Source organism: Bos indicus x Bos taurus, chromosome 13, assembly GCF_003369695.1.
Source record: "Bos indicus x Bos taurus breed Angus x Brahman F1 hybrid chromosome 13, Bos_hybrid_MaternalHap_v2.0, whole genome shotgun sequence".
NCBI classification, from domain to species: Eukaryota; Metazoa; Chordata; class Mammalia; order Artiodactyla; family Bovidae; genus Bos; species Bos indicus x Bos taurus.
This window is the reverse complement of record NC_040088.1, coordinates 49,944,375-50,088,553: the sequence shown is the minus strand read 5'-3', so window position 1 is coordinate 50,088,553 and position 144,179 is coordinate 49,944,375. Positions and strand designations below refer to the sequence as shown.

Here is a 144,179-nt window from a genome sequence, read left to right as displayed (position 1 = left end):
ATCTATTCTCTACCTCTGTTCCTCCTAACAGGGGGCCAGCAAGCAATAAACATTTCTCAGCTCCTTATTACACCCCCATGAAAAAAAGTCACCATATGACTATGTTGCCCCAGAGACCCACACTATCTGACTATACTGCCCCAACTTCCTTCCCTCATTCATAGACCCCTGATCTCCTCTACCCCTACTCTCGACAGTGTCCAGGGAGATTTCATGTAACTATCCCTTCTAACAGGCTAGCCTCAGGGCTTCAACCATTTTTGAAGTTGAGGCTGAGTTTCATGTTGTAAAGCCTTGGTGACATTCATCAAAGCAGTATGAGAAGGCTCAAAAGAGTACTAAGTAAATCCGTAGCAATTTCAAGGCCATCATGAGTACTGTATATCAAAGTCTCATCATATCTGTAAAATATCCACAGTCATCACACACCTCAGAAGTATGAGGTTGCATAGAACTGTTTCCTGTCCTGACTGATGGAAACACATTGCACATGTTTGGTTTCCAACCTCAGCTGTATCCTCAGCACAGCTCAGCATCCTGCTTCCTGTTCTGCTCAGCTCCCTCCTCCTCCAGCTTCTTGACTCTCCAAAAGGCTCATAACCCTCTCTGCATCTGCTCTCTCAGCTAGAACTTTGTTCTCATTCACAGAGAAAATGAAGTCTCCAACTTCAGTCCATCCCTCTAAAGCTATTACATCAGCTGAAACTGGCTGATTTCCTATTAAACTAAATCAGAGGAATAGGAGGGTGGATGCAGGGAGGGGCACTCTGACTGATTACAATGTGCCTTAATTACTTTATCTTGGAATTAGTGTGGTAATAATTAGGAGTCAAACAGGGCTTCCCAGGTGGCACTAGTGATAAAGAAGCTGCCTGCCAACACGGGAGACACAAGAGAGGTGGGTTCAGTCCCTGGGTCTGAAAAATCGCCTGGAAGAGGAAATGGCAACCCACTCCAGTATTCTTGTTTGGGAAATCCCACGGACAGAGGAGCCTGGGGGCTACAGTCCATGGGGCTGCAGAGAGTCGGACACAGCTGAGCTTCTAATCACACAGGAATCGAACATTCTTTGTGTCAAGTCTCATAGACCCACACGAAGCTGCATCGCTTTGATTATTCTTTTGCTGTCACATCTCTGTCTCTCTGACCACAGCCGGGAGAGAGTCTTAACTTTTAAGGGCTCATGGGATTAGATTGAGTTCACTGAGATAATCCAATTTAATCTCCCGTTTTAAGGTCCTTAACCTTAATCACATCAACAAAATCTCTTTATCCATATTGATTTTGTTCAGTTGCTCAGTCCTGTCTGACTCTTTGCAACCCCATGGACTACTGCATGCCAGGCTTCCCTGTCCTTTACTATCTCCCGGAGTTTGCTCAAACTCATGTCCATTGAATCAGTGATGCCATCCAACCATCTCGTCTTCTATCATCCCCTTCTCCTCCTGCCCTTAGTCTTTCCCAACATCAGTCTTTTCCAGTGAGTCAGGTCTTCGCATCAGGTGGCCAAAGTATTGGAGCTTCAGCTTCAGCATCAGTCCTTCCAGTAAATATTCAGGGTTGACTTCCTTGCTGTCCAAGGGACTCTGAAGAGTCTTTTCCAGCACCAGCGGTCTGAAAGCATCAATTCTTCGGGCTCAGCCTTCTTTATAGTCCAGATGTGACATCCATACCTGACTACTGGAAAAACCTTAGCTTGGCCTATGTGGACCTCTGTTGGCAAAGTAATGTCTCTGATTTTTAATATGCTGTCTAGGTTTGTCATAGCTTTTCTTCCAAGGAGCAAGCGTCTTTTAATTTCATGGCTGCTGTCATAGTCCACAGTAATTTTGGATCCCAGGAAAATAAAGTCTGTCACTGTTTCCATTTTTTCCCTGTCCATTTTATCCATATAAGGGAACATATTCACAGGCTCTGGGGATTAGTACCAGGACATCTCTGAAGGGTCATGATTCTGCCTATCATGCATGATATATTTTAAATGTTCAATAACTGACTTTCTTACTATAATTCTTTATAAGTGTGAGAGTATAACACAGTGGGTCCAGTTCACTAGTGTGAACTGTTATGTCAGTGACCATTTGTTAAACCCAGATAGAGCTAAAGCCAAGAGGACTTGTTCCATCTATTCAAACTGTCCTTCCAGAAGTAAAATCTAAAAATCTATGCACTGTAAGAAACACAGAGAAGCCCTCAAATGTCTGAAGATAAAGAAAAGTACTTGGGCATTTAATCAAGATGTTTAAATGGCTAAATTGGTCCATTTTAGCTGAATGGTCAACTTTTTTTTTCAGCTCTGTGTAGAGATGAGTGAGGGCTTCAGTGGTAAAGAATCCGCCTGCCAATACAGGAGACATGGGTTCAATCCCTGGGTTGGAAAGATCCCTTGGAGAAGGAAATGGCAACCCACTCCAGTATTCTTGCCTGGGAGAGGACAGAGGAACCTGGGAGGCTACAGTCTGTGGAGTGGCAAAGAGGAAGACACAACTCAGGGACTAAACAACAACAACAGAGATGGGCAGTGACTTTAAATGAATACAGTTTCACATTGAAGCTATTGGTTTTCCCCAGTGTCCTTCCAAGTCAAAAGGAGAAAGTCATTCTGAAAGACACCTTTTTCCTCAGACTTAACATGCATGATTGGACAACTTTGGAACTCAGCGTAACCTGCAGATACATCTGCTCATCTGAAGAACTTGAAGTGATTCCTACAAAGCAGTAGTCCGCAGGCAAGGCAGAGTGTACACTGCTGCTGCTGCTGCTGCTGCTAAGTCGCTTCAGTCGTGTCCAACTCTGTGCGACCCCATAGACGGCAGCCCACCAGGCTCCCCCGTCCCTGGGATTCTCCAGGCAAGAACACTGGAGTGGGTTGCCATTTCCTTCTCCAATGCATGAAAGTGAAAAGTGAAAGTGAAATCACTCAGTCTTGTCCGACTCTTGGTGACCCCATGGACTGCAGCCTACCAGGCTCCTCGGTCCATGGGATTTTCCAGGCAAGAGTACTGGAGTGGGGTGCCATTGCCTTCTCCAGAGTGTACACAGTGGTCCTAAAACTGGACCCAGGGAGGCACACTTTGTTTACTGTGTGTGATTCCTTTTGTTAGTTGATCACATTGGTTTAGAACTAAGCCCTAGCTCAAATCTCAGATCTTTTTTTTTTTTGGTGCTGCAGTGGGTCTTTGTTGCAGCACTTGGGATCTTCGAACTTTGTTGTGGCATGTAAGATCTAGTTCCCTGACTGGAGATTGAACCGAGCCCCCTCCATTAGGAGTGTGGGGTCTTAGCCACCTGACCACAGAGGAGTCCCCACATCTTGCTGAGAAAATTTTGAGCTAAGGAGACTCAAACCACTTAATAAAAAAAAGTCTCATAAGTGTTTTTCCAACTCTACTGGCAACCTCCAGTGACTAAGGAATGTGTTTTGCATCACTTTGGGTGTCATCACCAAATAACTCTATGTGAGGACAAACTTTGACAATCTCTTCAGATGGTACCTTTTGACTAAGATTTGTTGAACAAAAATCACTTTCATCACTTTTGTTAGGAACTGTCAAAAGAGTAAATTCTGTGTAATCACCCCTCAAACGATGAATGCACGTGAATTAGAATTCTTTGTGCAAGTTTACATCAAAATGGAAACATTCTCATGACTGTAGATCCTCATATTTTTTTTTTAAGCTATGCAAAATTGACCTGAATATCTTTACTTCTTCACTGATCTTAAACACTTTTCTTCTCATCGGAGAACATTTTGACAAACGGATTAAATATATTTCTCCTTACATTACATGACTTATTTATTTTTCTTTATGGCAAGTGATGCTAGTTTTCTACTCGTATGTGGTAGTCACATACAATTTTCTTTTAACATACATTTACATTAGTAGACATTAGTCAAAGAAAATATGTACATTGAAATTTAGGCAACACTGACAAAATAAAAGGTGTTTGCCCAAGTGCCTGCAAATAATAAACACACAACAAAAGGTAGCTACTATTTTTTAAGCATTTTGACTTATTATTTAGTTAAATTATTGTGAAATTATATGGTTATATTATTTCATTGACAATTTAAAATCAACTCAACAAATAGATACTGCCAGGCCATGGAAATTCAAAGATGAAAATGAAGGAAGTAGTGCCTGCTTTCAAGAGGCTGTCATTTTAGTGGAAAGAGAGATACTAAGCAACCAGTAATGGCACAGTGTTTTATTTCTGGGACTTCCCCGGTGACCCAGTGGTTTAGATTCTGCCTTTCAAAGGGGGTGCAGGTTCAGTCCTTGGTCAGAGAACTAAGATTCCACTTGCCTTGCTGTGCAGGCCCCCCAAAAAAAGACCCTTCAAAAAATAAAAAGGACCAATGCTCTATTTCTTATTACAGACCTATGTACTGTGAAAGGAAAGTGCAAATGGAGTCAGTAGTGGCAAGAGAACTCTCTAAATCAGAGCCAGGAGGCCATCAAGATAATGTGACTTATGCACGTCTCAACCTGGATGGATGATCTTTTGACCTAATGAAATCATCCAGAACATCTGCTAGAAACTTCTACAGTCTTTAAACTTATCAGACACTCACCCTAAAAAAATAGCTTGTGACAGCCTATCCACTTATCAGCCCCCATGCACCCTAAAACAATCTGTGGTTCCTTCAGTTCAGTTCAGTCGCTCAGTCGTGTCCGACTCTGCGACCCCATGAATCGCAGCACGCTAGGCCTCCCTGTCCATCACCGACTCCCGGAGTTCACTCAGACTCACGTCCATCGAGTCAGTGATGCCATCCAACCATCTCATTCTCTGTCGTCCCCTTCTCCTCCTGCCCCCAATCCCTCCCAGCATCAGAGTCTTTTCCAGTGAGTCAGCTCTTCTCATGAAGTGGCCAAAGTACTGGAGTTTCAGCTTTAGCATCACTCCTTCCAAAGAAATCCCAGGGCTGATCTCCTTTAGAATGGACTGGTTGGATCTCCTTGCAGTCCAAGGGACTCTCAAGTGTCTTCTCCAACACCACAACTCAAAAGCATCAATTCTTCGGCGCTCAGCTTTCTTCACAGTCCAACTCTCACATCCATACATGACCACAGGAAAAACCATAGTCTTGACTAGACGGACCTTTGTTGGCAAAGTAATGTATCTGCTTTTAAATATGCTATCTAGGTTGGTCATAACTTCTTCTGAGGAGTAAGCGTCTTTTAATTTCACGGCTGCAGTCACCATCTGCAGTGATTTTGGAGCCCCCAAAAAATAAAGTCTGACACTGTTTCCACTGTCTCCCCATCTATTTCCCATGAAGTGACGGGACCAGATGCCATGATTTTCGTTTTCTGAATGTTGAGTTTTAAGCCAACTTTTTCACTCTCCTCTTTCACCTTCAAGAGGCTTTTTAGTTCCTTTTCACTTTCTGCCATAAGGGTGGTGTCATCTGCATATCTGAGGTTATTGATATTTCTCCCAGCAATCTTGATTCCAGCTTGTGCTTCTTCCAGCCCAGCGTTTCTCATGATGTACTCTGCATATAAGTTAAATAAGCAGGGTAACAATATACAGCCTTGATGTACTTCTTTTCCTATTTGGAACCAGTCTGTTGTTCCATGTCCAGTTCTAACTGTTGCTTCCTGACCTGCATACAAATTTCTCAAGAGGCAGGTCAGGTGGTCTGGTATTCCCATCTCTTTCAGAATTTTCCACAGTTTATTGTGATCCACACAGTCAAAGGCTTTGGCATAGTCAATAAAGCAGAAATAGATGTTTTTCTGGAACTCTCTTGCTTTTTCCATGATCCAGCAGATGTTGGCAATTTGGTCTCTGGTTCCTCTGCCTTTTCTAAAACCAGCTTGAACATCAAGAAGTTCACAGTTCACGTATTGCTGAAGCTTGGCTTGGAGAATTTTGAGCATTACTTTACTAGTGTGTGAGATGAGTGCAATTGTGCAGTAGTTTGAGCATTCTTTGGCATTGCCTTTCTTTGGGATTGGAATGAAAACTGACCTTTTCCAGTCCTGTGACCACTGCTGAGTTTTCCAAATTTGCTGGCATATTGAGTGCAGCACTTTCACAGCATCATCTTTCAGGATTTGAAATAGCTCAACTGGAATTCCATCACCGCCACTAGCTTTGTTTGTAGTGATGCTTTCTAAGGTCCACTTGACTTCACATTCCAGGATGTCTGGCTCTAGGTGAGTGATCACACCATCGTGACAATATATTTTCTGACCGACATCAGAGTTGATCACAATTATTGTCAGGCAACTTTGAACAACTCTGTGGCTTTTGTCTTTATAAGCCTTTGACCCTTTCTCTTCTCCAAAACATTCTTTTGAGGGTTACCCAAATCTGTCTTCTGAATTGCAATTCTTGAATCCCAAATAAACTCTTATTTGCAGCCTCTTGCATTATGTTTTTGGTTGACATTACAAAGTGCTATGGGACTTGCCCAGAGAAGACAATGGCACCCCACTCCAGTACTCTTGCCTGGAAAATCCCATGGATGGAGGAGCCTGGTAGGCTGCAGTCCATGGGGTCTCGAAGAGTCAGACACAACTGAGTGACTACACTTTCACTTTTCACTTTCTTGCATTGGAGAAGGAAATGGCAACCCACTCCAGTGTTCTTGCCTGGAGAATCCCGGGGACGGAGGAGCCTGGTAGGGTGCCATCTATGAGGTTTCACAGAGTCGGACATGACTGAAGCGACTTAGCAGGAGCAGCAGCATGGGGCTTCCCTGGTTGCTCAGACTGTAAAGAATCTGCCTGACGTGCAGGAGACCTGGGTTTGATCCCTGGGTCAGGAAGATCCCCTGGAGAAGAGGGAATGGCAACCCACTCCAGTATTCTTGCCTGGAGAATTCCATGGACAGAGGAGCCTGATAGGCTATATTAGTCCATGGGGCCCCAAAGAGTCAGACTTGCCTGAGTGAATAACACTTTGACTTTCACAAAGTGCTATAGAAAGGGGCTTCTCTGATGGTTCAGTGGTTAAAGCTACTCCTTTCTAGTGCAGGGCATGCGGGTTCATCCCTGGTCAGGGAACTAAGTACCCACATGTCACGTGACATGGGCCAATTTAAAACAAAAAGATAGACAATCACAAGTGTTGTAAGACAGCCTATGAAATGAAGAAAAATACTGCAAACTATATATCTGATAAGGGTTTAATATTAACAATATATAAGGAAATCAATAGCAAAAAAAAGAAAAAGTGCTATAAGAGCACAGGGGAAGTGGGTCAGGAACTTTTTAAGGAGGAAAGCGATTGAGCAGAAATGTGAATGGTGAGTAGAGGGAGTGAGTTTATAAACAGGAACAGAGGGAGAGGAGGCTTCGTAGGAACGAACCCTGAGGACCTAGGGTGCCAAGTTTCGATTGCCTCACTGTGGCTAGTGAGGAGCCACTGAGTGATTTTGCTCTGGGAAGAAGAGTCAGATCTGCAGGTTAGAAAGTTCACTCAGGCAGGAGCCATGTGGAGAGACCACTGGAGGGAACCAGGCTAGAGGCAGGAGTGACAGGCAGCCCATGGGAGAACTGAAACAGCCAAATCAGGGCAGGGCAAGGAGAGAATGGGCCCCTGGCCCAGTGGAAGAGCTGGCCTCAGTGAGGATGGGAGGTGCGGGGTGAGCGGAGGCCCTCTCCAGCGCTCCCCACAAACCTTCCAGCTTTCTAGAGAATCCTGCAGTCAGTGCTGCTTTCTCTTAGTCAAACCAGAGCTGCATTCTTTGCAGCCACACGATGACACTGTCATGTAAAATAACAGGAACTGCTTGGTTTCCAAATCAAGCAACTGTTGATTGCCTTGTCTTTGGAAATCAGTATTCCATTCACCATACTGCAAATGCCTGCTAATGAATGTGACTGGAACAGATGTTAAAATAATGTTTTGGGCAACTAGGGTGCTCTGTGAACAAGGTTAGAATCTTCCCATTACAATTTTCCACCACCACACACCTGGCATCTTTGCTAATTGAAACTGCTGGATATCATTCGCCATAAATTCTCCTCATAGGGCTAATGGAGCAGGAAATTATGCCAACTGAAGCAAAACAGGGCACATAATAAACACTGGCAAAAACCAGCGACTGTGATAGCAGCTTTGCAAATGGAGAATAAAATCAAGTTTTTTTCTTGGAACATGTCTTTTTTTTTTTTTCCTTTAAGTGGGATGCATAAAACAAAATAAGAAATGTTTACTACATTTTCTTTGTAAGGTAAAAATTCACTGGTTATGGAAACAGCAATAAAGATCATACAAAGGATCCTACTCAAGATTTTCTCTGGTTTCTGGGAGGTGGTTTCAGCAACCTGGTACAGGTCTTCCACATCAAATACTCAAGACAAATCTGGCTGTTTAGAGCCAATCACTAAAGACATACAACTCTCCCATCCACTGCAGTGCTTCTCTATTTCTTTGTGCTCACTTAATTGGGTTAAGTGAAGTCGTTCAGTCGTGTCTGACTCTTTGCGACGCCATGGACTGTAGTCTATCAGGTTCCACCATCCATGGGATTTTCCAGGCAAGAATACTGGAGTGGGTTGCCATTTCCTTCTCCAGGAGATCTTCCCAACCCAGGGATTGAACCCAGGTCTCCCACCTGGTAGGCGTTGTAGGCAGACGCTTTACTGTCTGAGCCACCAGGGAAGATTTGTTAGGTAAAATCTGTTAATTGGGTTAGATAAACTTTAATAGAGTTTTCCTGGTAGCTCAGCTGGTAAAGAATCTGCCTGCAATGCAGGAGACCACAGTTTGATTCCTGGGTTGGGAAGATCCCTTGGAGGAGGGCACGGCAACCCATTCCAGTATTCTTGCCTGGAGTATCCACATGGACAGAGGATCCTGGTGGACTGCAGTCTGTGAGGTCGCAAAGAGTCAGACATGACTGACTGACTAAGCACACAAACCTTAGTAATAATAGTAACAGTAATAGTATTGGGACTTCCCTCGTGGTCCAGTGGTTGAGAGTCCACCTGCCAATGCAAGGGACATGGGCTTGATCCCTGGTCTGGGAAGAGCCCACATGCCTTGGAGCATCTAAGCCTGTGTGCCACAACTACTGCGCCTGCCAGATGCAATTACTGAAGCCCATACACTAGAGCTCGTGCTTTGCAATAAGAGAAGCCACCGCAATGACAAGCCCAAGCACCACAAACAGGAAGTAGCTCCCACTCGCTGCACCTAGAGAAAGCCCAGGCACAGCAACGAAGACCCAGTGCAGCCAACAGTAATAATAGGAACAACAAGAACTAAATATTAATTGAATGCTTATTACGAGCCAGATATAGTCTAAAAGCTATGCATGTATTATCTCAGTTACTCCTCTTGATAATCCTATGAGGCAAATACTATTATTACTCAGCTTTTTAGCTGAGGATGCCAAGACACAGAGAAATTTACCAGTTATTGATTTGCTGAAAGTCAGACAGGAAGTGGCAGATTCAGGACTCAGACCTGGGCACCCCTGACTGCTTTCTCTACTGTCTCTAATCCAGAGGAGGAGTTTGGTGACCAAGCAGCCTGGAGTCATAACTTAGGTTTATATCTTAAGGAGAGTCTCCTGCCTGTGCAACTAGAAAACCTATCACATTCTTTGTATAAATGAAACATAGCTTAAAAACATAATTAAAGCTAATATTTCATCCACAGTGATGACCTGACCACCACCGAAAAAAAAAGGTAAAAATACTTGGCCATTAATTTCACTTAGGAACCACGAGGGCTAATAAATGAAAACTGCAGAATGCTAGTGGGGACTACTTAACCTGAATTTATGTTTATTAAAGTGTATAGGAATATTTAATATTCTTTATTTTTGTGGTAAACTTTATCAAGAATTTATAAAGTTCTACAAAATGTTCTTTGAGAATTTGAATTAAATTTAATACTTCTGGATTTTCCTGGTGGTAGAGTGGAGGGGGCACGGGTTTGATCCCTAGTCCAGGAAGATTCCACAGGCCTTGGAGCAATTAAGCCCATGTGCCACAGCTGCTGAAGCCCTTGCACTTAGAGCCTGTGCTCTGCAACAAGAGAAGCCACTGCAATGAGAAGCCCAGGTGCTGCAACAAGAGTAGACCCTGCTCTCCGTAACTGGAGAAAGCCCATGTGCAGCAAGAAGACAGAGCAACCAAAAATAAATAAATAAAAGCATAAAAATCAAGGACAATAAATCCAAGTTGATGAAAATAAGAACTTAAAAAAAAAAAAAGAAAAGACTAAAAGAGAAAATTACAGTCCTCCCTTGGTATCCTGGGGGATTTGTTCCGGGACCCCTTGGAGATACCCAAATCGATGGATGCTCAAGTTGTTTATATAAAATGGTGTATATTTGCATATAATCTACAAACAAACTTCCTTATACTTTAAATCCCCTCTTGGACATGACTGAAGCGACTTAGTAGCAGCAGCAGAGTACTTATAATACCTTATAATGTAAATATTATGTAAATAGTGCAGAGAATTCGTATTGATTTTTTGAACTTTCTGGATTTTTTTTTCTGAATGTTTTCAATCCACAGTTGGTTGAATCCAGATGTGGAACCTGAAGATATGAAGTGCTGACTGTATTTTAAAAGTCACAATGAAAAATAAACAGTTCAGAGGGCACCTCCCAAACTGCTGCTGCCAGTGCCCTTGTCCCAGTAGCAGGCCATTGCTGACCCACACAGGAGACCCTCCAGCATGAGCAGCACAGATGTTAGAAGCTGTCCTATGGAGATGCCCTATGAGAGAGAAATGAGGAAATTCCCACGACAACAGAGAGAAACTCAATTCTGAGTCCATACTGAAGCCAGAGGTCCATCAACAGATGAACGGATAAAGAAGATGTGGTACATATAAACAATGGAATATTACTCAGCCATAAAAAGGAACGAAACTGGGTCATTGGTAGTGATGTGAATGAACCTAGAGTCTGTCATACAGAATGAGGTTGAAGATGCAGTGGAGAATCTTATGGTGGAAATTGGTGGCTCTTTTCTAGGAACGAAAATGGGTAAGATCATTGTGGCATAGAATAGACGCAGGTTTTTTTGTTTTTTGAATGAATAAAAATAAGATTCTCCAGAAACTAACTTCGACTGGGGAATTATAAACCTGAGTATGACAGCAGATGGGAAAAGGAAACTCATAAATGCTGTTGGAACAAGTCTACAGCTGGGTAGGAGGTGGACAAATATATTTGAGTCCCCAAACTGCAAACTATTACAAGTGGGTTAAAAAATTAAAACATATAAAATCTATAAAGCACTAGCTCAACCAGCTGGGAAAGAGAAACAAACTTGTGAATGAAGAAATCAAAGATATTATCAGTTCTAAGATGTTGGGATATTAAAAAAAATTAAAACAAGGAGGATGGACTACCCTTTATACTTAAACAATTTTTGACATTTCCCACATGACCCTTGGACATCACAAGACATCTTTGTGATGTCCAAGGGTCATGTGGGAAATGTCAAAAATGTCTTTTCACCTTATGAAAAAAGAGAGACTAGAAATAATTGGGGCTTTCCTGGTAGCTCAGCTGGTGAAGAATCTGCCTGCAATGCAGTAGACCTGATTCATTCCCTGGGTTGGGAGATCCTCTGGAGAAGGGGTAGGCTACCCACTCCAGTATTCTTGGGCTTCCCTGGTGGCTCAGATGGTAAAGAATTCACCTGCAATGTGGGAGACCTGGGTTGGGAAGATCCCTTGGAGAAGGGAATGGCAACCCACTCCAGTATTCTTGCCTGGAGAATCCCCATGGACAGAGGAGCCTGGTGGGCTACAGTCCATGGGGTTGCAAAGAGTCGGACACAACTCAGTGACCAAGCAAAGAAATAATTGAGTTTGTTTGCTATGCTCTATATTTTTTAATTAAAAAACTTTTATGCTGTCATGCAGTTGATTTACAATGTTGCGTTAATTTCTGATGTACAGCAAAGTGATTCATATATATATATATACACACACCCCCACACACACAAACATTTTAAAAATATTCTTTTCCATTATGGTCTATCATGGGATATTGAATATAGTTCCTTGTGCTATCCAGAGTGTGTGTGCTAAGTCACTTCAGTCATGTCCGACTCTTTGCAATCCTATAGACTATAGTCCACCAGGTTCCTCAGTCTGTGGGATTTTCCAGGCAAGAGTATTGGAAAGGGTTGCCGTGCCCTTCTCCAGGGGATCTTCCCTAACGTAGGGACTGAACCCTTGCTCTTATGTCTCCTGCATTGGCAGGTAGGCTCTTTACCACTAGCACCACCTGGGAAGCTCTGTGCTATACAGTAGGACCTTATTATTTATCCTTCCTGTGTATAATAGTTTGCATCTGCTAATCCCAAACTCCCACTTCATCCCTCCTCTCCATATTGCTTTATTAGTTTAACACCATTGTAATAACTTCATGGAATAAACTGTCAAATCAGAAAAGACACTCAGCCTTCCCTAAGTTAAGTTTGTATTGTTATTTTCAGTAGCTAAGTTGTATCCGACTCTTTGCAACCCCATGAACTGCAGCATCCCAGGCTACCCTGTCCTTCACTATCTCCCTGAGTTTGCTCACACTCATGTCCACTGAGTCAGTGATGCCATCCAACCACCTCATCTTCTGTCCCCCCTTCTCCTCTTGCATTCAGTCTTTCCCAGCATCAGGGTCTTTTCCAATGAGTCTGCTCTTCGCATCAGGTGGCCAAAGTATTGGAGCTTCAGCTTCAGCATCAGTCCTTCCAATGAATATTCAGGACTGATTTCCTTTAGGATGGACTGGTTCGATCTCCTTGCAGTCCAAGGGACTCTCAAGAGTCTTCTCCAGCACCACAGTTTGAAAGCATCAATTCTTTGGTATTCAGCCTTCTTTATGGTCCAGCTCTCACATCCATACATGACTACTGGAAAAACCATAGCTTTGACTATATGGACATTTGTTGGCAAAGTGATGTCTCTGCGTTTTAAAACTCTGTCTAGGTTTGTCATAGCTTTTCTTCCAAGGAACAAACATGTCTTAATTTTGTGGCTGCAGTCACCATCTGCAAGACGGTGTTGATTTTTGGAGTGCAAGAAAATGAAATCTGACACTGTTCCTACTTTCTTCCCATCTATTTTCCATGAAGTAATAGGACTGGATGACATTTACTTCGTTTTTTGAATGTTGAGTTTGTGTTATATTGGTAAAACAATGTTAATATCAATATTTCAAACTTGCATATTTTAGGGGAAGATCTTGGAGATTTATAAATGCCTTCGATATCTCTCTTATATTCTTACTTTCAGGGGAAACACCATTTCTTCTTTATGAAATAGTAAGACACTGACCCCCACAGAGAGCTTGACTTTCCTCCATCCTGATGCTGAGTTTACTGAAATCTATTAACATTAACCACAGCTCTCAGTCTCATGGGCTTCCTTGGCCACTCAGTGGTAAAGAATCCGTGTGCCAAGCAGGAGACACTAGGTTGGAAAGATCCCCTGGAGGAAATGGCAACCGACTCCAGTATTCTTGCCTAGGAAATCCCATGGACAGAGGAGCCTGGCAGGCTACAGTCCATGTGGTTGCCAGAGTGGGACACGACTTAGCAATTAAACAGCAATAACATTCAGTCCCTTGGTCATACCTGTGTGTTCTTCCCTCAGATACTTGTCTGAAGGCTCAGAGATAAGATAGGATTTATTCTTCAGGAAATGGCGGTTGCAGAACACGATGGAAAGGACTGTAACAGGACTTATACATTACTGATACGTCAAAGAGTAGACACCCACGTACAGGCTTGTGAGCTGATGTTGCTAAGAGAATAATGAGGATATTCAGTGAGCTGAGCAGGGATTCCAGTACTCTTTTTAATCCAAATGCAGACACACTTCAGGAAAGCAAGATGCCGACCCAAGATCCAGCCACATAAGAATCAATTCCATAGGACTGAACTGAGAGAAATTTCACTGTCGTATTTTGTTTAAAATATTGCTGCCATTAGTTTTAAGACTCGAATTCCCATGCAAATAGTAGGAAGCCTTTTCTCTTTTTTAAAATTAATTTCTATTGATATGTAGCTGCTATACAATGTTGTGTTAGTTTATACTGTACACAATGTGAATCAGCTCTATGTATACATATATTCCGTCTCTTTTGGATTTCCTTCCCATTTAGGTCACCACAAAGCACTGAATAGAGTTCCCTGTGCTATACAGTAGGTTCTCATGAGTTATCTATTTTATACATGGTATCAATGGTATATATGTGCTGATCCCAACCTCCCAGTTCCTCCCTTTCCTACTTGGTGTCCATAAATTTGTTCTCTACGTTTGTATCTCTGTTTCTGCTTTGCAAATAAGATCATCTGTACTATTTTTCTAGAGTCCACATATATGTGTTAATCTTTCTCTGTCTTTTTAAGCTATAGCTCTCAATTTAGTATCCCATGCTTTCATAAACTGAAACATGTGTACATTTTTAATGGACAAGCTTTTTCAAACTTTTGTCCATTTTAGTGGTATCTGATTTTCACTGACCCCTCAGAATTCAGAAAGCAAACACTTTTACTGAATCACCTCAGTTTTCATACTATCATTATTTGTATAGATTTAATAATAATTCATCCTCCTTTTTACCAGAAAGTAATGGGAAAGTCACTAGTGCAATTAGGATCCTATCCAGAATGCTCTATTTGAGAATGATTCTTATTTAGTTAGGTGTGGTAAATAAAGTGTCTTAGGCTTGGTTGTTGCCAAATTGTGTACGATTCTAGGTTAGCAGAGTAAACTCAAGTTGGCCTAATGGGTAATTAATCTTCTTGCTATACTCATGTTAATAATTAGGTCAACCAAATCCAGTGAGACCAGTCTTCTTGTATCAGAAATAATCTTTGGTGATTATTTTTGATTGCACGTGAGGGAAACTGTCAGAATAATTATGCAAAACTTGGAAACAGACAAAAGAGATTTCTGGCTGTTCTTTCAGTGCAGTGCTAAATTTGCCCTTTGATTTTCTTTCTATCGATTGGATTGTTTTACAACTCTTTAAGTGATAGTGATACAGGGAAACTGTCTGGTGGAAAAAATAACCACAAAAGTTCCTGTCTATCGCCCTGTAAGATATTGTACAGGTTTTAATCTAACCCACCATTTTTATCCTAAAAATCCTTTATTAAATTGCCTGTAAGTGCTCCACTCTGCAAAGGCTCCTGGAGCCGTTTATAACATCTTTCTGGATTCGTCATTCATTAGTGAGTTGGATAAAATCTTTGAAATGTGTTTTTATATATTTGCATTAAGGTTGTAATTTTACCTATTTTAGCAGAGGTTAAAAATATTTGCTAAATAAATGCAGAACCCCACAGATGCAGATGCAGACTGTGCACTTTTAAAATATATTTATTTATTTATTTGGCTACACCGGATCTCATTTGCAGCATGTGGGATCTTTAGCTGCAGCGTGCAAACTCTTAGTTGTGACATGTGGGATCTAGTTCCCTCGCCAGGGATCGAATCCAGGTACCCAGTGTTGGGAACATGAAGCTGTAACCACTGGACCACCAGGGAAGTCCGTAGACTGTGCGCTTTGAAGATGGGAGAAGGGGGCTGAAATTTAGCCCAGGCTACCGCCACTAATCCTCTTCCTGTCATGAGGCTGCATCCATTCAGAGGAAGGGCATCTCTTTCTTACACAAAGATGTGCCTCTGGGGATTAACAGAGATGCACTATTATATATAAAACAGATCAACAGCAAGGACCTACTCTATAGCACAGGGAATTTTATTCAATATATTTTTAATAATCTAAAATGGAAAAAAATCTGAAAAAGTGTATACGTGTACACTTGAAACTAACACAACATTGTATATCAACTGTGTGTGTACGTGCTTGGTCGTCCAGTTGTGTCTGACTCTTTGCAACCCCATGGGCCACAGGAGCCTGCCAGGCTCCTGTCCGTGGAATTCTCCAGGCAATAACCCTGGAGTGGGTTGCCAGTTCCTACTCCAGGGGATCTTCTTGACCAAGGGATAGAACCCATGTCTCTTGTGACTCCTGCACTAGCAGGCATATTCTTTACCACTGCCCCACCTGGGAATGGTGGATTCCATTCCACAATGGAATCTTAACTCAGCCATTAAAAATAATGAAATAATGCCATTTGCAGCAACACGGATACTCCTAGAGATTATCATACTATCTGAAGTCAGACAAAGACAAATATCATATGATATCACATGTGGAATCTTTAAAAAAATGATACAAATGAACTTATTTACAGAAATCGACTCACAGACATAGAAAACAAACTTAACGAACAAACTTAACGGTTATAGAAATCGACTCACAGACATAGAAAACAAACAACGATTATCAAAGGGGATAACAGGAGGAGAGATATAAGTTATGAGTTTGGAATTAACGTATACACACTACAATATATAAAATAGATAAACAACAAGGACCTACTGTACAGCATTGTAAACAACTGTGGGTAGCTCAAATGCTAAGAATCTGCTTGCAGGGTGGGAGACCTGGGTTCGATCCCTGGGTCAGGAAGACCCCCTGGAGAAGGGCATGGCAACCCACTCCTGGATTCTTGCCTGGAGAATCCCACGGACAGAGGAGCCTGGTGGGCTACAGCCCATGGGGTTGCAAAAAGTCAGACACGACTGAGCAACTAACGCACACTGTAGATATTCAAGGTATCTTGTCAGTTCAGTTCAGTCGCTCAGTCGTGTCCGACTCTTTGCGACCCCATGGACTGCAGCACACCAGGCTTCCCTGTCCATCACCAACTCCCGGAGCTTGAAGGTATTTTGTAATAATCTATAATGGAAAAGAAAAATATACATATATAGATATATCTGAATCACTTTGCTGTTTACTTGAAACTAACACGTTATAAGTTAACTATACTTCAATTAAAAACAACTAAAAAAGATGTGTACGTAACAGCACACTAATAACATCAAAACATTTCAAACACTATACAGAGTTACACAATGGGTGTGTCAATACCTAGAGTGTTTCTATAAACCAACAGTACATGAAAGAGAGTAGAATTAAAAAAATGTAAACCACTTGATGGTAGGATCATGCAGCCGTAGCCCCACAACCCCGGTGATAATAGAATAAATTTGTACAGCATGTATACACTTCAGAGAGGATGGCAGAATTGTAATTGAGTGTGTACCAGTCCAACTCCATTGCAGCTGGAGAGGATTAGAGCCTGTTGTGGAGGCTCTAACTTCACGCTGTGTCTAAGGAGAGCTGCAGAGTGTTTTTTAGGAAGCAACTTGATGACAGCAGTATTATGGGAAGTCTCGATGACCATTTGGATAAAGATGAATGTTACATAGAGATGGCTCCAGCATCCCCAGACCTGAAAACTGGCAGAGGATTGAGAGAGAAAGATTCTCCATTTATACAGTAACAGTCTGAAATGATGTATTAATAAATAGTATCAAGCTTGACATTAATTCTGTTCCTGTAAATTGAGTAAATTTCTACTTTGCTATTCATCTTTTTGTATATTTTTATTGAAAAGTACAGTTGAATTACAGTGTTGTGTTAATGTCTGCTATACAGCAAAGTGATTCAGTTACACATATATATTTTTTCATGTTCTTTTCCATTATGGTTTATCACAGGATATTGAATATTGTTCTCTGTGCCATGCCAGTAGGACCTTGTTTTATTTTTTTTTTTAATATTTATTTATCTGTGTTGGGTCTTAGCTGTGACATGCAGGATCTTTCCTTGTGGCGTGTGAACTCTAGTTGTGAACTCTCGCACTCCGGAGCTCATGGGCTTAGTTGACCTATAGCATGTGGGATCTTAGTTCCCCGACCAGGGATCAAACCTATGTCTGCGTTGGGTGGGAGATTTTTAACCACTGGACCACCAGGGAAGTACAGAATCTTGTTTTAACAATCTTTCTGTTCAAGTGAAAATACCTTGGCTTTGCATGGGATTATCACTAGAGGGCAACCTCGTCCCATGCACTGGACACCTTTGGAGCCTGCCTGGTCTAGTGCAGCCCTGGGTCCAGCAACATCAGCCTCACCAGGGTGCTTATTAGAAGTACAAGTTCTGGGGCTCCCCTGAGGCCCACAGAATCAGAACCTGTCCCTTGACAAGCTCTCCAGTGACTGAAATGCACATCAGACCATGAGAAGTGCTGCCCGGGGCACACAGACCTCTCCCACCTTTTTTGTGAATGACATGGCAGCCGTGGTCACTTGTTTGCTTTAGCTTGCTCATCCCCACCCTGTCCTTCCATGTCTTCCTGTGGCCTCTATCCACTTTCACTTTTAACCCGCAAACAGTGGCACGCCTGCATGCGTGGGTGCTCAGTCCCTTCAGGCATGGCCGACTCTTTGCGACCCTGTGGACTGTAGCCCACCAGGCTCCTCTGTCCATGGGATTCTCCAGGCAAGAATACTGGAGTGGGTTGTTGTACCCTCCTCCAGGGGATCTTCCCAACTCAAGAATCGAACCCAGGGTCTCTTGCATCTTCTGCATCACAGGCAGATTCTTTAGCACTGAGCCACCGGGGAAGCCCCAAACAGTGGCATATGTCCATGGAAAGAAGGACAGGAGGAGGTTTAGGAGCTGATCCAGTGAAGCCCTCCCCCACCCCTGCCAGCTGCTGAGCCCTTTCCGAGGACCAGGGCTTTTTAAGGCCAACACAGAACAGCTGTCTCCACCTTCTTGCATTTCTGCAGGATGAGAAAATCCATTCTGTTTTTGATTTACCAAAACAGAAATAGACGACAGCTGCCTTTTAAAGAGTATTCACCATAGAGGTCACATTTTAAAGTCGGATTTAGCTTTTGAAACCAGGCTACCCAGAAAACCAAACAGCATCAATAGCCATCTCCCTGCCCCATTTTAAGTAAAGGGCAGGAAGGGAAGAAGGGAAGGGGTCTTTGGACTGGGCGGGACTGGATCTTGGGGAGCAGGAGCCTCTTGTTCTTCTCCACCAGGTACTGCCGGGTTTGGGGCAATATGGTAACTCTTGCTCCATTTTTGCCTGTTATGCTGCTAAGTCACTTCAGTCGTGTCCGACTCTGTGCGACCCCATAGATGGCAGCCCACCAGGCTCCCCCGTCCCTGGGATTCTCCAGGAAACAACACTGGAGTGGGTTCCCATTTCCTTCTCCAATGCATGAAAGTGAAAGTGAAGTGGCTCAGTCGTGTCTGACCCTTAGCAATCCCATGGACTGCAGCCTACCAGGCTCCTCCATCCATGGGATTTTCCAGGCAAGAGTACTGGAGTGGGGTGCCATTGCCTTCTCCACTGTTATGCTAATGGCATCCTATCAGCCCACATCCATATTCCCTGATATCTTACTGCTCTGAAAGAGGCAGCCTCAGCTTACCCTTAACACAGGGAGAAGGGCTTGCAGCAAGGAGTGGACACAGCAGACTCTAGAGTCTTATCCCCTTCCCTCTATTAACAGTTCAACTCCATTCTAAGAATCTAGTGCAGCAGTTCTCAAACTTTCTAGGGCATCAGAGTCCCCTAGAGAGCCTGTGAAAACACAGATTACTGGGCCCCACCTACAAAGTGATTCAGTGGAACCTGAGAAGGTGCATTTCTGCCACGTTTCCTGGAGGCCATGGGAAGACAAACGTAGACAGCATATTAAAAAGCAGAGACATCATTTGCTGACGAAGGTCCATATAGTCAAAGCTAAGGTTTTTCCAGTAGTCATGTATGGATGTGAGAGTTGGACCATAAAGAAGGCTGAGCACTGAAGAATCAATGCTTTTGAACTGTGGTGCTTGAGAAGACTCTTAAGAGTCCCTTGGACTGCAAGGAGATCAAACCAGTCAATCCTACTGGAAATCAACCATGAATATTCATTGGAAGGACTGATGCTGCCCCTGAAGCTCCAATACTTTGGCCACCTGATAGAAAGAGCTGACTCACTGAAAAAGACCCTGAGGCTGGGAGAGATTGAAGGCAGGAGGAGAAGAGGGCGACAGAAGGTGAAATGGTTGGATGGCATCCCTGACTCGATGGACATGAGTTTGAGCAAACTCTGGGACATGGTAAAGGACAGGAAGCCTGGCTTGCTGCAGTCCATGAGGTCACAAAGAGTTGGAAACCGTTTACGGACTGAATTACAACAACCACGTTTCTAGATGATAATGTTGTTGCTGACTGGTGATCATATGTTGAACAGCATGAAGACGCTCTAAAGCATCATTTGTAAAAATATGTATTTATTTGGCTGCGATGGATCTTAGCTGCAGCACAAGGATCTTTGATCTTCATTGCGAGTTGCAGGATCTAGTACCCTGACCAGGGATTGAACCTGAGGCCCCTGGACTGGGAGCACAGAGTCTTAGCCACTGGACCACCAGGGAAGTGCCTCTAAAGCACCTTAATGCACTACATCATGTTCCTGCAAAGAGCTGTGGCAGGCCTGGGGAGCTTGAGTAGACATTAGCCAGCAATTCTAGCTTTTGTTCCTCATTGAGAAGTCCATTTTAGACTGTCTATGGAACTGAATACAGACTACCTGATTTAGCCCAACTCCACCAAAATATGACCTGATTTAGCCCAACTCCATCAAAGGGCTGAATTACTATCTGGATTTTGGTCTCATTTCCCAGGCAAACAGTCCTCCTTCTAAAGAACCCACCTTTTATCTCTCAGACTACTGGGCTGCCACAAAGAATGGTGGGAAAATCCCCATGAGGTGAGGACATCAGTCATGGTCCTAAGGATACCAGAGGCATCTTAACTTCAGCTTACAAATGTGAATGTTTCAGGTTACCCAGTAGCACAGTGTGACCCCAAGAACTCCTGACGGAAAGGTAACCAAGTGATCTGTGGCTCGCAATCCCCAGCAACATAATTATTTCACACAATATATTCCTGCAAATGCCGTTAGCTCCTAAACATGACATAATCATTGTCACCAGGTGATACTGAGGACATTGGGAGGTAAATAGACATTTAATTTTCAATAAGCAGTGATTACTCCTCCAACACAGAGTTACTTGCTAAGTACTGGCCAGGACGCTGCTTTAGACAGTTTTCCTGCCTAACAGCTCATTGCTGCCCACATATTTACGTTTGCCATTATTCAGGACCCAAACAAATAGATTTATATTACTTTGACACATTAAGAGCCACCATGTCGTACAGGTAGGGAGAACTCTAGAAATCTTTTAAGGTGTGAGTTTATCAGAGTAGTTTTTGAACCAAAAGTCTGCCATCTGGTGGAAGGAAGGATTAGTGCAGTCAAATGGGTTGCAAAGGAAAAAGCAATGAAAAGGTTTTAAGGGCCTAGGGTGTGCCAAGCATTGCAATTAGCAGTTTATTTCTTTGCACCATTCAGTCTTCTCCACTCTTCTTTGTTATGAATACGTTACTGCTATAACTCATTTTCACGAGCAGAGGATGAAAAGCAAAAGAGAAACTTCTCCTAAATTGTATATGTAGATACAAGAAAAAGCAGAGACAGAATTAGGGAGTTCAAAGACTCGCAGATGTAAGCACCTTTTTCCCTTACCATGTAAATTAAATGAAGTAACAGATATAAACAGGGATGTTCCTGGTGGTCCAGTGAGTGCTTAAGACCATCTTCCAATGCAGGGGGTGTGGGTTTGATCCCTGGTTGGGGAACTAAGATCCCACATGCCATGCAGCACAGCCAACACAAAAAGAAAACACAACAAAAAGCAGATATAAACATTGTCTGGAACAAGAATTTCCCAACGGGTAGCTATAATGATGATGATTCTATAATCAGCTTCTTGAGGCAGAGACCAATATATGACTGTATCTCTACCCTCCTCACTTTAGTCTGAGCAAGACAGGTGTGTGTTTTCCCCTTGAGAACCCTCTGGCTGAAAGTCAGTCCTTCCCTGGGCTTCCTCGGTAGCTCAGTGGCAAAGAATCCATCTGCCAGTGCAGGAGCTGCAGGAGATGTGGGTTTGATCCCTGGGTTGGGAAGATCCCCTGGAGAAGGAAATGACAGCCCACTCTAGTATTCCTGCCTGGGAAATCCTTGTGGACCGAGGAGCCTGGCAGGCTGCAGCCCATTGTGTCACAAAGAGTCAGACATGACTGAGCACACACGCGATCCTTCCCTGACCAACTTTCATTTTCAGCAGATGCTCAAATGAAGGGTCTTTCCTCAAAGAGAAGTGCCCTTATTTTTCAGAAGAGACTTTTTGGAATTTTTTCTCCTAAACTCACTATTGCTATAGCTTCTTCTTCCAAATCAAAGACAGAAATTACATTACAATCTACCTCCCAATTATATATTTATCTACTTTAGATGTGTAGCTATTTGAGATGATCTCATCCATTTTCCTCGTTTTAAAAGTGGAGAGTGAGACCCGAGGCCATCTCTAAGGTCCCACAACTTATCGTGGTCCCTGCCTTTGGGCCTCCAGCTTCATGCCCCGCCCTGTGCTCCACACAGCCTCCCCCGGACTCTAAGGTCTGTGATGGAGCTGCTGTCCACGGCCTCTCACCCTGGTGCAATCCCAGGGTTCTGTTGCATCTTGATTGTTTATTGATGGATTTTAAATCTCTAGGGGTAAAATCATAATGGACCTGGCAAATGCCCATCCTGGAAGCTAGGATCATAAATCCTTTTGACTAAATTTTTTTGGAGCAGAGATTTTTTTTTTTTAAGGTATTTGGGAAGAACAAATTAAAGGAAAGAAGGAAGGAAAAATCTGGGAAACTGAAAGTCAGTTCGTTTACCTCAAGAGCTGGGAAAATGAGATATAGATTCTATGCTGCTGCTGCTAAGTTGCGTCAGTCGTGTCTGACTCTGTGCGACCCCATAGACGGCAGCCCACCAGGCTCCGTCGTCCCTGGGATTCTCCAGGCAAGAGCATTGGAGTGGGTTGCCATTTCCTTCTCCAATGCATGAAAGTGAAAAGTGAAAGTGAAGTCGCTCAGTTGTGTCTGACTCTTTGCGACCCCATGGACTGTAGCCCACTAGGCTCCTCCGTCCATGGGATTTTCCGGGCAAGAGTACTGGAGTGAGGTGCCGTTGCCTTCTCTGATAGATTCTATAGTCACCTTGATAGGAACAGCATGAAATGAAGGAGGCAGCATCTTCCCTCTTAGACAGTATATCACGTTAAATTAACCAGATGTTGTTGATAAGATTACAAAGGTACTACATAGAATCGTGTGTTAGATATTGTACATCTGTACATGGTGGATTTCAGAGAAATGGAGACAATTCTTATCGTATGTTGTGTGGATTTCGGCAGTTGCCTCAACTCAGACCTAGATGGAAACTGCTTGTAATTAGATCATCCTTAAGCACAAACCAGGAAGCCGCTCACCTCAGTGTTAGGTTAGTAAGTGATTGGCAGCAAGGAGGCCACCTCCTTTCTGAGCTGGGCCCCCTAACACCATGTCTGTGGTCTCATGGACACAATGGGAGCAGTCACGCCTCTGTACCCCTGGCCCCGTCCTACAGGGACTGCCTGAGCAATGGCTGAGTCTGTGGACAGAAAGTATTCAGCTGGCATCTTGCTACCCACCAAGGGCTTGTCTCCTAGCAACCGTTTGGGCTCCTCCTCCTGCAGGTGCCTGACAGGCTGGTGAGTGATCCCATGTTGGGAAGGTGTTCTTTATATATATATATAGAGAGAGAGAGAGAGAGAGAGGTTGTGCTATGTCTCCATTGCTGTGCACAGTCTTTCTCTAGTCTCTGAGAGCAGGAGCTACTTGTAGCAGTGGCTTCTTCTGTTGCAGAGCATAGGCTCTAGGGAACGCCAGCTTCAGTAGTTGTAGCACATGGATTCAGTTGTCCTGAGACATGTGGGACTAGAGATCGAACCCATGTCTCCTGCATTGCAAATGGATTCTTAACCACTGGACCACCCGGGAAGCCTGGGGAAGGTTTTCTTAATGCAGGGAGCATTGCTGGAACCCTTGAGCTCCCTCTGCCATTCTCCAGCTGCATTCCCCAGCCTGTCCCTGGCCCTCCTTCCTTGTTTCCTGTGTATGGTTCCCTCTGCAGGCTCTTCCTTCCAACTTTGGGGGGCGCTTTCATCTTTCAAGGGGCGCTTTCATCTTTCAAGGGGAGCTTCCCAATTCTGCAAGGCTCTTCTGCCAGGCTGTCTCTCTGGAATCCCATCCCTGTGTATCCATCTCCCTGCAGGGAGTGTGTCCCCCTGTACACTGTGGGATCTCCCCCCACCCCAAAGTGCTATGGGAGCAGTAGCCGTAGGCATGGCCACCGAGCTGAGCTGGGACTGTACTCTGACCACGCTTCAACTCTCTGTGCTGGGTGAGCAGGTGGATGTCTCTGCTGAGGGGCCGTGATTTTGCCCCTTGAGGCTGGGGGTTTGGGGACTGATGCTGGTTGTAGTTTCAACTCTGTTGGAATTGAAGCTACATTTTTCTAGAAGAAACATTTTTGGGCATTCCCTGGCAGTCCAGTGGTTAGGGGTCTTTCCAGGCAGTGCTAGTGGTAAAGAACCTGCCTACCAGTACAGGGGATTTAAGAGATGTGAGTTCAATCCCTGGGCGGGGAAGATCCCCTGGAGATGGGAATGGCAACCCACTCCAGTATTCTTGCCTGGAGAATCCCATGGACAGAGGAGCCTGGAGGGCTACAGTCCATGAGGTCGCAAAGAGTCAGACATGGCTGAAGCAACTTAGCACACACGCCAGTATTAGGACTCTGTGCTTTCACTGTCGGGGGCCTAGGTTCAGCCTGGTCAGGTAACTAAGATCCCATAAGCTACGCAGCCAAAAAAGAGGAAGAAAGAAAAAAAAACAAACATGTTTGAGGTTGTTTATGTTATGACCTACCTGAGACAAGCTGGCAGTTCACAACTATCAGGCCCTGGTAAGGATTTGTGGCTGTGGGTCACCACACATAGATAGAGGTAGGTGAGTTTGTTCTGTGAAACCACTCTGTATCAGGCAGGTGGTTACAATGAAAGCAAATCTCAAAGAACCGTCACACCTACAAATATTTACTAGCGAGCTGGCAGAGCCTGGGCGTGGGGCTTGTTCTGTAAGTTTTCTGAAGTGGCAGCTCTGCTGTTCTGTATCATGCATGAAAGGTTTGCCAAGTCAGGCCCCATGATATCCTAGCAGAAGGATTGGGCAGACACAGTCAAGACCGGGTGAGAGATGTTTCCGGAAGCTTGGACACAGGACTGTGTCTGGAACCTTGGGCTCCATTCCAGTGTATGCAGCAGTGGGCTTGTGGGGGCAGGAGGACCCCAGCCAGGCAGTGATGTTGGAAGCCAGCCCACATGGCTTCATCCCACTCATTTCACCTAAATCAAGTCAGTTTATAAAACTCATCACTCCAGTGATCACATCCCTGCAATGACCAGAGAGAGAGAAAGCTAACCGAAGGGTCAAGAGTTTTTCACTCTGGAATGTGCATTTCTGATTAGTCTCTCATTCTGAGTAAACACTCTCAATCGAAGCCTCATTTAAGAATGATGAAGAGCAAAATTTACACACATACAACCCACCTTTGCTGAAGTACATGCATGCTCAGTCGCTCAGTCGTGTCCGATTCTTTTTGACCCATGGACTGTAGCCCACCAGGCTCCTCTGTCCATGGAATCTTCCAGATAAGAATACTGGAGTGGGTTGCCATTTCCTCCTCCAGAGGAACTTCCTAAACCAGGGATTGAACCTGGGTCTCCTGTGGCTCCTGCAGAAGTACTTAAAACTAAACTACAGACATATAACAGCTGACAGCCTTTCAAATGCCTTTTTAAATGTATTTTTATTGAAGTATAGTTGAATTACAATGTTGTGTTAATTACTGCTGTACAGCAGAAGCAACTTAGTTATACAGATACATTCTTTTTCATATTATTTTCTATTATGTTTATCACAGGTTGCTGAATATAGTTCCCTGTGCTTAACAGTAGGACCTCATGGTTTATCCCAAATACCTTTTTTGTCATCCAAATCAGAATTAAAAAAAAAAAAAAAGCCTTGTACACTTCATTCAAATTGGTAAATCTTGACATCAGTAGACTGTGATAAGTCATGCATGTAACAGATTAGCACAGAGATATCCATGGATGATCAAGTCCAATCATTGGCTCTCCATATTTGGGGTTCCTCATCTGATTCAACTAACTGTGAATAGGGTAGTACTGTACTTACTATTGAAGAAAACCTGTATGTAGGTGGACCCATGCAGTTCAAACCCATGCTGTTCAAGGGCCAACTGTAGTCCAACATAAGAAGTTTCTTCCCAAAGTGAGCATAGGACACCATGATGACATATGAGTGGAAGGCAACTAGGAATGTCTACTAGACATTCCTAAAAATGAGGTTATATCTTAATCAGGACTTTCTTGGCTGCAAGTGACAGAAATCTGAATTCAGCCAGTTTACACAAACGAGAAAGATATTAGCTCACATAGCTTCATCGCTTAGTTTTGCTTCTCTCTGTGAGGTGGTCTCATTTTATCCTAGAGTAGCCAGGCTTCCTCCCAGGGGTAAAGAGCAACCATCTCAGAGCCCTAGATCCAAGGCGACACGGGAGTCTATCTGTCTATCTCTCTATCTATCTAAATACAACACCCCAGAAAAGGACAGTGATTTGCCTGGCCTCTCACGAGCCCATCACTGTCTTTGGGAGGTGGGCTAGTGTGACTAACAGCCTGCTTCACCCCCTCTCCACCGACCAGATGGGAGGGAAATGCTCTTAGCAGAAGGGAGAAATGCTGGATGTGCAAATACACATTAGCTGTCCACTTCAGAGTGTCCACTTGCCCTATAGGGATTATAAAAGTGAAGTGGATGATATGGTTTTTAATGGAGAGTGAGAGAGTCCCTAGACCTAATTCCATCCCACACCGGCAAGCAATTTGTGGATGCCAGCAGTGTGTCTGAGAATTCAGCTTAATTCTGACATCATCTACCTGGATATAGAAGTCACAGGTAAAGGGCTCAGTCCCACAAGACTGCCCTTCACTACAGATGCTGTTGCAATCCTGTATTTCTGACCCCCTTGTTATAAATAAGAGGTTCCCCTAACCCCCACTTTGGGCTCAATTAAATTGCTAGAATGGCTCATGAAACTCAGGAAAACCCACTTACTCCCTAGATTACTGATTTATTGTAAAAGGATATTGGGGCTTCCCTGGTGGTCCAGTGGTTAAGACTTTCTGCTCCAAATGCAAAATCCTGCATGCCACACAGGACAGTCAAAAATAAAATAAAAAATAAAAGTTTATTGAAGAAAACTAATCAACAGCCAGATGAAGAGATGCCTAGGGTGAAGTCCTGAACAAAAGAACCCCTGTCCTTGTGAAGCGTGGGGCCAGCATGGTGGCACATGGACGCATTCTGGCTCCCACATGTTTAAGCTCTCCCAGAAAAAAGGGTCGGAAAACTCTTTGGGTTTTGTTTTGTTTTTAATGGAGGCATCATTATGTAGCCATGATTGACTAAACCCATTGGCCAGTGGTGATGGATTCAACCTTCAGCCCCTCTCCCTTTCCTGGAAATCAAGGAAAGTGCCAACTTGTAACTATAGGGTTGGTTCTCCTGGCAACAAGCCCCCATCCTTAGGTGCTTCCAAAAGTCACCTCATTCATATATAACACCTCGATCGCTCTCAACACTTAGGAAATTCCAAGAGTTTGAGGGGCTGTGGACAAAGACAAAACATAGATGAGAAATATATTTTTGTCATCTGAATGACCAAATATATATATATATATATATAATTTTTTTAATAAATCAAAATTTTGCAGAGAGAAAGACCACAGAAGACATGAGACAGTGCATAAAAGAGGCAGGAGGGTAAATATCAGAAACAGAGGAAGCAGCAGGGCTGGCTCCTTCAGGCCCAGGAGGGGAGCCTGTCCAGCTTTCAGGGAGATAAGAGTCCCAAGAGCTTCTTGGAATTTTAAAGAGTTGTTACAAATTCCCTTTTTGGAATTCAGAAACCCTAGCAAGTTATAGGCAGAAGATAAATGGGAATGATTTAATTTATAGTTAGGGGAAAGACAAAGTGAAAACCATAGGAAACTGTTTTCAGTGCATGGACCATTCTGCAGATAACACAGAGCTAAGTGCGAGCCACATCAGATGGATTAACAGGCAGAGAAACAGCAACAGCAAAAAGAAGCGGATGGGAGGGGGTGGCGTAAAGCAGACCTGTGTCATCGGGAGACACATGGCGAAGGCCATGGGGTGTGAGTTTAGGTTTAATTCTTGAATCTCACCCGTTACTTATGTCAGAGAAAGAAGATGTCCCAGATGATGGACCCCACAGCCTCTAAGAGGAGGCCAGGTCAACAACACTTCTGTTAGATGACTTGGTTGGAGGGTTCGACATGCTTCCTGGAAACTCCCAGGTGTGCAGGGCTTCACTGTGAAGAGGTAGCTATAAACCCCTCCACCTGCCTGAAACTATAACCAGCAGGATCAACGACTTCCTCTTCATTTTTGCTTTTCTTTCTTTCTTTTTTTTTTTTTTTACTGTGAACAACATGGAGTTTTTTGTTTTGCTGTTTGTAAGGTTAAAGTTTACTTGTAAAAGAATGCACAACTAATAAGAGTATAAAATTAAGTACAAAGGTATTCATCTAGAATGAGAAAATAAGTCACAATCGACATTTTTCAAACTTTTTGAAGCTACCAAATATCACTAACACTGCAAAATTCAGAAAGATGAAATATCTGTATTAGCTCACTGCCTGACTAACCGCTCTGTTTTATCTACATGTTTGATTATGTCACCTTTGCTTCTACATACGACAATTTTTTGTTAACTTTTTCTTATTGTGGTAAAACTCACATAATATAAAACATTATTTTCACTGTACATTTCAGTGGCACCAAGTGCATTCACATTGTTATGCATACGTGCTCAGTCTTGTCCAACTCTTTGAGATCCCACCAGGCTCCTCTCTCCATGGGATTTCCCAGGCAAGAATACCGGAGTGGGTTGCCATTTCCTTCTCCAGGAGATCTTCCTGGCCCAGGGATTGAACCCTTGTCTCCTGCATTGGCAGGCGGATTCTTTACTGCTGAGCCACCAGAGAAGCCTTGTTGTGCATATGTGTTTACAAATACAAGCATAAATAACAATCACCTGCCTTTGCTGTGTACCTGTGGGGCCAGGACTTTTCATCTCACTGGATCACCGGGGCAGCCCTCCGAAGGGGTCCTATTATTGTTGCCTACGGAGGAGGGCAGTAGGGTAGAGAGCCAATATTCAAGCATGGATGCCAGAAGCTGCATTCTCAGCTTCTTCCCCAAGGCTTTCTTCTGAAAAGAAATTCTAGCTATTTTCCCCCAATGCATGTGAGTCTGCTTTTTCACCTGTACATAACTGACACTTGGAAAAAAAAAAAAAGACATTTTATTATTTTATTTTTTTGGCCGTGCCACATAGCATGTGGGATCTTAGTTCCCCAAGCAGGGATGGAACCCACTCCCCCTGCCATAGAAGTCCGGAGTCTTAACCAGTGGACCGCCAGGGCAGTCCCCATAATTGACACTTTCTTGAGGCAGGGGGTAAATTAGGGAGAACTTAGCAACGCACTGGGATATTTTTGTACCAAATAGAAACTAAAGTCCCAACAATTCGGTGCTGGTTATCAAAACAGAGATGAACAGTCTGAGTCATGCAGTCATTAATTTCCATTTTGGCTTCAGCGCCCATTGCTAAGTAATTTCAGAAGTGGGCCAGAGGCGTGGGAATGGCTTGAGTGATGTCATGATTAGGCAACACGATTCCCACCCTGGGAGGCTGAGGCCTGGATTCCAACCACTGGGCTTATATGTCTTGCCACCCCTCCCCCCCCCCACACCCATCCATCCAAGTTCAGATTAAGCAAGTTGCTCCCGGTTTTGTGGTTTTCATCTCCTAGTTGTGCAGCTGCCTGACATACTCTTGTCTTTCAGGCTGAATTGCCAATTTTCCACTTCGAACTCCAGAATTAAGACAAAGAATCACCCTCCAAACTGATGTTGGAGGGTTGTTTTTTTTTTTTCTCTCTTTCTCTCTCTTTCTTTTGGCATCAGTGTTCTTAATGGAAACCTGATTCACTTGTCACCAAAAAACAAAAACAAAAACAGAGTGCTGCATCAGAGGAGTTGGGCAAAACCTCCGTCCTGGGATCCTATTTCGAATCTGATTGCCCTGTGTGCTGAGAAGATGATGTCAGAGAAAAGACCAGAAAGGAAGCCCCTCTCAGGGGCTGGATGGAGCTTCTCTGAGACCCGAGGGGAACGTTCTTGAACAGACATGTCCTGACACAGGAGAGCCTGGAACTGTGTCAGTCCTGTGAGCTTTTTGCCCTCTCTAGGATGAAACTCTGGAAAGTCAGACACAACTGAGCGACTTCAATTTCACTCTTCACTTTCCTGCATTGGAGAAGGAAATGTCAACCCACTCCAATGTTCTTGCCTTGACAATCCCAGGGATGGGGGAGCCTGGTGGGCTGCTGTTTATGGGGTCGCACAGAGTCGGACACGACTGAAGCGACTTAGCAGCAGCAGCAGCAGGATGAAACTCGAAGGCAATGGCAACCCACTCCAGTGCTCTTGCCTGGAAAATCCCATGGACAGAGGAGCCTGGTGGGCTGCAGTCCATGGGGTCGCAAAGAGTCGGACACGACTGAAGCGACTTAGCAGCAGCAGCAGCAAGGATATATTATTAGGGGAGATCAATTCCTTTTATGTAATTCTGCATGTTGTCTTTAACCCTACAGGTTAGCATTTTAGCCTACAGATGGCCTCAGATAGGCATGGTCATCTTCGCTGGTACATAGAATCAGTATATGGCTACTGGGTCTGAGTTCAGGAGGGGAAAAGATAAATAATATTTGGTGGTGGTTTACTCATTAAGTCATGTCCAACTCTTGCAACTGTAGCCCACCAGGTTCACCTGTTCATGGGATCTAGCAGGCAATACTGGAGCAGGTTGCCATTTCCTTCTCGAGACAGGAGGCAGAAAAAAGTCATGAACTTTTAGAGTCAGATCAGTCTTCGGATCCTGTCCTTGTCCTTTTCCTGCTTTGCGATTTGGAGTCAATGATTTCTCAGCATTTATTCTCATCTACAGTACATTACAGTACACAATTCAGCGACTGAACAACAACAATAGTACATGTACCTTCAGGGTTATCGTGAGGCTTGATTGAGACAACACACGAAGTATCTGGCACATAGTAGTTGCCCAGTAAAGTACTGCTGCCTTGGAAAGGACCTCAGACTGAAGATCTATCTCCCCCTGCTCAGTGATGCCTAACCTCACTTTTAACAGGAGGCAGGGTCTTTCACCCCACATGAGAACATTAAAGAGGCAGACACCCCTTGCTGACAAGAATTCCCATTAAAGTGTAAACATCCGATATAAGATCCTTTCCTGCTATCAGATTTGGCTGTAGCAGGAACAAAAGGACACTGATCTCAGAAAAGGGACGCAGGATCGAGTTTACGTCATGACTCAGTGCTTTCCTGGTCAGTGTTACTTGCTCTAAAACACTGATTTTTAATGTCTGCTGCTTGTGGAGTTGGCAAACTTTAAGTCATCTGTCTATTCTTTTTAAGTGTATGTCCCATGCAATATTTGTAGCATACTAAGCTGGGAGGGATTGGGGGCAGGAGGAGATGGGGATGACAGAGGATGAGATGGCTGGATGGCATCACCGACTCGATGGACATGAGTTTGAGTGAACTCCGGGAGTTGGTGATGGACAGGGAGGCCTGGTGTGCTGCGACTCATGGGGTTGCAAAGCGTTGGACACGACTGAGCAACCGAACTGAACTGAACAAAAAAAATTTTTTTTTTTAACTTGAAATTTCAGTTTAACAGGGTATCTTGTATTTTATCTGGCAACCCTAGTTCCTTGACCTGAAAGCTTTCCACTGGGATATCACCCAGACAGAAGGGCTAAAGACACCATCATGAAGCGTCCTGATGTTGGAGAAATAGTCCCAGAGCCGTCCTAACCCGCCAGCTTAAAATGAACTTTGAGCTACACTACACTCAGGAACATGTGGGCTGGGCCTGGCAACAGCCTGTGCGCAGTCTCCAGACCTGCTGACCAAGGGAGTGGTTACCAGATGGAGTGAAGGGAGGAAGAGGAGGAGGAGGCAAGATGGGTCCTCACACTGTGCTTTTTAAAATTTTTACTGGAGTATAGTTGATATATAGTTACAATATTATGTTAGTTTCTGTGCTGTGCTTAGTCGCCAAGTCCTGTCCGACTCTTTGAGACCCCATGGACTGTAGCCCACCAGGCTCTTCTGTCCATGGGGATTCTCCAGACGAGAATACTGGAGTGGGTTGCCATGCCCTCCTCCAGAGATCTTCCCAACCCAGGGATCTAACCCAGGTCTCCTGCACTGCAGGCAGATTCTTTGCCATCTGAGCCACCAGGGAAGCCCATGTTAGTTCCCGCTGTACAGCAAAGTGAATCAATTATACATATACATGTACTACTCTTTTTTAGATTCTTTTCCCATAGAGGTCATTACACAGTACTTTAGTAGAGTTCCCTGTGTTATACAGTAGGTCCTTATTAGTTATATATTAAGCTCTCATGGTAGTTTTCTATTGCTACAAATTATGACAAATACACACTTATTATCACAATTTCTTTAAGTCACCTCTCCAGGTAGGCTTTACCAGATGCTCTGCTTAGGGTCTCAAGAGTCTGAAATCAAAGGGTCAGCCAGCCAGCCTGGGCTCTTATCTGGAGGCCCTGGGGGAGAATTTGCTTCCAGACTCAATTCAGGTTGTTGACAGAACTTAGTTCCTTCTCTTGCGTTTTAGGACAGACAGGGGCTATTCCCACTTTCTGGAGGCTCCCACCCGCCAACCCCGCTTCACCAGCTCACCACCCTCTCCGAATTCAAAGCCAGCACCAGTGCATCAAAGCCTCGTCAAGCTTCCAACCAGTCTAACTTCTGCTGCATTTTCTGAGTTTCTGCTTTCCTCTCATGCTAAAACTCATGGAATTACATTGGGCCCATCTAGATAATTCAGGATAATCTCCTTATTTTAAGGTTGACTGATTAATAATATTAATTACATCTGCAAAGTCCCTTTTGCTGTATAAAGTAGTACACAGGCATAACCCTGGGGAAAAGATAATGGGGCCAAAATTCTGCCTGCACCAACAGACTCTGAAAGTCGACAGCTCATTCTGCTTTGGGTTGGATGACCTCCCAAAGCTGAAGCAACTTCCTCAACGTCAGGGGCGACAAGTGCTCACTTACCCACTTCTGGTCCAGTGCAAAATAATCAAGGCAAAACCGAAAGAATTCTGTTCTGATCCCAGCTCTGCACCTACCAGACAAAGTGAATTTAGACAAGGCGGCTGGCACCCTGCATCTCCTGCGGCTTTCTCTGTTTGATGTAACAAACTGAAGGAAGAGTCTAGCTCTTGGCCAAGCACCCACATGTGGATTTTAGGCCTGAGCCTAGGCTCTACCTTCCAGGCCTCATGCATTGCCGCCTCCAAGGGAGCTGCAGTCAAGGACTTGCGTGCCCCGGCCAGCCTTGCACATGCACTTGTCTGGATTCCCACCCCTATCGAGAGGCATCTTTATTGAGGAGCTTCAGCAGATGTCTTCTGCAGGAGACAGCTAAGCCCTCTTAATGGAGGAATCTTGAACACAGCTTTACTCTGTGCTGACTTAGTATTCAGAAGTCTTCCACACCTCCTCCCCTCTGTCTGCCTGCCCCCATCCCAGTCCTGGGTCCATAAAGCTGCAGGCACCTTTTTCTCAGGGCTCCCCCAGTAGAGAGGAAGAGCTGCCACTCCTGACCCTCACTTGGTGCTATTCAAGGGAAAATGGGATAGATAGCAGGACTTCCCTGGTGGTCCAGTGGTTAAGAATCCACCCGCCAGTGCAAGGGAACAGGTTCCGTCCTTGGTCCAATTCCACATGCCCAGGACATGTGGAATTGGACCAAGTTCATGTGCCACAATTACTAAGTTCATGCACCACAATAACTGAGCCAGTGCTCTGCAACAAGAGAAGCCACTGCAATGAGAAGCCCATGCACCCCAATAAAGAGTAGCCCCCGGCTCGCTGCAACTAGAAAAAGCCGAACATAGCAACGAAGACCCAGTGAAGCCAAACACAAAGAAACAGATAAAAATTTTAAAAAGAAAAGAAAATGGAACTGGAGGCACCAGCTTGCACCCCAGCTCAGTCTCTTGCTTCTACAATGGCAATAAATGATCGGAGCCTTCACTCTGAAGGTCACTGTCATTGTCTTAATGGATTGCTCCGATACCTCGAAGTGCAGCTCTCCAGCCCAGCCGAGCTCTGGATGATGCAGGTCGGCCCAGTGGCTCTAGAAGCAATGTGAGCTTCCTGGCTCACTCATTCACTTATTCACTTACATTTATTTGGGGCTGAATGGGTGGGGCCCTGGCGGGGTGCCAGGTATGCAGAGATGAGTGAGATCCACTCCTTCTCTGGCAGGAAGGTTACACTGCTCTTGAGGCATGTGACCCATGAATGACGACGCAGTGTAGTTAATTCTCCCATCAAGTATTTTATTGAAAGCCTCACTTCTTCCTTGAGATCTCATATAATCCTCAGAATAACTCTTTTCAAAAAGTGTTTATTTGTTTGTTTTTGGCTGCACTGGGTCTTCATTGCTGCACGTGGGCTTTTCCCTAGTTGCAGCAAGTGGGGGTTCCTCTCTAGTTGCAGTGCGCCGGCTTCTTGCTGCAATGGTTTCTCTTGTCGCAGAGCATGGGCTCCAGGCACGCAGGCTTCAGAGGTTGTGGTTCCCAGGCTCTAGAGTTGTGACTCACGGGCTTAGTTGCTCCTCAGCATGTAGGATCTTCCCTGACCAGGGATCCGACCCATGTCCCCTGCACTGGTAGATGGATTCTTAACCACTGGACCACGAGAGAAGTCCAGACTAACTTTTTGAGATCAGTTTTATCATTATCTTTACCAATAAGTAAACCAAGGTGCAGAGAATGAAATATTTTGTTTGGGGTCTCACAGTCAGTCAGTGAGAGATCAGGATTCAAGCTCAGGACCTCATTTAACCTGAGTGCCCTCTTTGCTTCGTCCCAGCTGGATGTAAGTTCTACTGGGACACAGAGAGGAGGCCAGTTCTTCATGGGGTTAAAGAAGGAGAGGAATGCTGTAATTTCTCAGTACTTGGGAAAAATAAAGTGTTGTATGTGATGGTTGCTGCAGTATCATCACAGTTTATACTCAGTATCAATACTTTTTTTAAAAAATTGAAGTATACTTGATTTATGATGTTGTGCTAGCTTCAGGTGTACAGTTACACATATACATATATTCTTTTTAGGTCCTTCTCCACTATAGGTTATTACAAGATATTGAATATAGGTCCCTGTGCCATACAGTGGGTCCTTGTTGTTTATTTATTTTATATATAGCAGTGTGTATCCCTAACTCCTGATTTACCCCTCCCCCACAGCTGTCTTCTTTGGTAACCAACATTTTGTTTTCTATGGGTGTGTGTCTATTTTTCTTTTATAAATAAGTTCATTTGTATTTTTTATATATTCTGAATATAAGATATCATATATTTGACTTTCTCTACCTTACTTCTAGGTGAGTGATCACACCATCGTGATTATCTGGGTCGTGAAGATCTCTTTTGTATAGTTCTTCTGTGTATTCTTGACACCTCTTCCTAATATCTTCTGCTTCTATTAGGTCCATACCATTTCTGTCATTTATTGTGCCCATCTTTGGATGAAATACAAAGATACCTTCCCTTGGTATGTCTAATTTTCTTGAAGAAATCTCTAGTCTTTCCCATTCTATTGTTTTCCTCTATTTCTTTGCATTGATCACTGCGGAAGGCTTTCTTATCTCTCCTTGCTATTCTTTGGAACTCTGCATTAAAATGGGTATATCTTTCCTTTTCTCCTTTGCTTTTCATTTCTCTTCCTTTCACAGCTATTTATAAGGCCTCCTCAGACAGCCATTTTGCTTTTTTTAAATTTCTTTTTCTTGGGGATGGTCTTGATCTCTGTCTGCTATACAATGTCATGAACCTCCATCCATAGTTCTTCAGGCAGTCTGTCTTTCAGATCTAATCCCTTGAATTTATTTGTCACTTTCACTGTATAATCGTAAGGGATTTGATTTAGGTTATACCTGAATGGTGTAATGGTTTTCCCTACTTTCTTCAATTTAAGTCTGAATTTGGCAATAAGGAGTTCATGATCTGAGCCACAGTCACCTCCCAGCCTTGTTTTTGCTGACTCTATAGAGCTTCTCCATCTTTGGCTGCAAAGAATATAATCACTCTGATTTTGGTATTGACCATCTGGTGATGTCCATGTGTAGAGTCTTCTCTTATGTTGTTGCAAGAGGGTGTTTGCTATGACCAGTGCATTTTCTTGGCAAAACTCTATCAGCCTTTACCCTGCTTCATTCTAATACTCCAAGGCCAAATTTGCCTTTTACTTTAGGTGTTTCTTGACTTCCTCCTTTTGCCTTCCAGTCTCCTATGATGAAAAGGACATCTTTTCTGGGTGTTAGTTCTAGAAGGTCTTGTAAGTCTTCATAGAACCATTCAACTTCAGCTTCTTCAGCATTATTGCTTGGGGCATAGACTTGGATCACGTTGATACTGAGTGGTTTGCCCTGGAAACGAACACAGATAATCACAGTGGTATGATTACTCACCCAGAGTCAGACATCCTGGAATGCAAAGTCAAGTGGGCCTTAGGAAGCATCACTACAAACAAAGCTAATGGAGATGATGGAATTCCAGTTGAGCTATTTCAAATCCTAAAGGATGATGCTGTGAAAGTGCTACACTCAATATGCCAGCAAATTTGGAAAACTTAGCAGTGGTCACAGGACTGGAAAAGGTCAGTTTTCATTCCAATCCCAAAGAAAGGCAATGCCAAGCAATGTTCAAACTATCACACAATTGCAATCATCTCACACTCTAGTAAAGTAATGCTCAAAATTCTCCAAGCCAGGCTTCAACAGTACGTGAACTGTGAACTTGCAGATGTTCAAGCTGGATTTAGAAAAGGCAGAGGAACCAAAGATCAAATTGCCAACATCTGCTGGATCATGGAAAAAGCAAGCGAGTTCCAGAAAACCATCTATTTCTGCTTTATTGACTATGCCAAAGCCTTTGACTGTGTGGATCACAATAAACTGTGCAAAATTCTGAAAGAGATGGGAATACCAGACCACCTGATCTGCCTCTTGAGAAATCCATATGCAGGTCAGGAAGTAACAGTTAGAACTGGACATGGAACAACAGACTGGTTCCAAATAGGAAAAGGAGTATGTCAAGACTGGAAATTATCACCCTGCTTATTTAACTTCTATGCAGAGTACATCATGAGAAGTGCTGGGCTGGAGGAAGCACAAGCTGGAATCAAGATTGCTGGGAGAAATATCATTAACCTCAGATACACAGATGATACCACCCTTATGGCAGAAAGTGAAGAAGAACTAAAGAGCCTCATGATGAAAGTGAAAGGGGAGAGTGAAAAGTTGGCTTAAAACTCAACATTCAGAAAATTGAGATCATGGCACCTCGTCCCATCATTTCATGGCAAATAGATGGGGAAACAGTGAAAACAGTGTCAGACTTTATTTTTGGGGGCTCCAAAATCACTGCAGATGGTGACTGCAGCCATGAAATTAAAAGACACTTGCTTCTTGGAAGAATAGTCATGACCAACCTAGACAGCATATTAAAAAGCAGAGACATTACTTTACCAACAAAGGTCCATCTAGTCAAAGCTATGGTTTTTCCAGTAGTCATGTATGGATGTGAGATTTGGACTATTTAGAAAGCTGAGTGTCGAAGAATTGAAGCTTTTGATCTGTGGTATTGGAGAAGACTCTTGAGAGTCCCTTGGACTGCAAGGAATCCAACCAGTCCATCCTAAAGGAGGTCAATCCTGAATATTCATCAGAAGGACTGATGCTGAAGCTGAAACTGCAATACTTTGGCCACCTGATGTGAAGAACTGACTCATTTGAAAAGATCCTGATGCTGGGAAAGATTGAAGGCAGGAGGAGAAGAGGGCGACAGAGGATTAGGTGGTTGGATTGCCTCACCAAAGCGATGGACATAGTTTGAGTAAACTCCAAGAGTTGGCAATAGACCAGGAGGCCTGGCATGCTCCAGTCCATGGGGTCACAAAAAGTCGGACTTGACTGAGTGACTGGACTGAACTGAACTGAACCTTACTTCACTTAGTGTGATAACCTCTAGGTCCATCCTTGTTGCTCAAATGGGATTATTTCATCCTTTTTTTTATGGCTGAGGAATATTCCACTGTATATTTGTACCGCATCTTTATTCGTTTCCTCTCATTCCTCTGTTGATGGATACTCTCATGTCTTGGCTTTGTAAATAGTATTGCTATGAACATTGGAGTGCATGTATCTTTTTGTATTAGGGTTTTTGTCTTTTCCAGATATATGCCAAGTACTGGGATTGCAGGGTCATATCAGCTCAGTTCAGTCGCTCAGTCATGTCCGACTCTTTGCGACCCCATGAATTGCAGCATGCTAGGCCTCCCTGTCCATCACCAACTCCCAGAGTTTTCACCCAAACTCTTGTCCATCGAGTTGGTAATGCCATCCAGCCATCTCATCCTCTGCCGTCTCCTTCTCCTCCTGCCCCCAATCCCTCCCAGCATCAGAGTCTTTTCCAATGAGAACTCTTTGCATGAGGTGGCCAAAGTATTGGAGTTTCAGCTTTAGCATCATTCCTTCCAAAGGGTCATATCGGAGCTCTATTTTTAGCTTTTTAAAGGAAAGTCCCATGCTGTTCTCCAGGGCTTCTCTCATGGCTCGGTGGTAAAGAATCTTCCTGCAATGCAGGAGATGGGGGTTTGATCTCTGGGTTGGGAAGATCCCATGGAGGAAATCCCTGGAAGGAAATGGCAACCCACTCCAGTATTCTTGCCTGGAAAATTTCATGGACAGAGGAACCTGGCAGGCTATAGTCCATAGGGTAGCAAAGAGCCAGCCATGACTGAGTGAGTGAGCGTGCATGCATGCTGTTCTCCACAGTGCCTACACCAGCTCCCATTCCTACCAACACTGTGGGAGGATTCATTGTTCCTCATGCCCTCTCTAGCATGTGTTATCTGTGGAATTTTGACGATGGCCATTCTGACCAATGTGAGCACCTCATTGTAGTTTTATTTGTATTTCTCCACTAATTAGTGAAGTTACTCTTAGTAGTTTTAATAAATAAGATGAAATAAAAGGTCCAAGTCATCTCTAAGCCATCATGCAAAGACCCGCCTCCTCTCTGCAATGGAAAGTCCCCTGTGGTCTCTGTCACCCTCATTCTCAGTCACTTCTTTGGAGCCTGTGCCAATGGCACCAACATTCAAAACAGTGGTACAGGAATTCCCTGGTTGCCCAGTGGCTAAGACTCTGCACTTCCAGTGCAGGGGGCGTGGGTTTGATCCCTGGTCAGGCATGCTGCAGTCCATGAGATCGTAAAGAGTCGCACACAACTTAGTGACTGAACAACAACAGGGAACTAAGATCCTGCATGCCCCGTCGTGGCCCCAGCCCCCAAAAAAGACAGTGCTGCAAATGGCCTTCTCTAGGAGGGATTTTGGAAAGTCTGCCTGTACATAAAAACCCATTAAACGCAATGACTTTCAAAAACACTGCCCCTTCAATGAGGTCCTTTAAGGATCAGACTCCTCTCTGCACATAAAGGAATCCATTTATTCCATCTCACCCGTTTGAAGGGAAATCAAAATGTGGGTGTTTGCAGAATTCAGGGTGACAATACAGGGCGCAGCCCTCAGAGTCAGGAGGAGGGCGGAAGCCAGCATGATGTAATCGTCTCCTCCCTAGAATATTTCCTCTCAGTTTCCAGTGAGGGTGAAGTTGTTGGCAAAAATTTCAGATAAGTGCTCTCCTTAGGATCCACTCACTGGTGCTGGAGAACGTGTTCAGGCAGAGACGGACGCCATGAGGCCCAGCCCTGGCATGTGCCCTCAAAGGTGGCATCTTAGTCTCCTTTGTTTACCCCACCCAACTTCCCACCCTTCTTCCTTTCCAGACTGAAAAAGGCACAGTCCACACGGACTCCGGAGGCCCTGCCCCTTTACTTTGCATCTGCCCTCAGAAACAGTCTGCAGCCACAGAGCAAATGCAATGTTCTTTTCTTTTTTTTTTTTTTTACTGGACTACAGTTGATTTATAATGTTGTGTTAGTTGCAGGTGTACAACAAAGTGAATCAGCCATGTATATACACATGCCCACTCTTATTTTAGACTCTTTTCCCATATAAGTCTTCACAGAATATTGAGTAGAGTTCCCTGTGCTATACAGTAGGTCCTTATTAGTTATCTATTTTATATATAGTAATGCATGTGTACCTGCTCAGTCACATCCAACTCTGCGACCCTGTGGACTGTAGCCCGCCAAGCTCCTCTGTCCATGGGATTTCCCAGGCAAGAATACTGGAGCGGTTGCCATTTCCTTCTCCAGGGTCTTCTTCCCTATCCAGAGATTGAATTCAAGTCTCCTGCAGTGCAGGAGGATTCTTCACCGCTGAGCCACCAGAGAAGCCCTGTAGTAGTGTGTGTATGTGAATTCCAACCTCCCAATTTAAACCACAAGTTTGTTTTCTACATTTGTGGCTTGATTTCTGTTTTGTAGATAAGTTCATTTGTACTGTCCCTTTTTTTGGTTAAAAAAAAGCAATTCCAATGTTCTTGTCTCAGGTCAGCTCAGATGGACCTAAATCAGCTGTCCTCAATGACTGCTTATGATATGCTTTTTCCTCTTAGATTTCTGTTCCTCCTGGACTGTAGAGCTTCAAAGTACAAACAAAAAAGACCGAATTTTATTCTGCCAGGTTTGATGGTAGTCACACCATAACTTCACTCAACATTCGCCTTCTAGTTATCAGATCAGACTGGTACGTGCGTTTTTTTAAATAATTTTGTTTATTATTGGTTGTACTGGGTCTTTGTTACTGTGAGTGGGCTTTCTCTAGTGACAACACTCAGGCCTTCTCGTTGCAGTGCCTTCTCCTGTTGCAGAGCCTATGGGATCCTCCCAGATCAAGAGTCGAACCCGTGTCCCCTGCGTTGGCAGGCAGATTCTTAACCCCTGGGCCACCAGGGAAGCCTGCACGTGCTTTGTTATCCGGAACTTTATACAGTATTTTAATTTCACTACCAAAGGATTTGTTGCAGGGTGTGGTGCTGCTCTTGTTCGCTATTGAGTAGAAATAGCAATCATTGGAAACCCCAATTCATTTGCATTCCTTCTCTTAATAAGCATCTCTTGAGCACCCACTGCATGCAGGGTCCTCTGCTGGACACCCATGGGGCACAGAGACACAACCTCCATCCTTCTAGAACTTAGCATTTCCTACTGAGAGCAAGCAAAGCAGAGTACAGGAAGGAGCCTGGGGTCCCGAGTGGTGTGTCCTATTGGTTCCGCAGAACTTAACACTGAATCAGCAAACAAGGCTGATGCTGACACAGGTACCTCTTTAACCATCCTAGAGGCCAGGCCCTGGAAAGCCCCAGGGCTTTAGAGCTCGCAGGGGTTGGTCCTCTGGTGTCTGCCAAAGGCCAGCGTAGTACATTTCAGGCTTGTGTGCTCTTTGGGCCTTTGGGCCCTAATGCAGTCATTTTAAATTCATGAGATGCAAAGGAGAAACAGCTGGTTCTCCAGCCTCATCAGGCCGGCCTGAGCATTTGGGAAGAGATGGAAGGAGTCACGCCTCAGTGGGGCTGAGAAAGTGATGATTCACCCTGAGCCATTAGGTAGGGCAGGAAACAGATGATTCCGGGCGGGGCCTGCCTCCCCTGGTGGACAGGTTGCCTTGGAACTTGGCAAGAGCTTAACTGCAGCTTTCTTTCCTTCTTGGGTTCTTCCTGGGAATTTGGGGAATGAGAGTTGAGCAATAGGATGAGGTAAGCAAGATAAACAGGAAGAAACTGTGGGCTCAGCCATCCCCTCTAAGTAACTGACAGCAAATTGGAACTGTGGCGCCTCTCAGGGAGGTGAGAGGAGAGGAGAGGCGGAACACAGAAATGAGGAACACGGGACACAAGCAGTCCTTTCCACCCCGTTGGCTTTGGAGCTCAGAGCACCTGGTGAGAGCCCTGAAGTTTTCCAGGAACCGATGGCCGCCTGGAGAGACTCTCTTGTGTGAGCTCTGCTGGGTGGAACCTCGGCTTGGCCATGGTGACCTTAGCTGACTTCCATTTTCTGCATCTCAAACATCCTCATTTGTAAAATAAGGTTAGTAATATAAGCCAGGGTTTCCCTAGTTGCTCAAGTGGTAAAAAACCCACCTGCCAATGCAGGAGACATAGTTTTGATCCCTGGTCCAGGAAGATCCCACATGCCGCGGAGCAACTAAGCCCATGCGCCAGAACTACTGAGCCTGTGCTCTAGGGCCCAGCAGCCGCAGCCACTGAGCCCAATCCACAACTACTGCAGTCGCGCACAGAGCCTGTGCTCTGCAACGAGAGAAGCCGCTGCAACGAGAGCCTGCACTCCGAAACTAGGGGAAAAACCTACACAGCAGCAAAGACCCAGCGCAGCCAAAAATAAATAAATTTAAAAAAATGGAAAGTTGAGTGAACTTAAATAGGTGAAAAGATCTTTCTCTGACTATATTGAAAAATAATAATTTAAGAACTTGTTATGTTTGATGAAGAGGAAGTTTTCTCAGGTTAAAGATTACATCCATGTCTTTAGCTTTCTTCCAGGGTGTTTCAAACAATCTTTGATTTCTGCCAGCACTTTCTTGGATATGGTTCACTTGTCAAACATCCCGGGTAAATAGTGATGAGCCTTTCACCCATATCAGTGACAAAAACTGACTCTCATCCAGAGCACGGAGCTGGATTCTAGACAGGGGCTTTAAAATTGACATGAAGAGAAAGTCAGTCCTCTGTGTCAATGCACTTTTGTGAGAAATGAGTCGATGCTCTTAATTGCCTTTTTAAAACCTTTTTATCAGAATACAGTTGATTTACAATGTTGCATTAGTTTCACATGTACAGCAGAGTAAATCAGTCATACATATACATAAATCCATCCTTTTTCAGATTCTGTTCTTATGCAGGTTGTTACAGAATATTGAGTAGGTTTCTCTTCCCTGCCTTTGATGTTACATGTAACAGATCAATTTCAATGGTCCCCGAGTTACTGTAGTGACTTTAGAAAGGACATGGCATGTTTGTTGACACTTTGCATTTTTAACATGTGAATATTTGGAACTATCAGCAACACTATACATAGGTAAAGAGCTTCTGTATTAGCTCTAGTTTTATGTTTTATATATACAACTACAGTTATGAGAAATCCCTACTTCAAAAAAGAATATCAACTTGAATTTATTAAATATTATGTTCTTAGTGCTTCCCTTTTATGTGAGTAGGAAGTACCTTCTATATCCGCATTGTTTTTATTCATCATATTATAGGAATGAGATATATTGAGAGACTACCCAATATATACCCTTACACTATGCTACCAAGATATGTGTGTTGAAACGAACATGTATTGAATAAGAACAATTCCAATGAATGCATGTAGTCCTAACCACTGGGCCACCAGGGAATTCTGCCCACCCCCAACACACTCTTTTTTTTTTTGAGAATGATTCAGTTCTTATCCAAGGACAAAACCGAGTTTCCTGCTATAGTGAGTAGTGAAAGCGGACCTTTACAATCAACAGTCACATAGAAATTAAAGTAGGATTAAACATTAAATGCCTTAGACAATGGACTATAAAATATAGGCATCTTGGACATCTTATTTATTATAACATAGGACTTACAGATTAATTCTCAGATGAGGAAGGGTTCTAGTGGGCCAAGGAATAAAGGTGTATTTGGCAACCCACTGTAGTATTCTTGCCTGGGAAATCCCATGGACAGAGGAGCCTGGTGGGCTACAGTCCATGAGATGGCAAGAGTCAGAGATGATTTAGAGACTAAACTACCACCACCACCCTTTAATTTCCCTTTCAAGCTGTCTCTGTACTTTAACTATTAGAAAAGTTTTTTTATTTCTTTGTATATCCCCTGTTTTCTTCCATTGGAAAAATATCTCCCTTTAACTGGTCATCAGGGGTACCCATGCAGGATGTGATGGAGACACCAAACAATACACACAGGGTTCCTTCCCATAGGCAACTTAGACTATAGCTGGGGAGACAATCCCACATGGACAAAGTGATGAGCAGAAGAAACGAATGATTGAAAGCCACTCACCAGTCACCAAAAAAAAAAGCTAGTGTTTGACTTCAAGAAGGAAAGGGGAATAAAAAAAAAATCTCAATGAAGATTCATTGCAGGAAGAGGGACTCCTTCTTGGACCCGAGAGTGGGCTCTTGTCTAATACTCGGAGATGAATTTTACAAGGAGACACACATCCTGACAAAGCAAAAGACTTTATTGGGAAGGGGCGTCTGGGGCAGAGAGCAACAGAGTAAGAGAACCCAGGAGGACTGCTGTGCCACATGGCTTGAAGTCTCAGGGTTTATGGTCACGGGGTTAATTTCCCGGCTGTCTCTTGGCCAATCAGCTTGCTTGGCCCATATCTGGTGACTCGGAGTCCTCCCTCTGTCTCTCAGCCAAGATGGATTCCATTGGGAGGGTTTCTGGGAGGTTAGGGCAGGACACATCGTCTCCTCCCTTGTCCTTTTTCCCCCTCCCAAATTCTCCTAGTTAGTTTTCAGTGGCAACACCACGTTCTTTATCAGGACTTCCTGATGTGAGACAACTCTTGCAAACGATTATCATCATGCCTGGCCAAGGCGGGCAGTTTCGGTCAACAGTTCCCTCACAGATTCACGATGTAAGACTAAAGGCTGGAAGATAACTGTGGAAAACCAGGCCAACATACTGAGCATCCTGGGAGAGTTTATTTAGCAATAATAGTTCATTTAGGCAAAAGCAGTCTGGTACACAGGCCACAAATGTGAGTGCTCCTGAAATGCCCTTGACAAAGCTCGTTATTGTACATAATACTGGTTATGGACAGGCTAGTTCTGGCTCTGCAGTGGTACTATGACCTACACATGACAATCTGGATATGTTCTAGATAGAAGAGACAGAGGAGTGTATATAGGGATCACAAACTCACGAGTAACACAAGAATCTGAGATCCGGTGCTTGGACCTGAATCAGACAGAGCTGGGTCATCAGGATCTCATCCAAGCTCTTCTGTGTTCTTTGAAGCTGCAAGTTCCTTTCATTTCATTAATTGCCTCTCAGAGAAAGTAGTGGGTAATATTCGGTCAGGTCCAAGTAAGGATACTTTTTTGACTGTCAGCCTTGAGGGAAAAGTTGGATTAAACCTATGGTGGTTTTATATAGTACTTTTTGGGAGTTATATCTTGGCATTGTGAGTTGCATTCTTGATAAAGCCTGTTCTCAAAAGCATGTTGCTGAGGTTGAGAAGAAGGCAAGAAATAAAAGCCAAGGAACAGTTAAGTTCTTAGGAAATGCCACCGGAGCTGAAAAATAAAAACAAGAGTGTGGCCTTGAGGACTTCCCTGGCGGTCCAGGGGTTAGCATTTCAGCTTCCTGTTCAGGGGGTGCAGTTCCTCCCCTGGTCGGAGCTATGATCCCACATGCCAAAAACCAAAGCATAAAACCAGAAACAATATTGTAACAAATCAATACAGATCCACATTAAAAAAAAAAAAGTATGGCCTTGACAGATAATTAAACCTTTGAGAATAAACAAGACAAAAATACTATGTACACTGAAGAATTTTTTTTTAATTCATGGCTATATGTTAATGAGATCAAATAGAAAATAACTCATGGTGAGATGTACAATAGCAGAGATAAGATACAAAAACATGTTCTTCAATTCTTCAAGTCTGGGAACTAAGGGGAGATTGTGTCTGCATGGCCACACAAACAGATTTGAAAGGTTAAACATTCACACAAACAATTACTTTCTTTACTTATGCAAAGGCCCAGATTGCTGCCTTTCCCACTACATTGGTGAATAGGGCTTTGTCTCAAGGATCCTTGAGATTCAGCCTTTGTTGAGAATCCCTGGGGGATGGGGAGGAGCAAGTAGGGGCAAGAGAGGAAGTATAAGGTAGTTTAGAATACAAGATCATTTTTTTTTTAATGGAACAGATTTTTTTTTCTCTGCTTCTTTAAGGTTTCTAATCAGTTGACTTTATTCTTTCCATTACATTTTTTAAAATTTTATGTTGAAGTACAGCTGATGTATAATGTTGGGGTTATTGTACATGGTTAATGTACATGGTCCTGATGTACAATGTTGTGTTAGTTTCAGATGTACAGCAAAGTGATTCAGTTATACACACACATGTATCCTTTTTCAGATTCTTTTCCCATAGAGGTTATTACAGAGTATTGAGTAGAATTCCCTGTGTTATACAAGAGGTCCTTGTTGATTATTTATTTTATGTATAATCAATTTGGGGTGAGGCACGCCACACCACTTTTGGAATCTTAGTTCCTGGATCAGGGATAGAACTTGAGCCCTTGGCAATGAAATCGAGAAGTCCTCATCACTGGACCACCAGAAAATTCCCCAAAAGACAAGATAATTCTTAATGCAACTAAGTACTTTTTGTTAGAGTCCCAGGATATGTCCCAAATTATGGAGCCCTACCAAAGCATAGTTTTCAGAAAGCATTCCTGGCTCTGTGTGACCCCTAAGCTGAGAGCTCTCTGTGCACTGCCCACCATTCCTGTACTGGGGCTACTTGTCACTCTGCAGTCCAGGGTCCAAGGCCTTGAGTGATCATTGTGATCCTCTAGCCAGCTAAACATGCCTGAAATGTGATTAAAGAGAAAAAAAGGAATAAAAAAACATCAGGATTAGGATTTCATTGTTGATTACTGAGAGAAAACGATGGTACTGGATTGGTTAGGAGTATGAGATCCCCAACTCAAACTAGCTAAAGCAACATGATAAAGTTATTTTAGGATCTGTCGGGTTTTTTTAGTCATTGAGTTGTGACTAACTCTTTTACAACCCCATGGACTGTAGCGCACCAGGCTCCTCTGTCCATGGGGTTTCCCGGGCAAGAATACTGGAGTGGGTAGCCATTTCCTTCTCCAGGGGGTCTTCCCAACCCAGGGATCAAACCCACGTCTCCCTCTTGGCAGGCGGATTCTTTACCACTGAGCCACCAAGGAAGCCCCTGGTTTGTCTTGGTCTCTAACAATTACAGTTAAATTGTGTTTTATCCCTAGAACCACACTTTCAATATCACGGTGCTTCGCAGAGAGAAAGTAAGCACTGTATAAACAAAACTGCAGCAAAGGGACATTTATGTTTTAATTCGGTGGAGTTGGGGTTTTTTTGTTACTTTGGTTGAATTACAGTCCTCCACCATTTAGAAAAGAACAAAAAGGAGCAGTTTCCTGATCCACCTGATAAAAACTTTTGGGCGTAGACTCTCTTTCATCGTCCATGGTATTGACTCTAAGAGTCAAAACATTAGGTTTAAATAGAAAAGAATGTGTTGCAAAAAGGCAAACAAGGTTCTAATTTTTAAAAAATGAAACCTGAAAGCAGGACTTGAAAGAGAGTTTGAGTATAAAGTTCTATGTGTAAAGCATGTTTACTGAATTTGTATTCTTTATTTTATTTTCTGTTTGGGCAAGAAGCAATCCAGATTTCTCTTCAGAATATGAGCTGTGACATCATTATTATTATAGGTGGACTTTGCATTCTCTTTCCCCATTAACAAGCAGTCTTGTTTTCTGAATGGTTATAACTTATTTACATAGAGAAGAAGTTTTGCAGAAACTTTTGCTTACCAAGATGGGCTTCTTAGGTGGCACAGTAGTAAAGAATCTAAAAAATCCTCCTGCCAAGCAGGAGAGGTAGATTCGATCCCTGGGGTGGGAAGATTCCCTGAGGGAGGAAATGGCTACCCACCCCAGTATTCTTGCCTGGAAACTTCCGTGGACTTCCGGAGGAGCCTGGTGGGCCACAGTCCATGGGGTCGAAAAGAGTCGGACACAACTGAGCGACTGAGTAGCCGCTTACCGAGCAGAGCTCAAGAGTACTTCACACTGTATTTCTGGAATTCTCTCTTTTTTTGGCTGCTCCATGTGCCCCCTACAGAGGAAACATGGAAATTTTGAAAGATAAACAGAAGTAGAAAGAGTAGAGTAGTAGTTCAGTTCAGTTCAGTCGCTCAGTCGTGTCCGACTCCCCGTGACCCCGTGAATCGCAGCACGCCAGGCCTCCCTGTCCATCACCATCTCCTGGAGTTCACTCAGACTCACGTCCATCAAGTTGGTGATGCCATCCAGCCATCTCATCCTCTGTCATTCCCTTCTCCTCCTGCCCCCAATCCCTCCCAGCATCAGAGTCTTTTCCAATGAGTCAACTCTTCGCATGAGGTGGCCAAAATACTGGAGTTTCAGCTTTAGCATCATTCCTTCCAAAGAAATCCCAGGGCTGATCTCCTTCAGAATGGACTGGCTGGATCTCCTTGCAGTCCAAGGGACTCTCAAGAGTCTTCACCAACATCACAGTTCAAAAGCATCAATTCTTCGGCGCTCAGCTTTCTTCACAGTCCAATTCTCGCATCCATACATGACCACTGGAAAAACCATAGCCTTGACTAGACGGACCTTTGTTGGCAAAGTAATGTCTCTGCTTTTCAATATGCTATCTAGGTTGGTCATAACTTTTCTTCCAAGGAGTAAGCGTCTTTTAATTTCATGGCTGCAGTCACCATCTGCAGTGATTTTGGAGCCCTAAAAAATAAAGTCTGACACTGTTTCCCGATCTATTTCCCATGAAGTGATGGGACCAGATGCCATGATCTTCGTTTTCTGAATGTTGAGCGTTAAGCCAACTTTTTCACTCTCCTCTTTAACTCTCATCAAGAGGCTCTTTAGTTCCTCTTCACTTTCTGCCATAAGGGTGGTGTCATCTGCATATCTGAGGTTATTGATAGTAGTAGTCTTTAAAACAGGTGTAGTAGTCTGCTCAGGCTGCCATAACAGAATACCACAGACTTGGCAGCCCAAACAGAAGAAACTCATTTTCTCACAGTCTTAGAGGCTGGAAATCTAAGGTCAAGGTGCTGACAGGTTTGTTCCTGGTGGGGCCTCTCTCCCTGGCTTGCAGATGACCTCCCTTCTCACTGTGTCCTCACTTGACCTTCCTGCTGTTCTTCCTCATTTCTGGCATCTACTCCTCTTCTTATAAGGACAATAGTCCTTCTAATGGGACCCCACCCTTATGACCCCATCTGATCTTAATTACCTCCTCAAAGTCTCTATCTCTGAATATTGGGTGGGCCAAAATGTTTGAGTTTTTCCATAACATCGTATGGAAAAACCCAAGGAACATATGGCTAACCCAGTACATTCTTGTTGAGTTAGGGCTTCAAAACAGGGGGTTTTGGCGGGGAGGAGGAGACACAATTCAGTCCAAAATACAATGATTTTTTAAAAAAATATTTATTTATTTGACTGTGCTGGGTCTTGGTTACAGCATGTGGGAGCCAGTTCCCAGACCAGGGATCGACCTGGCCCCCTGCATCGGGAGCGCTGAGTCTTAGCCACTGGACTGCCAGAGAAGTCCCTACAATGATTTTTAAAATGTAAACACATTACCACAGTCACACCTGAAAGTAGTAACAGTAGAGGTTATATGTTTTTATACTGTGTGTAAAGCTACAGGATATAAAGGGAATACAGCTAATATTTAATACTAACTATAAATAGAATATCTGGAGACAGAAACTACTGGCAACTACTCCAGTATTCCTGCCTGGAGAATCCCATCGACAGAGGAGCCTGGCAGGCTACTGTCCATAGGGTCGCAAAGAGTCAGACACAACTTAGCAACTAAACCAAACCTGAAATGGAATATAACCTTTAAAAATTGTGAATCACTATGCATGGGGTAACAAAGAATTGGACATGACTTAGCAACTAAACAACAACATGTTGTACACCTGAAACATATTATGTATCAACTCTACCTCAATTTTTTAAAAAAGAAAAAAAATAGTAACAATAATCTCAATATCAAATATTTAGTCAAAGTTCAACTTTTCCCAGTTGTCTTATGAATAGTTTTTAAAATAGCCTCAGAGTTTTAGCTCATGGATAGCCTATGAGAATATCTTGTTTTTAATCTTTAAAAATCCATCAAAAAGTATGCATTTATTGAACTCTTACTATGTACTCAGCATTGTCCTAAGCACAGCAAGGAGCTAAGTGCCCGTGTCGGGAAATAGTGCGAATGAGGCCAAGGATGCAGGTTGGGGCCTGATCATGGGAGATATTAAAACTCATAGCAGGGGAGTTTAAACTTTATTTGCTTGGAAATGGAGACCCTTTGAAGATTTCTGAATTTTGAGATAGGAAAATGAACTTCAGCATCTCCAGCAAATTAACACAAGTGAAGTGAAGTGAATTGAAGTAGCTCAGTCGTGTCCGACTCTTTGCAACCCCATGGACTGTAGCCTACCAAGCTCCTCCCTCCATGGGATTCTCCAGGCAAGAATACTGGAGTAGGTTGCCATTTCCTTCTCCAGGGGATCTTCCTAACACAGGGCTCGAACCCCAGGTCTCCCACATAGCAGGCAGACGCTTTAACCTCTGAGCCACCAGGGAAGCCCTAAATTAACACAGGATGGTGGCAATTTCATACACCTCTCTTAACACCTAACTCCTAGGATGGGAGACAGATTAAGTCAATGAGTGAGCATTCTATACAGACCTCAACTGTGATAATAAAAGTATAAAGATTAGTTTATAGAAACTTGCTTTTAATAGTCAACTGATGATAATACACATATTCTGCAAAGCAAGGGATATATATGGGGTTAACCAGAAAGTTCATTTGGTTTTTCTGTAAGATTTATGGAAAAATCCAAATGAATTTTCTAGCCAACCCAATACATATAGCTATATTTCAACACTCAATAAGAGGTTTTAATTAAAGGCTTTAAAATCATAAAGTAGATCAATAAGAGCTTCCCTGATGGCCAGGAGAGATGGAGTGAAAGAAATTAACTATGAAGACTTAGACATTAGACATTTTCTAAATATACTTTGGTGAAGGACAGGGAAGCCTGATGTGCTGCAGTCCATGGGTTCACAAGGAGTCAGTCATGACTGAGTGACTGAACTGAATTGAAATATACCTTTAAGTTTTTTAATTGTATAAGTCTTGACCAATATTTTAAGGTGGTGAAGGACAGGGAAGCCTGGCATGCTGCAGTCCATGGGGTGGCAAAGAATCAGACATGATCAAGCAACTGAACAATAATAACCAATACTGTAAGAGCCAAGTATATCATCAAACACTATATAAGGGAAATTTAACTCTTGTTATTTTAAACTAAAGGGATTACAAAATAAACCTAAGACCTCATTAGAGGTCAAGTTTTCACAAAGATAGACAAATTGAGCTGTGGTTGGCAGGGATGCATGTGACAGAATTTTGAAACACTTGTAATCTATGAGCCAGTACTTCTGGAATGCTGGAGAAGAAAGAATGGTGGTAATCAATCCAAGAGGACAAAAAGGCATGTGCTCTGAGAGCCGTTCCAAGTCTATTTTAGCAAGTGCACATGTCTTCAAAATGAAAGATACTCTCCAAATGGTCTAATGGCATCTGGATCACACAGGGTTCTTTTAAAAGACTTAGAAAAAAAAAAAAAAAAGAACCCTATATGATCCAGATGCAAAGATACTGCAAAATCTTTATTGCCGTAAAGCACATGACTCTAAATCACTGAAAAGGCAGAAGATAGCTCACAAACTATTTTTTAAATGTCATTGAAGTATTGTTGATTTACAATGTTTTGTTACTTTCTTCTGCATAGCAAAGTAACTCAGTTAAGCCTATATATATATGTATACACACACACATATATATTCTTTTTCATATTATTTTCCTTGATGAACTATCACAAGATACTGAATATAGTTCCCTGTGCTATACAGTAAGACCTTGTTGTTTATCCATATGTATAACCAGTATATGCATATACTAGTTAGCATCTGCTAACCCAAACTTCCATTCCATCCCTCTCCCACTTGCCCTCCTCTTGGCAACCATGAATCTGTTCTCTATGTCTGTAACTCATAGGCGTGTTCGTTTGTGTCACTGCTCAGATTCCACATATACGTGATATCATATGGTATTTTTCTTTTTCAGATTTACATTGCTTAGTATGATAATCTCTAGGTCCATCCATGTTGCTGCAAATGGCATTGTTTTATCGGTTTTAATGGCTGAGTAATATTCCATTGTATATATGTACCACTCCTCCTTCATCCATTCATCTGTCATTGGACATTTAGGTTGTTTCCATGTCTTGGATATTGTAAATAGTGCTGCTATGAACATAAGAGTGCATGTATCTTTTTGAATTAAAGTTTTGTTCATATATGTGCCCAGGAGTGGGATTGCTAGATCATATGGTAGCTCTATTCTTAGTTTCTTGAGAAACCTCCACACTGCTTATCCCATTGGTGCACCAACACACATTCCCACCAACAGTGTAGGAGGGTTCCCTTTTCTCCACATCCTCTCCAGCATTTATTATTTGTAGACTGTTTAATGATGCCCATTCTGAGTCATGTGAGGCGATACCTCATTTTGGTTTTGATTTGCATTTCTCTAATAATTAGCCATGTTGAGCATCTTTTCATGAACACAAACTATTTTTGAAGTTAGTAGGAGACTGTGTTTTGTTTGGTGACTCACCAGAAGGATTCATAAGACTCAGTGGCAGGTCACACTTGAGACTAAAATTTGCTACAGCAAAGGATGCTGAGCAAAAGCAGCAGGAAACAGGTGTGCATCCGTGTGTCCCGAGAGTTTCAGCACAAGCTTCTGATGTCATTCCTCGAAGGTCACACAGCATCACGTTCTCTCTGGTCGAGCTCTTTGGGATTATGTGCAATGTCCCTGTCCCTTTACAGGGGGTGGGTCACATAGGTACATTCTGCTGCACAACCGGCCATGACAACCAAAATCATGACTCATGATCACAGGTGCACATCATCACTCCAACAACAAACACTTTTTAATATTTATTTAATTTGATTTATTTATTTGGCTGCATTGGGTCTTAGTTGTGGCACATGGGATCTCTGTTGTGATACATGGGCTAAAGAGCACCTGAGCTCACTAGTAGCAGCCCACAAGCTTAGTTGCCCCAAGGCATGTAGCATCTCAGTTCTGCAACCAGGGATCAAACCCGTGTTCCCTGCATTGGAAGGCAGATTCTTAACCACTGGGCCACCAGGGAAGTCCCCATCACTCTTGAGATTTTGCAAAGCAACCTGACAAGCCAGTCAGTAGAGCACAATCCATTGTTCCAAGTATCTGTAACTAAATTATCTACAGCTAACAGAAGGAAGATGCCAGGGGCCACATTCTGCCATACTGGTCAAAGGTCAATCATGGCTCCTTTGGAGACATGGGAAGAGTAAGTGTACAGACCTACTGTGAGAACTCTTCCATCAGTGATGTTTTGAAAAGAACCAAAGGGAGGAAGCCTGCAAAAAGATATTACTCCTGAAAACATGCCTTATTCATCCACCACTCTGCCTTTCTCAAAGCTTCTCCCCCAGCAAGACTGTCCTCCACTTTCTCTCCTGTCCTTATTTCTAAATCCCACATATGTGCTCTTAAACTCCCAAGGCATTGGTTGATGACCCAGGAACCCAGTCCAGCTGGTAACCATCATTTGTGCACTCAGGACCAGCAACACAATTTGTATGTTGTTCAAAAGTTGTTAAGAATTTCAATATAGTGACAGGAACTTCCCTGGTGGTCCAGTGGCTAAGACTCTGAGCTTCCAATACAGGGGAGCCTGGGTTTGATCCCTGATCAGGGAACTAGATCCCGTGTGCCACAACTAAGAGTTCGAATGCTGCAACAAAGATCGCACATTCTGCAACTCAGACCCAGTGCAACCAAAAAATATTAAAGAAAAAAACAGGCAATGACAGAAAAGCATTAAACCAAGTGGCTTTTCCTAGCACAGAACCCCAGGGAGCTACACTGGTTGCACACCCGTGAAGCTCATCCTAAGTGCAATGATTACCTCCTGGAGGTTGACCTCTCCCAAGAGACCAAGTTACTGATCAAAAGGTGTAGGGACTTCCCTGGTGGCCCAGTGGTTAAAACTCTGCGTTTCCACTGCAGGGGATGTGGGTTCAAGCCCTGTTTGGGGAACTAAGGTCCACATACCGTGCAGCCCCAAAAAACAAAAAAGACTTGGTGAGCCTAGAGTCAGGTAGGAAATGGGGCATTGCCTGGAAGCTGTGTATGATGCATTAACTTAGGGTGGTGGGGGCTTTTGGTGCATGTTAAGACAGCTAAGGGGTGGTGGAGAGTAGGCTTGCCGAGAAGTCAGAGTACCTGTAATTCTGTTCTTCCCAAGCAGTGTGACCTTAGAAAGTCACTTAGTTTCCCAGCCTCCACTTCCTCCTCAATAAAACAGACTTGATAATGGCACTGACTTTATGGAGGCAATTGTGAATGTTGAAAGAGATAATGTACACAAAGGCACTTTGTAAACTGAAGTACTGTGCAAATGTTATTAGCCTTCTCTCTGGAGCTATTTCCATCTAGATAACGAATATTGGTGTATGATTTCCTCTTCCTTGGACAGTACTGGAAACATGCTGGCAAATAGTTTTCTTTTTTATTCCTCTCTCTCCCTGTCTCATTTTTTATTGGCGTGTAGTTGATTTACAATGTTATGTTAGCTTCAGGTGTATAGCAAAGTAATTCAATTTTACACATACATATTTCTATTCTTTTTCAGATTCTTTTCCCATACAGGTCATTACAGAGTATTGAGTAGAGTTACCTGCGCCTACAGTAGGTCCTTATTAGTTATCTATTTTGTATATAGTGGTATGTATATGTCAGTCCCAATCTCCCAATTTATCCCTCCCCCACTTCCGTCTCTGGTAACATATGATTGTTTTCTACATCTGTGACTCTATTTCTGTTTTGTAATTAAGTTCATTTGTACCATTTGCAAATACTTTTCTTTTCCAACTATTTTTCCCCAGAAAATAATGCTTCTGTCATTACAGCATTACAACACAACTTTGTGTTCTGTTTACCCAAGTCACAAAATAAAGTTACAGTTATGGTGGATATGTCAGGGGGGACTGATACATCCATATCCTCCAGATTGAGTAACTCCTGTTGATGGCTAGTCTTACAGATTTTTTTTTGTTCGAATGGACTTCCAATTCAGAGAATGTCATTGTGAGAACTTGTCCCTAAATCATGGATTTGTCACACTCTGTAATACCTGTCGTTACCTATGTACGAAATACATTTTATCCTTCTTAATCCTTTAGCTTCTTAACTACTGCTCTGTAGTTAAGAAGATCTTGATAAATATTTGCCAAGTCAATGAATTAGTGAAGGAATAAATGCAAGGAAGAGATCACTATCTGGAGATACCAAAGGATTCAATGCTGAAACTTGTTTCTGAAACAAACATGATTTCTTTGATGTCTGAGATACCAGTTCTGCACATGTGCATGCTCAGTCGTGTCTGTCTTTTTGCGACCCCATGGACTGTAGCCCACCAGGCTCCTCTGTCCACAGAGTTCTCTAGGCAAGAATGCTGGAGTGGGTTACCATTTCCTTCTCCAAGGGATTTTCCTGATTCAGGGATTGAACGCATGTCTCCTGCATGTCTCTGGCATTCCAGGCAATTTTTTTTTTTAAACCACTGAGCCACCTGGGAATCCCACTAGTTCTACTTGTTCCCTGAAGACTTGGAGTGAATGGAAATACACCCCCAGGCAGATGGGGTATTGATGGGGTATTGATCGTAGGAAAGATGCAGCACTAGTGAAAGCAGCTGCCTCAACTCCTGCTTTCCCCTGATGGGAAATTAGCTCCCATGGGTCCTGAGTCTGTTTCAGGGTGGTCTAAGGGGTCCTCTCCAGGCCAGATGTGGGTGCTGATCCCTCAAGGAAGGGCCTGACTGGCTGTCTGTGGTCCTCTCACTTCCTGACTTTGCTTTTCATTTTCCATCTCCCCTTTCTTTTTCTTCCCACTATTTAACAAACACACAATCAGGGCCACTGCAGATTCAAACAGTGAGAGTCATCGCGAGGGCTGACCCTGTTCTCACAGAACAACTGATGAGCTGAACTGGTCCTCATAGAAGTACCGCACTGCAGCCTTGGCTCTGAAAGACTAGGCTAGGTTTTGGAGGTGGCCTAGAGGAAAGAAACAAATGGTTCTCCTCTCCAAACCTCTATTTCCTATACCTATTTGGGCCAGGAGTATCATAAAGACTTAATAAATGTGTTGACAAGCTGAGTAGCACTTTCTTCTCTGGGCAACTCACAGAAATGGAAACTCACAGTTGAGAATGTGGCTGTGCTCTCAGTTAAGTCGCTTGGCCTGAACGTTGGGAAACTACCCAAGAAATGCCAATAGAAGTAAATTGCCTGCTCTGAAAATGGAAGCGTTCAGTTTATAATGTTATGAAAGAGACATGTGAATGATTCAGGGCACTCGGCCTTTGGATGATTTCAGTTCAGTTCAGTTCAGTCGCTCAGTTGTGTCCGACTCTTTGCGACCCCATGAATCGCAGCACACCAGGCCTCCCTGTCCATCACCAACTCTCGGAGTTCACTCAAACTCATGTGCATTGAGTCGGTGATGCCTCTCACCCTCTGTCGTCCCCTTCTCCTCCTGCCCCCAGTCCCTCCCAGCATCAGGGTCTTTTCCAGTGAGTCAACTCTTCGCATGAGGTGGCCAAAGTACTGGAGTTTCAGCCTCAGCATCAGTCCTTCCAGTGAACACCCAGGGCTGATCTCCTTCAGAATGGACTGGTTGGATCTCCTTGCAGTCCAAGGCACTCGCAAGAGTCTTCTCCAACACCACAGTTCAAAAGCATCAATTCTATGGCATTCAGCTTTCTTTATAGGCCAACTCTCACATCCATACATGACTACTGGAAAAACCATAGCCTTGACTAGACGGACCTTTGTTGGCAAAGTAATGTCTCTGCTTTTGAATATGCTATCTAGGTTGGTCATAACTTTCCTTCCAAGGAGTAAGCGTCTTTTAATTTCATGGCTGCAATCACCATCTGCAGTGATTTTGGAGCCCCCAAAAATAAAGTCTGACACTGTTTCCACTGTTTCCCCATCTATTTCCCATGGATGATTTAAGAAACCCCAAATTATGATGACACAAAGCCCTTGAATGAGAATTGAGAGTCATCTGCAAAACCTTCGAGCAAGCTAAAATTTTCATGACTTGTGCTCCCAAGGTCCCTGGAAAACAGAGTGAAAATCATTTAAGCTTGGGTATTGCAACTCTGACAGCACTCATGATTTTGGAAATGATCTATAGCCCTAGAAAGTTCAGAATGCTTCAGTTATAGTACTAATTAAATAGAGTAATAAGTCAAAACAGATGATTCTGGAAGAGCTAATGTTCCCCGGGAGTGGTTTTGGTGAATTGAATTTCAGCAGTTAGAATGAGATTGTCCCTGTTGCGAAGGAGTGGCCTTTCTTAGCTATGCAAAGATGAAACTCCCTGTTGATAAGAAAAAGAGATTATAGTAACATATATTGAGATGGAAAAATCAGCATGAACTCTGGCTTTAGAGAAGCCCCCATGTGCTGCAACGAAGACCCAGCACAGCCAAAATAATAACAAAAAAATACATACATTTTCTAGTTCTTTCACAATTAAATTTGGCCCCACAACAATGGCAGCATATTTATTTTCTTATTATAACTGTTTGTACCTAATATTATTCTCTACTATTAGAAGAAAAGAATCCTGGAGATACCTGATTCCATGTCTTGGGACAAGAAAAATCAGGATGGGTTTGGAACATCATGTTTTGCCAGAAAGCAAGAATGCCTTCAAGGAGGCTAGAAACACAGCTAAAGGGCAGAGCAACTTGCTTTAAAGAGTCTCCCACTGTGAAAAGAGCCTTTGGAACAACACATGTTATTGTTAATGCAGTTAGGACAAGCTGAATCAAGAAAGACCATCCAGTTTAGGACACCCCCAAAGAAACAGCAACATAAACTACACAAAAGGTCATTGTGGTGCACTTTCAAAGGAATAGGTGGTTGCTTTTTATGGCTTGGCCAACAGGAAGAAAGGCAATTCTATGTTCAGAAGTACCTCCCTCACTCAGAGATAAATAAAGCCGTCTCTTAGCAGCTCTAAGTGACACCTCACCCTGACTGCTGGTGGCAATAGGGCAGAAGTGACCTGTTTCTCCTCTAGGTCAACTCGACGGGTCTTTAAGATAATGGGAAAGTGCCAGCCTCGGTGCAACTTGAAGGTGGGTGCTGGAAAAAGGGGTGAGGCACGTGCGGCTGGCGCAAGATGTGGAGTGAAAGATCAGACCATCAGGTAATGTAGTAGGCGGAATCGTGTCCCTCTCAAATCCGTATATGAAGCCCTAACCTCCAGGACATCACAATGTGACCGTATTTGGAGGTCGGGTCTTTAAAGAGTAATTAAGTTAAAATGCGGCCGTGAAAGTGGGCCCATATCAAATCTGGCTGGAGTTCTTATAAGAGGAAACGAGGACACACAGCGGGGCCCTGGGAGTGTGTGTACACAGAGGAAAAGCTATGTGAAGACACATTGAGAAGGCGGCTGTCTGCAAGCCAAGAAGAGGGGCCCTGGAAGAAGCCAACCCGCTGACACCTTGATCTTAAACTTTGAGTCTCCAGAACTGTGAGAAATAAGTCTCTGTTGTTTAAGCCTCCAGTCTGTGGTATTTTATTATCGTGGGAAACTAATACATGTAGGATTAGCTAACAGAGGGCTTCCGAGACCACAACACAGTTAAAAATGAAGATGTATCATTTCATTGATGATACCATTTTTTAAATAAAATTAAAAAAGGAGAAATCTAGAAAAATGGCATAGATAATCTTTTTGCAAAATAGAAATAGAGACACAGACGTAGAGAACAAACATGGACACCAAGGTGGGAAGGGCGGGGTGGGTGGGATGAATCGGAGACTGGGATTGACACATATACACTACGGATACTATGTATAAAATAGATGACTAATGAGAACCTACTGTATAGTACAGGGAACTCTATTCAGTGCTCCCTGGTGACCTGGATGGGAAGGAAGTTCAAAAGGGAGGGAGGGGATAGGTGTATATTGGGTTTCCCTGGTGGCTCAGACGGTAAAGAATCTGCCTGGAGTGTAGGAGACCTGGGTTCAATCCCTGCATTGGGAAGATCTCCTGGAGGAGGAAATGGAAATGGAAATGGAAATCCACTCCAGTACTCTTGCCTGGGAAATCCCATAGACAGAGGAACCTGGCAGGCTACAGTCCATGGTGTCATGAAGACTCAGACATGACTGAAGCGACTTAGCATGAATACACCTTCATAAAGGAAGATGTCTGCAAGGAAGTCCAGGTCGCAGGAATCCAGGCAGGAACATGTGGGAATCGGAACGAAGAGCTGAGAGTTGAAATGCGTGACTTCGAACTGCACCAGAGACAGAGGATGGCGATTTAAATAGTTCTCATCCCCTCGTGCACACATCCATTGTCTCTTTTAAACTTCCCAATCCCTGAGAAAGAGAGGGTGTCATCACTGCTTTCCAGAGAATTCACTCCAAGAGGTTAGGAAAGCCCTAGGAGCCTGGAGAGAGGTCTCAAATGGGCTGCTGTCAGGTATCAGGACTTCTTTCCTGTTAGAATTCTTTCCATTGATTTTCCTGTCTTATGATCTTCCTTGTCTATAATATTTTATATTGTAGAATGAGCTTTTGTATAAAATATAACAGGATTAGCTATCAGGCACTATTCCATTTTAAAGTTTATAGACTGTAAATCTCAGAGATGAACAGCAAATTGTTCATCAATCTCCAGACCTAGACAATGCACTTCACAATCACATGAAGGGAAAAGAAACCCCAAAACATTCCCAAGTCAGAAGTTTGCAATGGCTTATTTTATTATTATTAATATTTGGCTTGCTGTGCAGCATGTGGGATCTTAGTTCCCTGACCAGGGATTGAACCCAGGTCCCCTGCATTGAAAGTTCAGAGTCTTAACCCCTGGACCTCCAGGGAAGTCCTCATAATGGTTTATTTTTTAAAATACCTGATTACTGAAGGCCATAGGTTTCATGCTTCTCTGTATCTCCCATGGTGTCCAGCACCAGGCATTTTTCTTATCTGAAGTACAATTATTTCTTAGTTGATTGACCTTGACTAAAGTCTTTATTTATTTGATTTGGAAAAACATAAAGGCATTTCTCAAATTGGAGCAGACTTTAATAATACCACAGAAGTAATTTTTTTTATTTATAGATGCCACTGTAAGAAAGCTATGACAAACCTAGACAGCTTATTAAAAAGCAGAGACATTACTTTGCCAACAAACGGCCATCTAGTCCAAGTTATGCTTTTTCCAGTATTGTGTATGGGTGTGAGTTGGATCGTAAAGACGGCTGAGCACCTAAGAATTCATGCTTTCAAACTTCAGTGTTAGAGAAGACTCTTGAGAGTCCCTTGGACTGCAAGGAGATCAAACCAGTCAATCCTAAAGGGAATCCTGACTATTCACTGGAAGGACTGATGCTGAGGCTGAAGCTCCAATACTTTGTCCACCTGATGGGAAGAGTAGACTCATTGGAAAAGACCCTCATGCTGGGAAAGATAGAAGGCAGGAGGAGAAGGGGATGACAGGAGATGAGATGGTTGGATGACATCACCTACACAATGGACATGAGTTTGAGCAAACTCTGGTAGATAGTGAAGGACAGGGAAGCCTGGTATGCTGCGGTCCACGGGGTCACAAGAGCTGGACACACCTGAGTGAATGAACAACAACTGTAAGAATGAACCATCTCAAGGGAGATTCCTGTTCACATGTAACTGTACACACAAGACTGAAGGGATGACTTCTTAGATGAATGTAGAATGGCACCAACTGGATGCCTATTTATGCAAGCATTTCTTATAAAGCCTGCTTTCCTTACTAGATGGGAGAGTGTCTCTTATTTACAGTGTTCCTGACACGTTGAAATCAATAACCAGCTGTTGACAGAACGTGCTGGTTGCTACCTGATGACATGGGCATTTTGTGTGTGATTTCGTTGAATTCTCTCAATAGCTCAAAAGGTACAAATCATTCTCACTGGACAGATGAGTAACCTCGAGAATTGACTTATTAGAGATCATATAGAAAGTAATTAACTTCATCCAATAGGAGTTTGAAACCAGGGCTAGGGACTTTCCTGCTGGCCCTGTGGTTAAGAATCCACCTTCCGATGCAGAGAACTTGGGTTCAATTCCTGGGCGACTAAGTCTTCATGCTGCAGCTAGAGAAACCCAAGCCATAACTTCTGAGCCCTCACATTCCAGAGCCCCACACCACAGCTAGAAAGAATCCCTTGTGCCCCAGTGAGCCAGCACAACCAAAAAAAAAAAGAGAGAGAGAGAAAGCCTGGGCTCTCCCCACTGATTAAAAATCAGGGACCTCCCAGGAACCACTTATGGACCTGGAGACATTATTAAACCCTCCACTCCTCCTCCTCTTCCCCTTGACCCCCTAAAAAAAGACCGACATACATACCGTTTTCAATGTCCCACTCACTGGATGATAACTGTAATTTCATATTTAGATTTTCTTTATTTGTTTTTTTTTTTAATTAATTTTTATTGGCGTACAGTTGATCCATAATGTTGTGTTAGCTTCCGTTGTACAGCAAAGTGAATCAGCTATACATATACACGGATCCACTCTTTCTTTACATTATTTTCCCATATAGGTCACCACAGAGCACTGGGTTCCCTGTGCTATACAGTAGGTTCTCATTAGTTATCTATTTTATATATAGTAGTTTGTATATGTCAATCCGAGTTTATTCTCCCCACTTCCCACATTCAGATTTTCTTTAAGTCATGGGTTATAAACCAGCAGGCAACAGACGGAATCTGATCCAGTAACATATCTTGCTTAGCATGGTGATTTTTTAAAACTTGAGTTTGAATTTTTATACAACTTCCACTGGACCCTGTGGTCTCAGACTAGGCTGTTTTGCTCATTTGTGTTACATGTTAGAGGAAGCCCAATAGAATTTAAATTAAAACCGAGTCCCAGTTAAAGTGAAAATATGTCTGGGGTAGGCTAATACTTCCAACTGTTATTAATTCGTACCTTGTTGTGACTAAGTTTAAAGTCCTCTACTGAGGAGAGGTTTTGAAGGGAGAAGTGAGGATGGCAGGGTGGGAAACCTCAGTTCTTCTGTATGTTTTTTTTTTTTTTCCTGTCTTTCCATCCTCTCTACATCTCAAAGTTCTCTTTCTGCCTAAGTCTCAAGCACAAAGTCCTAGTCAATAGTTTCCCAATAGGTAGCATTCATTTCTCTGAAAAATTAACCACAATAACTATACAAGAAGTCAATAGTATTCTGTAATAATCTGTGACTCAGCTATGCCCAGTGCCTCAACCTTTAATGTTCACTTCCTTTACACCAAAAAAGGAACAGTCTGAGCCTCCAGCAGAAGCCCAGTATTCTTACTATTAATAATAATTAACTTTTATTAAGGACATATTACGTACCGGGTACTTTCATACTAGTTTAAACAAGAACCCATGGACACACATACACATCTGCATGAATAGTCAATCATTTTCAAGGACAGAAAAGAGCAAAAGCACATTTAAGTAAGAAACTGAAAATGGATCAAGGCAACTGTCTTTTCATTGCAGTCAGGAAGCCCTGAAGGGGGCGCCCTCACCCACCACAGCTTACGGACCCCAGCCTTCTGACCCGGCTGCTCACCGCCTGCAGCCAATGAAGAACCAACCAGCCCACCCCAGCTTCCTCCTTCCCCAATAAGGGCAAGTCCCTCTCCAGTGTTTCCCCACTTGCCTGTGGTTCACCATTACTTTCCATTACTTTACTTGTCCCAAAATGTGATTCTCTGCTATTCTTAAATAAACTCATTTTGCTGGTTATTTTACCAGCATGGCTCTTTTGCTCAACATTACATGATCTTAGGCCTTACAAGATCTCTTAATTTAGAAAAGAAGAGAAGCTAAAGGCAAAGCAGAAAAGGAAAGATACACCCATTTGAATGCAGAATTCTGAAGAATATCAAGGAGAGATAAGAAAGCCTTCCTCAGTGATCAATGCAAAGAAGTAGAGGAAAACGATAGAATGGGAAAGACTGGAGATCTCTTCAAGAAAATGAGACATACCAAGGGAACATTTCATGCAAAGATGGGCACAATAAAGGACAGAAATGGTATGGACCTAAGAGAAACAGAAGATATTAAGAAGAGGTGGCAAAAATAAACAGAACTATACAAATAAGATCTCCATGACCCAGATAATCACGATGGTCTGATCACTCACCTAGAGCCAGACATCCTGGAATGTGAAGTCAAGTGGGCCTTATGAAGCATCACTATGAACAAAGCTAGTGGAGGTGATGGAATTCCAGTTAAGCTATTTCAAATCCTAAAAGATGACGCTGTGAAAGTGCTGCACTCAATATACCAGCAAATTTGGAAAACTCAGCAGTGGCCATAGGACTGGAAAAGGTCAGTTTTCATTCCAATCCCAAAGAAAGGCAATGCCAAAGAATGTTCAAACTACTGCACAATTGCCCTCATCTCATATGCTAGCAAAGTAATGCTCAAAATTCTCCAAACCAGGCTTCAACAGTACGTGAACCGTGAACTTCCAGATGTTCAAGCTGGATTTAGGAAAGGCAGAGGAACCAGAGATCAAATTGCAAACATCCATTGGATCATTGAAAAAGCAAAAGAGTTCCAGAAAAACATCTATTTCTCCTTTATTGACTATGCCAAAGCCTTTGACTGTGTGGATCACAACAAACTGGAAAATTCTTCAAGAGATGGGAATATCAGACCACCTTACCTGCCTCCTGAGAAATCGTGTGCAGGTCAAGAAGCAACAGTTAGAACCAGACATGAAACAACAGACTGCTTCCAAATCTGGAAAGGAGTACGTCAAGCCTGTATATTGTCACCCTGCTTATTTAACTTATATGCAGAGTACATCATGTGCAATGCTGGGCTGGATGAAGCAGAAGCTGGAATCAGATCAATAACTTCAGATACACAGATGACATCACTCTTATGGCAGAAAGTGAAGAGGAACTAAAGAGCCTCTCCATGAAAGTGAAAGAGGAGAGTGAAAAAGCTGGCTTAAAACATAACATTCAGAAAACTAGATCATAGCATCCGGTCCCATCACTCCATGGCAAATAGATGGGGAAACAATGGAAACAGTAGCAGACTTTATTTTGGGGGGCTCCAAAATCACTACAGATGGTGACTGCAGCCATGAATTTAAAAGACACTTGCTCCTTGGAAGAAAAGGTATGACCAACATAGACAGCATATTAAAAAGCAGAGACATTACTTTGCCGACAAAGGTCCATCTAGTCAAAGCTGTGGTTTTTCCAGTAGTCATGTATGGATGTGAGAGTTGGACTATAAAGACAGCTGAACACCAAAGAACTGATGCTTTTGAACCGTGGTGTTGGAGAAGACTCTTGAGAGTCCCTTGGACTGTAAGGAGATCCAACCAGTCCATCCTAGAGGAAATCAGTCCTGAATATTCATTCAGTGGAAGGACTGATGCTGAAACTCCAATACTTTGGCCACCTGATGTAAAGACCTGCCCTCATGGGAAAAGACTCTGATGCTGGGAAAGATTGAAGGCAGGAGGAGAAGGGGACGACAGAGGATGAGATGGTTGGATGGCATCACTGACTCGATGAACATGAGTTTGAGCAAGCTCCATGATTTGATGATGGACAGGGAAGCCTGGCATACTGCAGTCCATGGAGTCAGACACGTGTCTCACAAAGAGTCAGACACGACTGAGCGACTGAACTGAACATGATCTTAAAGAAATCATATTTCTTTATAGAAAAGAATGGAAGGGGACTTCCCTGGTGATGGAGTGGTTAAGACACCACGCTTCCAATGCAGGGGGCATGGGTTCCTTCGCTGGTGGGGGAACTAACATTCCACATGGCCCAGTCAAAAAAATTTTTTTTTAAAAAGAAAAGAATGTAAGGACTCAGATTTGCAGGGATGTAATGCCCAGATGTTGGAAATACTACTCAGAACAGTGTAGTTCCTCATTATCTTGTATCTATTTATTACAAAATAAGATCTTTCTTTACCAAAAAGTCCATTCACATGTTTTCCTAAGAACAGAGGAACAAGAGAATAGTCTGCCCTCAGAGATAAGTTCACGCCTCCTCCTTTGGCAACATGAAACTGAATCTTTGAAACTACAAATATCTCACTTGTAAAGATCCCAGGGACTCAGATAGTCAGAGTAAAGTTATCTGAACTCCTCTCCTTCCAGTTGATCTAGAATCAAGAGCCTGGGTTTGGGAGGAGCATAAGCTCTATTTACCTTGATCCAGCAAGACTTCAAGGTTCCAACTATTTGATTTTTCAGTCTTAATAGGAAATTACTTTAAATATCAAAATTTCTTAGACATATAATTGAACATTTCAGTTGTGATAACTGCAAAACTATAACCTTACTATATAAAATTATAATAATTTTAAAAGTGTAGTGTTGTATTTAGGAAATAGTGTACTGATGCCTGCAATTTATTTGCAAGTACACCAAAGAGAAGATGGATCAATGGATAGTTGGATGGAGTAATGGACAGCTGGATGGATATGTGATAAAGTATAGCAAAGCATTAGTGAATGCAGAATCTCCATGATAGCTATGCCCCCGTTCACTGTAGAGTTCTTTTGACTTCGCTGTAAGTTATTTTTATTTTTTAGAATTTGCTTTAAATTAAAAAAATTAAAACTGAAGGAATACACAAATAGATCAACAGAATGTTCAATCATAGAGAGCCCTGAAACATACCCAAGAGAATATAGGATCTTGGTGTATGACAGCAGCAATATGCAGCAGTGGGGCATAATTAACTATTTAATAAATGGTCCTGTGAAAGGCAGTTGTCCATAAAAAAAATGGATCCCTACCTCGATTATCCCCATGGTCTAGTATTTTGCACTGAACTGCTTCAGGTCTATTTTTTTTTTTTTTTTTCCTCTCTCTGTTATAACTCCAGGGCCTGGTATCTACTAGGTGGAGAGTAAATCTTTGTTGAATGAAGACCTTGGTCCTGGGAGATATGCTGGAGGTTGGAGGATGTCTGTAATCCATTCTGTGCCCGAGGGTTGGAGCCAGGAAACTCAGGCTCCAGTCCACCCTCTTTTCTGTTCGCCATCACCTGAGCTAAAGCAACTGTGACGCTGAGTCCAGATTGCAAATAAACACACAGCAATGAGTGGTGCGAGGTTGCCCTGACTTCATTCAGTGACTGAAAGAGCTCCCTTGAAGATTTGCAGTGACAGACTGTTACTGGCTGTTTGCTCTTCCAGAGATTATTAAGGGGGTTTCCCTGGTGGCTCAGCGGTAAAGAATCCACCTGCCACTGCAGGAGATGTAGGTTCGACCCCTGGGTGGAGAAGATCCCCTGGAGAAGGAAATGGCAACCCTGTCCAGTATTCTTTTTTTTTTTTTCAGTTATTTATTGATTTTTGGTTGCACTCGTCTTTGTTGCTGTGGAGGCTTTTTCTAGTTGCGGTAAGCAGAGGCTACTCTAGTTGAGATGCACAGGCTTCTCCTGTTGTACAGCATAGGATCTAGGCGTGCGCACTTCAGCAGCTGCAGCTGCTGGACTTGGTTGTGCTGAGGCATGCGGAATTTTCCCAGACCAGGGATTGAACCCGTGTCCCCGGCACTGGCAGGCAGACTCTTATCCACTGTACCCACCAGGAAAGTCCCCCAGTCCAGTATTCTTGCCTGGGAAATCCCATGGGCAGAGGAGCCTGGTGGGCTACAGTCCATGGAGTCACAAAAGAGCTGGACATGACTTAGCGACTAAAGAACAACAGCAAGGTTATTAAAAGAGGGGACAGGGGACTAGGATTTGAGGTGGGAGTAAGGAGGCAATAATAACGTAGAAATAAATGATGGACCTCAAGTTACAGATTATATGTACATAAAATATATATCACAAATACATGTATTATAGATGTATGTATATATGTTTACATGTTACATATGTATGTGCGTGTGTGAGCATGTAGGGTAGCGGGATTTCCCTGGTGGTCCAGCGGTTGGGACTCTGCACTTTCACGCAGGCAGCAGCAGTTTGATCCCTGGTTGGGGAACAAAGATCTTGCCGTGCAGTTCAGCCAAAAAATAATTTAAAAGAAAATTTTTTTAAGAGAGAGAGATAGCAGAGAGTTCTATATGAGCTTGGCTAGATCTTGCACACCTTTTCCTTATAGGCCTAAAAAAACAGCAAGTTATTTTACAGTGAGTCCAATTTGGCAGAAAATACGTTGAACTACTTTCATCTATTGATTTGAAGATTCTGTAGTCAGGACACATGTTGTACTCTGATGCCAATAAGTCACGCGCTTGTTCTCAGCCCGCCAACGGTAAAATGGAAAAGCTGCGGTTGTAGTATTTCTCTGCCTTTTCATTATTTTTTTTAAACTTATTGTGTTTCCTTTTCCCAGGCTTCAAGGAAAGTTGAATTCTTTCCTTGAAGAAGGTTGAATTCATTCTTCCTTTTGGTTTCTGCCCTCCTAAGGTTGGTCCAGTGGTTTGTGTAAGCTTTGTACAGGGTGAGATCTGTGTTGAGTTTTCGTTTGTTTGCTTTTCCCCTGATGGGCAAGGCTGTGTGAGGTGGTAATCCTGTCTGCTGATGATTTGGTTTGTATTTTTGTTTTGTTTGTTGTTTAGACGCGGCATCCATGCACAGGGTGCTACTGGTGGTTGGATGATGCTGGGTCTTGTATTCAAGTGGTTTCCTTTGAGTGAGTTCTCACTATCTGATACTCCCTAGGGTCAGTTCTCTGGTAGTCTAGGGTCTTGGAGTCAGTGCTCCCAGTCCAAAGGCTCAGGGCTTGATCTCTCCCTAGGATGTCCTCCAACACTGTGCTGATCTCTAGACCTGCTGTGGGGGCAGCTCAGATTCTAATCTGGTCCTACTCCTGTGTGTTCTTGCCTCCAATGTCCACAGCTATCAGAACTAGTCGTTTTCTTTTGTGGGAGCTCTCAATGGCATTTTATATATTCCATAGACACAGAGTCTGCCTAGTTGATAGTGTGGATTTAATCTGCACCTTTACAGCTGGTGGGAAGGTTTTGGGGCTTCCTCCTTAGCCACACTGGCCTTGGGTTTCAACTGTGGCTCTGTTTCCACTTCTACGTGTGGGTTGTCCACTGGGGTTTAGCTTGTGAGACTCTGCCCTGGCGGGCTTGGGTTTGCCCCTGTGAGGGCCAGGTGTGGAAGTGGTGCAGCTGCTTGGGTCACAGGGGTTCTGGCAGTACCAGGTATTCAGGGGGGGTTGGTAGCTAGGGCAGCAGGAAATATAGTGCTCTAGGAGGGTATGGCCACCATTATTGGCCAACACACGCCACTGTTCTTGCCTGGAGAAACCCCCTCCCTGACAGAGAAGCCGGGCAGGCCACAGTCTATGGGGTTGAGAAGAGTTGGATATGACCGAAGTGACCCTGCATGCATAGACACAAGACTTTTTGCCCGTGACAGCTCTGCCACTGCGTGTGAATTATAGATACCCTATTATGCTTTCCATTTTGACCTGCTAAATCAGTCAAAGTGTGTTTTGTTCCATTTTATGGTAAATGTTAGTATTTACATTTTGGTGTCATCTCACATTTTTACAAGTCTTCTAAATTTTTAGAGGAATAACTCAAATAAAAGTGCTTTGTAGACCTTTGATTTTCCTTAGGTATAACATAAGTTCACATGGAAACTTGGCAACTATTCTCCGTATTTGAGTATTCTATAGACCATGTATTACACTGACAACTAATATGAAAAATGCATGCTTCCATAAAAAGAATAGAGCCGATTTTGTCTTTGCTTAAGTCAACCAAATATATCAGCACGGTTACTCCAGTACTCTTGCCTGGAAAATCCCATGGACGGAGGAGCCTGGTAGGCTGCAGTCCATGGGGTCGCTAAGAGTCGGACATGACTGAGCGACTTCCCTTTCACTTTTCACTTTCCTGCATTGGAGAAGGAAATGGCAACCCACTCCAGTGTTCTTGCCTGGAGAATCCCAGGGACAGGGGAGCCTGGTGGGCTGGCGTCTATGGGGTTACACAGAGTCGGACACGACTAAAGTGACTTAGCATAGCATAGCATAGCATACTCTTCCCTTTATTTTAATTCATACATCCAAATAACCTTTAGAGTAAAGCCAAGAAGATGAAGAGTTGCCAACAAAAAAAATGCTTAATGCCAGGTTCCTCCTACCTAAAAATCTTTGTTTTTACTATTGATTTGAATGAAACACCCCATTTTCCTTCTAGTGGTTTCCTCATTCATCAATAGCTCTTTATCCTCATGAGCATGAGAACCACCAACTGCAAATGGGCTGAGTACAAACCACCTTTAGAAACTTTGAACAATCATGTCCATTTTAATGTTGAATAAAAGGTTTGAAACCTAATAGGTTCATCTAGCCAACAAGCCATTATACACTATTTTACTGCCAATTTTTTTTAATTATCACTCATACATGATATATTTACAGTTCTGGGAAATTACACTCATACATGATATATTTACAGTTCCAGGATCTTGAAAAAGACCATAACTCTTATAAAGATTGTGTTTATACAGCTTTGCCATTATAAGTTACTTGATCACTTTGCGTATTTGTACAGCTGAATCCCAAAAGTAGGACACTCCTGCAAAAGGCTTAACTGGAATGGACATGTTATACCATGGTTAGGATTAGGGTAGAGGAATGTCATTTTCTTGACTTAAAGATGCTCCTACGTTAAGCCTGTCTATAAATAAGATCCATATGATAAAATATCAGATCCTTTGCATGGTAATTATCATACTTCGGGGCTTCCAAATTAAAAGAGAAAATTGCATTACCTTTCCAGATAGGCTCTGTCCTGACTTCTAGTCTTGTGGGGTGACAGTAAAGAACAGAACTGAAAGGCAGGTGGGCAGGAAGTGTCTGAACTCCATGAAGGTATTCAGTGAGAATGGATTTCGAGTTGTCTGCCTTGCAGTTCTGCTATTCAGAGATTTGGTTTCTGTTGTGTTTTTGATAAAAGAGGAGTGGACGGAAAGGCATAGACTGACCGTGCTTACTGTATTTCTTTGCAGAAACAGACAGTATAAAGGCTTCCTAAGAGCCTTACAACATTGGTGTAGTGGATACTGTGAGGCGCCATTCAAGCTCCCAAGTTCCCCACTTTTGCCTGAGGCTGATGGCAGCTCACCATGTCTGCGGGAACTGCCCTCCACAGGGCAAGCGGCTTCATCTAAGATTAGGTTCCCTCCCCAGGGGCAGCCAGTATCCAATGATTGGCCCTTTATCTCAATTAGGACAACTCCCATGGATGGCTCTAGAGACTGTCATACAAGGTTCAGAAAAACAAATATCATATATTAATGCACACATGTGGAATCTAGGAAAATGGTACATATGAACTTATTTGCAAGGCAGAAACAGAGACACAGGTGTGGAGAACAAATGTATGGACACCAAGGGGGGAGGGGAGGGGGAGGTAGGGTGGATTGGGAGATTGGGATTGACATATATATGCTACCGATACTATGTACAATAAAATAGATAGCTAATGAGAACCTACTGCAGAGCTCAGCAAACTCTACTCAGTGCTCTGTGGTGACCTAAATGGGAAAGAAATCTAAGGAAGAGGGGATATATGTATATGTATGGTTGATTTACTTTGCTGTACAGCAGAAACTAACACAACATTGTAAAGCAAGTATACTCCACTAATAAATAAATGTGTATGTGTGTGTTAGTTGCTCAGTCATATCCTACTCTTTGTGACCCCATGAACTGTAGCCCACCAGGCTTCTCTGTCCACGGAATTCTGCAGGCAAGAATACTGGAGTGAATTGCCATTCCCTTCTCCAGAGGATCTTCCCGACCCAGGGATTGAACCCTGATCTCCTGCACTGCAGGCAGATTTTTTACTGTTTGAGCTACAGGGAAGTCCTAATAAATAAATCAATGATTTTTTTAAAAAACCAACTCTGACAGGCCATCCCTGCTCCAGAGCTTTCCCATAAAATCAGTTGAGACCTCTTTTGAGCCAGCATCACAGGTCAACTCTGCTTAATCCTTCTGTAAGCAGTGCTGTCGAGAGTACTTCCCAATTAACCCCCTGCAAGCAAATTTCGGGCTCAGAGACTTTCCCCCCTCAAACCCGACCTCAGATATAAAGCAAAATTCTTTGGCAGAATTAAAGATGACCATTTTTTATCTCATGGTAGATTATTGCTCAATTAACCTGGCTTGAGCGAATGAACTGGCCACAGTTAAATTCCTGCTGGCTTTCCTGTGGATCAGTGTGTGGATCCTTTGGGGGTACAGACTTGGTTGTGTATATGTCCCTTTGAAAAGGAGTAAAAAAAATTTAAGCATCATAGAATATATACAAGTCTGATATTTAAAAAGTAGAGTTAATGTTTGTCAAATCATAGTAAATATATGAATGAATAAGAGAGTCTTTAGTTTCTACTTTCTCAATTATGTATATTTTCCTTATAGCACAATACATTGTTAATATTGAGTGACTCTGAATAAGAATGAAACTTTGGGCATTGAAGACATGACCAAGATGTACCTGGTCCTGTAGCGATGTAGATGAACCTAGAGTCAGTCATACAGAGTGAAGTAAGTCAGAAAGAGAAAAATAAATATTGTATATTAACACATATATATGGAATCTAGAAAAATTTTACAGGTGAACCTATCTGCAGGGCAGGAATAGAGATGCTGACATAGAGAACAGACTTTTGGACACAGCAGGGGAAGGAGAGGGTGGGATAAACTGAGAGAGTAGCATTGACATATATACATTGCTGCTGCTGCTGCTAAGTCGCTTCAGTCGTGTCTGACTCTGTGCGACTCCATAGACGGCAACCCACCAGGCGCCCCCGTCCCTGGGATTCTCCAGGCAAGAATACTGGAGAGGGTTGCCATTTCCTCCTCCAATGCATGAAAGTGAAAAGTGAAAGTGAAGTCGCTCAGTCGTGTCCGACTCTTCAAAACCCCATGGACTGCAGCCCACCAGGCTCCTCCGTCCATGGGATTTTCCAGGCAAGAGTACTGGAGTGGGGTGCCATCGCCTTCTCCAATATATACATTACTGTGCATAAAATAGATAGCTCGTGGGAAGCTGCTGTATAGCACAGGGAGCTCAGCTCAGTGCTCTGTAATGACCCAGAGGAGTGAGATGGAGAGAGTAGGAGGAAGACTCAAGAGACAGGGGACATATATATACTTACAGCTGATTAACGTTGTCGTACAGCAGAAACTAATACAACACTGTAAAGCAATTATGTGCTCAGTTGCTCAGTCTGAGTTGCTATAGCCTGCCAGGCTCCTCAGTCAGTGGAATTTTCCAGGCAAGAATACTGGAGCAAGTTGCCATTTCCTCCTCTAGGGGATCTTCCCAACCCAGGGACTGAACCCGCATCTCCTGTGTCTCCTGCATTGGCAGGCAGATTCTTTACCACTGTGCCACCTGGGAAGTCCAAAGCAATTATACTCCAGTTAAAAAAAAAAAAAAAAAAAGATAGACCTGGTCAAACCATGGTTTATCCAGCCCAATGTTCTGGAAGATTCTGTGAAAGATCTTGACAGTCATTCCTGACATTGACTTCAAAGTGTCAGGAAGTTTACCCCAAACATGTATCCTTTGTGCTGTCATGGCCCTGCTTTTACATAACCTATTTCTGTGATGTATACTTATTCTAAATCCCCCACTAGACTAGGACTTCCTCAGTGGGAAATTATTTACATCTGTATCCCTCCCCTCTTAAGCACAGTAATTAATAGGCCCCTATTGAATTCCAGTTTCAATCAGCACAGGATTTATTAGCACTTATGAGATCCTGGGCACCAAGCTAAACATTGTTTGAGAAAATGAGTCACAGTTAACTACCACCCAGGAACTACTAAATACCTGGGGTTATAACACACTTAAACAGCTGGAGACCATTTGTTGTTGTTGCTTAGTCACTAAGTTGTGTTTGACTCTTTTTCAACCCCAGGGACTGTAGCCCACCAGGCTCCTCTGTCCATGGAATTACCAAGGCAAGCATACTGGAGTGAGTTGTCATTTCCTTCCCCAGGGAATGTTCCTGACCCAGGGATCGAACACTTGTCTCCCGATTGGTGGACAAATTCTTTACCACTGAGCCATTTGGAAGCCCTAGAGTCCATTTAATGGTGGCCAATTAAATATGGTAGGTGAAATATTCACAGGAGTCTTTGATTTCTCCTGATGCTCCAGTCAAGAAACAGTACAGAAATACAAAAACCCTAAAGCCACAAATGTAGAGAAAACTTGAGAAAAGATCATTAGCAAACAGGATTTCAGTGAAACGTTGGAAGTGTGTAACTGCCTAAAAAGCTGGAAGATGGCTAAAACCTAAGCTGCTGCTGCTGCTGCTAAGTCGCTTCAGTCATGTCCGACTCTGTGCGACCCCATAGATGGCAGCCCACCAGGCTCCCCCGTCCCTGGGATTCTCCAGGCAAGAATACTGGAGAGGGTTGCCATTTCCTCCTCCAATGCATGAAAGTGAAAAGTGAAAGTGAAGTCGCTCAGTCGTGTCTGACTCTTTTCGACCCCATCGACTGCAGCCCACCAGGCTCCTCCATCCATGGGATTTTCCAGGCAAGAGTACTGGAGTGGGGTGCCATTGCCTTCTCCGAAAACCTAAGCTAGCAGGGCAGAAAGCCAAGAAGTCAGTCATTCTCCACACAGAATACTACCAGGAAGCTTGCAGACACAAGGAGGGAGGGCAGTAGGGTAGAGCTGAAAACAGGAAAATTTATTTGGCAATTTATATAGGGATCTGTTAAAATGCAACTCCCCCAACCAAAGGGCCAGAAGATTGCAGCCTTCCCAAGACAATAGAGGAAAGGAAGCTCACTGTGGAGAAATTGAACCAGGAAATCTGTGGATTCGGGGACACCAGACTCAAGTGAAAAGAAGGGTGAGTCTGACTGAAAACAGGGAGACAAAATAAAGTCTACAAACTGAATGCTGACATCCCTCAAACTTACTCACCCTGATGTAAACTGGCCACCAGACTCATGTTGACCTCATAAGAAACTGGAGAATTCCTCTCTTAGGAAACCAGTCCAAGAGAAATGTCTACATTGGACTTCCCTAGTGCAGTGGATAAGAATCCGCCTGCCAATGTAGGGAACACGGGTTTGATCCCTGGTCAGGGAAGATTCCACACGCCACGGAGCAACTAAAGCCCTTGCACCACAACTACTGAAGCCCATGCACCCCAACTAGAGAGCAGCCCTTCTCTCTGCAACTAGAGAAAGACCCAGCAAAGCCGCCCCCCACCCCCCCCCAAAAAAGAAATGTGTACGTAAAATGACAACTTAGAATTTTCCTGATGAAATAGGGCCTGCCCAATCCCACAGTGGTGAAAGCCACCAATCGCCAAACTCTGCTCACGTGTACAGAGCTTCTGAGTGTTTCTCACTCAACATATTAGGACACCAAAGGCCACCATATGTTTGAGAAAATCCTCTAACAGGACTGACAGGGACCAAAACAAATCACAGAGACTATTTAGAAAACCAAAACCAAAACAGAGTTTCAGAATAAGAGAAGATACTCTTCTATAAAGCAAGAACTGATTTCACTAAAAAATCCATTCAGAGAATAAAAATTCAGAAAATTATGTCTATATACATATATAACCAACAGAAGAGTTGAAAGTAAAGTTGAGAGAATCTCTCAAAAAGGAGAAAAAAACCCAAGGAAATGGAAAATAGGAAAGAAAAGAGAAGTCTAGATAAAATGATACTGAAAACTGCCTGGAAGAAAAATGCAGATCATGTGCAAATGATCAGGCTCAGGAAGAATCAGACTTCTCCACCACAACAGGAGCTAGAAGACAGTGGACAAATGCCTTCAAACTATCAAGAGTAGCTTGATTCTTCCAATGAAGATTTGGAATGCATCATCAGCAAACAACTGGGGGAAAAGTAAGGCAATTATTAACTCCAGGAACACCAAAAAGTTGTACAAGACAGGAAATGTAATAATGGTATACTACATGGCTAAGCTGTGAATAATGACTACTTAGAATGTAAACGTGGCCTACTAATTTTAAAATGGTGACAAATACATCGGAAAGATGAAAAGGAAGAAAATGTGTGTGTTGATTCTGAGGAAGGGCAGTGTAAAGGAGTTAGAATTTCATTTAATAATAAAAAATAATAAAGCAATAAACAACAGTAAAAGAATGTTATTTAGAAATATGAAGGGATTATCATACAAAGTAAGCCAAAGACAAATATCGTATGATATCACTTATATGTGGAGTCTTTAAAAAAAGATACGAATGAACTTACTTACAAAACAGAAAGAGACTCACAGATATAGAGAACAAACTTAAAGTTACCAAAAGGGGAAAGGGAGGGAGGAAGGTTAAATTAGGAGTTTGGGATTAACATATACACACTGCTATATATAAAATAGATAACCAATAACCAACAAGCGTCTGCTGTAAACACAGGGTATTACTGAGTACAAATACTCAATATTTAGTAATACTGTATAAGGGGAAAGAATCTACTTCCCTGATCAGGGATTGAACCCAGGCCCCTGCATTGGGAGCATGGAGTCTTAGCCACTGGACCACCAGGGAAGTCCCAGGAATAGGTATATATTGTTTCATTAAATATGAAACAAATTTTCCAATTGTTGTTCAGTCACTAACTTGTGTCTGTCTCTGACACCCCATGGACTGCAGCACACCAACCTTCCCTGTCCTTCACTATCTCCCAGAATTTACTCAAACTCATGTCCATTGAGTCAGTGATGCCATCCAACCATCTCATCCTCTGTCACGCCTGTCTCCTCCTGCCCTCACTCTTTCCCAGCATCAGGGTCTTTTCCAATGAATCAGTTCTTTTCATCAGGTGGCCAAAGTATTGGAGCTCCAGCTTCAGCATCAGTCCTTTCAATGAATATTCAGGACTGATTTCCTTTAGGATTGACTGGTTTGATCTCCTTGCTGTCCAAAGGACTCTCAAGAGTCTTCTCCAGCATGTCATAAACAGTGGTTATATTCTCAGACCCCCTCCAGCTATTTAAAATTAATCTACAATGTAATCCAACCTAAATGCATCTATTATACATAAGCAATATTTTATAATGGTCATCTGAGTTAAATTCCCCCATTCCAGTCCATTTTAGTTCACTGATTCCTAGAATGTTAACGTTCACTCTTGCCATCTCCTGTTTGACCACTTCCAATTTGCCTTGATTCATGGACCTGACACTCCAGGTTCCTATGCAATATTGCTCTTTACAGCATCAGACCTTGCTTCTATCACCAGTCATATCCACAACTGGGTATTGTTTTTGCTTTGGCTCCATCCCTTCATTCTTTCTGGAGTTATTTCTCCACTGATCTCCAGTAGCATATTGGGCACCTACCGACCTGGGGAGTTCACCTTTCAGTGTCTTATCTTTTTGCCTTTTCGTACTGTTCATGGGGTTCTCAAGGCAAGAATACTGACGTGGTTTGCCATTCCCTTCTCCAGTGGACCACATTCTGTCAGACCTCTCCACCATAACCCGCCCGTCTTGGGTGGCCCCATGGGCATGGCTTTGTTTCATTGAGTTAGACAAGGCTGTGGTCCTAGTGTGATTAGATTGACTACTATGGGCAGGAATCCCTTAGAAGAAATGGAGTAGCCATCATGGTCAACAAAAGAGTCCAAAATGCAGTACTTGGATGCAATCTCAAAAAAGACAGAATGATCTCTGTTCGTTTCCAAGGCAAACCATTCAATATCAGAGTAATCCAAGTCTATGCCCCAACTAGTAATGCTGAAGAAACTGAAGTTGAACGGTTCTATGAAGACCTACAAGACTTTTTAGAACTAACACCCCAAAAAAGATGTCCTTTTCCTTACAGGGGACTGGAATGCAAAAGTAGGAAGTCAAGAAACACCTGGAGTAACAGGCAAATTTGGCCTTGGAATACGGAATGAAGCAGGGCAAAGGCAAATAGAATTTTGCCGAGAAAATGCACTGGTCATAACAAACACCCTCTTCCAACGACACAAGAGAAGACTCTACACATGGACATCACCAGATGGTCAACACCGAAATCAGATTGATTATATTCTTTGCAGCCAAAGATGGAGAAGCTCTATACAGTCAGCAAAAACAAGACCAGGAGCTGACTGTGGCTCAGATCATGAACTCCTTATTGCCAAATTCAGACTTAAATTGAAGAAAGTAGGGAAAACCACTAAACCATTCAGGTATGACCTAAATCAAATCCCTTATGATTATACAGTGGAAGTGAGAAATAGATTTAAGGTACTAGATCTGATAGATAGAGTGCCTGATGAACTATGGACGGAGGTTCGTGACATTGTACAGGAGACAGGGATCAAGACCATCCCCATGGAAAAGAAATGCAAAAAAGCAAAATGGCTGTCTGAGGAGGCCTTACAAATAGCTGTGAAAAGAAGAGAAATGAAAAGCAAAGGAGAAAAGGAAAGATATAAGCACCTGAATGCAGAGTTCCAAAGAATAGCAAGAAGAGATAAGAAAGCCTTCCTCAGCGATCAGTGCAAAGAAATAGAGGAAAACAACAGAATGGAAAGACTAGAGATCTCTTCAAGAAAATCAGAGATACCAAGGGAACATTTCATGCAAAGATGGGCTCGATAAAGGACAGAAATGGTATGGACCTAACAGAAGCAGACGATATTAAAAAGAGGTGGCAAGAATACACAGAAGAACTGTACAAAAAAGACCTTCACGACCAAGATAATCACAATGGTGTGATCACTCACCTAGAGCCAGACATCCTGGAATGTGAAGTCAAGTGGGCCTTAGAAAGCATCACTATGAACAAAGCTAGTGGAGGTTATGGAATTCCAGTTGAGCTATTTCAAATCCTGAAAGATGATGCTGTGAAAGTGCTGCACTCAATATGCCAGCAAATTTGGAAAACTTAGCAGTGGCCACAGGACTGGAAAAGGTCAGTTTTCTTTCCAATCCCAAAGAAAGGCAATGCTAAAGAATGCTCAGACTACCGCACAATTGCACTCATCTCACACACTAGTAAAATAATGCTCAAAATTCTCCAAGCCAGGCTTCAGCAATATGTGAACCGTGAACTTTGTGATGTTCAAGCTGGTTTTAGAAAAGGCTGAGGAACCAGAGATCAAATTGCCAACATCCGCTGGATCATGGAAAAAGCAAGAGAGTTCCAGAAAAACATCCATTTCTGCTTTATTGACTATGTCAAAGCCTTTGACTGTGTGGATCACAATAAATTGTGGAAAATTCTGAAAGAGATGGGAATACCAGACCACCTGACCTGCCTCTTGAGAAACCTATATGCAGGTCAGGAAGCAACAGTTAGAACTGGACATGGAACAGACTGGTTCCACAGTGGAAAAGGAGTATGTCAAGGCTGTATATTGTCACCCTGCTTATTTAACTTCTATGCAGAATACATCATGAGAAACGCTGGGCTGGAAGAAGCACAAGCTGGAATCAAGATTGCTGGGAGAAATATCAATAACCTCAGATATGCAGATGACACCACCCTTATGGCAGAAAGTGAAGAGGAACTCAAAAGCCTCTTGCTGAAAGTGAAAGAGGAGAGTGAAAAAGCTGGCTTAAAGCTCAACATTCAGAAAACTAAGATCATGGCATCTGGTCCCATCACTTCATGGGAAATAGATGGGGAAACAGTGGAAACAGTGTCAGGCTTTATTTTTTTGGGCTCCAAAATCACTGCAGATGATGATTGCAGCCATGAAATTAAAAGACACTTACTCCTTGGAAGGAAAGTTATGACCAACCTAGATAGCATATTCAAAAGCAGAGACATTACTTTGCCAACAAACGTCCAACTAGTCAAGGCTATGGTTTTTCCAGTGGTCATGTATGGATGTGAGAGTTGCACTGTGAAGAAAGCTGAGCGCCGAAGAATTGATGCTTTTGAACTGTGGTGTTGGAGAAGACTCTTGAAGAGTCCCTTGGCCTGCAAGGAGATCCAACCAGTCCATTCTGAAGATCAGCCCTGGGATTTCTTTGGAAGGAATGATGCTAAAGCTGAAACTCCAGTACTTTGGCCACCTCATGCGAAGAGTTGACTCATTGGAAAAGACTCTGACACTGGGAGGGATTGAGGGCAGGAGGAGAAGGGGACGACAGAGGATGCGATGGCTGGATGGCATCACGGACTCAATGGACGTGAGTCTGAGTGAACTCCGGGAGTTGGTGATAGACAGGGAGGCCTGGCGTGCTGCGATTCATGGGGTCACAAAGAGTCGGATATGACTGAGCGACTGAACTGAACTGAACATTTTATAGGACAATTTCCAGGAGATAAGTTTTAGGTTTCAAGCTGTAGGTAAATACTCCAGTTATCTTTTGCTATATAACAAGTTTTTGAAACTGAGTAGCTAAGGGACTTCCCTGGTAGCCCAGTGATTAAGAATCTGCCTTCCAATGTGGGAGACATGGGTTTGATCCCTGTTAGGGAGCTAAGATCTCACATACAGTGGGGCAACTGAGCCCATGTACCACAACTACTGAGTCTGAGGGCCTCAGAGAAACATCCCACATGATGCAATGAAGATCCAGTACAGCCAAAAATAAATACTTTTTAAAAATAAAATTGAGTAGCTTAAACAATAACTATTTTATTACATCTCATGATTTCATGGGTCAGGAATTTGGGCAGGCCTCAGCTGGGTGATTCTTCTGCTCCAAGGGTGCCAACTGGGATTACTCACTGGTACTCAACTGTCAAGTGTGCTGGTCTGGACAGTTCAAGGTTCCTCCCTTGTCTGATGCCTGGGTGGGGATGGCTGGAAGGTTGGGATCAGCTGGGTCTATTGACTCTGACATGGTCCTCTCATTGTAATTGGTCTTCTCACGTGGCATGTTAAAATTCCTCAAAAGAGTGTTTCAAGAGACCTAAGTGGAAGCTACAAGACTTCTCACCTAGTTTCAGATAGCATGTAGTATCATACTTCTACCACCTTGTGCTGGTTCCAAATGAATTAAAAGACCTACCAAGATTCAAGATGAGAGTAGGGACTTCCCTAGTGGTCCAGTGGTTAAGAATCTGCCTTGTAACGCAGGAGACTTGTATTCAATCCCTGGTCCGGGAACTAAGATCCTGCATGCTGCAGGGCAATGAAGCCCACATGCCACAACTAGAGAGTCTGTTCACCACAACGAAAGATCCCCATGATGCAACAAATATCCTGAGTGCTGCAACTATAGACCTGAGATCCCCTGGAGGAGGGCATGGCAACCCACTCCAGTGTTCTTGCCTGGAGAGTCCCATGGACAGAGGAGCCTGGTGGGCTACAGTCTATAGGATTCCACAGAGTCAGACATGACTGAACAACTTAGCACACATGCACAGCCAGATAAATAAGTAAATAGATTAAAAAAGATTCAAGGAAAATGGCTGCACAACAGTGAGATACAAGTAGGCATGGTTCAATAGAGCACCATCTTTGGAGGCTACCTCCACAATGGAGATTTAATGTTCTAACTCTGTATAGGTGAAATACCACTCACATTTTCATAAGGAAAAAACTTATGTTAGTGAGTCTCAAACTGTACTCTCAAGGAAACCTACTGTCTCACTGCTCACATTGAATAATGTTGATCTTTAATATATTTGGAAGAAAAACTGAGATGAATCATTTTTTAAAAATCAATCTTTTGTTTCCCTATGAAAATTTTACTTAAACCCTATTGTTTGATATTCCTTACTTGTGTGATGGAACAATTTTTTGAAATATTTTGTTTTTGGGAATTCCCTGGTGGTCCAGTGATTAAAACAGTGCGTTTACTGCCAGGACCCAGGTTCAGGCCCCTTAAGGAACTATTAATAAGACCCTGCAAGCCACTTGGTGTGGCAAAAAAAAAACAAGAAAAAGAAACATTTTGTTTTTCACATGGCCTTTTTCTCCTTCCTGGTTCTGTGTGGAGTCAGGCTCTTTGCTGTGGCCTAGAAGAAGTATGTGTGTCAGATTCGAAAGCAGAAAGCTCTCGCAGATACTTCCTGTTCTGGATTTTGTTTTCATAAAGCCTGAGCTTCCAGAATCTGTCATGCAGAAAGAGGAAAGAGGTGAGGGTTGAAAGGCAACTAAAGGATGCTGAACAGCAGAGCTTCCCAGAGCTTCACAGCTTAGCCTTTCCATCCACCTGGTTTCTCTCACCAGACCTGTGAAACCTCCTGAGTCACTTCTTTGTATCCTCTACTCCATGGAGCAGTCTGAAAATCACAGCTCTAGAACAATCATTGCTCAGATCTTCTGAGTTGGGGAACAACTGGGGATAGTGGAATGGAAGTTGAAGAACTTCAGGTACACAGACTCCCATGTTTCTCTTCTGTAGATTTTAAAAAATTATTTAATTGGAGGCTAATTACAATATTGTAATGGTTTTTGCCATACACTGACGTGAATCAGCCATGGGTGTACATATGTCCCCCATCCTGAACCCCCCCTCCCACCTCTGAGATGAAGAAAACAGTGGAGTTACAGGTGACTGGAACTGTTTAAGCCTGGAAGTATGGAAGAATGTTGATGCTGATCATCAAAAATGGAGAGCTGAGTAGTTGCATTCAGTATTGGCAGGGAGTAATTTCATCTTTGGAATACTAATAAATCTGAGGTTAAGGGAAAGCATCCTAAACAAGGTGGCCTGCACACAGCTGGAGAGATGGAAACGTCAGTCAGGTGAAAAGCTCAGGGCTATAGAGAAGAGACACCAGCAGCTGTTGAAGAAGTGAGCTCCAACAGCAAAGAGCAGAAGACTGAGGACAGAAACTTAATGAGATCCTGCTACAAAGGTTGAAAACTGGTGACCCACCGGCTGCAACAACCTTCTTCTTTGACTATTGCTTTCTTACTGAAAACGTTGTTCTCTAATATCATAGACTGTCAGAAACTGCCACCCAAAGTTACATCAATAAGAAGAGAACATTCCACTCTTACCTAAGAGTCTAAGACACAGAGAGGTAGCCTCGATTGATTCTCAAGCCAGGTGCAGAGCTGTGGAAAAGGGGTTTCTGGAGACAATACTCCACATCTATCTTAACATTGTAGTTACAAGGAAACAAGACTTTTGGGGTCCACTTGTAGTCCAGATCTGGTATCACACAGCACCGCTTTGTTGGAACCAATCAAAATACAGATTCATTTAAATTTACTTAAACTCCACATTTCCCCCAAAGCTTTGTAACAACTCCATTCTTTTCTGTGTTTGGTGAGATGTCCCAAGATGCCTGAGGTGTGAACTCTTCCCCCTTTGTTGTGGATCAATAAACCTGAATCTTAGACTCTGGATTCATTTCTGCAGGCATTAGCATGATCAGGGGAGGACAGAGAACAACTGGAGGCTCTCATAGTACCCGTCTTTAGGATTGATTGATTTGATCTTGCTGTCCAGCAGACTCTCAAAGAGTCTTCTCCAGTCAATCCTAAAGGAAATCAACCCTGAATATTCATTGGAAGGACTAAAGCTGAAACTCTAAAATTTTGGCCACTTGATGTGACGAGCTGACTCATTGGAAAAGACCCTGATGCTGGGAAAGATTGAGGGCAGAAGGAGAAGGTAGCGAAAGAGGATGAGATGGTTGGACAGCATTACTGATTCATTGGACATCAGTTTGAGCAAACTCCAGGAGGTAGTGAAGAACAGGGAAGGTTGGTGTGCTTCAGACTGTGGGTTTGCAGAGAGTCCCACACGACTTAGCGACTGAACAACAATAGTACACGCCTCTATTTTTTTTAATTGTTTATTTTTGGCCACACTGCAGCAGCATGTTGGGTGGGATCTTAGTTTCTCCATGTGGGATGGAACCCTTGCCCCCTGCCTTGCAAGGCGGATTCTTAACTACTGCACCACTAGGTAAGTCCTACTCTTCCATTTTACGAACAAAAATCGGGGACTAGGATTAGCGGTCCTAATTGTCTTTACAGTTTTTCTGTCTTCACACTCTAGATGTGGAGACTGATGAGTTCCACAGGATTATTACGGAGTCATTGGGACCGCCAGTTCCCCGGGGGTCTTCTCCCACCTTACCCTACTGTTCCACATTTCTTCAGCACCTTTCCTCAGACGAAACTTCCTTTTTCTTATTCCTGTCCCCCAACCCCCTCTCTTAGGAATGATCAACCGTTTGAACCATAAACCACGTCCCGCCCTTCATTCAAATCTTCCTTTTCTGGCAAAGCCCTCTAAAAAGGTGGGCTAGAAATCAATGTATCTCCAGACAAAACAGAAAGCAAACACGTCCTAACAGGAATATAGTGTTTTACTTAAACTACAACGTCAAGCACTTTTAACAAGGTCCCTTGTCCTCTACAGAAAAAAACGTTAAGGCACCGCTTAACTCTGAAATCCTCTGCGGGGTCGATAGCTCACTCTGCGCTTGCGCGTCCGGTATCTTGGCCCTGCAACCCCGGCGTAGAGCAGCGGCGCGGCCGCGGATTGGTCGCCGGGGCGCCGGTCATCCGCGCGTGCGCAGTTCTCCGTCCGCGCCGCCCATCCCGCCGCCGGTCCGCGGCCTCAGGAGTGGTCAGGCTGCAGCCGGCGAGCCGGCGAGCCGACAGCCGGGCAGGCCGAAGGTGGGCCCGGCCTGCTGTCTCCTAGGAAGAAGAAGAAGGGGCTTGCGCTCCCGATCTCCGGGATCCCTCCGCCCAGCAACCTGCCCCGCCAGTCAAGGGAGAAGCTGAGGAGCCGCCGCCGCCGCCGCCATGGCTGCCATGATGGGTCGGAAGTGAGCCTGTGGGTGACCGTGCCGGCCCGGGCGCTGCCGCCCAAGTCCCGGCCGCCCCGCCGGGGAAGAGCGACGCCGCGGGCCGCGGGCCCTTGGCCTTCGCCACGCTAGCCCCCTCGGCTCGGCCTACTTCCTCCAAGACTGAGCGGCGGGGAGTGGCTCCCGGCCTCGGGGCCCGGCAGCCGGGAAGATGGCGGACCCGGCCGAGTGCAACATCAAAGTGATGTGTCGCTTCAGACCGCTCAACGAGTCGGAGGTGAACCGCGGTGATAAGTACATCGCCAAGTTTCAGGGAGAAGACACGGTTATGATCGCGGTGAGTGCCCCTGTCCCCACCCAGGGCCCCTCCTTCGTGCCCGGCCGCTCGGGGAGTTGAGAGAAGTGGGGAGTGAGCGGAGAGCGAGCTTTGGGGCGCCCCAGCCTCCCCAGTGGGGTTCGACGGCCCAGGGGAGGGGCTCGGCGCCTCGTCGGGTGCTCCGGGGTCGCCCCACCCCGGTCTGCAGCGCCGGGGACGGGAGGCACCCGCCCTGGGTCCCGGGCACTCCCCTACCTGGGGCGCGGGTGGAGCCGCCGGGGAACAAGTCGAGTGCTCGTTCGCCGACTTTCTGTGCGCCTGCATGTTCTGATGTAGATGCAGTCGGTGTGTCGGACCCCCTTCCCCTCAGATTTATCATTCATAAAATAGATCAGAGTTCGGCCGAGAACGTTGGGATCTGCCTTACCGAACCTTAAGTAGTAATGATATTTAGTCTTAAAAGAAATCTTAAATGTGCGTTAGACCGTCTTGTTTCCTCCGTGGGAGAAGGAAAACCGTAACAGTCGCAGTTACGCTGGTACCTTCAGTGTTCAGCCAACCCGCTTTTGAGTTTACAGTTACAAATGGCGAATCTAGGGCTGTAAAAAGTAGTTTTCTTTGGAAATCGGAGCGCTCGATTTTGTCTCATCCACCAGCGGATCTCGCCGATCAACGTTGGGTTAAATAAGTGCCCAGAGAGACTCACTGGGTTTTATGGGGTAGCACTCCGGGAAAGAGTGTTAACTTTTCGTGTGTATACCAAAGTATTATAAAAGCAGATTTAAAAAAATAAATAAATAAAATTTAATCAGTAAACTAGATTTCTTGTTAGTATCAGATTCCTACTTCTACAATTAGGATCTGCCTTGAAGAAAAATGACTTTGATAATCACAAGGATGGTGAGATAATGTCTTTTGTAATGTGAAACATAACGTGAAAGGTCCTGAAAATGATTCCCAATTCAAGGAGATTAAAATGGAGAATAAGGTAACTGCCTACAGAACAGTGAACTCTGACAAAAAATTAAATTCATCTTTCTTGCTGATGCCATCTTTCTACATTGCTATCACACTCCCCAATTTTAGTGTTTTTTGCCTTTCCATTTAGCATAAGTTTGAATATCTTAATATAGAAATGGGACAGAAATATCACAGGAGATGGAACATTGAAGGTTAGAAGCATTGACATGTAAGACAGAACTCAAGTTCCTTAGAATTTTTATGTGAAAGTTTCCAAGTTCAGCTCTAGAAGATTAATGTCATAGCTCCACATTGCTTGGGACGGTTTTGGCAAACAAGTCATTAGGTTCCTAATAACTGCAGCTCTTACTGTGTGAAGACTGTCAGGCTGGTTCTTTGTTAACAAGTCCACAGAAAAACCCTTGCTATAAATGACATCATGGAGAGGCCAAGAAGTTATGCACGAAACTAATCATTCTTTTCCTTCAGGATGAGCTATTTCACGTGATTTTAGAGGATGTTCACCAGGCCTGGGTTGTTGGTTGGCTGACACTAGTAGGCTATTAGTTTCTCATAGAGTTCTTGTGATTACTCAGCCTCTACAGTAGTTGACATAACCAAGCTGTTTTCCTTTCAGATTTGTGTTAAGGCTGTCTTATTTCTTCAGATATATTTTTGTGGTTATTTACCCAAACCGATAGTATTATCAAGATTTATTTGTTGTAATGGTTAAGATTTGGGATTCACAAAATGTTTTATGGTTAGGTTAGAAGACAGCCTTCTTTTGCAGGCCAAATATGACATAAGATACGAGGAAAGAGTTAAAAGAAAATAAACAATTACCACAGGAAGCACACATTTATTTTAGGTTGTTTCCTTTGGATAAAGTTATTTTAAGTTCGTTACTTAGGTTTCCTTAGTAATTAATCTAAGTGGTGATATTAAACATCATGGACAAGTAATTTAGTCATAAATCAATAATGTACAGTTAGTTGGCCTTTAGATAAACTGGTAAGTATTTAAGTCGTTTTGGGTTTTTTTTTGTTTAAGTATAAGCAGAAGTATATTACAACTGAGTGTGATACAGCTTTAGAAAATGTAAAGCAACATGTTTAGTTCGTTATTTTCAGAAACCAGTCTTTTGCATATAGAAGTCATTAATTACTCTGATACCTCTTTTTAAAAAAATTTTTAAGTGTATTCTTTAATTTTTTTTCTAAGTTGTCTGAGAATTTGTAACGGCAGCTAGGAGTGGAAATAACAAACCTCTAGGTTAAGTCATCTCTTGTTTTTTCTTCATTTTACTAGATACTGACCCTGATTCAAAGTAAATAGATTAAAAAGGAATTGCTGCAGTGCAGCATTTAAAATTAAATTGTCTGAAATAATTTTAAAACATTATGTATACAGACTTCTGGTTAAATCAAAATTTAAAAAATCAGTGTTTTAGTTTACAGTGTTACCGAATTGTAAGTATAATCAATGCTCACAAAGAAGATAGTTTTTTAGGATTCTGATTTTATCTACGTTCAGTTTCCAATATATTGTCCAAACTTTTTTCCTGTTACCCACGTAGTCAGTGATTTTAATGTGATGTGACCCCATAGCCGTGTAATCTTGCAGTATCTTTCTGTGCTTTGCAGCCTTTGTACAGATTTTTTTTGTTTGGTAATTAAATGCTCAGTGAAGTGCTATACATATCACATATTGAATGAAATAGAAATGCGTTACTTTTTGAAGATCTTTGACAGTGATATAGTAAAACTATTTGCTTTAGATAAGCAAACTTGTGACCCACAAAAACTGGGGCATAAGGGAAATGCCTTCTGTAGTTCAAAGGAGCCAGCTGAAAACACCGAATAAAAGAAATCAATAAGAAAAGTTATTCCTTCATCTGTTTATGCATCATAAAAGTGGAACATGCATACTTGCATCAAGTATCTTTACTATCATTCCTTATATGGTATACTATAGAGGCTGCCAGAATCCAAAACGGACTGTTGTGGTTCATTGAAATTGGACCTAGTTCTTACCTCCAACACAGCACAGTTTCCCCTTTCAGATGAATGATGATTTGGTGTTCGATCCTGATTACCTTATATATGAAAATTGAAAAAAGGAGCCATCAGTTGCAGAATGTTAGCCCACATCAGTGTACAACTAAGGAAAATCTAATATGATGTAATCCCATGTGATCTGAAAATCACTATTCAGAATTCCAGAGAAAGACATATTCCTGCCAGAAGTGTGTCCTTTGTAACCAGATTTGGTGTTCAGCCTGGTCTGTGCAGATTCAGGTAGGAACCACTGAACTTAAGAAATCTAAGGTAAATAAACATTCCTGTTTGGTTTTGTCTCCTTGAAGCCTAAGTTAGATGTGAATACATCTTGTGAGTTGGAGTATTTTTGAAGATACACATTTTTAAAGGCTGCATAATGTATATTTCAAGACCAAGGGCCAAATTTCTAAAGATATGGATATCCAGATCATGAGTGTTTAATTTATTTGAAAGATTATTAGTTATGGGATGTACCTTTGTTATAGACCATTAGAAATAGTTTTTATGTTTCACAAGTCTCATTTTTCATCCAGGAAGCCAGGATCACATTTGCTTTATTTAAGAAAATTATAATTCAGTTTTGTAAGTAAAGTAAGGCTATTGTGTGAACTTAATAATAAGCACTGAAGATAGTTTTTTATTTAACAGTGGTGTAACTTCAAATACAACTTAGCCACTAAACCACCACTTTAAACAACTTTAAAAAGTCACTCAATCCCAGCTTTATTATCTTTATATCTGCATGCTCATATTCTTATTCTAATACAGTGGTAGTTTGCATATTTGGTGTGAGGTGATGCCTGAATAAACAGCTGCATAAAGTATCAGCTTTTGAGGCAGACTTTATATTACCTGTTATTTTTGGCATATCTCTTTCTAAATGTTTGTGAGCAGGTTTTTTTTTGTTGTTGATGTAAAACTGAAGATAGGACTTAAGTGGTGTTTGTTTTTTTTAATTGTTTAAATGTTTATTTAAATAAAATATCATTTGCCTTATTTTGGAAGGATGCAGTTGTCATACTGTTACCTAACTTCTACTGATTAACTTGTTTCTTCAAGCAAAATTAGAATTCGTGAATTTGCTAATGGTGGAGGGTGTCTCTGTTTCAAATCAGGCAACATTACTGATCACTTATATTCAGTCCTTCTATATAAGTGCTTAGCTTGGGGGCTTCCCTGGTGGTTCAGATGGTAAAACGTCTGCCTGCAATGCAGGAGACCCGGGTTTGATTCCTGGGTCGGGAAGATCCCCTGGAGAAGGAAATGGCAATCCACTCCACTCTTGCCTGGAAAATCCCATGGACAGAGGAGCCTGATAGGCTACAGTCCATGGGGTCGCAAAGAGTCGGACACGACTGAGCGACTTCACTTTCTTTCTTTCTTACTGTTTGATAATTTATCCAGCCTTCTCCTCTGTTGTTCTTTGTGCCCTACTCTCATACTAATTAAATGTCATTTCTAAAATTGTGTTACTCTCTTACAATATCTCATACCGTGTCGTTGTTTGGTCACTAAGTCATGTCTGACTCTTTGCAACTTCGTGGACTGCAGCATGCCAGGATTCCCTGTTCTTCACGATCTGCTGGAATTTGCTCAAACTCTTGTCCACTGAATCGGTGATGCCATCCATCTCAACCTCTGTTTTCTTCTGCTCCTGCCTTCAATCTTTCCCAACATCAGGGTCTTTTCCAGTGAGTCCCTCTTTGTATCATGTGGCCAGAGTATTGGAGCTTCAGCATCAGTTCTCATACCTTATAGATACTAAATAAATGTTTGCTGAGTAAATGAAGAGAGAAAAATACTTTTTTCTTTGATAGAACAAAATATAAATATAGTTTATTTCTGTTATTTTGAACTTGTGTTTTCAGAATTATCATGAATACATCTTGCGCCATCAGTGAAATAGTAGATTGTCTTTTATTAGCCACACCTGTAGATTTGAATGTCAGTGTCTTGGAGTCTTAGCAGAAGGACACTTTATGTGTGTTGTAGCCAAAAAATAATCAAGACATTGAGAAGCCTACATTTAATTGATGCCAAAGGGAGGTCATCTTTGGGAGTATATCCTTCAGGAATGCTTTCAGCTGCAGAGAGAAAACAAACAAACTAATGGTGGTTTAAATAAATAAGAGGTTATTTTTCTCACGTAGGAAGTCTGGAGATGGACCTTTACTTCTTGCTGACTCTGTTACCCTCTGTCATCCTTAGTTATTGACTTTTCATCATCATATCTGTCTTGTTTGCAACATGGATGCTCCAGTTCCAGACATTTCATCCCAGAGAGGAGAAAGGGCAGCTTTGGCTGAAGTGATTCTCAGACACCTCCCAGCAGACTGTCACTTCATAGTGTCTAGAGCTGGGTCATGTGGCCAGTAGTTACAAGGAGATTCAGGTAGCAAGTGGTTAGTTTCCAGCCTGTCTGGTGGGAGGCCAGAAGGGGAATTGGGAATGGCTTTGGCTTTTAGGGGCTGTTTGTATCATTGTTAGTGTTATTCCAGGCTTTGGGGAGGGGAGTTGTAGGGTATAGTTTCTAAAAACTATGATCTTTTTTAGCTAAGACCCTAGGCAGTATTCTGCAAGGTGAAGGATTTTTTCTGGGGTCATGATTGTTTATTTTGGGGCCTAGCTCCCTTCCTTTACTTTAGAAGAGACTAGAGAGCTGGCACTGGCACCCCACTCCAGTACACTTGCCTGGAAAATCCCATGGACGGAGGAGCCTGGTAGGCTGCAGTCCATGGGGTCACTAAGAGTCGGACACGACTGAGCGACTTCCCTTTCACTTTTCACTTTCATGCATTGGAGAAGGAAATGGCAACCCACTCCAGTGTTCTTGCTTGGAGAATCCCAGGGATAGGGGAGCCTGGTGGGCTGCCATCTATGGGGCCGCACAGAGTCAGACACAACTGAAGCGACTTAGCAGCAGCAGCAGAGAGCTGGCGCACATTTAATTTCAGTGCTGAGAACCCTCATGCTCCCTCTCTTATCTTTAGATGCTTACTTTCTCTCTCAGATTACTAATTGTTCCTGCCAGCTTTTAAACTTGCTCGGATCTTGCCCATCATAAAACATAGCTTTCTTTGTGCCACAGCTAGATTTCTATTCAGTTACCTCCTGATCTTTTTTCACCTCTTTCCAGTCTGATCTTTGTCATTGGAGTCTTCAATTTTGCCTTGACCTCTCCACTATGTATGAGATAGTCACTTCCTCCTTGAAAATTCTTCCCTTGACTTGCATGGATAGTATACTCTCTGATTTTCATTTCATACCTCTGGCTCCTTCCCAAGCTGTATCAGCTGTGCTCAAATTGTATTCTCTAGGCCCTTTAAGGGACCCACATAATCAAAACTATTAAAAATAATGTTAAAATGTTAGTTGCCTTTTTAACCATGTTGACATTTGATTTGTGCATCCTTGCACTTGAGATTGAACAACATCCTTTGGTTTCTTGATGCTCCCAAGTTCCTTTCAGCCTCAGGCTCCTTAAGCATCTTGTTCCCAGTGCCTGGAGTACTTCCCCACACTCACTCTCCCTCATGAGTAACACTGACGAGACTGACAGTTGGTGTGCTCTTTATTCTTTGGTTCATTAACATCCCTTCTCCAGAGTGATTCTCTGCTGTTCTTCTGCCTTCCCCAGTCTCAGGTTCTCCCCTAAGTGCTGTCATAGCCCTTCTGAAGTACCCTCTTGTGCAGGATGGAATTCTAGTCAATTATTTGTCTGATATCTGCCCCGCTGTTATTTCCACTAAAGCAGAGAGTGAATCTGTCGTGGTCATCCTTCTGGTGTGGTGTCCAGCATAACTGGCATTCCATAAATACTTAAATGGATGAACGGTTGAAATGCTGTTGCACTACACTGAAAAGCTGAGTGGAATAATGGAAGGAAACCTGAAGTGAAAGGAGACTTGAGATTGAATTTTAATTTTGTTGTTTATATATTTGGACCTTTCACGATTCTAATTCCTTATCTGCAGGATGAGTTAGTGTTGAAAATAGAGTCTCTATCTGCCAGAAAAGACACTCATTAAGTAACAATCACTCAACAGTATGAGTGACCACCATAGTAACACTTAATTTCTGTGCTGGGCCTTGGAAATACAACAGAGACTAAAACAGACATACTTGGTTTTGTGGAGTTTATTGTAGTGGGTTTGTTCTGGGCCCTAAGTAAGGACTTTTCCAGAAAGGTTCTAAGTGATGCATAGTAGGTATCCTATTTTGAAGGTTAAATATATGGTGATGTCTTTAAAGGAGCTTAGAAATGTCTGTTTCACATTTAATTTGTATAGTTGAAACTTTTGTTTCTGTTTTTTAGTCCAAGCCTTATGCATTTGACCGGGTGTTCCAGTCAAACACATCTCAAGAGCAAGTGTATAATGACTGTGCAAAGAAGATTGTTAAAGGTAAATATATTATATACCTTCTAAGTCATCCCAGCAGTAAGTCCAGTTTTGTTTGTGATCTCTTCAATTTACCCAGCTTTCTTTTTTTTTTTCATTTTACCTTCCCTTTCTTTTTAGTTAGTTGCAGAAGTTCAGATAATAAAAAGGTCAAATATAGTTAAACCCTATTGCTCAAATTTCATGAAATAATTTATGTACAATGCCTGTTGAAGGGTGTTATGAGAATTACAATGTTGTATACATATCCTGGAAAATCCCATGGATGGAGGAGCCTGGTAGGCTGCAGTCCATGGGGTTGCAAAGAATTGGACATGACTGAGCTACTTCACTTTCACTTTTCACTTTCATGCATTGGAGAAGGAAATGGCAACTCACTCCAGTGTTCTTGCCTGGAGAATCCCAAGGACAGGGAAGCCTGGTGGGCTGCCATCTATGGGGTCGCATAGAGTCGGACACGACTGAAGTGACTTAGCAGCAGCAGCATACATATCCTTGGAATATGCAGTTCTATTAAGTATTCCCAAGAGAGTTTCTAAGGTAGCTGTTCTAGAAATACAGCAGCATGAGAATGAAGACAAAATTACTAGACAAGTTTCTGTAAAGTAATAGGAAACGGCAGCCTGTCATTCCCCTGTTGCAGTGTTATTCCTTCCCCGGGGACTTGCCCTGTAGTCAAATGAGAGACCCTTGAGGAATTCACCAGAGGTGCCAAAGATAAGAAAAGTGTGTGCATTCCTGTTAACACCATTAACCTATGCTAAGATATTTTCTAAAAACAGAATCTTAGAGCTGAGAGGGCATTGTGATTATATGGATTTATTAATAAACTTTATAAAAATAAGTGCAGAAACATCTTATATCAAAAGGATCTGATGATTAACTATTGCTTTGTGAAATGATTTCTTTCACTCTTTGACAGCTCTAATTGTTAAAAAATACTCAGATTGAGGCAGCATCTGTCTTATATTGTTCACTGAGCTAGTGGGGTTGGGATTCAGTATCAGGTCGTTAGGTTAGGATTAAGTAGAACACAGACATTTCATCTAGTAACAGGAGGAAACAGTTTATGGGTAGAAGTAGGTCATACCTGTGATGGAAGGAGAAGGTTCATTTCATATTAATTCCGTTTTGTCTCTGATACAGGGAACAGAGTTGTTAACAGAGGCGGGTGGTGGGGGAGGAAGTGTGAGGAAAAGGTATAAAGTCATCTAGCAGTGTGGAAGTGAATGGATTAGGGAGATGTGGCAAGATTGCCAGGTAGCATTAAGAGCGCACTTGAGGTTAGCTGCCAGAGAGTTGAGTTTACCTAGTTGTGTTTTGCCAGGAAGTACACAAGAAGGAGAGGAGGGCAGGAGATGTAGTCAGGAGAGTGATGCTAATGGTGAACTGTGGAATCTAAGCTGGCTGAGGGGGAGGAGGATGCCGGTTGCTAGGGAAGGGGGTGATTTACTAGGGGACAGTGAAAAAGGTGGTAAAATTATAGTCTCAGTGGAGTCAAAGGTTTGTTGAAATCAGGGTAATAGAAGGAGTAAAAGGAAGTAAATACTTGATGCTCGGAAGGCAGTGCAGTTGGTAATGAAAGGAGTGGGACGATGGACTTGGTATCTAAAGGAGAAAAGGATAAGACCATGGAGAAAATTAGGTTAAGAATCTGAGAGGCCAGGCTGTCATCTAGTACACGGCCATCTACTAATGGGATCACTCACTACTTACACATGAAACCACCGAGGGCTACAGCAGGAATGGGGTCGGTGTGAGATGGTGGACAGGAGGGAGAATTCACTGGTGATTCTGTAAACAATTGCAAGAAAGAGGAATAGACAGCATTATCTTTTGTTGTAAGCATCAAATAGTTTTCCAGATGGATCTCTCTGTCAGGGACGCAGTTATACTACATTCTTTGATTTTGGCATAGTTTTGTCATCAGTACAGCATAAGATTAGTTTTTTTAATACTATAAAGTTATTGATTCATGAATTCACGGGCAGTTTAAATGTATGAATCATTTTCATATCTGCTCCAGCCAGCATTAGACCCAGTCTGCACTTGAGTATTGTAGATTTTAAAATCTGCATGCAAGCCTTTAAAGTGCAGTTCTATTCTGTCATTTTAGCTCATAATCCTATTTTGAGTTTTGTTTTACAGTTGTCTTACTACGGATCTAAACTGGCTATCAGCCTATTTTGATAAGTCTGTTACAGTGTCAAGGATATTGAAGGCGTTTTTTTTTTTTTTTTTTAAGGTCCTTAAGCACACTGGAATTTGGAAAGTATTACTGTGAATCATTTAAAAGTGCTTAATGGACCATGGTCCTTAGCCTAATCTTCTAAAAATGGAATATGGCTATTGGCGGTTATTTAATCACACTGGATATTTAACTAAAAATTCTCTTACCTGTACATTTGTCTAATTCTTAGCTTGGCAACATATCCTCAAGAATATGATGGAAAGCTTTCACCCTTTTGTGAAATCATGGTGCATGACTGGTTTTTCCTCACGTACTAGTTTAGTGACCAAACAGTGAATGAGATTAGTTCAGCCATAGTTTTTCCTTAGTGAAATTTTGGTATACTTGTCTGCCGTTCCCAGAATCCATCGTTTTTCACTTTTTGAAAATGAATGTAGTATTTGCAAGTTAGTCATCTTCTTTTACCTCCGTTCTCTGTGACTTTCGTGAAATGTTTGTCCTTGGGATGTAATTCTCTTAAAACTAGAAACTTGAGCTCATTTAAAACCATTCTTTGACCATCCTACCCACCTCAATCCCAAACTCCCTCTTAGCAGTGTTTTTTCTGTTCATTTTGCAGATGATGTTTTAGAAAATGGTAGTACATCATTTTTTGACGTAGTCATCTCTTTAGGCATTGCAGGTCTACTCATTCATTATTCTTCTTCTGAACATTTTAAAAGTTCTCTTTAGGGCCTTAGTTTTTGTTTTTGTAAAATTCGCTTATCCTGGGCTTAAGCTTTCTCATATTGTTCTAGTGATTTTATCTCTTTTGTACACTCTGAGTGGTGTAGTCTTTAAGAAGAGGCTCGTACCTACTTTCTCAGAACTCTGTGGTCTGTTGTCTTGACATCTAGGGTACTTGTTTCTACTACCTTTTATTCTATTTCATTACTGTGTATAACTCTAAGATGACTTCATTCTTTTTTTTTTTTTAAATCTCTGTCCTTTTCCTCAACATTTTGATCCCTTGTACTTTTTACCTTTTACAGAAGATTTCTGCTTTACTGTTTGGAACAGAGTTCTGAGTGGCAGTTCCCTTCTTGGCAATGTGATTAAGAACACAGGCTTTGGAATCAGACAAATTGAGGTTGAAGTCTGGGCTTTGCCACTTTTTAACTTTGTGACTTGTGGCAAGTCACCCAAGCTTTCCAAATCTTCGTTTCCTCTATAATAAGCATAGTGTAAGGATTTAAAAAGATAAAGGTCTTTACTCAGGACCTGGTATGAAGTAAACAATATAACAGATAGCAACTGCTGTTCATTTCCTTTATCCTCTAAGAAAAGAAATTACTTTCTTAATTCACTCTGAACTAAGGATAATTACTTAGCCACAACTGAACTTGGGATAATTCATAACCTGTATAGATATTTTCACTCTATAAAATTAGATTTCAAGCAAGTTACAATGGAAGGTTTCTGTCTCTCTCTCCCTGTGCCAGCTTTGTAATTTATAGAAAGATATCATGGGGCTATGACATTTTCCTTTTATCTTCACCCAGAAACTTTCTACCACTTTGGAGGAGCCTGGTTGTAGTAGCTGGTAGGACTTGTCCTGGACAAGATACAAGTGAGGTGGAGTTTCTAATAAATACATAGATTTAAAGAGAGTGACACGGTGGGGGAGAATGATGAGGTGTGAGGACAGAAAAATCAGTTAAATCATGGCAGGTTGGACTTGGGACACTCATTGGCACACAGATCAAGTAGAGGGCCATGATTAGAAACTGGTAGGCAGGGATCAACACAGTGTTGGGTGAGCTGGTGTTTCTCCTGAGATGTGGACTCGAGGAGCAAGCTGCCAGGTGTGAGGTGAGAGCAGCTAGTGTTCTCTGGGTCCCTCAGTGTCCACCAGGGTTGTGTTGTTTCATAAATTTATGTACAAGTATTTAGCTTATGTATAGGGCTATAACCTTTTCCTTTTTGTAGATTCATTAGATAAATTTTTTTTTCTTTTGAACATGGTTTATCCACTTGTATTCTCTTGAGTCCTGAACCTGAGTGATGTCTACCAGTTGGTTTTCCCAGTGTAAAGTAGTTGTCATTTACTTAGCATTTGCTGTTTGCCAGGCATCTTACCAGGCTTCCTCAGATTCCCTAGTTTCCCACCATAGCTTCCTGCCCTGGACTGTCTGCCACTGTATCCATTTTAATTTTTCCAGATGTAGCCTGCCATGTGTTCATTTTGGTTCTTCTGTTCCTTGAGAATGTAGTGTGGTAGCTAAGAGAGTGTGTCTTTGGAGCCAAGACTGTCTGGAATGCCTCCCAGCTCTACCTTACTAGCTGTGGAACTGTAGGCCACAGTTTCTCAGTTTTCTCATCTGTAAAATGGGAATAAAATAGTGCCTTGCATAGAGTTTTGTGAGGATTAAATACATTAATACATGAAAGATTATTAGAGCCTCAGGGCTTCCCTGGTGGCTCAGTGGTAAAGAATCCACCTGCCAATGCAGGAGTTGCAGATTCTATCCCTGGGGCAGGAAGATGCCCTGGAAGAAGGAAATGGCAACCCTCTCTAATATTCTCAGCTGGGAAATCCCACGGACAGAGGAGCATGGTGGACTACAGTCCATGGGTGGCAAAGAGTTAGACATGATTTAACGACTGAAGAGCATAGAGCCTGACATATAATGCTTTCAAATGTTAGCAGTAATAATTTTATATGATGACTTCTAATGCTCACAGCCTTACCCTGAGCAGACATTTTTGCTGATGGGAAAGCTGAAGTTCAGAGAGATTAAGTGACTTTTACGAGGTTGTAAGCTATTGCCTGACTTGCTAAGTATGTTTCTCTTATTTACAAGTATGAAAGTATTATTTGTCCATAGTTCCACCTCCATCTGTTTCTCACAAGAAAGGCAAAAGTATAGAGGGGCGGGACTCTTTAGAAAGGTGAGAGAGATTCTCTGTTTTAGTGTTAATAATCATTCAACAAGTATTTGAGTTCATCCTAAGCGCGAGGCACTGTGCTAGGAGTTAAACACAGCCCTGGCCTCAAGGATTTTACAGGCTCATGAAGAAGACAGTGGTCAGTATTATGATAAAATGTAGGTGCTACGAGAACACATAGGGTGGGACTTTTACCCAGATTCCTTTGGAGGTGGCTTGTGGAATTGGATTGGAGGAAGAAGTAAAGCCTAAGCTAGTCTCAAGGGTGCACAGGAATAGAAAGGAGAGTGAGGTGTGCCCTCCAGACAGAGATGCCTGTGGGCTAAGACTGTCCACACGTGGAAAGGATCGCCCGTGTTGAGGGAAGACATACATTATGGTATGACTATGATGTTGAAGCATCTGAAATTGTCAAATTCAGCCATTTTTTACCAATAAAAACAGTGTGAGGGGAAGGATAATGGGAGATAGAGCTGAAAGGCAAACAAGGGCCAGTTCCAAAGGTGCCTAATTTTATTGCTTATAGATGCATACTCTGGGGTTTTCAAAGAGAAGAGTATTATTTGTGTTTGTTTGTTAAAGGTCTATACTTTTAAAATATTCATTGTATGTAAATTTTACCTCTGAAGAACAAAACTGCGAAACATTGAATTCTAGCCAGTGGTGTGTGTGCGCTGGAGTATTTAGATGGAAATGTACTGAAGTCTCTGAAATGCATTTAATAAATGGGTGGATAGATACATGATTAAGGCAAACAGTAAAATGATAAACTGTTACTGATAGAACTGATAGTACTGATTATAGGGTTGTTCACTGTAAAATTCATTGTTTTTCTGTATGTTTACACTTTTTTATAAAAAAACATTGACAAATCTAGAAAGAAAAAGTCAGGAATGGATTTGGAGGTAGGAAGGAAGGGATTATTTTCCTAATTGATAACACTGTTATTACTTTAATGATAGCCTGGTGCCTCTATAAATCAGCTAATCCTGGTTCTATCCCTTGCTCCCAGGACAGAGACCCTAGATTATAGTTTTCAGTAAATATTTGAAGATTGACTATTACATAATCTCTGTTATCATATAAAAGTTTTAAGCTTTGCTTAAAGTCCCAAATACAAACATATTGCATACATTTATTATCCTACAAGCCCTCATGTAATGTTTCACCTAACATAAATGTGTTTCACCTAACGTATTTTACTTTTAATATCATATAGACATACGCTATTTATATGATCTTAGGAAAGTCATTTATTCATTCATCTACCAGTATTTATTAAGTAGTTATTGTGGCAGTTGCTAGGTAATTGGATCATAGCATGGATGAACATTCATGTATAGATCTAATAAAACTTTGGAGTTTATCCTTAGATTTTGTGTGATCGATTAAAAGATCTTTTGCACAGGGTGTGATATTGGTATACGGAGATCAGTTATATATAAAAGAAGTAGATTGGAAAGGGTCTAGTGCTTCTTTTTTACCCTAGACGATTTCATCTTCAGAATTATTAACAGAAATACTGCAATCTTAATCTGTTTTAAATTTAATTCCTGAAATTATTTTGCTTCTCTTCATGAAACTGAAAAGATTTTGAATGAAAGTTTCAAATGTTTGAGATCTCTTAAAATCTTCTCAGAGATGTAAGTACTAATACCTTCTTTTTCTTATAAATAAATATTTCTATAGCAAATCTAGTATCTAGTTAGTCGTGACCAATGTTGGGACCTTTTATTCTTTTTCTTTTTGTAAATAGTCAACTTAAAAAAAGACAAGAATTTGCTTGCTTATTATAAATTTATTTTCCACTGTTACCATCTGCTGTTTCCAGCAGAGGCCTCAGTTTGTACTTTGGCTTCCTTTAAAATAGTATATGATTTTACAGTACCTTTCTTTTTACGAAAACAAGGAAAAACAATTTTAAAAGTCCCCAACAAACTGAATCCCCAAAACTAGAAACCAAAAGTCACCTTGCTCACTCACATTCCACCACCACTCCTTAGTCTAGTAAAAGAAGCTGCTTAAATGTTAATAGTAGGTCTTGGGGTACACAAAGGGCTAGAAAAAAAATTGTGTGGTTTGTTTTTTTTTAATTCCATAGAAACTCTCTTATAATTGATTTTGAGATGGGACTGGGCTTGTTACACTTTGTAAGAGGAGGAATATTGTGGATTTTAACCACCTGTAGGCCACCGATCAGTCTTCCTTCTAAAAGCTAGTTCATATCTGTACATAAACTGGCAGAGCATTTTTTTTCCTTTTAGGTCATGTAAAGCTGTAGAATACTGTTGCATTGACATCTAAGATGTACGTTGACAGGAGAGATGATTATAAGCAATGGAATTTAAAATTTGTTTGTTACTGACAACAGACAGTAATTTGGGATAAAGAGAAAGGAATTCCTTAGGTGAATCCTCACTAAGCAAATTACTATTATATATTCTTACTAATTTCCTTTAATGGTCTTGCTTAAGGAAAAAAGCCCCCTGGTATATTAAAGCTCTTATTTTCTCATAGATGTACTTGAAGGCTACAATGGAACCATATTTGCATATGGACAAACATCCTCTGGGAAGACACACACAATGGAGGTAATGTTTTTTAATCAGTATTTGGATGTAGTTTGCAGCACATACAGTGTATTCATTCATTATTTGTGACATTTTATCATGCTTAAACAGCTTTATTTACTCTTTACTGCTTTGTCTCATACAAATTATATACGAGTAACATGGTTAGAATCTAATCAGTTCCTGAGTTTGAATAGAAATGTTATATATGAAATCATATTGAGCTTTGTTTTAGCCACATAACCACAAAATTGTGCGTGTCTTAGAATTAAATAAGAATTCTCTGTCACCTTATAATGGGGAATTTTGAAATTTTTAATGTTTATGTGTTTTCAGTTCTATTTGGAGCACTTGGGTTTTTTCTTTCTCTCCTTGGTTGTGTTTCTGCATCTGTCTCATTTCCCAACCTCTAGCCAGGTACTTGTCCCTCTTTGATAATAAGGGCTCCAAAATTATCAGCACTGCTATTAATAATGAATGTAAACCTGCTCCAGCTTTGCTTCTAGAAAACATCCTATAACCTGCCTCTGCTACAGAGTGTCTGCTTTTATCATTTATTTGAGCATTCTACATATGTAAAGTAAATGATTGCTTATTTTGGAGTCACTCATTTATTTTCATGTTAAAGTCAGATAACAAAGACAGTCTTAGCACTTGGATGAATTTGACTTGAAGTAGATAGAATGATGCAGATTTAAATGGTGAGCAACTCACAAACATTTTCCTGGAATGTGTTCATTCACAAATTGCATCATCTGAATCTAATGATTAAAGAAAAGGCTAAGATCAATTGGTAACTGTATGATTAGCGTACATTATTTATATGTAACTTACCAAAATATGTAACAGTTGAATTGGTTTTTTTTAGGTATTTGTACAGCCATATTTTTTCACCAAAAAATTAGCAACAATTAGAATTCCTATCCTCTCTTGACTATGAATTGTAAATTAAAAGTTTTGATTTTTAATTTGTATGTTACAATTTATTTAGGAACTCTAGTTTTGTTTTCTGTTTAGGGTAAACTTCATGATCCAGAAGGCATGGGAATTATTCCAAGAATAGTGCAAGATATTTTTAATTATATTTACTCCATGGATGAAAATTTGGAATTTCATATTAAGGTAAAATCATTGGGGAAAGGTGGTATTTTATTTTATATCTAGAATAATTCTGTTCAATATTTTTTCTTTAAAAAATATTTTAAAAATTATGGGCAGGTGTAGTTGAAAGATTATTAGAATTAGTAAACTCAGACTCTTCCTCTGACATAGTAAAGGAGTAAGCCAAGTCTTTTTTGCCTTAGCTGCCTCCTCTTTAAGATAAAGGAATTTGTTTTGGTACAAAGCTCAAAAGTTCTGACTAATTAGACCTAAGGAGTCTAATTTTAGATGAAGATACCTAGTGGAAAATGCACTTCAGTCACATAAAGAGTTGAGTGATTTTAAGGCTTCCCATCAGAATATGAGCTGTAGCTGAGTTGTCCCTAGCACTGGCACTGGTATCTGGCACTCAGGCTGGAAAAATATTTGATGAGTAAGTAAATAAATTACTTTGTAATTTTAAGTGGTTGATTTTTTCCCCCCTTTGTTTCCTCTGCCCTTTAGGTTTCATATTTTGAAATTTATTTGGATAAGATAAGGGACCTGTTAGATGGTAAGTTAAGTTCTTGCTCTTCGATGTTACTGTTTTTAGTTGTAAATGTGAGACCATTTCTCAATAACCTATATGAAACTGACTTGAATTACAGGAAACATTGAAAAATGCTTCTTTCAAAGTTTTAATTTAATCCATTTTAACTTATTTAAAGCATATATTTGTGGGTGCTTCATAGGTAGTAATCAGACAATTGGACTGGAGTTCCAGAGCCTGAGTCTTATGCTCTTGTCTTTTCTCAGCTGTCAGACACATTGTCCTTGGCAAACCACAGAACCAGTCTCACTTAGTGTTCTTATTTTCAGAATATGAGAGGCAGAGGTTGGCCTGGACCTAAAATTCTATGTCTCTATATAAGTCTTACTTCTCTATAGGCTCTTGCTTTTGCAGTGATATTTTCATGTTTTTTTAAATTCAGTGTTATTGGGCTTCATGGGGAGAGAAACAAGAAACAATTGAATTAACTATTTCACAGCCAGTGTTAGCAGTTAGGAAAATGTTAATATTATTTATTTTTCTTTTTCAGTTTCAAAGACCAATCTTTCAGTTCATGAAGATAAAAATCGAGTTCCTTATGTAAAGGTAGGTATAATTCAGAATGTTTAGAAAAGCCCTATGATAACATTTTTTAATGAGTGGTGACATTCTTTAAAAATTTATTTTACAGGGATGTACAGAGCGTTTTGTATGTAGTCCAGATGAAGTTATGGACACCATAGATGAAGGAAAATCTAACAGACATGTAGCAGTTACAAGTAAGTGGCATATTTAGTAATACTAGTTAAGGTATAGACTGCTTTAAAGTTGATTTTTCTTAGGTGAAATAATGCTTTAGAAATTATTAGTAAGGGAAAGCCTTGTTTGTTGATATTTGGTTGTGTGATTTCTTTGTAGATATGAATGAACATAGCTCTAGGAGTCACAGTATATTTCTTATTAATGTAAAACAAGAGAACACGCAAACGGAACAAAAGCTGAGTGGAAAACTTTATCTGGTGGATTTAGCTGGTAGTGAAAAGGTAAAATCTTTATATTCCCATGGAAGCATTTTTAATGAACTTCAGCTCAGATTTGGGCTTATGTATTTTTCATTGTTAAATCTTGAAAAGGCATATCAAACTGGGTTTGGTGGTAGTTTTGAGAGCTATAAGCATTTATGCCAGTGTTTTGTCATTGCAAATTACTGTCCTTTAGGCCATAATCCAATTCTGCCGATAAGTGTTATCCTTGACATAGGTGTATGCTTTATTGATAGTGTGTTGAATGTATGTCATTAAGAATTTTACTAGGTATCCTTTTCCTAATTTTTGGTGTCTATTTTATTGACCCTGACAATGGCCTCCCTCTAAAAACTGTCCATGAATAAGTCCTTTTGGATTTCGCCGTACTCCTTTTGGAGGACTATTTAAATATTATAGTCCTATACAATCTGATTCTGATTTATGTCAAAATCAAAATAAGTTCAAATGTCTTAATACTGACCTATGTGACCTTTTTTTTGTTGTTTGTTCTGCTAATTTGTTTTTTCTTCTGATTGGAATAATATACCTGCTCCCTTCTACACAAAAATCTTAAACACATCCTTCAAAGTGTATCTCTAATTTTGCAAATACTGAGAAGCTGCTGCTTCAGGCATCATTGCTGACATATTGTTCTGTTATCTTTATGTATTTTACATTTTTTTAATAGAAGCAAGTTTGCTTGTATAAAATTGATATATGTAAATTCAGTCTCTCTCTAACCATCACAACATCAACATTGTGCTTTAGTAAATTTTTTAGTTTCATTTTCCCATGCATCGAAGGGGGTTAACACATTAGTAAGCTGTCAATACAAATCTACATATAAATAGGTTAATTTCATGAGCACACCTAAAAATAAAATTTGGTATCTCCTTAATCTCATTTTTGTCATGTTAAAAAAACCAAGGTCTCAGAAAAGTCATACTTGATAAATACTGATAACTTAGAGTAAATACTGGGGCTTCCCTGGTGGCTCAGCTGGTAAAGAATCCACCTGCAATGCGGGAAACGTGGGTTCGATCCCTGGGTGGGGAAGATCCCCTGGAGAAGGAAAAGGCTACCCACTCCAGTATTCTGGCCTGGAGAATTCCATAGACTGTATTGTATAGTCCATGGGGTCGCAAAGAGTCGGACATGACTGAGTGACTTTCACTGCTACTACCAGGGTAAATACTTGGCAAACAAAGTCTTGAAGCTTTCCCTTTTCTTTTTTACTAGTTATTGATGACCTCTGAACGTTTTAGAAAATTAGAATCACTGAAACATAATTTTGTTTCATTCTTTTGCAATCTTATGTATAGGTTAGTAAAACTGGTGCTGAAGGTGCTGTGCTGGATGAAGCTAAGAACATCAACAAGTCCCTTTCTGCTCTTGGAAATGTCATTTCTGCTTTGGCTGAGGGTAGTGTGAGTACACTTGTTTTCTATTTCCCTGTTGTCTAATGGGGAGTTAAATATAGATAACATACATACATGTGGATGGATGTGAGTGAGAGGGATTCACTGAATGAATAGGTATGAATAAGTTGTCTTTTAGGGATTTATTTTATAGTGTTAGTGTGTATATCCAATTCCCATTTTAATAACTACAACATATTTTATTACTGAGAAACCCACTTGTCTTCTTTGGTTTTTTTGTTTGTTTTTGTATGTAGACATATGTTCCGTATCGTGATAGTAAAATGACGCGAATCCTTCAAGATTCCTTAGGTGGGAACTGTAGAACCACTATTGTAATTTGCTGCTCTCCATCATCGTACAATGAATCTGAAACAAAATCTACACTCCTGTTTGGTCAGAGGTTTGTTTTTGTTCAGAAAATATAAAGTCTAAATGTAGATAGGCATTTCATTTATTAAATCTAGGTAAGTTTCAGGATAGATATGTTCAAATCAGTGTGTATTATTAGTATGCTAGAAAACATTAAAGTCAAGTGATAACTTGAGTCAGATTTATGTGAGAAGCTTCAGTTCAGTATTAAACATTTGAATCCAATAATAAAGCAAAAACCTGAGGGATATAATAGTATGTTAAGCCTCTTGACATATGTGACCTGTTCAAATAATGGGATAACTGTATATGAGGTGGTTAGCCGAGGCAAATCAATAATGATGACTTGGACTGTCGTTGATAATTGCTTTTCTTAATTCTGTCTTACAAGTGAATTGGAAAAATAATGGGCCCGTGTTTTTTTTTTTCCCTTATCAGGTTGCTGATTTTTTTTTTTAAGCTATTCAGAGGTGTTGTAACTGACCCAAATCTAATGGGTTGTGAATAAACACTAAACTAAGTACAGCTCCTAGAATTTAGTCAGAGATAACTAGAGAAGAATAGTTCAATTACCTAGCCACATATGCTTATATTACAGAGATATAGATATCAATTGAAAATAATTAAGTCATATACTTCCCCTCTCCCCCCAACTACTTGTCTTAGGGCCAAAACAATTAAGAACACAGTTTGTGTCAATGTAGAGTTAACTGCAGAACAGTGGAAAAAGAAGTATGAAAGAGAGAAAGAAAAAAATAAGACCCTCCGGAACACCATTCAGTGGCTTGAAAATGAACTCAACCGATGGCGTAATGGTAATTAATACCTTATGAATTTGTTGTTTAGAGTTTGTGGAATAGAGATTCAGAGCTATTTTATAAATTTGAGACTCTGATATAAATGAAAATAAAAACATATTAGGGATCATCAAATAAAAATGAATAAAATCTTTTACTTTAAATTCTGATTTTACCTGGAATTATAAATAGAGGCATAAAGGCCAGCTAGCTGACTATTGAAGTCTCAAGATGGCAAGATGTTTAGGATGAAATCAATTAAAAATACAAGATTAGATGACTGGCTTTAGAAGATAAAGGGGACAGTCAAAGATAATTCCAACTTTTCAGATCTCAGGGACTGAGCAGATTAAGTTGATAAGAGCTGCTGAAATTGAATAAAATTAAAATTAATTTTAGACAGGTGAGTTTTGTTAACCATTCTGTTGTCTTATTTTAGGAGAGACAGTGCCTATTGATGAACAGTTTGACAAAGAGAAAGCCAACTTGGAAGCTTTTGCAGTGGATAAGGATATTACTATTACCAATGATAAACCAGCAGCCACAATTGGAGTTACTGGAAGCTTTACTGATGCTGAAAGAAGAAAGTGTGAAGAAGAAATTGCTAAACTGTACAAACAACTCGATGACAAGGTAAGTATTATTTGTGTTCTGTTTTGTTTTAGAACATTATTGACTTGTTTTTATTTTCTAATTTCAGTATTAATGGGTCCTCATGACCTATGTACATATTCCTAGGTTCCTGTTAACTTTTTCAAGATCATTGTATTAACAGAAAATATAAAATGACAATTTCTGTTTCTGTGCAGAAACAAATGTATAAGGCATACCTTTCTTCCCCTTCTCTTTAAGCTAAAAGAACTTGCAAAAGGAAATTTGACGTGGATCCTTGGAGAGTCTTAATGAAATGACCTTTTAGAATCAGCTGTCTATGGTGCTAATGATAAAAATGATGCAAGAGGTTAGACTGAGGGAATAGAATCAAATGGAAATACTATCTTCTTTGTACTTTGATGATATCAGTAGTATGAAAAATAGCAGTTATGAACCAAATAAAAAGGATGGGAAAAACAACAGTAAAGAGGCTAGAAAAAATTGTTCTGGTGTTGTCTTTGATTTTTTTCTTAGTAGGTGATATTTTTAATGTATTTTAAACAGGGATGGTAGGTAGGTTTGAAGTGGCTACATGGCATTATTTTCAGTAATAGCTTTAAACATGTTTATTTTAGCATGTATTTTGTGAATAACTTTCATAAACATAAGCCTTTTTTCTTATTGCATGATAAGGATGTTACAGTTACTGATAATTGAAAGACGCTCCATTTGTTTCAACATCTTTCTAAGATAAGAGGTTAGAATAAGCTATGTCGAATTTGGAGAAAACAACTTTGAAATACTGGGGAGTGGGTAGTAATCTTACAGTTTGTGTTAGGAAACAGAACCAGGTTGTGAGCTATTTTGTTAACTTGTAACTGAAAATTCTAGGATGAAGAAATTAATCAACAGAGCCAATTGGTAGAAAAACTGAAGACACAAATGCTGGATCAGGAAGAGGTAAATTGAATACTGCTTTCAGAAAAGCTGTACAGTATGTCATTGTCACTTAAAAGATGAAGGCATCTACAGAGCTCAGAACATACTCCAGTACATTAAAAAAATTTTTGAATACGTCCATGCTTCACCATGGATATCCTATGGGAGCAGTACATCATACAAACAGAAGCAAAGATTGACTTCTTCGGGCTTTTGGGGGTTGGGTTTTTTGGGTTTTTTAAGTTTGAGTTAAGTCTAACTGGAGGGAAGAGAATGATTTTCTTTTTTTGCATTTATTCTTTAGTATACATCTCCTGGGGTTTTCAACTCTGTCTTTTGCTTTCCTTGTACAGTGCTACTTTGTCTTATTCTCCCCCAAACATTCCTTATTGATCCTTGGACTGGAGTAACCTTAGGTTCCCCCTCCCTTTATGAAAAGTATTTCCACATGAAAATGATGAAGGAAGGAGTATAAAAAACACTTTAACACTGATATATGTCCAAAGGGATTGTTAAAGAAAAGACTTATTTCTGAATCACATTGGCTTTGTTTTTAGTAATTCATACTTTAGGGTATGACTTTTATCATAGAAATGAGAATGTCAGTGAATAAGATTATTTTTTACTCTACCATTTCTACCTTTCCCTTACCTGTTTCTCATTTCTGTGATCTTCACTTTCATCTTGTTTCTTTCAAGTTCCTTCTCTCTAGTTTGTCATTTTGGACCCTCATTTTACCTTACTTGGCAGTCAGTTCAGTTGAGTCGCTCACTCATGTCTGACTCTTTGCCACCTCATAAACCGCAGCATGCCAGGCCTCCCTGTCCATCACCAACTCCTGAAGTCTACCCAAAACCATGTCCATTGAGTCAGTGATGCCATCCAACCATCTCATCCTCTGTCGTCCCCTTTTCCTCCTGTCCTCAATCTTTCCCAGCATCAGGGTCTTTTCAAATGAGTCAGCTCTTTGCATCAGGTGGCCAAAGTATTGGAGTTTCAGCTTCAACATCAGCCCTTCCAGTGAACACCCAGGACTGATCTCCTTTAGGATGAACTGGTTGGATCTCCTTGCAGTCCAAGGGACTCACAAGAGTCTTCTTCAACACCACAGTTCAAAAGCATCAATTCTTTGGCGCTCAGCTTTCTTCACAGTCCAACTCTCACATCCATACATGACCACTGGAAAAACCATAGCCTTGACTAGACGGACCTTTGTTGGCAAAGTAATGTCTCTGCTTTTGAATATGCTGTCTAGGTGGTCATAATTTTCCTTCCAAGGAGTAAGCGTCTTTTCATTTCATGGCTGCAGTCACCATCTGCAGTGATCTTGAAGCCCCAAAAAATAAAGTCTGACACTGTTTCCACTGTTTCCCCATCTATTTGCCATGAAGTGATGGGACTGGTTACCATGATCTTAGTTTTCTGAATGTTGAGCTTTAAGCCAGTTTTTTCACTCTCCTCTTTCACTTTCAGCAAGAGGCTCTTTAGTTCTTCATTTTCTGCCATAAGGGTGGTGTCATCTGCATATCTGAGGTTATTGATATTTCTCCTGACAATCTTGATTCCAGCTTGTGCTTCTTCCAGCCCAGCATTTCTCATGATGTACTCTGCATATAAGTTAAATAAGCAGGTGACAGTATACAGCCTTGACGTACTCCTTTTCCTATTTGGAACCAGTCTGTTGTTCCATGTCCAGTTCTAAATGTTGCTTCCTGACCTGCATACAGGTTTCTTAAGAGGCAGATCAGGTGGTCTGGTATTCCCATCTCTTTAAGTATTTTCCACAGTTTATTGTGATCCACACAGTCAAAGGCTTTGGCATAGTCATTAAAGCAGAAATAGATGTTTTTCTGGAACTCTCTTGCTTTTTGATGATCCAGTGGATGTTGGCAATTTGACCTCTAGTTCCTCTGCCTTTTCTAAAACCAGCTTGAACATCTGGAAGTTCATGGTTCACGTATTGCTGAAGCCTGGCTTGGAGAATTTTGAGCATTACTTTACTAGTATGTGAGATGAGTGTAGTTGTGTGGTACTTTGAGCATTCTTTGGCATCTCCTTTCTTTGGGATTGGAATGAAAACTGACCTTTTTCAGTCCTGTGGCCACTGCTGAGTTTTCCAAATTTGCTGACATACTGAGTGCGGCACTTTCACAGCATCATCTTTCAGGATTTGAAATAGCTCAACTGGAATTCCATCACCTCCACTAGCTTTGTTCGTAGTGTTGCTTCCTAAGGCCCACTTGACTTCACATTCCAGGATGTCTGGCTCTAGGTGAGTGTGAGTGATCACACCATTGTGATTATCTGGGTCATGAAGCTCTTTTTTGTACAGTTCTTCTGTGTATTATTGCCACCTCTTCTTAATATCTTCTGCTTCTATTAGGTCCATACCATTTCTGTCCTTTATCGAGCCCATCTTTGCATGAAATGTTCCCTTGCTATCTCTAATTTTCTTGAAGAGATCTCTAGTCTTTGCCATTCTATTGTTTCTTCTTATTTCTTTGCATTGATCACTGAGGAAGGCTTTCTTACCTCTCCTTGCTAGTCTTTGGAACTCTGCATTCAGATGGGAATATCTTTCCTTTTCACCTTTGCTTTTCATTTCTCTTCTTTTCACAGCTATTTGTAAGGCCTCCTCAGACAGCCATTTTGCTTTTTTTGCATTTCTTTTTCTTGGAGATGGTCTTGATTCCAGGCTCCTGTACAATGTCATGAACCTCCATCCATAGTTCATCAGGCACTGTCTATCAGATCTAGTCCCTTAAATCTATTTCTCACTTCCACTGTATAATCTTAAGGGATTTGATTTAGGTCATACCTGGATGGTCTAGTGGTTTTCCCCAATTTCTTCAGTTTAAGAATGGGGGATAATTGAAAAGTGTTTCAATTTTCAACCTTCAAACCTTTGTTTGAGGTTCGTTCTGGGGATCAGAGCAAAGACTTATAACTTCAGTAAGAGGTGTCTGAAAAGTGAAAGTGAAAGTCACTCAGTTGTGTCCAACTCTTTGCGACCCCATAGACTATACAGTCCGTGGAATTCTTGAGGCCTGAATACTGGGGTGGGTAGCCTTTCCCTTCTCCAGGGGATCTTCCTAACCCAGGGATCGAGCCCAAGTCTCCTGAATTGCAGGCGGATTCTTTACCAGGTGAGCTACAAGGAAAGCCCAGGAGATGTCTGCCGTCAGTCAAATTAATCCTGGTTGAATCATCATATTTGTTTCAACTCTACTAGCATTGTTTCTCCAAGGGGCACTGGTATCATTTGCATAATTCTTCATTTATATTGTTCTGTCCATTTTACAGGACAGTTGGCATCCCTGGCTCCCACTTGTAAGTGGCATTAGCACTCTGCCCCATTAGAAAACTACAAATTCCAGATGCCCCTACTTCAAAGCAACTGACCCACATGTCTCAGTATCCTCCTAAGAGTCTCTTGGCTTCTTCCAATTTAGGTTTTATTTGCTGATACCATGTTTTCCTCAGACATAGCTCAGATGCCACGCTCCTTTGCCCAAAGAAAACTTAAACTTTTAAAGCATCTACTGATTTCTTTGTTTTTTTGTGCACAGTTAGGATCCTTGTGTGTCTTTTTCTTTCTGTTAGTGTGCACCTAACAATAATTTTCCTATTCTAGCCGCCGCCTCCATGAATTCCCATCCAGAAATATCCCCTTTGCTTATACTACCAAGCACTTTGTCATGTCCTGTCTCCATTATGGCTCTAGCATTTCATTTTGTATTGCATTCGTTTGTGTATCTGTCTTCCACTAGATTTTTTCCATCTCCCACAGTGTTGAGCACAGAATGTGCACACAGTAGGTATTCAGTAAATCTGTTGAATGAATAAATGTTACCATGTATAGTAATGTCCACATTTCATCCCCTTTTTGGTTAGCAAGTAATAAAAGGTTTTTTTTTTTTTTTTTTTAAAACTTGTGTATGTTTTAAAAATCAGTTACTCAGTGTTCTTTGGATAAAATATTTTTATTCCTTCCTACAGCTACTGGCATCTACCAGAAGAGATCAAGATAATATGCAGACTGAACTGAATCGCCTTCAGGCAGAAAATGATGCCTCTAAGGAAGAAGTAAAGGAAGTTTTACAAGCCTTGGAAGAACTTGCTGTCAACTATGATCAGAAGTCTCAAGAAGTTGAAGACAAAACTAAGGAATATGAATTACTTAGTGATGAGCTGAATCAGAAATCGGTAGGATACAGTTTTTTTTCTTAATTGGTAAATTATTCTTAATTGGAAAGTTACCTGAGTAAATTATTTCTGTAAAAGCTTAAGACTGGTAACATCGATTCTTGAAGAATCAAGTGTCAACTTTATTTCCTCCCATATATGAAGCTTTAAGGTGGAGGAAGAGGGTTATTTTTTTAGTTTCTAAAGGTCTATTAATATGTAATTAAAGTGGTATTTTAATTGGCTACATATTGGCTACTCCAGATATTATTCTACTGTTAAAAGAAAAAAAAGTTGACTACTAGTTGCCCAGTAAAGTCATTAGCCAACTGTTCAAACTATGATTTTTAAAACGTGCACAAAAAGCAAACTAGCAGGATATATGACTTCACGTAACTTACATTTTGTTCACTGTTAAATTTCCAATACCTGGACCAGTGTCTTCTAGGACAGTGTAATAGCTTTATCATGGTTCCCCAGGAAATGAAGGTTTTTGTTTTCATCACTGTAAGGCAAGAGTCCCTGCCCTCTGGCAGTGATGCCAGAAATAGTATACAACTGTGACTGCTTCTGCGATATTTTGAGCATCACCATGGATGAGCTCTCATTTTCTTAAAGTTTTGTTGTTAATGCTGGCTTCTTGTTTAGAAATCATATTTAAAGTTGGACATAGGATCAGTGCTCACCAGTTGTTTCCCGTCACATCAAGTGTTTAAAGGAAAGCAGTCAGTGCTACGAAATGACATTTTTGAAAGCCTTTCTGCTCCTGGAGAAGTTCCTTTTCCCTTTTTGATCTCCCAAGTTACATTTAGCTTGAAGTTATAATTAATACCATGGAAATCAAAATACCTTTATAACTCTTAACTGAGTTGCATTACTAGCAAACCTAATTTCTGTTTGAACAAATGATAGGAGTTTCCTAAAACTCTGTAAACTGTAAGTTGGTCCTTAACCACTGACTTCAGCCTTTATGACTGTTCTGTTTGTGTCCCAGTTTCTATATGAGCACTGTATTGGTAAGGAATTAGAAACCCCTAAAGTGGTCTGCATCTTTTTATATACTTAAGAGTATTGCTGTTCAGTTGTTAGAAATATTGTCTGGTAATTTGGACTTGGTAGTATATTGTAGATAACACTGAGTGAACTCACAATCTGCTGGTTTTCAGACACTTTTTTCAGACACTTAAGGAAATGACCAGAAGAAATGAGCAGCTGAAACAATGGTATCTTTACTAAAAGATACTGATTAAAAGTCAACAACTTGCATTAAAAATACAGTATATGATCTGTGACACAACTAACAGTTTTAAAGCAGGCAGGTTCAGTTGAATTTTCAAAATTGTGGTGACTTTGTTGCTGGTAAGCCAGCTATTATTTTAAATTTATAATTATAGTAACTCATATAGTAATGCTACTTCATTGTCTCCTGGATAATTGCATGTATCATAGTACAAAAGTAGTAGTAATTATCAGGTGAATTCTTCTCGGAAACTAAATACTATATAAAAAGCAGATAAAACTTAATCAGCCATCTAGAAGACTTATCAGTTCCATACTAACATATATTTTCCCAGACTGTTTCCAAAGGTAATAAATGAAAATAAAATCTAGTTAATTTGAAAGTTTTCCATTTCTAGGTAGAAAACATCCAATCTCAAAAATTAGTGAAGTAATACAAACTGTCTGCTCTTGATGGAGCTACAATATGGCTACTTTACATGGTCCTCTTAGGCCTAAAATACATTTTAAATTTGAGCTGAGAGCTAGCCCAGAACTCAGTAGAGAATTCAGGAAAATGAAAGCAGAAAATAATGGTTTTGTGAGTACTGAATGAAAGTGAAAATGAAGTCGCTCAGTCGTGTCCGACTCTTTGCAACCCCATGGACTGCAGCCTACCAGGCTCCTCCGTCCATGGGATTCTCCAGGCAAGAATACTGGAGTGGGGTGCCATTTCCTTCTCCAGGGGATCTTCCCTACCCAGGGATCGAACCCAGGTCTCCCGCATTGCAGGCAGACGCTTTAACCTCTGAGCCACCAGGGAAGGTGACTGAATGAAAATACCTGTCAATATTTGAGTTGATCTTTCATTTAATAGATTTCACTGTACCTTTTGTGTTTTGTTCTATTAGGCAAGTTTAGCAAGTATAGATGCTGAGCTTCAGAAACTTAAGGAAATGACCAACCACCAGAAAAAAAGAGCGGCAGAGATGATGGCATCTTTACTAAAAGACCTGGCAGAAATTGGAATTGCTGTGGGAAACAATGACGTAAAGGTAATTGTAACTACCTGAGAGTAAGCATGATTATCTGTATAGAGCTCACGCTTTCATTTTTCACAAAGCTCTTTTCATGCCTGTCATCTCCTCCTCCAAGACCCATCTGTAGTAGAGGGTATTAGCTTCATTTTAAATAGATGAGGAAGAGGGAGAGGATAAAGGGTCCTCAAGGAGACATGCTCAGTCAGTAGCATTTATCTGGACTACATGTTTAGTTTTCTTCTCTATGTAAAGAATTTTGCACTTAGAAATTATTGTTAATAAATTACTCCACAGAAAGTGTGTAATTGAAACAATAGCTCCAGGAGTAAACTGTAAGTAAATTAGCTTCTGATTGCTGTAAGTGTTTAAAAAGATAAAAGGTGAGCACTGCTAATTAATTCTTTATATTTGGAAATTTTTTAAACATACAGTAGTAAACAGGACAATACTGTGAACCTCAGAGTTAATCAGTTATCAAAATTTTGTTACATTTTTTTCTTTTCTAATAATCTTTTTCAGGGTGCGGATACTTAGTTATATTAGCACTAGTGTGTAGTTAAAAAAAAATTGCAACCTGGTAGATTTTAAAACTTAGATCAAAAATACAAGCTAGACTCTTAACTGAAAAAACATGCACATAACATGAAAGGTTTGTATGTTGCAGTAGATATTTGTATGGACTTCCTTTTTTTTAAATTAAAGTCTAATTATAGTGACAAGGAGAGCAAATTTATACTTGAGTTTGTAGTGAAAGCCGGCTAAGCAGCCCTGTTTAAGAGTTGGAAATGAAATAAAAGCTTTCACTGTGGAGCACACTTTCCTTCTGTTGTTATTCCAAACTATTGTTTGTTGATGGAGGCTAGGATTCATTCTCATAATTGTGTCGTTTCTTAATGCTGGCTCACCTGATCAGAACAGAAATGCGTTGTTAAACATTGAATGATGTGACTTGCTCTTTCTTCACTGTCAGTCTGAACATCCTGCCCTGTCCTGTTTGTGGTGAAGTATGTGAGATTGATTACGTTCTGTTGGAATCTTCCAGTATAAAAAAAGTAGATTTCCTTCATATTCTGAACACTGCAAACATGTTCAAATTTTTCTTTGTAAATTTGTGCCTTGTTTTTAGAAAAATCCATCCATTTCATTGAAGAAGAAAATGACAACCCACTCCAGTATTCTTGCCTAGAGAATGCCATGGACAGAGGAGTCTGTCAGGCTACAGTCCATGGCGTCACAAAGAGTCGGACATGACTGAGCAGCTAACGCTTTTCACTTTTTTCATCCATTTCATGTTCAAATAATTTAGTAAGTGAAAAAGTGGTAAAGGTAGAGAAAATAAAGAGTAAAACTGGCTTATGTCTTATGGCAGAGCCAGTGATAACCAGACATCTAAACCACTTTTGTCACTAAACCATTGCAGTATTTTGAAAACAAGTCAGACTTGCAGATAGGTTCTTTTAAAAGAAAAAATGGATCCTCAATTTTCTTGTGTTTTGCATGTAATTCTTTTCCTGTTAAACATCATCAGTAAGTGCTGCTTGAGTTCTCCTTGTTTTGCATTATGTTTCACTCTTTGTGTTATACAAGTCTCTGGATTTTGATGAATGCATAATATAGATTCACCATTGCAGTATCAGAATCATTTCATGGTCCTAACAAGTTGCTTGTGCTTTATCTGCTCATCCCTCTCCCTTGAATCACTAGCAAACATTGATCTTTTTAACTGTCTCTAGTTGTGCCATTTCCAGAATGTCATATAAGTAGAATCATACAGTATTAGCTGTTTCAGACTGGCTTCTTTTACTTCAGTTCAGTCGCTCAGTCGTGTCCAGCTCTTTGCGACCCCATGAATTGCAGCACGCCAGGTCTCCATGTCCATCACCAACTCCTGGAGTTCACTTAAACTCAGGTCCATCAAGTTGGTGATGCCATCCAGCCATCTCATCCTCTGTCATCCCCTTCTCCTCCTGCCCCCAATCCCTCCCAGCATCAGTGTTTTCCAGTGAGTCAACTCTTCACATGAGGTGGCCAAAGTACTGGAGTTTCAGCTTTAGCATCATTCCTTCCAAAGAACACCCAGGACCGATCTCCTTTAGAATGGACTGGTTGGATCTCCTTGCAGTCCAAGGGACTCGCAAGAGTCTTCTCCAACACCACAATTCAAACACATCAATTCTTCGGCACTCAGCTTTCTTCACAGTCCAACTCTCACATCTATACATGACCACTGGAAAAACCATAGCCTTGGTTAGATGGACCTTTGTTGGCAAAGTAATGTCTCTGCTTTTGAATATGCTATCTAGGTTGGTCATAACTTTCCTTCCTTCCAAGGAGTAAGCGTCTTTTAACTTCATGGCTGCAGTCACCATCTGCAGTGATTTTGGAGCCCTAAAAAATAAAGTCTGACACTGTTTCCACTGTTCCCCCATCTATTTCCCATGAAGTGATGGGACCAGATGCCATGATCTTCGTTTTCTGTATGTTGAGCTTTAAGCCAGTTTTTTCACTCTCCTCTTTCACTTTCATCAAGAGGCTTTTGAGTTCCTCTTCACTTTGTGCCATAAGGGTGGTATCAATTGCATATCTGAGGTTATTGATATTTCTCCTGGCAATCTTGATTCCAGCTTGTGCTTCTTCCAGTCCAGCGTTTCTCATGATGTACTCTGCATATAAGTTAAATAAGCAGGGTGACCATATACAGCCTTGACATACTCCTTTTCCTATTTGGAACCAGTCTGTTGTTCCATGTCCAGTTCTAACTGTTGCTTCCTGACCTGCATGTAGATTTCTCAAGAGGCAGGTCAGGTGGTCTGGTATTCCCATCTCTTTCAGAATTTTCCACAGTTTATTGTGACCCACATTTAAGGTTTTTCCATGTCATCTTTTAGCTTGATAGCTCATTTCATTTTTGTATGTAAAAGAAAGTGAAAGTGTTAGTTGCTCAGTCATCTCTGACTCTTTCCGATCCCATGGACTGTAGCCTGCCAGGCTCTGTCCACGGAATTCTCCAGACAAGAATACTGGGGTGCATTGTCATTCCCTTCTCCCGGGGATCTTCCAGACCCAGGGATTGAACCTGGTGTCCTGCATTGCAGGCAGATTCTTTACCATTTGAGCCACCAGGGAAGCGCTTTTGTATGTAGGTAGGTACCTGTTGAAGGCCACTTTGGTTACCTCCAGTTTAAAGCTGCTGTAAACAGACATTCATGTGCAGGTTTTTCTGAGTACATAAGTTTTTGATTCGATGGGTTAAAATAACTAAGAGCATGATTGCTAGATCATAGGTTAAGACTATATTAACTTAGTAAGAAACTCCCAAACTGTGTTCGAAATTGGCTTATAGCATTTTTTGCTCCCACCAGCAATAAAATGAAAGTTCTATTAATTCACATCCTCACCAGTATTTGATGTCATCATTTTTTTGGTTTGAGCCTTTTTAATAGATATGTGACATTATCACACAGTTTTGGTGTTTTTGTTTTTAATTGAAGGATAATTGTTTTACAGTATTGTGTTGGTGTCTGCTATACATAAACATGAATCAGTCATAGCACACTGTTGTTTAATTTGCGTTTTGGACTCTTTATTTTCTTACCTTGAATTTTAAGAGTTCTGTTTGTGTGTTTTGAATAATAGTCCTTCATTAGGTTTGTGTTTTGCAGATATTTCTCCCAGTCTGGCTATCTTTTTAATGAAGTCTAGCTTGCCATTCTTTTTCTTCATGGATTGTGGTTTTGGTGTTACACTTTAAAACCTCATCTCCAAACCCACAGTCACCTAGATTTTCTCATTTGTTATCTTCTAGAAGTTTTTTGATTTTGAATTTACATTTAGGTATATGATCCATTGGGAGTTCATTTTTTTCTATGAGGTATTTACATGTGGATGACTAGTTTTTCCAGCAGTTTAATAGAAAGACTGTCCATTTTCCATTGAATTCCGTTTGTCCTCCATCAGAGATTATTTGACTCTATTTGTGTATGCTATTCCTATGCTTTCGATTGTTTTCTAATAACCTATTTGTTCTTTTGTCAGTACCATGTCATCTTAATAACTGGAGGTTTAGTAAGTCTTGAAGTTGGGTAGTGTTAGTCCTTCAACTTTGTTGTTCCTCAGTATTATGTTGGCTGTTCCTTTTAAGTGATAATATGAATGACATCAGAAAGAGAGGTTTTTAGTTTCAGATTCCCTTGTTCCCTTGTTTCCTTGTTTTGCTAATATATTGGAAAGTGATTGACTTTTGTGTAAGTTGATCTTGTATCCTGTAATGTTGCTATAATGGCTTTAAACAGTCATGTCATCTGCACACAAAGACAAGTTTACTTCTTTCTTCTCAAGCTCCTTATTTTTAATTTGAAGTATAGTTGATTTACAATATTGTGTTAATTTCTCCTGTAAACCAGGGTGATTGATTTATACATAGATACACATTCTTTTTCATACACCTTTTCCATTATGATTTAGCACAGAATATTTAAGATATATCCCTGTGCTGTACAGTAGGACCTTGTTGTTTATCCAGTCTATATATACTAGCTTGCATCTGCTAATCCCAACCTCCCACTCTCTCCTTCCTCCCTCCTCCCCCTACCCGCCCCACCCCCTCACCTACTCCCCACTGCCCCTTGGCAAATACTAGGTGATGCCCATAAGTGGGACTGACTGCTGGATCATATGGTAATTCTATTTTTAGTTTATTTTGAGAAACCTCCATAGTGTTCTCCATAGTGGCTGCAGCAGTTTACATTCTCACCAGCAGCGTAGGAGGGTTCCCTTTTCTCCACACCCCCTCCAGCATTTGTTATTTGTAGACTTTTTAATGTAGGCCGTTCTGACCAATGTTAGGTGGTACCTCATTGTATTTTTGATTTGCATTTCTCTAATAATTAGTAGTATTAAGCATCTTTTCATGTGCCTTTTGGCCATCTGTATTTCCTCTTTGGAGAAATGTCTGTTTAAGTCTTCTGCCTCTTATGGGGGGTGAGGTGTTTTGTTGTTGAGTTGTATGAGCTGTTTGTATATTTTGGAAATTAAGCCCTTGATGGTCTCATCATTTGCAAATATTTTCTGCCATTCTGTAGGTTGTCTTTTTGTTTTGATTATGGTTTCCTTTTCTTTGCAAAAGCTTGTAAGTTTGATTAGGTCCCATTTGTTTGCTTTTGCTTTCTGCTGCCTTGGGATACTGAACTTAGGAAAACATTGCTATGATTTGTCAGAGAATATTTTGCCTATTATCTCTTCTAGTTTTATGGTGTCATGTCTAATGTTTAAGTCTTTAAGCCCTTTTGAGTTTATTTTTGTGCATGGTGTGAAGGAGTGTCTTAACTTCATTGATTCATCTGGCTGTCCAACTTTCTCAACACCATTTGCTAAAAGACTTTTTCCCATTGTATGTTCTTGTCATCTTTGTCAGAGGTTAATTGTCCATAGGTGTGGATTTATTTCTGGGTTCTCTGCCAGTATCATGCTTTTTTGCTGACTGTAGCTTTGTAGTATTATCTGAAGTCTGGGAGGGTTATACCTCCTGCTTTTTCCTTAGGATTGCTTTGGCAATTCTAGATCTTATGGTTTCATATAAATTTTAGGATTATTTAGTTCTGTGATGAATGTCATGGGTAATTTGATAGTAATCCCATTAAATCTATAGCTTGCTCTGGGTAATATGGCCATTTTAACAATATTAATTCTTCCAGTTCAAGAACATGGAATATCTTTCCATTTCTTTGAATAAACATCAGTTTCCTTTATTAATGTTTTGTAGTTTTCAGCATGTAAGTCTTTTGCCTACATGGTTCAGGTTTATTCCTGTTTTATATGTTTATTGATATGATTTTAAAGGATACTGGGGTTTTTTACATTGCCTTTCTGATATTTTATTATTAATGTAAAGAAATGCAATCAGTTTCTATGTGTTAATTTGTATCCTGCTACCTTGCTGAATTCATTTTATCAATTCTAGTTTTGTGTGGATTCTTTAGGGTTTTCTATATATAGTATATTATCTACATATGATAATTTTACCTGTTTCAGTTTGGATATCTTTTATTTCTTTTTCTTGTCTGATTGATGTGGTTAGAACTTCCAGTACTACATTGAATAGAATTGGTGAGGGTAGGCATCCTTGTCTTATTCCAGATGTTAGTGGGAGGGTCAAGCTGTTTTTTTGTGTTTTATTTTTATGTTTTTGGGTTTGGGGAATTTCTTTGGTCATACTGTGTGGCTTATGGGATCTTAGTTCCCCAACCAGGGATTGAACCCGGGCTCCAGCAGTGAAAGTAAGTCCTAACCACTCAACCACTGGGGAATTTACCTGAGCTCCTTATTTTTTGACACTGAATATTGTACTGGAATTTTGTAATGAAACTCATTAAAGTTACTAAGGAATGTGCACTGACCACAGTTCCTCCTTAGTGAACTTAAAAATCATTCTTTTCCAGCCACCTAAACATCATTATTTGTTAAGTTTTGAACTGGACTTACACATAAACAGTAAATTTACTGAGCGCCTTTGAGGAGGAAATCCACAAATTGAAAGAGGCAGAGTTTATTAGTTTTGTTTGTTTATATGTTATATTTTTTTCCCTATAGGCATGTGTTAACATTAAGTTTAGAAGGTAAGGAAGGCAAAAATGAAGCTCTCCTTTACTTACCCTTTAGTAAAAACAATATTTAATAAAAGTTCCAAACTTCCTACAAATGTTGAATAATATTAAAAGTATTTAATTTTGTTTAAGATTTTAGAACCTAATTGGGTAAACACACACACAAAAAACCTTTTTTTATCTTTCATTTCTGTTTGTCCTTTTCTCACAGCAGCCTGAGGGAACTGGCATGATAGATGAAGAATTCACTGTTGCAAGGCTCTACATTAGCAAAATGAAGTCAGAAGTAAAAACCATGGTAAAACGCTGCAAACAGTTAGAAAGCACACAAACTGAGAGCAACAAGAAAATGGAAGAAAATGAAAAGGAGTTAGCAGCATGCCAGCTTCGTATCTCTCAAGTATGTGTTACAGAACAGACCTTCCTCATTTTTTTGAACAGCCACATAATAAATTTTATTTATTGTTAAAGTTGTAAGAAAAATGACCTTTTGTAGGTTATTTTGAGTAACAACATTAAGCAGTTAATTCAGCTACTTTTTCCTACTCTAGCTGCAGTGTGATAACATGAATGATTTAACTGGGTTATATTTGGTGACATGTATATGTTAAGTAAAGGAATTTACTAGAAAGCTGTGACTGATGACTATTGAATCTGGAATAATTCTAGCATAAGCAAAACTGCAGGGCCAGTTATATGGCTTTGGCAACTAAATGGATGAGACCATTCAGCAGGATAGGAATTGGAGGAGAAAGGCAGAGGTTAATGTTAGTTGGAGATAACAGTAAGAATATTACTTCATAAATCAGCCTTTAAAGTGCCTTGTTTTGTAAGTGTTAGAAATTGCACAGATGACCATTTCATTGATTAAATTCTTCATCTTTATAAAAACTTGCCCCTGAACATTTTGGTCTTAAGTATCTTGTTCTGTAAGTTTATTTTATGTTTAATATAGTGATAAATCTTGCTTACTCTCAAATATTCTGAACAACTGAGTGTGTATGAGAGGTTTGCCTCCATTCATTGGCTCCACTTCATAACAGTTTATTTTCCTCAAAAGCATGAAGCCAAAATCAAATCATTGACTGAGTATCTTCAAAATGTGGAGCAAAAGAAAAGACAGCTGGAGGAGTCTGTTGATTCCCTCACTGAAGAGCTAGTCCAGCTTCGAGCACAAGGTACTCTCTTCCAGTTATTCGTGAGTGATACCTATGTTATAAACTGTTACTGACTCCAGTATGATTGTAGTAAACATATTGACACTGATGGAGAATACACTAGTAGGAATACAGACCAATTGGAATAGTAAATATTACATTTTAGTGTGGCTTTGAAATTGTTTTTGAATATGGAAGTGACCAATCTAGGAATTTCTAAGTTGTGTGTGTGTGTGCGCACGCACGTGTGCATGTGCCATGTGCACCTGTCCTGACACAGGGGACTTAGAAAGCTGTCTTGTTTCCCTACATACACTAGCCCATCTATTCCAGAATTTGGCCAAAAAAATAAAGGAAACCATAATATCAATACAAAGAATATAACTATGGTCACTAATCAGTATGTACTGAGTAAAATTTACTATGTAGCATTTGGGTAATTTAAAGTCAAGTACTGTTAAGGAAAGTTGTTTAGTCAGTCAATCATGTCTGACTCTTCTGTGACTATAGCTTGCCAGGCTCCTCTGTCCATGGGGTTTTCCAGGCAAGAATACTGGAGTGGGTTGCCATTTCCTTCTCCAAGGGGTCTTGCCCACCCAGGGATCGAACCCACGTCTCCTGTGTTGACAGGAGGATTCTTTACCACTGAGCCACTAGAGAAAGCCCATTAAGGAACCTAGCCTCATAAAACCCATTTGCCCCTTGGTTTGTATCAAGAACTCTCTTCTGTTTTCTCTTCCCACCCAAACAGAGAAAGTGCATGAAATGGAAAAGGAGCACTTGAATAAGGTTCAGACGGCAAATGAAGTTAAGGTAAGTTTGATGTAACATTGGACTCTAATGGCTTTAATTCATCATTATTAATCATGATTAATCTGACTTAAAATCCTCTTCCCCCAATTATTTTAGCAAGCTGTTGAACAGCAGATCCAAAGCCATAGAGAAACTCATCAAAAACAAATTAGTAGTTTGAGAGATGAAGTCGAGGCAAAAGAAAAACTTATTACTGATCTTCAAGAGTAAGTGTGTTTTCCTTTCTTCTGAGGTAGTAGAAACTAACTTGGAAAGACTTGCCTGTTTAGACAGGAGGACATAAAAGGTCACTGGTGGGTAATATATCCTTATTTCTAATGTTTCTAACCTGCATTTTTCTTTGAAACAATTTTTGACGTGAAAATAAAGAATCTTCATTTGTGAGAACTTCTAGTTCCAGTGGAAGTTTTTGAAAATTTTTCTTAGGTCTTTTGATGTAGATATTCAGTAAAAAAAATATTGCTCAACTTTAACCGTTATTTCAGATACACATCACTGTCTTCTCCAGATCCTTTCCTTAATGTTTTAAAAAAATAATTATTTATTTTAGCCTGCATTGGCTCTTGTTTGGGGCATGCAGGCCTCTCTAATTGTGGTGCATGGCTCTAGGGAGTCTGGGCTCTGTCGTTTGTAGCACTCAGGGTCTCTAGTTGAGGCATGAGAGCTCAGTTGCCCCATAGCATATGGGATCTTAGTTCCCCAACCAAGGATTGAACCCAAGTTCCTGCATTGCAAGGTGGATTCTTAACCACTGGACCACCAGGGAATTCCTGAGAAAAACTATGAAAACTGTGTGTTTTAAAAATGTTTCTTTTAATAGAAGTGGTTGTCTTAGTTTTTCTAGAACATATTTTTCTTACTTCCACAGCCATACACATATAGCATAGAATTGATAGAAATTTGAGGTCTTTGACCAAATCATGATTTGAGTAGGAGGCAGAGGAGAGTAAGAAAAAATGATGACAAAGCTTGGGACATGGAACTTTTTGTTAATGGATTTAGGGAAAGAATTCAGGAGAATGAAACATACGAAATCAAGATACAGTTTTAAACCAAACTGAAAAATACCATATGGCTGAATGTGGCCAGATCCTCTTTCTGCCTCTGTGGACGGCAGCCTAAAGAGGAGGCCTGGTGTATGTGAATGGTGAGACTACAGAATTTAAGACTTTGAAAATTTTTAATTACAGCATTCAGAAAATGATTTTGATCTTGTGAGGTGTTTTTTATTTTGTCAGCCAAAACCAGAAAATGATGTTAGAGCAAGAACGCCTGAGAGTAGAACATGAAAAGTTGAAAGCTACAGATCAGGAAAAGAGCAGAAAACTACATGAACTTACGTGAGTAGATGTTTTGATTCAAGTTTAAAAATAAAAAACTAAGTTAGAGAATTGCAGGCATTGCTCTCAGTTATATTCAGTGGATAAATGTTTCACTTTGTGTAGGCGAAGGGGTGTTTTTCTTAAACTCTCTGAGTTGGTTTGATTTATACCTAAAAACATGCAATACATTCTAGTACTTTAGTGAAAGCAAGGTCTTATATTTCGCTGATAATTAAGATTCAGATTAATTACTTCAAGATCCATCATAAAAATAAACCTAAAGCGTGACATTTAGAAGTTTAGATTTCAGGATCTGCCACAAAATCTGTTTTTGTCAGATTTGATCTTGCATAAAAACACGTTCTTTTTTGTCTTCAGTAATTTATAACCTGTAATTTTTCTTAAGTCAGAGTTGTTTCTGATATGCTATATGATAATACATACTCTAAAATTTAGAAAGAACCACTCCTTATTCCTTATGCCGCTTATTCTTTCATCTCTCCCATTGCTATGACAGTTCTTTCCTGATAACCTATAGATTTTAGAAGATTATAAGGCATATGGAAATTTCTTTGAAAGGCTAAACATTGGTAAATTTTTTCAAAATAAGATCTTTTTCGTATATGAATTTAAGCATTGATCCTGTCAGATAAAAATATTTGATTGAATACTTGTGCTAAATAAAACTAGAATTTATGGACTCAAAAGCGCATATTTACTGTATTTGTATATTCTCCTACTGTTCAGGGTTATGCAAGATAGACGAGAACAAGCAAGACAAGACTTGAAAGGTTTGGAAGAGACAGTGGTAAGAAAAACTTGGAAATAAATAGGATTGGGGAATATTAATGGATTCGTCCCCTGGTTTTAGTAAATTTGAAGACCAGCTTCTAAAAATACTGCTTTCTTAATTCAAGGCAAAGGAACTTCAGACTTTACACAACCTGCGGAAGCTCTTTGTTCAGGACCTGGCCACCAGGGTTAAAAAGGTAATAACATAATACCAGGGTGGATATTTATGTAGTAGTGCTTGTTGTTTTTATTGTTCATCGCTAAGTCATGTCTGACTCTTTGCAACACCATGGACTGCAGCACACCTTAAAGCTCCTCTGACCTCCTCTGTCTCCCGGAGTTTGCTCACAGTCATGTCCGTTGAGCCAGTGATGCTATCTAACCATCACGTCCTCTGCCACCCCCTCCCTTCTCCTTTCTCCTTACAGTAGTGCTTTCTGTGTCTGATTGTATTCACAAGTGAAATAACTTTACATTGTCGTAACAGCTTTGGTAGTAAACTTAGACCTTTTATTTGATCCAGTAATACTTTTTCATAGCATTGATTGATCTTTTTCTAGAGTGCTGAGATTGATTCAGATGACACTGGAGGCAGTGCTGCTCAGAAGCAGAAAATCTCCTTTCTTGAAAATAATCTGGAACAACTCACCAAAGTCCACAAACAGGTAATAAAGAGTCTATTCCAATGTCACTGCAATAAAAACTGAGAAGTAACAAGCATTTGAATCTTAAGAGTCCTAAGGATTTTCATACCTTGAGCCATTCTGTTACTGTGTCATGCAATTATATAAATAAACCACTAGCAATTTTTACATTAGTTACTATTTTTAATGGCCTTTTATCAAGAAGCCAGTGAAAAGATGGGTTGTTATTTTCTTTGTAGGGCTTCAGGTCTGTCAGTGTCCTTAATTTATTCATGGTCATTTTTAAATCTCTGGGAGACAAGTCTTTAAGTTAAAATACCGTTGTTGTTGTTTTTTGGGGGGAGGGGGGTCTTCATACATTTAATACCTCAGAGTGTGAAATATATAAAATAACAAGGTAGTTCTTTTTTTTTTTTTTTGTAAAGTAGGGACTTCCCTGGCACTCCAGTGGTTAGGACTCTACGTTTCCATTATGGGAGTCCAGATTCTATACCTGGTCAGGGAACCTAAGATCCCGCAAGCTATGCAGTGTGGCCAAAAAAAAGAGGAATACTTACTGTGGGGTTTGTTTGTTTTGTTTACTTTTTTCTTTTATTAAGGCTTGATAACATGATTCAGTTACTTAGTTTTTAAGCTCCTTGGCATACTTGTATGTCTTTGTTACTGTAAACCTGGTGTTTGCACTAGAGTGAGATTCAGGAAATTTTAGCCTTTCTTTCAGCACTTATTAAGGACTTGTTAAGTTTACGTTTACTTGTGGATCTCACTGTATCTAAAAGGATTTTCATGTCCACCAGATGAGTCTCTTGATGAAGAGACCTAATGCTATGTTATAACGTATTGTCATGGGGGAAAGAACAGTCTCACCAGCCCCTCAATATTGAATGAAATTATATTTGGGGGGAGACATGTGAGTATATTTATAGATACATGTATTATCTGCATGTTGCTGCCTAAATTAAACTAGCTGTGGGAAAACCTTAACATAAAATGTAGTGTTTTTTTTTTTTCCAAGAAAGTTACAAAATGTTTATATTTTTTTCAAATAATCAGTAAAGCCAGAATCCTTGTTTTCTGTGTCTACCTTTAGCTGGTGCGTGATAATGCAGATCTTCGCTGTGAGCTCCCTAAGCTGGAAAAGCGACTCAGAGCTACAGCTGAGAGGGTGAAAGCTTTGGAGTCTGCGCTGAAAGAAGCCAAAGAAAATGCATCTCGAGATCGCAAACGCTATCAGCAGGAAGTAGATCGTATAAAGGAAGCAGTCAGATCAAAGAATATGGCCAGAAGAGGACATTCTGCACAGATTGGTTAGTAGGACACAATAAAACCATGAAGCTTTGCTTTGGTTTAAATATTTTTATTTACTGGAGAATGTAGTCTGATTTGTCATATGGTATTTGTTACATTTTCTAGTTTACCAGAGGGTGGCACTGTTGGGAGTGACGAGCGTTGAGGCATAGCCACCTTAGCAGGGGAAGGAGCTAAGTCAGAACTAGATGAGCAAGACTGGTCAGGTTTAGAGAAACTAAGAAGAGCACTGTTATTAAAGCAAGAAGAGACTTGAAAGAAAATGTCATCCAGTATCTTGTGCTTTACTTGTAAAGCAGTGATACAGGAATAAGGTTTTTAAAAAGTTATTAAATTTAACCTTTCAACAAGATTTTTAAGGATTGTATAGGTCCTTGACAAAAGGATGTAACTGAAAAGAAAAAGAGAGATAGAAGGGTTTGCTGAGAAACAAAAAGCCAAAGAAAAAACCTTTGGGAATGTGTTGTAAATAAAGAGAAGAGACTAAAGTAAGCATTTGTTTTTCATACTAGCTAAACCTATTCGTCCCGGGCAACATCCAGCAGCTTCTCCAACTCATCCAAGTGCGATTCGTGGAGGAGGTGCATTTGTTCAGAACAGCCAGCCGGTGGCTGTGCGAGGTGGAGGAGGCAAGCAGGTGTAAGCTCCCCACGACACCCGCGGGTTTGTAAGCTCTCTCTGGCTTTTGAATCACAGCTGTCCTTGGGAGGTGTTCAGCAACTGGTGGTTAAATACTTTTTTGGATTCTAACATTAGTAGCATGTTTTCTTTTTATATATGGGATTCTGAAAGTAACTTACCATGGTTTCCTTTAGAGTTTTTTCATAATTCAGATCATAGTATCTGCATATTCAAATTTGTGTTCTTAATGTTGTTAACCTAATACTGGGTCATTTTTTTAAAGCTCTTACTTAATTGTTGTGTTATCTAGTGTAAATACCATGGTTTTGTGGCTATTTTACTGGATATTTAATTATGTTAATTTTTTCATACTTGAAATTTTCCAGTGTTGAAATTTTCATGTATGAAATTTGAAGTAATGAAACATCTTTTTATACCTCCTTACTTTCAGATTATTTCCAGAAGATTCCCGTAAGTGGAATCACAAGAAAGTGAACATTTGTAAGAATCTTGACACATACTAACTAACACACTGCTATTCCCAATGACTGGGCTAAATTGTATCCTCGCCAAGGACACTGTCTATTTTGCTGCATCTTTGCCAGTATTAATAGTTTTTAAATGTCCAGTTTAATAGGCTGGAATAAGCATCTCATTGATTTAGGAATGAATTAGAATTTTTCATATATTTATTGGCCCATTTATATACTTTTTTTTTTTCTGTGTCCTGTGCCATTTTACTATTGTGAGTGGTTTTTCTGACTGATTTATGAGTTCTTGTTTCTTTGTAAATAAAAGTAATAGCTGCACCCTGTCAAAGGATAGACAGTTATCACAAAGCAAGAAAATAAATATCATCTGGAAATAGCACCCAATATATATATCCTTCTGGAACTTTCTTTAAATATTATAACTTTTAAATTAGGAAGGTTAAAATGTACGTAACTTTAACACACTACCAGTATACTATGCTGTTCTGAATATGCTATCTGATAGCCTGCTTTTTTAACTTGCCAGTATATTGTGAACATTTTCTTAATACAACATGGCTAATTATAGCTGCCTATTATTTTATCAGATTTAATTCTTAGCAAGTCCCAAGTGTGTAGGTGGTTTGGAAACTAAGGAAACTAAAAAATACAGTATAATTATGAGATAGTTAACTGGTTTGTTTCTGACAAACACTAAAGTTGTTTTATTTTAATCTTCCTGGTTTTTATGTTGTCATTTTTGCATAACATTGGCTTGCAATTTGAGTAGAATATTAAGCAGCATTCTGGAGAATTCACATTTCCATAAATTTAATACAATTTTTTGTCCACATACTAGAGGTTTCAAAAGAGAGTGACACAGTGAAAGAGTTAATGGATATTGGAGTCCACCTAAGTTTGAATTCTGATTTTTTTACTTTTATGAACTTTAACAAGTTACTTTTTTAACAGTTGATTTCTTTTTTGTTTTCACTCCTTTTTAAAAATTCTTAGGCATAAAAGTAAATTATGAAGTTTATGACCCATTTAATGTATCTCTGAAATAGAACATTTTTCTATATACCTCAACATTATCACAATTGACAAAATATTTTTAATATTATATCAATCCATATTTGGAATTTTCTGATTACTTACTGATTTTTAAGTCTTTTACAGCTGGTTTGTCTAAACCAGGGAATAATCCAGAACCGATGTTTACATTAGGTTATTTGCCTTAAGTCTCGAATCTAGAATAACATCCCACCCTCTTTTTTTTTTTTTTTATGACATTGACTTACTAAATAGAAAAGGCCAATCTTCTGGAGCGTAGGCCACCTCTGGTGTGTTTGGTTGTTTCTGGATGCAGCTGCTGTGTTCCTCTGTTCCCTGTTTATTAAAAGCATTTATTGAATTCTTGTGCACATTTTTACAGGATTACATTGTAGGTGTTATGTGTTTAATATTGTGTCACATCAGCAGACATTACAGTGGTTTTCCTGCCCCTGTTTTTTCCCCTTTGGATTAATGACTTGTTGAGCCTCTTTATTAATAAAATGAAAGTCATTCTTGAGAATTATACAAGTTAAGGCATCACTACCTAGTACAGAGCAGATGCTGAGGAGGTGCAAGCTGCCTTTTCTGAAATAGAAGGTGGGCAAAAGAATTTTCAAAGGGTAAATAGAAATCAGGTAAAAGTTTATCTGTTTTGGATATTGTTCTCACATTAAAATTCACGTGTGAACTTTGAACTCCTGTCTCATTTGCAGAGAGCATAGTCCATGACCTTTGTTAAGTAAAGTAGGTTTTAGCAGCAGATGGCTGATCCAGTGTAATGAAAGCACTTGAGGGAGTTGGCTAACCTAGGTAACACAGGTTTTCAAGACTTGAAGTTACTATAAAAGTATGATTACGTACAGGTTTGTTTCATTGCTGGTCCAAAGTATAATGGTTATTATTTTTTAAAGTCTTGCAGTGATCAATCTTAAGCCCAGATTGAGGAGTATATGATAACTACTTTGTAGAGATTTTTTAATTATTAAGAAAAGCATTTCAAAACACTGCATTTATTCTGGGGAGAGATGGCAATGTATGAATGATAGTGATACTCGTAGTACCCAGTTTTATGTGGCTGGTTGGTTCTTCTAGCTGCATGATGCTTTGGACACGTTGAGGTTTTCTAATAAACACAGAGGTAAATAGGCAGTGGATTATAAGGATGCCTCCAGGTAACTCCTACTGGGATTGTTTACTTTTATTTTATTTTACTTTGGGCCAGACCTCACGGCTTTGGGGATTTTTAGTTCCCTGACCAGGAATTGAACTCTGGGCCATAGCAGTGAAAGTGCCCAGTCCTAACACTGGACCACAGGGGAAGTCTCTGGGATTGTTTATTTCTTTGTTCCTTTCCGTAGCACATGTACTTCATGCTTATTGGTACACCCCACCCCTTTTTGTTTTTCACAGCTACCATGTATGTAACATTGCTAGTTAATTAGTGGTCCTTGACTTAATGTCACTGACACTGTCTACTGGCTGGCATTTTATTGACCATCTTTTTCTTAAAAAAAAACAAAACAAAACTCTGTAAGTTGTATATCAGCTTACTCATAGGTCTTGAGGTAAGTAAAAGCAAATGCAGGGTTGACTTCCTTTCAATATTGTACTGTCCCTAGACAGCTCTGCTTAGGAGACAAAAGGAAGAGAAATCAAATCATTCATTGTTGCGATGAGTTTTGGGAGAAGTGGTCAAAGCTGTTGGCTAACTGTTTTTAAACTAATTGGTATATTTCATTTCATTCTTTTCAAACACAGGTTTTGTATAAATAATATTTTCTCTGTTTTTTTCCATCTTCAGGTGTTAAAAGTAATTGAAGTATGAAGAGGACGTAATTCAATGACTGTAGCCTGTATCCCTTGGGAACTCTAGAATTATAACGTTTTTTTAGTGTATAAATTGTACCTGGCCTGTACAGCTGTTTCCTATCCACTCTTCTTGTAAACTCTGCTGCTTCCCAACACAACTAGAGTGCAATTTTGGCGTCTTAGGAGGGAAAAACGACAGTTTATAACTGTGGCCCTATTTATTACACAGTTTGTCTTTCATGTCTTAAATTTAGTCTTCACTGTGCCAAGCTAACTGTATCATATAGGACTGTGCTTTTTGTACTTGTTCGTGTTTATTTTTTAATCTCAGTTTAAGTTACCTAGCTGCTACTGCTTGTTTTTCTTTTCTTATAAAATAATACCTTATTTTAGGGGAAATGGAACTTTTAGATTAAATGTCTTAAATTTTACCACTTACAACACTACATGCCCACAAATTATATCAGGTCAGTACTGTACTTAAAAATCCTTTGAAATGATTTCAGAGTTAAAATTACATGCATCATCTCTTGAAGTTTGCTTCTGAAAACTACTCTTTGAGCACTGAAACCTTTAACTGAAAACTGCCTAACTAGACACTTGAGACTGGGCAAGGCTACTTAATTATCTTGTGAAATGCCTATTGCTGAATTATCTTGAATAGAAATCTTTCACACTATCAAAAGCAAATCTTTTGCTTTTGTTTAAGAAAAACAGTTTGGAAAAGAAATTCATTTCTCTTCTTCCCAATGCTGTATACACATAGCTTGGTGGAATGGAAACACCTTGCTTTGTGAGCCTGTTTAGTTAATATAAGAATTGGATGGATAATAATCTGTCAACTTTATATAATGAAATGAACTAAGATATGGATATTATAGGATTAAACATAATTTCATATTGTTAGTACTGTATTGGTTGATCTAAATTTATAGCATTTGGAAATTGAGAAAACATGTGGAAGGACAGGACAAATAAATGGCGAATTTATAAATAATAGGTAAATTTTGGTCTGAAAATCCCTGAGGTGTCTTTAACCTGCTACACTAAATCATACACTATAACATACTTCTTATTTAGTCTAGGAGTAGTAAATTATTTGCAAGTCACTAATAATCCTCAAATTATTTTGTTGGCGGTAGCTGGTAGTTTTGTAATTATGTGTATCTGTTTTTGCCACTTCTTCCTCAGATGATTAAACTAAGTCAACAGTTTATTTTAGAAACTATAAAAATAATAGGGAAAGAGATTTCAATATTTGCTTCACCACTTGGGAGTGGGTAACTGCAACTGTGTTAGCAGAAATTTGCAAAGACTGGGAATGTAAAGTTACTCAGAGGAGAAAGCTGGAAAGTTCTGTGTTAGGATCTGGGTGGCAGAATTAACTTTTTGAAAAAGTTTTATATACAGATATTTGTATTAAATTTGGAGCCATAGTCAGAAGACTCAGATCATAATTGGCTTATTTTTCTATTTCCTTAACTATTGTAATTTCCACTTTTATAATAATTTTGATTTAAAAGATAAATTTATTTATTTTTTTAACAGTCAGAAATCCTCGCTGTTCTGATCTGCAGCAACCTTTAAAATGATTGTATTGTTTTTAGGCTTGATCAAAAGAAACACTCCAAAAATTGAGATGAAAACTTGCAGAGCGGCAAGATTGAAGCAATGCAGTTAACTAAAAACAGTGCTACTGCCTGTTGGTGACGATAGTTTTCTAAATGAAGAAATGTTTGGCTGCATTCACACAGACATTTGTATTTTGTTTGCAAATGAAAGCTTGCTTCTTTGGGCAATATTCTTAAATGAAGCAGAAATTTTTTTCTCTCTTTTGTCTGAATATAGGAGTTTCTTGTAAGATGTATCACAGGTATTGGTGCTGTGTAACAAACAATGAATTGTAACTAGTGTGTGGTTCAGAATACACAATGTTAGGGTTTTTAAAATATCAATGGTTTTTTTCTATTTATAATTTCAGACTTTCACAAAATGTACAGAGAATTTCATAAATTTGTTTTAATTGAACTGCTTTTGCTATGGTAGGTCATTAAACACAGCATTTACTCTTATAAGTGAAAATTTCTGATCATCTGGAACATTGATACTTATTTCAATTTACAGTGTCTTTTTTTTTTTGACTGAATAAATTAATGTTCCTCTGAATGGCATTGATAAATGGTTCAGAAAAGAAACTCAGTGAAATGAAAGTAATATTTATTCATGGTGATCAGTTAAATTATTTGCCTAATTTAAGAAAACTACTGTGCGTAACTCTCAATTTGGCAGGAGATGATAGAGGAGTCTGAGTCTGCCTGTGGAATACGTTGGTTTCTTTTCAGTGCTTGAAGATACATGCAGAGATAATTGGTTTGGGAAGACGCCATATAATTTTAAGTTAACCTGCATGCTGTAAATGTCTTTTATGTTTAAATAAAGAAAAAATTTTTTGAAATGCAATGACTGTCTTAAAATGTGTTTCAGTTTTATATCAGGTTGATTTTACATGACCAAGTGGCCTTTTTTCTTGACAGAATAGTCACTAGTGTGTCATTGTATTCAGTATAATTTTGTTTCCTAATGAATTGCATGTGCTTTGGATATGAGGTATTAAATAGGCTAAAGAATTAAGAGCTAGAGATGAATCCTCAATCTCAGTTATTTTGCTGTACTGTGATAAGGACATGTCACTCTGTTGTTCTTCCCCCAAAACCATAACCCCTGTCTGATCATGAGAAAAATACCACACAATCCAAATAGAGGGACATTCTAGCAAATACCTGGCCAGGACTCTTCGACAGTGTCAAGATCATGGAAAACCAGGAGAGACATATCTGAGGGGACTCTGCAGACTTGACAACTAGATGCAGTGATGCGGTGTGGTGTCCTCAGTTGAGCCCTGGAACAGTAAAAAGATATCAGTTGGGGCTTCCCTTTTGGCTCTGTGGTAAAAAAAAATCCACCTGCCAGTGCAAGGGAGGGGTCCAATTCCTGATCCAGGAAGATCCCACATCTATTGATCCTGTGCTCCACATGAAGAGAAGCCACCACAGTGAGAACCCTGTGCACCAAAACTAGAGAGTAACCCCCCATTCTCCGCAGCTAGAGAAAAGTCTGCACAGCAGTGAAGACCCAGCACAGCCAAAATTGAAGAAAAAGATATCAGTGGAAAAACTGGTACAGTCTGTTAGCAGTGATGTGCTGGCTGATTGCTTAGTTGTGATCAAAGTGCAGTGGTGATGGGAGTAGCACTATTAAGAGGAAGAGTTTGAGGGGATTCTCCGTATTACCTTTGCTACTTTGCTTCAAGTTAAAATTACTTGTATTTACTGATTTATAAAGCCTCAAAGAGCAGGAGACAGCAAACAGTAACATTTGGAGCAGGAAAGCAACCTCAGCAGACCCCAGACACCTGACTCGACAAGCCAAGCAGTGGGGAATACCAAGAAGCAATTTAGTATTCTCCCCGCCTCCAAAAGACCCCCAAGTGGTCGTGAACGTGACCTGTAGGGATAAAAGTAGCCTGAAGTGGGACTAATTAAAAGTCTGTCTAAACCAGAAAGCAGTTTGACCCCTGGTGCTGACTTCATTGCTGCACAGCTTGGCAACTACCTCTCCAACATGCTAGCATGATCCTGTTTGTTTATTACCTAGAAAGGGTAAAGGAGAGGGTGTCTGGATAGAAGAGCCAGGAATAGTAGGGTATGTCACCTTGAGGGTAGGGTGACATACTGGAAACGAGTGTGCCAGTTAGTGATGTATGTTGCCTCTCCAAATCTACCTTTATTATAGAAGACGTTTGACATGCACAGAGGGGAGGAAAGGGGAGAAGATGGCCATCTGCAAGCCAAGGAGAGGCTGAAAGCCCTCACAAGGAGCCAACACTGCCCACACTGGATTGCAGCTTGTAGCCTCCAAAACTGAAGCCATCCATCTCTAATTACCTCATCTTGTCTGTGGTGCTTGGTTTCAACAGCCCCAGTAGACTGATATGATGGCCAACACAGGCAGTGAGCTGGACCCTCAGCATTTCTTTTCTCCTTTCTCAGCTCTGGCATGCTTTGGTTTCCTCGGGTTTTGTTTTGTGTTGTTTAATAATTGTTAATCTTAGCTGCGTCGGGTCTTAGTTGTGGCACACAGGCTCCTAATTGTTGCATGGGTTTAGTTGCCCCAAGGCACTTGGGATCTCAGTTCCCCTGCCAGGGATTGAACTTGTGTCCCCTGCCTGCATTGGAAGGTGGGTTCTTAACCACTGAACTACCAGGGAAGTCCCGGGTTTGCCTCTTGTTTAATACCATCCTGTCAGTGACGTGAAGGGGGTTTCAGTGTGGGGGGCACCCAGGCTGCACAGTCCCTTAGCTTGTGGCACTGGTCATGTGACCACCATTCTGTCAGCAGGCTGGGTCTCCTGTGTGTTTGCCCTTCAGCAAACACAGGCATATCCTGTCCACCTGATCAATGGTCAGGGGTAGGAGGTGGGTGGCCTTGGATCACTTAGATCCCAGCGGAGGTGTTTCCTTCTGCTCAGTCGCAGCCAGCATCTTGACTTGGCCTGCCTGCACCCTGCTTGCCTAGTGACTGTGGACCAGCTGTAGCCTGGGAAACCTAGCAAGCCTCTTCACCATCCTGTGGGCAGCAACCATACCTTTGCAATGAGATCTGAACCCCAAACACTGGGAGGGGGCTCCATTCAAGTCTGTTTCTTCCCTAGGTACTCTCCTTTAGCCTTAGAGTATTCTTGAAAATTCTCTACCCGTTTATAGTTAATCCCCATGGACCTGGGCTGATAGTGATATGAACGTTTGTGATAAGAGTATTTAGAACCTCAACCTTTTCGCCTTGGTTACCTGAGATTAGATTACTAGCAGATTAGAGATTCTGTGAAAAATTTGCCAGCCATACAGGGAGTACCCAAAGAATCGTGGTTTCAGAAATGCCACAGTCAACATATGAACCAGTTGCTTCAGGTCAGCTTCATCATGTCCCCACCCTGCATAGGTACAGACAGCCAAGGATCACAAGGCATGTGAAAAAAGTCTTTAGGATGAGAGAATCAAACAAGGAAAACAATATGGAGGAAAGTGAAACTAGGAAAGGGGGAGAAGATATTTTAAAAAAAACACACTACGGGCTTCTCTGGTGGCCCAGTGGTTAGGAATCTGCCTGCCAATGCTGAAGACAGGTTTGATCCCTGATTCAAGAAGATTCCGTGTACCACAGAGCAACTAAGCCTGCGCTCAATAGAATCCATGGACCACAACTACAGGGAGTCCAAGTACAGCAGTGAAGACCCAGTGCAGCCAGAAAAAACCTTTATTGGGGAGCTATTCCTCAACCAAGTGAGGAAAGAGGAAGATGTGGGACGTACAAAAGAAGGGATTACCAAGGTGACAGCGTCAAGAGCAACTGGTCCAGATGAGAGCACCCAGTCAGAAGACTGCCAGAGTTACATTTCCAAGACAGACAGACAGACTGATGGATGTGTTTGAAGATTTTGAGGGAAAAAAAAAGTTTATAGCTGAAGATGAGTTTAGGGTTAAGTGATTGGCACATAGAACACTAAGGGAAAAAGAATTACTGAGAATCTGAAGTATAACCCCCCCAAAAAAAGTAGACTCACAGGTATAGAGAACACACAAGTGGTTACCAGTAGGGGCGTGTGGGAGGCACAAACTATTGGGTATAAGATCAGCTCAAGGATGAATTGTGCAAGAGAGTCAATTCTTATACATGGAAACTAACTTTAAAAAATTGTATTAAATTTGTTTTTAAATAATGCCAAAAAAGAATCCTGATAAGCAAGAAAGGAAAAGTCGCTGTAGTGTATTACATAACTCAGCTGTAATCGGCACATTGCATCATAGTAACGGAAGCAGGATTGATAAGTGAATGTACAACACGACCATATTGAGAAGAGGGGTTGTGTATACGTGTTGATCGTGGTGAAAGAGGGTTCAGGTTTCATCTTCCACAGGATAAGACAACTGGTAACACTCAACCATGAGTAATCAATAAGCAGAAATTTGGAGACAAAACAAAATGAAAAGTGGCTGTGTCTGCCTTATTTTTGACAAAGGAGGCGAGAATATACAATGGAGAAAAGAAAATCTCTTTAACAAGTGGTATTGGGAAAACTGGTCAATCACCTGTAAAAGAATGTAACGAGCACTTTCTAACACCATACACAAAAATAAACTCAAAATGGATTAAAGATGTAAGACCAGAAACTATAAAACTCCTAGAGGAAAACATAGACAACACACTCTCCCACATAAATCACAGCAGGATCCTCTATGACCCACCTCCCAGAATAATGGAAATAAAATCAGAGATAAACAAATGGGACCTAATTAAAAAGCTTTTGCACAACGAAGGAAATTATAAGCAAGGTGAAAATACGGCCTTCAGAATGGGAGGAAAATAACAGCAAATGAGCCAACTGACAAAAATATACAAGCAGCTCATGCAGCTCAATACCAGAAAAATAAATGACCCAATCAAAAAATGGGCCAAAGAACTAAACAGATATTTCTCCAAAGAAGACATACAGATGGCTAACAAACACATGAAAAGATGCTCAACATCACTCATTATCAGAGAAATGCAAATCAAAACCACAATGAGGAACCATCTCACGCCGGTCAGAATGGCTGCTATCGAAAAGTCTACAAATAAATGCTGGAAAGGGTGCGGAGAAAAGAGAACCCTCTTACACTACTGGTGGGAATGAAACTAGTACAGCCACTAGTACAACAGTGTGGAGATTCATTTAAAAACTGGAAATAGAACTGCCTTATGACCCAGCAATCCCACTGCTGGGCATACACACCGAGGAAACCAGAATTGAAAGAGACACATGTACCCCAATGTTCATCGCAGCACTGTTTATAATAGCTAGAGTGTGAAAGCGACTGAACTGAACTGAACTGAACTGAAGGACATGAAAGCAACCTAGATGTCCACTGGCAGATGAATGGATAAGAACGTTGTGGTATATATATATGATGGCAAATGACTCAACTGTTAAAAAGAACGCATTTGAATCAGTTCTAATGAGGTGGATGAAACTAGAGCCTATCATACAGAGTGAAGTAAGCCAGAAAGAAAAACACCAATACAGTATATTAATGCATATATATGGAATTTAGAAAGATGGTAAAGATGACCCTATGTGCAAGACAACAAAAGAGATACAGATAAAAGAACAGACTGTTGGACTCTGGGAGAAGGCGAGGGTGGGATGATTTGAGAGAATAGCATTGAAACATGTATATTATCATATGTGAAATAGGTCACCAGTCCAAGTTCGATGCATGAAACAGAGCACTCAAAGCCGGTGCACTGCGACAACCCAGAGGGATGGGACGGGGAGGGAGATGGGAGGGGGGTTCAGGATGGGGGACCCATGGGCATCCATGGTGGTTCATGTCAATGTATGGCAAAAACCACTACAATGTTGTAACTAGCCTCCAATTAAATTTAAAAAATGAAATGAAAAAAGGGGAGGTAACTTTAGAAAAAATTATGTTTCATTAAATATTCTAATTTTGTCAAGTAAAAAAAAGTGGCTGTGTCTGGAGAGTGAGAAAGAGGTGAGGTGGGGCATGGGACCCTTGTTACATTTTCTTTGGGGAGTGGGAATCACTGTTTTTGTGTAAAGTTTTTCAGGCGTGTTTGACTTTTTAGGGTTCTGCTTGTATTCCATCGTCAGGTGGTTCCCCTCCGAGGATGGCTTCAGAAGCTAGTCCCAGATTCTTGACCCAACCTAGAATTCAACTTGCTCATTTGTAGAAAAACACTTGAAAACCTCGAGGTGATTGTTAGGCCCCTTGCTCTGTATTTCTGTGATGCCAAGTCATCTTGTCTAGAGTTATAACATCTGGTGTTTACTTCAGCAGGACATATGTTAAAATTAGAACAAAATGGAGAAGAGTAACTAAGGTGGCTCCTGCACAAGGGTGACACACAAATTCATGAAGCGTTACATATTTTTGAGTAAAATGTTTCTCTGAGTTCAAAAAATATATATAGAGAGAGATTACATCTGAAGGGCTCACTTTAAATTAAGCCTTCATAATCACTGACTTTATGTGAAAAGAAATCCATAGGCTCTCAAACTGAAATCAGCAGTTCTTAAAAGTACTTCTTTCTTCAGTAAATGCATGCTTCCAAATTTTGAAGATTTGGAAGAGAAGTGGGTTTTGTTTTAATTGTGGTAAACATAAAATGTATCATCTTAATCGTTTTTAAATGTACAGTTCAATAGTGTTGGAAGAAAAGTCATTTTTTTATATTTGTGTGTGTGTGTATGTGCACAGAAATTAGCTCAGACCTGGAAATATTTGGGTCATGATCTACATCAAATATTTATTGTTCTTCAGTTCATATTAGCTTGACAGAATGATGTTAGTAACATTATAAACTTTCAAATATTTCCAGTGGAGGTAAAATCAGAACCAATGACAACTATTTAAAATATTCAAGAAGTTAACTCGTTGTTTTCACCCACTTAGCAGCCAAGAACCATTGGAAATGAAAACTCAAAATACTGCAACTAAATCTGAGAAATCCCAAATAATTGTCCATTGTTTCTTGAGAGACAGACAAGACATCACCAGTGTAAGCGCCGGGAAACACCCACGTTACCATCTTGGATATATTCTTTTCTCACTGGATAAAAAGTTAGGCACCCAGTTTTTGTATACAATAACTGGAATTGTGCACAGGCCCCCTCCATACTGCTCTGAAAACGAACTTTTGTTTTATGCAAATGTAGGTGAACGAGAATGAACAAAAGGCGCACATTTTAAGGCTGAGCGCATTCAACTGAAAATGAAAAGTGGATTTTTCTTCCGGTAGGAGACCAGCCATGTTTTGCAGCCGGCCAGCTGGGGGCAGACCTGAGGCCTCAGGAGTCCCCTCTTTGCAAGTGACTGTTCACTGGCAAGGACTTTCTAAATGCCTTTGCCGGAGGTCCCGACGTGGCCCTCCTGCAGGAATAAACAGGAAGAAGCCGAGCTGTCTCTGGTTCCTCCGGCCCCATGTGGGTGGTGAGGGCCAGCTCCTCCCCACAAGACTTTTTTTTTTTTTTAATATTTATGTATGTATTCTGGCTGCATTGCAGCTTTTAGCTTCGGCATGTAGGATTCAGTTCCCTAGCCCTGATCGATCCTGGGCCCATTGCACTGGGATCTCGGAGTCCTCCTACTGGACCACCAGGAAAGTCCCTGCAGATCCTTCATTTTGTTATTTAAAAAAATTTTTGGCCTCACTGAGAGGCATGTGGAATCTTAGTTCCCTGACCAGGGATCGAACTCGCACCCCTGCATTGGCAGCAGAGTCCTAACTGCTGGATTGCCAGGGAAGTCCTGGATCCTTTATTTTTTTAAAAAATGTGTTTTATTTACCGTTGACTTACAATGTTATTTTCTGTTGTACAGCAAAGTGACTCCGTTTTACATACTATATATTCTTTCTCATATTCTTTTCCATTATGGTTCATCACAGGATATTGAATGTAATTCCCTGTTCTACACAGAGGGATCTTGTTTATCCATCCCGTATATAATAGTTTGAATAGTTTGCATACGTCAGTTCTAAACTCCCACTCAGTCCCTCCCCACTCACCCTTGGCAAATACAAGTTTGCTCTCTGTGTCTGTGAGTCTGTTTCACAAATAAGTTCATTTATGTCATTTTTAGATCCCACATATAAGTGACATCACACAACATTTGTCTTTCTCATTTACTTAGTATGATCATCTCTAAGTCCATCCATGTTGCGCTGCAGACCCTTTAACTGAACTTTCACAGAGGAAGGAGGGCTAGAGACCCCTGCTTAGGAGGCCTGATGAAAAGATGCTTGGTTATTTAGGAATGTTGGGGTCTTGATTCCTGAGTCTGGACACAGAGACAACCATCAAAGTGCCTTCCTACTCCACCCCCCACAACACACACACACATTCTAACTTCACTCTGATATCCAACAATCACTCCATTGAGAACTCTGCAGCCGGCAGCTCCAGCACTGTGTCTTCATGGCCCCAGCCCAGAGCGATGGCACCTCCGCCCTGTCCAGTTCACGCTTTCTTCTCCACTCTTCACTCTGTCCCTTTCCCCCAAGGGACTCTTGCATCCATCCCTTGAACTTGGATGTTCCCTTTGTTCTCCCAGCAAAACATGCTTTCTGACACATACCCTCATGATTTTAATGTACCTATTGATAAACCCCAAATCTGCTTTTTCAACCCCACCTCTCCCATAAGTTTCTAACTCATATATCCAACTGCTTGCAAGCCATTTACACTTGAAGACCCCATAGGCAACTGCAATTTAACACGTCCCAAAGTGAACTGAAAAAAAACCCAGACGTGATTAAAGTCCACAATAGCGTACTTGAAGTCCTTGGGGACCAATGTTTTATGGAATTTTGAGTTTTTCAGAATTTAGAAAAGATAATACGCAGTATTCAAGAAACAGCACCAGTGAGGTCTGTGCCAGTACCTTGTGATCAAACATGGTTTTTCTCTTCAGCAAAATGTACCACTATTCACTTCCAGTGGAATATACAAAGGCTGAAAAAATTCTTATGTCAGTTGAGTATCTCCAGCACTTCCAGTTCTAAGAACTGATTCTACTAAAATACACCCATGTGCAAAAATGTATTTTGTAGGAAGATGTTCACAGCATGAGGGAGGAGAATCCTTGGCATGTTTGAAAAACAGAAAGGTTCTGTGCTGGAGGGTAGTGAGCCAGAGAGGAGAGATTGGAGAGGAGGGAAGGGCCCGACCCCACGTGTTGTGAATTGTGCTGTGTGCTTAGTCACCCAGTCGTGTCCGACTCTTACAACCCACAGACTGTAGGCTGCCAGGCTCCTCTGAGGATGGGATTCTCCAGGCAAGAATACTGGAGTGGGTTGCCATTTCCTTCTCCAGGGGATCTTCCTGACCCAGGGATCACACCCAGGTCTCCTGCATTGCAGGCAGACTCTTTACCGACTGCGCTAAGAGGGAGAGTTGACCTCCTGTTAACCTCCCATCAAGTGATGTGGGTAATGTCTCTTGCCCTTAAACCTGGGAAAATCATTAGGACAATCCCCACCAATAGCGTCTGGCAGAAGTGACACTCTGTAACTTCCAAAGTGAGGCCATGCTCTTCTGCCTTGTGTCATTGGTACACTTGGTAGTAATAAAAGCCAGCCACCATGCGGTAAGGAGGCCAGGCATCCAAATGGAAGGGAGAGGTTTGGGTTTCTGGTCAAGCGCCCAAGCTAGGATATCAGGCAACAGCCAGCATCAACCGCCAGACTGAGTGTAAGTCTTCAAGTGATTTCAGCTCCCACTCCAGTGTTTCCCATATAAGCAAGCGTGGGAGTGAGCTCTCCCCACCCAAAGTGTAGGTTTGTGAGCAAAATAAATGATTATTCATCTAATGGCTATTGTAGGCCTCTGTGTTTGAGATGATCTGCTGCCCAGCGACAGATAACCAGAATACCCACTGAATCGGGTGTTTTTTTACAAAGATCCTTCAGTGATCCATATGCACATCTCAATGTGAGAAGTGTTGGTTTATGTAAAATCGTGTGACATGCCCCAGGGAACCCTTCTCAGTGTGGCAGCCTGGATGGGAGGGGCGACTGGGGGAGAATGGATCCGTGTATGTGTATGGCTGAGTCCCTTCACTGTCCACCTGAAACTATCATGACACTATTCATTGGCCATACTCCAATATAACACAAAAAGTTAAAAAAATTTTTTTAATTGTGTAACAAATTTTTCTACTGCCCTCAACAGCACTGATTGCAAATTATAAAAAATAGCATAATGAGTGAAAATGCTATTTAGAGTAATTTTTCCCAGAAAGCTGGATAATGGTTTTCTGTGAAACCTGCTGTGTTCTCTAGCTGTGAGAACTTGTCCAAAGCTTGGGTCAGACTTACAGTTGGCAAGTAGTGGGTTGCCATGAGAGAGAAAAATTGGCAAAATAATTAAGGCAAGTCAAGAGATTTTAGGGGCCAAGCATCCTGAAATGTTGTAGAGATGAGCGATGAGGGTGTATGACTAATATCTAGTAAATTCACTGTATTTCAGGGCACTAATCATCTTAATAGCAGATGGCTTTGAAATCTTTCAAAAACAAATGGTATCATGCTACCAAATTAAGTGCAGATGAATACATGCAGGTGTTTGCTATTATTAAAGCATCACCACAAAGCTGTCATTCAGATCCTCCTCCTGGGGTGAAGTTTGAAAGCATGTTAGCTCCAGGTCTATGGTTTCATAATGCAGTATACAGGGGAAGCTTTCCTAACTACTAGTAAATGTGGTTAATCCGTATCATGCTTCAGGTCTTCATTCATTTTAGTTTAGTTAACTGTTCTAAATTCTAAGTCAACCCAGATTACGAAGATTGATGAATATCATCAGCCTCCACACCATCTCAAACAACTGGATATTTGAGAGCATCTGAATTTTTCCATGAATTTTCATCTCCAAAATTCCAGACGTTTGGCAGTCGGTGGGCAAAACCAGGTGATGTAGCATTTCCTTTTTACTCTCTCAGCCTCACCTGCCTGCGTGCATGAGACTATTCCTGCAAAGTATGGTCCTGCAGCTGTAGTTATATTAAGTGCAGCTTGCCTAATTCATTTTCCAGTTATTAAAAATAACTTACTAATAACAGTTCTTAGTAACAACAACAAGCAACAGAAATAAATTCTGGCTAATTTAGGCAGAAAAGAATTTATTGGAAGGTTAAGAGGGGCTCCTGAACACAATAGGAGGAGGAAACCTGGGCTGGAGAAAGGGTAGCGATGAAGCTAATCCTGGCCCCACCCACTTCTCCACCCATAGTACCATCACCTCACTAAAACCATCTTCCCAAAGACCCACCCTTCCTGTAGCACCACCTCCGGAGCCAAAGCCCTCTTGACTTCCATATGTGAAAGTAGATATGGGAGCCACAAACTGCCCTCCTCTTTCTCCCACAGCAAAAAAGATTATTCCCCATAAGAATACTGGGATGTTATAAGGAATTGGGGTGATGCTAGACATCCAAAAGCCCACATATGTCTGCTATAAATAATATGCAGGGTTTATTTCAATTATAAAATAATTCATGTTCATTGTGGGAAATGCATAGTATTGTTTTTCTTTTTTTTCCCTAAAATTGGATTTTTGTTGAATGTACTATTATAACCAATTGTTTTTCACCTAACAATGCACTGTGATCATTTTCCATGCCACTGACTGTTCATCTGCAGCGTGATTTTCAATGTTGGGATGGTCTTTCTTCTCTAATATTAATCTTAAATCCCTTAGGCAATTTCTGTCTCCCTCTCTTTTTTTACCAGCATAAAAATGACACTAGACTGAACATATACTCCTTTTTTTCTTTCTTTGGTTTATGTATAATGAAGCCTCCCCAAGTTCCAGGCATTGTGCTAAGTGCTTCTGTGCATTTTCTCATTTATTGTTCGTCCCATGCAGTGAATCCTATTATCACCATTTTACCGTGAGGAACACTTCCTGGAGGTTCTGTCACCTGCCTACATTCACCCAGCCTCTGACACCCACCACTTAGCTTGGAGGTCACACACATGGCAGGTGCAGAACCTGCCTGGCAGCCCTGGCTTGTCCGAGCCCAGGCTCAAGCTTGAACCATCTACCTTCCTTCTTATATAGAAATCTTTGCGTAATCCATGAATATTTCCTTAGGATAATAAATCAGAAAAAAAAGTGGGGGGGGGGGGACTTCCCTGGTGGGTAGGGCTTCTCAATTCCACTGCAGAGGGCGAGAGTTTGATCTCTGGTCGGGGAACTAAGATCCCACATATCGTATGTGGTGTGGCCAAAATAAATTAAAAACAAATCAGGAGATGTGGCACTGGAGGAGTAAAGACTGTTGATACATACAGTCAGTTGCTGTCCTGAAAGTTTGTACCAACTCATACTGCCACTCCCCTGCTCCTGGAACTAGATTAAACTGCTTATTTTTCCACACCAGGTTGGCCCAAACCTGGTGAGAATTATGTTTATCAGAGAACTTTGGCCAATCTAGCTGGTGAAAAAAACGATGTCTTGGCTTTTGTTTGTTTTTATTGACATATAGTTGCTGTCTAACATTATATGTTACAGGTGTACGATGTAGTCATTCACAATTTTTAGAGGTTATACTCCATTTATAGTTATTCTAAAATACTTACTGCATTCCTTGTGTTGTACAATATATCCCTTTAGCTTATTTTGTACGTAGTAGTTAAATCCCCTACCCTTATACTGCCTCTCCCCGCTCCCCTCTACCCACTGGTAAGTGCTACTTTGTTTTCTATATCTGTGCATCTTCTCAACTGTTTGCTGTACTTTTAATTACTTTATTTTTGGTTGCACTGGATCTTTATTGCTACTTGCTGGCTTTCTCTAGTTGCAGTGAGCAGGGGCTACTTTTCACTGAGGAGCGTGGGCTTCTCATTGTGGTGGCTTCTCTCGTGGAGCACAGGCTCCAGACATGTGGGCTTTAGTGGCTGTGGCTCCCACACTTAGTTGCTCCGTGACACGCGGAATCTTCCCAGACCAGGGACCAAACCCGTGTCCCCTGAATTGGCAGGCAGACTCTTATCCACTGTACCACCAGAGAAGTATGGTTGTATTTTTTAGGTCCCATGTATAAGTGATATCACACAGTATTTGTTTTCCTCTGTCTTATTTATTGCACTTATAATAATGCCCTCCAAGTCCATCCAAGTTGCTGCAAATGGCAAATTTTCATTCTTTTTATGGCTGAATAGTATTCCATAGTATATATAGACCACATCTTCTTTATCCATTCTGTCAGTGGACATTTAGGTTGCTGTTATATCTTGGCTGTGTGAACAGTGCTGCTATGAACATTAGGGTTCATTTGTCGTTTCCAATTTGTGTTTTCATTTTCTCTGGATGTATACCCAGGAATGGGATTGCTGGATCATATGGTATGAACAGTGCTCTTTTCAGTTTTTTGAGGAATCTCCATACTGTTTTCCATAGTGGCTGCGCCCATTTACATTCCCACCAGCAGTGTAGGGAGGGTTCCTATTTTGGTTTTTAAATTGTGCATCTTTTGTATTTTGTTAAAACACCAGCTGCGTTTTATGGTTTCTTCCTACGTG

The 144,179-nt window shown here is 41.1% G+C and overlaps 1 protein-coding gene, 1 long non-coding RNA gene and 1 other non-coding gene across 4 annotated transcripts; 2 read left to right on the top strand and 1 right to left on the bottom strand.

The window, feature by feature from the left end:
* The first annotated feature begins 83,563 nt into the window (after positions 1–83,563).
* Positions 83,564–131,495, top strand: KIF5B (kinesin family member 5B). 2 transcript variants are annotated; one of them, XM_027559808.1, is made up of 26 exons: positions 83,564–84,135; positions 91,450–91,537; positions 99,171–99,244; positions 100,241–100,345; positions 100,829–100,877; positions 101,404–101,459; positions 101,545–101,632; positions 101,772–101,896; positions 103,201–103,305; positions 103,554–103,699; positions 104,335–104,483; positions 104,905–105,098; positions 105,951–106,019; positions 109,998–110,204; positions 112,313–112,456; positions 119,258–119,443; positions 120,104–120,221; positions 120,952–121,013; positions 121,110–121,219; positions 122,252–122,353; positions 123,083–123,143; positions 123,253–123,324; positions 123,688–123,792; positions 124,862–125,078; positions 125,592–125,742; positions 129,028–131,495. In XM_027559808.1, exons 1-25 carry the CDS (start codon positions 84,010–84,012, stop codon positions 125,720–125,722), a joined length of 2,889 nt encoding a protein of 962 aa, XP_027415609.1. In that variant the 5' UTR covers positions 83,564–84,009; the 3' UTR covers positions 125,723–125,742; positions 129,028–131,495. The 2 variants fall into 2 exon arrangements, with proteins under 2 accessions (XP_027415609.1, XP_027415608.1); XM_027559807.1 differs by having other exon boundaries at positions 83,569–84,135; positions 119,255–119,443.
* On the bottom strand, positions 123,744–133,172 carry LOC113903525. Its single transcript, XR_003514166.1, has 3 exons — positions 131,816–133,172; positions 127,472–127,559; positions 123,744–123,830 (listed from the first exon to the last, which is right to left on the bottom strand). It is a non-coding gene; the product is annotated as an uncharacterized LOC113903525 (long non-coding RNA).
* A 3,747-nt stretch (positions 133,173–136,919) lies between these two features.
* On the top strand, positions 136,920–137,028 carry LOC113903780. Its single transcript, XR_003514317.1, has one exon. It is a non-coding gene; the product is annotated as a U6 spliceosomal RNA (small nuclear RNA).
* Positions 137,029–144,179: the final 7,151 nt, after the last annotated feature.

Excerpts from the sequence above, each read along its gene's own strand:
- KIF5B (XM_027559807.1), top strand. The coding sequence starts at position 84,010 with ATGGCGGACCCGGCCGAGTGCAACATCAAAGTGATGTGTCGCTTCAGA. Across the intron at positions 106,020-109,997 it reads AAATGCTGGATCAGGAAGAG|CTACTGGCATCTACCAGAAG; the intron begins GTAAATTGAATA and ends TCCTTCCTACAG. Across the intron at positions 121,014-121,109 it reads AGACGGCAAATGAAGTTAAG|CAAGCTGTTGAACAGCAGAT; the intron begins GTAAGTTTGATG and ends CAATTATTTTAG.